This window comes from Hippopotamus amphibius, chromosome 11, assembly GCF_030028045.1.
Source record: "Hippopotamus amphibius kiboko isolate mHipAmp2 chromosome 11, mHipAmp2.hap2, whole genome shotgun sequence".
Lineage (NCBI taxonomy): Eukaryota > Metazoa > Chordata > Mammalia > Artiodactyla > Hippopotamidae > Hippopotamus > Hippopotamus amphibius.
This window is the reverse complement of record NC_080196.1, coordinates 30,770,185-30,914,363: the sequence shown is the minus strand read 5'-3', so window position 1 is coordinate 30,914,363 and position 144,179 is coordinate 30,770,185. Positions and strand designations below refer to the sequence as shown.

Here is a 144,179-nt window from a genome sequence, read left to right as displayed (position 1 = left end):
TCACGCTAAGTCACACTGCCTCTCTTAAACAACCTTTACACCCCAACAGCAAGGCTGCCAAAAGCCAGTCATTCGGGGAACCCAATCTACTTGGTCATTGGTTTCCATGCAGCTCTGAATGGGCCATTGTTCCTTAGTATGGGTGTGAGACTATTAAAGATAAATTTAACTTGATATGGTTGTGATGGAACAAAGCACATATGTTTGCATAATGGTCTCCACATAGGTGTTTTCCAGCAAAATAATGAAGGCAAGGTAGCTGAACACGGTAGAGCAATGTAGTGCTCTGGTGATATGCTCTGGTACGGTTTTAGAGTTCAGACCACCGTTTGCAAATGGGCAGGTAATTTAACCACTGTAAGACTCAGTTTATCCATGTGTAAAATAAGAATAATGACACTACCATACTGGATTGTTATAAGAAATCATGTTGTTTAGTATAATACAGAGAGCATAGAAAGCCCTCTGTAAACACCTGCTGTTATTACTGCTGTTTCAGCAAGCCAACCATGTTTTGTTTTGGTAATCCTACCTAGTTTTGCTATTTCTTAGCATAAAAAGGTTAAACTTTGTTTAACATCAAAGCAGGATCTCTACTACTGAATCGTGAGTAGCACTTTGCCTGAACTACCTTTTAGTTACCCTTTTTCTAAACTTATCTGTTACTTTATTTCCTTTGGCTGCCAAGTTACTGGTTATAATTGTAATTGTTGCTACCCTCTATACAGGGCTATGAGATGGTGAGTTAGTAGTAGCAGATGGACTAACTTTAGTCTTCTTGAAGGCTTACCCAATTTGAGTCCTAGAATATTCAAAAACAAACTCTGTCTTCCCCATTCCTCCCCAAATCTGAATCAGCTCTGAGATCTCTATCCTGGTCTCGTGCACTATCTAATCTCTCACCATGTCTACGTAACATTTCTGTTATGTGTTCCCGACTCTCCATTCCTTTTCCAAAACCTAAGTATATTTCCTCAAAAAGAGGTGCTCTTCCCACATGACAGACACATGCTCAAGCACAGTGGAAAGGACATTTATCATGTTTAGGGCCACCCGGCATGTTTAAACATGCTTCCTGTGTCTGGGGATTTCCCCATAGTTTTCTTAATCTGTTTAGTTAGGGCTCAGGAATTCAGCCAGGGCAGATCTTGGTTTTGGGGCTTGAAGCTAATACAATTTAGGGGCAATCTCTTTCATTAAAAAAAAAAAAAGCAGCAAAATTATGAATTTAAAATTGGGTTTAAAAATTAAGTACTTATTTAGAATGAGAAAAAAAATTAAAATTTAAAAAACTGACCTTAAATATCACAAATCCAGAAAAATAATGTAATTTTAAACTAACTGCCTAATGTGCCTTTTTAATATTTTTCTTTATTATTATTTATTATATATGTGTTATTATTTTAGCTGCATAGTCTTTGATTGCCTCTTCACATCCAATGGCTTTATAAGATATTTTTATTTTATTTATTTATTTATTTATTTATTTTTAATTTTTTTTTTTTTTTTTTTTTTGGCACACGGGCTTAGTTGCTCCGTGGCATGTGGGATCTTCCTGGAGCTGGGATCAAACCTGTGACCTCTGCATTGTCAGGCGGATTCTTAACCACTGTGCCACCTAGGAAGCCCTATTTATTTATTTTTTTAAATTTTATTCTATTTATTTATTTACTTATTTTGGTTGTGTTGGGTCTTCATTGCTGTGCACGGGCTTTCTCTAGTTGTGGCGAGTGGGGGCTGCTCTTTGTTGCTGTGCACAGGCTTTTCATTGCAGTGGCTTCTCTTGTTGCAGAGCACAGGCTCTAGGCACACAGGTTTCAGTAGTTGCAGCACGCAGGCTCAGTAGTTGTGGCTCGTGGGCTCAGTAGTTGTGTCAGGTGGGCTCTAGAGTGCAGGCTTAGTAGTTGTGTCACATGGGCTTGCTCCACAGCATGTGGGATCTTCCCAGACCAGGGACTGAACCCATGTCCCCTGCATTGGCAGGCGGATTCTTAACCACTGTGCCACCAGGAAGTCCCTATAATATATTTTTTAAAAAGAATAGAAAGATACTCCAAACTGTCCTTTGCCAAGGCTGGTCAAAGTTTTTATTATTATTATTATTATTATCGATAGTTTAGAGAAGTTTTTTAAGCTTCACAACATATAGTTGATCATGTTGTGTAAATTTAGTAAATGGACAGGGGAAGGCAAGGCTGCAGTTATAGTATGCTTCCTGTGCAAATTTTCCAAAACCTATGACCACTTTAAAGACTCTCCCAGGGCCTCGGAAGGGGTCTGTACAGGTGAGGGGTCCTGAGGCTGAGGCATCATTAGCTCCGTGGTGCATCTATCTCTGGAGACGGTTAGGTTTCAGCCATTAGATGTAAAGATAAAGGTTTCACTCCAGAAGTGAACAACCTTAGGAAGCAGAAGTCCTTGCAAACTACTATTTCATAAGAATGACAATAGAGGCATCAGCTCTTCCAGAATGTCCTTGGTAAAACTTGTTGTGTTGAGTCCCTGGAGTCACTGGTGGCGCAGTGGTCCCTGTGCCCAGCAGCAGTGAAGCCCTCTTCCCTTCAGCAGCCCCCACAGCATCATGTGGGTGTGGCTCCTGGCTGCACTGCCCATAATAAGCCAGCACTCAGAAATTCCATGAGGGACCAAACATCTTTATTAAATTAAAAAGAAAGTTTGTCTTAAACTCCCCAGAGTAGTTTCTGTTTGTATCCTTGAATCCTGACTCTGATACCTGAGGGAAGGATAAGTCCAAGCCTGAGGCACCATGAGCCTGCCTGAGATGAAGGAACAATCCAAGTATGGAAAAGTGAATCAAAGCATAGTGCACGGGAGAAAACTAGTGTCCAAATACCAGGAAAGTAAGGATGGAGGTCAAACACATGGGGCCCAGAGTCAAAGGTAGAAGTCAGGGAGCCAAGAATCTTGATTAATGGAAGGAGGTGAAGGCAAAGTAGATTGAGAAAAGGCAAAGAAGGGTAGGTCAAGGGTCCATTTGATGGGCCAGCAGTTGGGTGGTATGAAGGAGGGTTGGGTGAGCTTGAAAGGAAATCGAAGCCGACTCACAGATAAAGAGAACAAACTAGTGGTTACGGGGGTGGGGGGGGGAGAGGGGGAAGGGGCAATATAAGGGTGGGGGAATAGGACATACAAACTATTGGGTCAGGGATGTATTGCACAACACGGGGAATATAGCTGATATTTTGTCATAACTGTAAATGGAAAGAAGCCTTTAAAAATTGTATAAAATTTTACCGTATAGCACAGGGAACTCTACTCAATACTCTGTAATGACCTATATGGAACTAGAAACTAAAACAGAGTGGAAACAGGTATATGTTTAACTGATTTGCTTTGCTGTACAGTAGAAACTGACACAACATTGGATATCAACTATACTCTAATAAAAATTAAGTTTAAAATAATTTTTAATGGTATAATTTTTTTCAATTTTAATAAAAAATATAAGTTAAAAAAATAAAATTTTGTCTTTAAGATATAATTTAAAAAAAAGAGAGAGATGGAAGAAGCCTGTGCAGTACAATCACTCAGGCTCTCACTAGTTCACACTGGGAAACGAAAGCCTTCCAACCTCCTCCCACCTTCTTTTCTGCCCTGCAGTATGTTCTCTGTGCAAAAAACCCATTGAGGCCATTGTAATTGCCCTAATTTAAAAAAAAAAAAAAATCTATTGTGGCTCCCCATTGCCTACAGAACATTACAGAACTCATTAGCCTGGCATTTCTGACCCTCTCTCATCTAGGTCAATCCATCTCTCTGACTCATTCCTCGTTAATCTTCTCATATTCTATATTAGAGACACACTAAACTAAATGTTTCCTAGGCATGCATTGCATTTTCCCACGCTCATGTTGTTCTTGCTGCCTGGGGTGCCCTCTCGCCTCATCTCAGCACATCCAAATCCCCCTGTCTTCCAAAGCCCAGTTCAAATGCCACATCTCTTCTTTGGCTGCAATATTTCTTCCCCTGAAGCACATTAACTGCACTGCTGGTGTTACTTTTCCCATCTTCCATTATCGTTATTGGGGCACGTGTTTTTCTTTCCTCTAAGAAGTTAAAGCTCACTTTGGGTAGAATTCTTGGCATGATGCCTCACATATTCAAGGGCCCAAATAGTGTTGAACAAAGGGTTGAATGAAGCAACTCTTGACATGCAATTTTCTCCAGAATCTAAAGCTGGTGATGGTGGCCTAGCACGTGAGAGGAAAAATGCAGGTTTTGATATCAGACAAGCAGGAGAGGGAGTCACAACTTTGTTGCTGACTAATGCAGAATCTTGGGACAAGTTGCCTAATCACACGAAGCCACTAAGATGGAGATAATAGTCTCTTTGGTGTAGGATTATTGCCAGAATTGAGCAAGCTTCTAGAAGGCACCTAATGCAATTACGGCACAAAAGAGATGCGAAGTGGATGTTAGTGGTTTTCTCCCCCTTTGCCTTCTCTTCTTTAGCTGCAACACCTCTCATTCCATACGTTGTTCCTCACACAACTCAGTTTTCTGGTCAGCTCATCCACTTCATCAATTTTGGTCTTAAAACTGACTAGTAAGATGGCCCAAGTGCAACCTCATTAGTTCATAGAACAGTGGAAATATTACTCATCAGGATCTCAATGTACTTCTATTTTTGCAATATAAGATAGTCATATCATACTTTGACTAATTTTAAGCTTTAGATTAGCTAAAATCTTCAGATTTTTTGGACCATCCTACCTCCAAGGTCACATGTTCATTTCATACATTGATCTAAATGCAAATGCTTACACTTATCTCTAAGTTTCAACTAATTTATATGAGCCCAGAATTTTACTTTACCAAATCACGTTCAGCCTTGATTTTAATCATCTTTTAAAAGGTGTCGGGGGAGGTTGGTGGGAGAGGCGCTAGGCAATAACTTCAGAACATTCTTCTTCCTCTCATTTAATTGTAGAATAAATACCTCCCGCGGTGAGCTGTAATGCAGGGCAGCCTTTGTGTCTGTGTGCAGGAAAAAGATGACTTTTGCACTTTGGCTCTGCCAGTAAGAGCCACATACGCAATTAAACTTCAACAAACTTAGTAACTGAGTAACAGAAATACATTTTTTAGAGATCACCTTAAGGAAAATGAAAAAGAAAACGGTGACATTCTTTAATTTCTCAAACAGAAAGAATCCTCCTGTGTTTTAATTAAACACTGTGTTGTTCTACCAACAGCACTGCCCCGAAACTTTAATTAGCAATGAATAGTCTTGTTCTATTGCAAAAAAATCTCAGAAATTGAAGTTTCGCAGATTCTCTGCAGATAAAATTATATTTTTCTTTGAGAACATGTAAAGTAAACAAAGCAATCTAAATGTAAAGACTTTTACTGAGCTTCTGAATAACTTCTCCATAGAGGAGTCATAAGTGATGTTTTTTATTATTGGAAATTTATAGGAAATATTTTGAGGAGCTTTCCAATTTTTCCTTATCAATATAAATCCTACATATATCAAACCTCATTTTAAATGGAGGGATATTAAATAATAAAGAGAAACTTCTTCAACCTAAAATTCCTATAGAAGTAAAAGAACTTTAGTAAAGAAGAAAAATTCTTTTTTAAAAATGTCTAAATATCTGCCTACCCTTAGGGGAAAGAAAATGAGAACTAAGGTCTAAACCAAAAATAATATTATAATAAGTTAGTGGGATTTACCTAGTCTGGGGCCAGTCTTTTTTTTTTTCCATTAAGACCTGTCTGAGACTCAAACAAAACAAATGAGGCATCAGATAAGTCTTGAGATTTCAGTGCCAATCAAGGCAGAAGAGAGGAAAGGTGGAAGATAGGGTTGGGGGTGGAATCATTTTTCTACTGTTTATATAAAACTCAGAAAATCATATTTTCCCAGCTATAGTTGGGGATTCAGTTATCAAAACTAAAATATGCCATGATTTCTGTTAGTTTTTTGAATGCTATGAGATGTATTATATATTCCGTAGGTGTAGAAAACAGACCACGTGAAATATAATTAAGCTTTTTCTCTATCAGTTAAGATTCTCATCATCAACTTTTTCTCTTGTATGGTAAGTGGAGTCTGTGGGGGGCTCTCAGACTGAAAGGGAATTCATACTCTGAAATATCTTTTTTTTTTTTTCCGCAAATACTTTATACTTGCTGCTTCGTTTTAGAACACATAGATTTAAGGCCTACAGGAAAGGTCTTTATTAGGTTGAACAACGAAATTGTTGACATTTAATTATTTTTAACCTATAAAACACCAATTTCTCTTGCCTTAACCTAACATAATCAAAGATTGAGTCCAAAGCTGGAGAACTTTTCTGTCAACTGTCTTAATCAGCATCCTTTGATATTATCATAGCTCTTACCATATCCAATACGATGAAATATAGGCTATGCTGGGCAGTCTCTTCCCCTCCCCATATACAGCCCCTGGAGTCATGATCTTGTTTTCCATGGCCACTAACCAGAGCCAAGAGAGCCACATCTCAGAGAATGTCATCTTGCCCTGCTGGCTTCTCTGGCAATATGACATTTGACCCTGTAGCTCTGGTCTACTGTCATCAAATCTCCACCTATTGCTTTATATTAACTTTTAGTACAATATGATGAAAAGTACTTGGGATTTTCAGTCATTGAGTTTCCTTTTTTGTTTTTGTTTTTCTAATTTATTTATTTGGCTGCGTTGGGTCTTCATTGCTGCACGCAGACTTTCTCTAGCTATGGCGAGCGGGGGCTACTCTTCATTGCAGTGCAGGGGCTTCTCATCGTGGTGGCTTCTCTTGTTGCAGAGCACGGGCTCTAGGCACTTGGGCTTCAATAGTTGCAGCAGCATGAGGGCTCAGTGTCTGTGGCACAGGGGCTTAGTTGCTGCAGGGCCTGTGAGATCTTCCCGGACCAAGGATCAAACCCGTGTCCCCTGCATTGGGAGGCGAATTCTTAACCACTGTGCCACCAGGCAAGCCCCAGTCATTGAGTTTTAGAGCTGGATCTCAGCAATCACTTAGCCCAACCTTCCTGTAGTTAACACTGCTGATTGCCAGTTCCCTTTGTCAGCCCCATTTTCACCCAGTCTTTCACACTCCCTGATGCTGCCAATGTGTTTTGGCCACGGGCTTGACTTAGCAGTGGGGATGACCTCACTGGTTTGGAATCTTGGCCTAAGCCATTCTGCTCACACACGTCCCTGCTGTTGGATCGGTGCTATGGGCTGAATTGTATCCTCCCAAAATTCATACATTGAAGCCCTAACATCCAGTAACTCAAAACGTGACTGTATTTGGAGATAGGGCCTTTAATTCAAATCAGGTCATTAGAGTTGTCCTTAATTCAATATGACTGGTGTCCTTATAAGAGAAAATTTGGACACAGAAGAGAGCTCAGAAGAAACCAACCCGGCTGACACATTGATCTCAGACTTCCAGTGTCCAGAACTGGGAGAAAATTAATTTCTGTTGTTTAAGCCACCTAGTCTGTGGTATTTTGTTATGGCAGCCCTAGCAAACCAATACAATGGGACTGGGCTTTGGAATGGAACCCAATTTGAGGCAAAAAGGAGAGACATTTTTTGGAAACCTCCAGGAAAATAATATCCCTTGTTTAAGAGAGAGTATCAAAGAGATACTCTTTCTTCTTCTCAACGTTGTGAAATAGGGATGTGAAACTTGTAAATTCTGTCGTTTTGTCATCAAAAGGGCTGCTACCCTGAGAATGAGACAATACTCAGAGATGATCATAGCCAGGGGAAATGTGGAAAGAGAAGCTGGAGTTACTTAATTAAACCAACCTCAAAATCTGCTCAATCTCTGGACTTCCAGTTACATAAGACAATAAATCTCATTTGTTTAAGCCAGCTAACGCAAAGTGTTCCGTTACTTACAGTCTGTATCACATTTGGTATGTTACCTATCCATTCACTCACAGAGAGTGGCTGAGGCCTCTTCAAATGTAGATGACTTGTCTGATGTATCAGAACATAGATTAAATAACTCAAAACAATGCTGTTTCCCTAACACATCTAGGGTCAAGACTGAGGGTACACATATGCCCTGGGGGTGTAATATACGACACAAGAAATGTGGTCAATATTGTAATAACTCTGTACGGGGATGGATGATTACTAGACACGTATCATGGTGATCATTTCATAATGTATGCAAATGTCAAATCACTATGCAGTACACCTGAAACTAACATAACGTTATACGTCAACTAGATTTCAATTTTTAAAAAAAATAGCGAAAACTTCAAAAAAAAAAAAGAATATTACTGTTTTAGCTAAGAAATAGAATCCATCCCTCTCCTTTGTTAGTGACAGAGTTGCCCACTGTACTCAATCAGCAATATTTTTAAATGTGGCTGAAGAGGACTTCCTAGGTGATGCAGTGTTTAAGAATCTGCCTGCCAGTGCAGGGGACACGGATGGGTTCGAGCCCTGCTCTGGGAAGATTCCACATGCCACGGAGCAACTAGGCCCGTGAATCACAACTATTGAGCCTGTGCTCTAGAGCCCATGAGCCGCAACTATTGAGCCCGTGTGCCGCAACTATTGAAGCCCATGCACCTAGAGCCTGTGCTCTGCAACAAGAGAAGCCACTGCACTGAGAAACCCACGTACCACAATGAAGAGTAGCCCCCGCTCGCAGCAACTAAAGAAAGCCCGTGTGCAGCAACGAAGACCCAACACAGCCAATAAATAAATAAATTTATTAAAAAAATGTGGCTGAAGAAAAAAGAACTAGAACCATATAAAAAAAAAGATTGAGAGTACATACATAATTGGTAGGGATATTAAGAAAAGTACACATAAAGGGTTTTATGAACACGATGAAGAAAACATTCACTTTTCTCTGAAAAATCTAGGAAGGCTAAAAAGAGAATTGGAAGTATTAGAAAAGGAGAAAAAGGAGGGACTTCCCTGGAGGTCCAGTGGTTAAGACCCCACACTTCCAATTCAGGAGATGTGGCAGGGAAAAAAAAAAAAAGAGACGAGAGAGAGTGAGAGAGACAGACAGACAGACAGACAGACAGAAAGGATCTGAAAACTAGCTCTGTGTGTCAATAAGTTCATTTTTTTGTTCTTCCCTATAGCCTCATCTTTAGTCTCTTTAGAAGGGACTCTCCCCTCCCGAACACTCTTCCCCTTTATGTCTCTCATTGCCTTCCTGCTTATGGGTCTCTAGGTCCTGTTCTCCAAACATCCCTTCACCTGGGAGTAGCCCTCTGCACTTCTGCCCAGTTTTGAACACCTGAACTCTGATATGTATGCTCTCTCCCATGACTGGCAAAGCATAATTACATTGTCAAGATAGAGTCCATATTTGTTAAGTGGTTAAGACACATGTTTTATGAGAATGTTGTTGATCCCCTGTATAGAAACAGCATATTAACCATTTGGGGAAGTGGGAATTTTACCACATTTGGCCAATTTAAAACTTCTTGACAGCTTCAAACCACTCTGTCTCATTTACATTAACATTTTTGTTCCAGAAATGGAAAATGTCACACTGAGATAGTCTCTCTCTCTCTCTTTTTTATTTTATTTTTTGAGATATGCTCATTTTATACATTCTAGGCCATGCTTTTGTAATGAATTCCTTCTTTTAAATCTTGGCAAGCTAAATTATGACTAGAGATTATCAATCAAATTTAAATTTCATTTATTAAAAGATGCTATAACTATAATGAAAGCAGGAAAATCTCCTCAGAGCTTAGTACTGTGCCTGGCATATAGTACATGATAAATAAATATTTGTTGAATAAATACATTAATGACTAATTTTGTTTCTTTTTCTTTCTTACCCTTTCTCCACAAATGAAGGCTTTCTGACACAACTCTGATATATTTGTGCATTGGAAGTTGTTGAATTATTTTCTTTTTTAAAGAATGACATTGCAGGTCAGTTTAATATCAAATCTTCAAAAATTCAAATCAATATATACGCTAGAAAATGATAAGCTGTGCTATCAAGTTGATGGGGTTGTACATGGTATGCTATTATTTGAACCTAACAATTATTATTATTATTTTAATTTATTGACTCTTGGGTCTTTGTTGCTGCGTGTAGGCTTTCTGTAGTTGCAGCTGATGGGGGCTCCTCTTTGCTGCAGTGCTTGGGCTTCTCAGTGCGGTGGCCTCTCTTGTTGTGGAGCACGGGCTTCAGTAGTTGTGGCACATGGGCTTTGTTGTTCTGTGGTATGTGGGATTTTCCCAGCCCAGGGATCGAGTCTGTGTCCCCTGCATTGGCAGGCAGATTCTTAACCACTGTGCTACCAGGGAAGCCCTGAACCTAACAATTATTGACAGAGTTGGACAAATATCAGACAAAGCCTTGGCTTTTGGGGATACCATTATGCAAGGAACTCATAGAAGGTATCCTTTTCTTCCTGGGAGTAGGAGAGGCAATTAGAGTTATAGTTCACCTAAATTGCTACATTGTCCTCTTTCACATGGGTGCATCACTTTTCTGGTCTCCCTTCTGTATGCCATGGTTCCAATCAATGAAACCAATCTAAGTTTTGACAGTTGGCATGGACAGAGTACCACACCTATGTGTTCTGAAGACCTCCAAGTTTGCTGTGGAGCCACACTATGGAGTTAAGCAAAACAGAAGTTGAAAGACCTGTACAGTCTGTGCTAGAAAACTCTAAGCTAGTTTGTTTTTTAATACATTAGGCATAATCAAAATCCTGCTGCTGTTTTTGTTTGGATAGCTCATATACTTCTCGCCGTTAGCTCTGTTTTGTCGTCATTGTTTTCATGATTTCAAACTTTGAATTCTTTGGGGGTTTAAGTTGCTCATTACCTTAAAGTGCAATTAGTATTATATCTAAATGTATGACCATCCCGTCATTATAGTCAGGAAATTGAATTGGGAAAATTATCATGTTATTAGTGTCAATCAACTTGACCACTCATATTTTTCTAGAAACTGTAGTCTAGAAGTTGGATATGAATACTCTAGAAACTGCAGTCCAGAATTTCTGCATTCTTGATTTAAAATCTTCAATATCCAGAACACCAAGCTTTGAAGTTAGCTAAGAGTACTCACTGATGTCCGCGTTGATTTTGTAAGTTAATGTACTCTATGTCTTCTTTCTTTATGCCAGAAACAAAACAATTCTTTTAAAAAATGTTACCTACTTGCTCAAAGACTGAAAAGGAAAATGAATTTAAGTTTCATTCAACAACATTCGTGCTTCGCTGCTCCTAGTTCAGCTTTCTTTCCCTCATTTTGTGTATCTAATGCCACTTTTTCACAGAGTTTTGAAGACAGGAATGAGTAAAAAGAATGTGTCCTGTTTTTTAAGTGTTGCCAGCAAGGACTAAAAAGTGTGCCATTTGGCAGCCCGTCAGCCATATGTTTTTTCTTCCCTTCACTCTCAGTGTTCACATAACAGCAAGGTGAATTTAATCCTCTAACCAAGTGTTATTAACTGTGACTCTGATGGGAGACAGCTCTCTCTGATCTCCGCCGTTCTAAGAACTATTGTCATTGAATAAATGTCATATTAAATGACATAGTAAACAGATTATCTTTAGTTTTAGGCTATCAAGGAGATTTTGACAAAGTGCTTTATATTTCTGTTTGTTTTCCGGGGACCATGTTTTCTGCTCAAATCACCACTGTCATTTCCAATCACTGAGCTCTAAGAAGTTAACAGAGACTAGAACAGTTTCAATGCCATTTTGGCATCCAACAAGAAGCCATATTAGAAATCCCTGAAAAACAGATTCTAGGAAATAACACATCAAATAAAACTTCTATGCTGGATCATTAAAAAAATAAACAAAACACTAATGACAAAAATGAAAACAAATTAAAAAATAAAACAAAACACACAGCTCTTTATTTGTAGCCTCCCTATTGGCTGCAGATTTGAGATTCATTGAACATGCCAGAAGCAGCTGCCCAGGTCGTATGACTCACAGACACATGATGCTTCTGCTGGGAGCACAGAGAGGTGGATACAGACCTGATCTGTTCACCAAATTTGTTCTGGGATTTTATATCACCCCCGAGTTGGTGGGAAATGATGCCATTTGCATACTTTCAACAAATGCTTATATATTCAAGATCACTTTAAGTAAAGAAAATAAACCTTCAAATCAAATAGGTTGTGTGGCAGCAGCTTCAGTGTGAAGGATTCGCTTTTAGGGGTGATCTAGGTTAGAGTTCTCACCTTATTTGTGCCTGCAAATCACCACGAGGGTCCCTACAACATCCTAGCACCCGGGCTCCTTCCCTAGAGATTCTGAATCGTTGACCAAACAATTCCATTTCTAGAAGGGAAGCAGAAGAGATTTTACTTTTCATTTTGTAAAATTTATATGCTGTTTGAATTTTCCATGTTTATATATCTTTTATTTTAAAAATTAACCTGAAAGCATTTGCCCTTAATATGGCCTTTTCTAGATGCACCCAACTTGCTAGTGGTTATAGTTCTTATAGGTACTCAAAATACTATCCCAACATCAAAACAGAAATCTATGTATAGTTTTTAGTGTATTGGACTGATATGATGAAATTTTATGATAAAAAATGGATTGGAAAGTCTGGTTCTGCCAATGCATAAATTCAGGAAAGTTCTATGATCTCTCTGAGTCTCAGTTTCTTCAACCGTAAAATGGGTACCTTAAATCTGTACTTGTTTCTTGAGGTTGAGTGGAAATTAAATGACATCCACGTAAAGCAGTTTTTATATAGCAGGTGTCCAATAACGGTTTGTATCCATTATCTACCCTAACCCCCATTCCTGCCCTGACATAAGGGGTAGTTTACAGTATGTTTAATTCATTTATTCATATTATCTTATCACACAAATATGTGTCTTTCATTTGTAAATGTAGAAAATATATGATCACTTCCTGAGCTGAGTATCCCAGTCTGAACCCAAAGGCAAATAGTAGTTATTATACAGAAATTTTTTTTTTGGTTAGCAAATATGCTCTGATTCTTTTCTGCAAGCTTTTCCTCATCACCTGCCATTTGTATTCATTGGTGTTTGTTTATATATAACCACAGATTTCTCGCTTCACAAAACTCAAATGATGTTTCAGTGGGGGGATGTGTTTTTAGATAGGAGACAGATGGATTGGGGGTAAGCATGAGTCTTTGCTGTTGTTGATGGCATTTTGTGCTTGCCAGGTAGATACATAGTCTGGGAACTGAAATGAGACAAGGAGCCAGATAGGTTATATTATTATAGCGTGTGGCCTGTGTTTGGGGCTTGATAGTTTTTCCATATACTTTATCTCACTGAACAAAGTTCAATAACATTGTTATTTGGCATTGCCCTGTCAGCTCTGGAGAGGGTCTTGGAGTCCCTTGTGGCTGGACCAGCAGCATAAGCATCACCAGGAAACCTGTTAGGAATCCAGAATCTCAGCTGCCCCCTCCTCAGCTACTAAATCAGAATCTGCATTTTCAATAACACTCCCATGTGGTTTTTTAAAATAAATAAATAAATTCATTCATTCATTCATTTATTTCTTGGCTGCGTGGGGTCTTCGTTGCTACATGTGGACTTTCTCTAGTTGAGGTGAGCCCAGCCTACTTTTTGTTGCAGTGCACAGGCTTCTCATTGTGGTGGCTTCTCTTGTTGTGGAGCACGGGCTCTAGGCGTGTGGGTTTCAGTAGTTGTGGTGCACAGGCTCAGTAGTTGTGGCTCATGGGCTCTAGAGCCCAAGCTCAGTAGTTGTGGCGTACGGGATTAGTTGTTCTGTGGCACGTGGGATTTTCCTGGACCAGGGATCGAACCCATGTCCCCTGCATTGGCAAGCAGATTCTTAACCACTTTGCCACCAAGGAAGGCCCACCCCCATGTGATTTGGGTGTACTGTACAGCTTGAGAAGCTCTGAAGTAGGGAACATTTAAGACTGTAATTCATTGTTTGCCTAGGATACTTGACTGGCTCGAGATGTCTCAATTTAATTTAGACTGTAGTCAAGACCACAACCCTCAGAACAGGTTTACTATACCTTCTTGGTGGTGTACCATGTCAGTTGCCTAGTAGCTGATTCTTAATTGAAAAGGTAGGGTTGAATCATAGACTGAATCGTACTTGGCAATGATAGCTTCAAGGACCAGATAAGTGATTGGACTCAATGCCTTTTATGGCCTCTTTTAGCAGTAAAACTCTATACTTCACATTTCTATTACAGAACTACAGGGATAGTTAAAATAATAGTGGTAGTTAAAATAATCAGAATAATCAGAAGTAGTGAGTTTATACAGCATCTCTAAATCTTAGGTCACTTTCTCAATTACCAGCATAGTACGCTGAAGTTCATCTGTAAAATCATTTTCTAACTCTAGAACATCTGAATTAAATTTTTTCTTCATTTTGGCAACTAGATACACTTGATCATTCTTTGCACTAGGATCCTGTTTTTTTTTTTAAGGCTGCGCTGTGCTGCTTGGGGGATCTTAGTTCTCCAACCAGGGATCTAACCCAGCCTGGCAGTGAAAGCGCTGAGTCCTAACCACTGGAGCACCAGGGAATTCCCAGGATTATTCTATTTGATACCTGGTACCAACATCCACATTTCCCGGTGTCTTGACTTCAAAGATTCTTGACAAAGCAAAACTTTTATGCTGGGCGTTACCAGAACAGAAAAGTCACCAGCCACATCTGTGCCTAGTCCCACAGCAGCTTTCCTCCAATTTCCCTTAGCAAAATCCTGAGACCTCTGGGGACCTGGACACCTCCCTCAGCCCCAGGCAGGTGGCCCTTCAGCCTCCTGCAGTTTTTCTTGCTTAATGGCTAAGATTGCATCTGCCTGAGGGTCTGCAACATTGCCCTTTGATGAAGTGAGATTTCTGGTCACGGGTCAGATCACTTGAAGCACTTTCTTCCCCCACACCTAGTGAATTCTCCAGGGAATCAGGCGGGTTTAGGCAGATTTCTACAGGCACTTGTTGGTAGTATTGAGGAAGCCAAGAATGGTCTTCCTGGTTCCAGTTAGTGATTAACTTTGGAAGGCAATCCTTCTACAGCTAGTTTGATTGTGTGTGTGTGTGTGTGTGTGTGTGTGTGACATAGAAGACCTGTTTTGAGTGATTCCACACAAAGTTACACGCCGCTTTTCCTGATCAAGCAACAGCCCAGTTCCTAAGGGTTGTGACTTTTGATTCTGTTGTAATTAACATGAATATGTTCCAAAGATCTGCTGTATAACATAATGCCCATAGTTAACAATAAGGTACTGTGTACTTAAAAATCTGTTGAGAGGGTAGATCTCATGTGACCACAGAAAAAAGGGGGGTGGGGTGGGACGTAAGGAAGCTTCTGGAGGTGATGGATATGTTTATTACCTGGATGACTGTGATGATAACGAGCATATACATATGTCCAAAATCACCAAATAGTGTACATGTGTTATGTCCAGTTTTTCATATATCCATTATACCTCCATAAAGCTGGAAGAGAAAAAAGAAGAAGAAAGACCTATTCTCTTGGAAATCTCTCAATTGCCATAGAAGGAAAATAGGCATGCCTTCTCCCACATGCTGCTCTGTGGTCACCTATGGGCTGACTAAACTGTTTTCCATTTAAGTCCTTTAGCCTGTGGGAGTCCACAGGCCAATTCAGGGACATGTCCAGAGGACTCAACAACCTGATTACAGCGAGGGCTGTGTACAGGTTTCTCAGAGAGAAAGCCTCAGGTTACCACTTCTACTGGATCCCTACTGATAGGTTTCATTTTCCATGACTAAGAGTGAGACTCATTCACTATGTACATTGGAAACATCATGGTTTTAAGGCAGATTTTTGTCAAGACCTATATTTATAATCAAGGTTTATATGTGTTTGATGATTTTTAAATGCATACATCCAGCAGATTTGCCTTCTTGTAAATTTTGGTTCCTCATTTCAACTGACTGCTCAGACTCTGCTATTTACAAGGACTTGTCCAACTACTAACCAAATGCTGCGTAAATCAACTTATTATCTTCTTCTGGATTCCCCATTTCTGTCCCCACATCTTTAAACAAATCCTTTTTCTGGTCTCTCGAGCTTGGCATTATATTTAGTTTACTTATCAGAATGTTTTCATGGTCTAACAGGTTTGATTTTTGCAAGACTAGTCTTTTGGAAATCATGCCTGTAATTTGCAGGTGCCAACAGTGGAATTGTGGTTCCTGGCTATGGAATTCAGTCCAAATAGTTAGCCTGACCCAAGTGATGGATAATTGAAAGTCAGTCTTTTGTGTATATATTAGTTAACTAGTCACACTAGGAAATGGGAAAGTAGCAAATAAGAGCAAAATGCAAGATTAAGACAATAGCTAAGCAATAGTTAATATTTTGACACATAAATGATGTCAAAAATAATAAAAGTAATATAAAACTAAATTCCAACAATTATCAATTAAGTTTCACCTAACTATGCTCTTCTTCAACTAGACTCAATAGAAAACACATTTATTTCAATGAGTATTAACCGACATGCTTACCTTGGTCTGTGGACCAGCTAGGTCAGAATCATTGGAGATCTTTTTATATTGATTTTAGTTTATTTGGCTTTGTTTTGCCCTATCCTATTTAAAAAATTACTTAGTTGTGAGTAACGAATACATGTGCAAAGTACCAGTTTTCATAGTTACAAAGGATGATGCAATGAAAATAAACTGTCCTTCCCATCCCATCCTCCAACCACTCAGTTCCCCTCCCCAGCTGCATCCATTGTACCAGTTTCTTGTATTTCCTTCCAGAAACATACCATGTGTGTTTCCAGCAGGCATCTTGCTTGATTTAATATCCATTCTCAGCCTCTGCTAGTAATCCTTCCTGTGTTGCAGAGGCTAGAAAGCCAAAAACAAAACCTCCCAGACTCCATTTTCTTGACGTGATTTACATTCCTCTGATCAGATGCACTTGTATAACACTTGCTTTTGAAACTGAGCTAAGTGATGAGAGAGACAGGACAGGAGGCATTCATTTTGCTGTGTGGATCCAGAAAGAGGCTGCACGACTCAGCAGTGTAGTACTGGATTCCCAGTTTAGCAGAGGCAGCTTTCTGATTGTAGTGGAGGTGAGGTAGATTTTACAGAGAACAGTCCTACCCACGGCTTCCAGATGCTATAGGCACATACCTGATTATATCAGAATTATCAGCTCTTGGTGGCCTCAGTCTGCAGTGTATTCTTTGGAAATGACACCTAGAAGCTTAGCTGAAGTCTACTTAGTTAATCAGCCAACAGTTCTGAGGCTGTTGAAATAGATTCTTTCTGCTTAAACTAGCTGAAGTAGATTATATTTTCTGCAATTGAATCTTGATTTATAAAATGTATATAAATACACATATGGCAGTAGACAGAATAATGGCCCTCCAAAATGTCTACCTTTTAATCCTTGGAACGTGTGAATATGCTTAATTCCGAAGAAAATTAAGATGAAATTAATGTTGCTAATCGACTGATTTTAAAATAGGGAGAGTATCCCAGATCGTTCAATGTAATTATAAGGCCCTTTAAAAGTGGAAGAGAGGACTTCCTAGGTGGTGCAGTGGTTAAGAGTCTACCTGCCAATGCAGGAGTCACGGGTTCGATCCCTGCTCCAGGAAGATGCCACATGCCACAGAGCAACTAAGCCCATGTGCCACAGCTATTGAGCCTGTGTGCCTCAACTACTGAAGCCTGCGTGCTTAGAGCCTGTGCTCCACAACAAGAGAAGCCACTGCAGTGAAAAGCCAGTGCACCACAATGAAGAGTAACCCCTGTTTGCTGCAACTAGAGAAAGCCCGTGTGCAGCAACAAAGACCCAACATAGCCAGTAAATAAATAAATAAATTTATTTCAAAAAAAAAAAGTGGAAGAGAGAGGAGGAAGAAAAGAATCAGTCAGGGGAAGCTGTGACTTCTGATCAGAGAGATGCAAAGTGGCTGGTTTTGAAGGGCAAGAAAGGAGCCAGGAGCCAAGGAATAAGAGTGGCTTCTACAAGCTGGAAAATGCAATGAACTACATTGAATGTAAAAGTAAATAATGAGAAAGAGTTTGGGAAGGATATTGTATCTTTTTTGTGCTGTAAATGTTTATAAAGTTTAAAATAATAGCACAAGGAAGAAAAATAGAAATTATGTTTCTCTCACTGCAATTTTTGGAGAACCTTTGGTCATGTTGGCATTCACTGCATTCAAGAAAATGATGTTTATGAAGTATATTTCATTTTTAGTTATTTCTTTTCAATTAAACAGTTGATCTTCAAGAAAAAAAAAGTCTCATATGGGAAGTCTTTCCATTGTGTGATGAGAAATTAAAGGCAGGATGTCAATTCCATTTCAATATTTCATAGAGAGGACAAACCTCAAAATCACACACAATGATATCCATATTAAATCATCTTCACTCAGACATAGTAAGAAATGAAAAACAAAAAAGAGAAAAAAAAAAAGAGAAACAACAACCAATTTTCTCACTAATCAAGGAACAGAAGATTTAAGAAGAATAAATGCTGTAATAATTTCATATACTTGCGAATCCATGGAGACATTGCTCTAGTCAATTACCATCGGAGAGGTAGGGAAACATGAAAACTTGGTGGCAGTATTACAGCAGCATCCTATGCGGGCAAGGCCAGTCTAAAAGTATCTTGCCCACCACTGGCTACTGTTTAAGATTCACAAAATATGCATAACAATGACCATAGGGGCAACCGAACAGACAAGGGTGCTAAGAAATTTTTGTTCCTGCTCTGTAATACCAAACAAAAATTCGACTTCTAAACTTTTAAATAAAATTGGAATAATATTTTTTTAAATAAATTGATTTATTTATTTATATTGGCTGTGTTGGGTCTTCATTGCTGCACGCGGGCTTCAGTAGCTGTGGAACATGGGCTTCGTTGCTCCGCAGCATGTGGGATTTTCCCAGACCAGGGATCGAACCCTCGTGCCCTGCATTGGCAGGAGGATTCTTAACCACTGCACCACCAGGGAAGTCCCTGAAATTATACTTCTTAATGAAAAGTTCAGATTTATCCTTGTATGTCAGAATTTCAACCTACGATGGTAATATCTAGCCCTGTTCATGAGTTGATGGAGATTAGTTTTTAATACCCAATTTTTAATACTCAATCAGTTGGAATTTAGTGTGTTTGACATACTTTTCATGCTCAGGCAGGAACCACTTATTTACTGAATAGTACACGTGCCAGGTCCTGGCTAAACTGGCAGCAGAAAGAGAAATATCTGCTCACGGTTACACAAGACAATTTATTGTCTATGTTTTCTGGTCTAGAGCTTGTTTTTGATATTGACTCTCTCTCTCTTGCAGAGGCCAGGCCCTTTTGTAATTCCAAACATTTAGAAGAGTTTATATTCTGAGGATGAATAATTAGGATAAGGGAGAGTTGTTTTGCACAATTTTATATTAAAACATTAAGAAATAGTGAAATTCAAGCATGGGAATAAATCAGACTCCAAATATGGATCAGGTTCATACAGGATTAAGCATATGATAAAAGTGGCATTTCCAATCTGTAGGAGAAATATGATTTACTGCTCTCAAACATTATGATAACTATTCACTGAAGGAAAAACAAATTTGAATTCCAGTCTTACTCCATTGACCCTAAATCAAATCCAAATAGATCACTTTAAATGCAAAAAGTGAAATTATAATATGACCAGATGTTCTTAGTTTGTGAAAATTTAGAAAGCTGTACACTTATGATACATATAATTTGTACATCAATAAAGATTTTTAAATTAGATAAAGTGGTGATAGGTTATTTATTTTTATAATTTTGGAGGAGAAAAGGTAACTTAAAACTCAAAAGTCATTACAAAAAGATTGATGTGTAACTGCATGCAAGTTTAAACACTATCAAAACATTATCAGACATAAAATAAACACTACCAAAAGTAAAAAGCAAACATCAGATTGGGAAAACATATTTGCAACATTTGGGGCAGACTCTATCAGGCAGGGTCCAACCAGAAAAAGATATCTCTAAACACTGTAAACAGAAACTAATACAGGAATTGTCTTCATCGGTGATGGAAGAGGTGAGAAGCCAAAAGAGGATGGTAAGAACAAATGCTGGAGAGGGTGTGGAGAAAAGGGAACCTCTACACTGTTGGTGGGAATGTAAATTGGTGCCACCACTATGGAAAACAGGATGGAGTTTCCTCAGAAAACTAAAAATAGAATTACTATGTGATCCAGCAACCCCACTCCTGGACGTATATCCAGACAAAACTTTAATTCAAAAGATACATGTACCTCTGGGACTTCCCTGGTGGTGCAATGGTTAAGAATTGGCCTGCCAATATAGAGGACAAGGGTTTGATCCCTGCTCCAGGAAGATCCCACATGCCTCGGAGCAACTAAGCCCATGTGCCACAACTACTGAGCCCACATGCCACAACTACTGAAGCCCGAGTGCATAGAGCCCATGCTCCACAACAAGAGAAGCCACTGCAACAAGAATCCCATGCACCACAATGAAAAGTAGCCCTGGTTCGCCACAACTAGAGAAAGCCCACACCCAGCAATGAAGACCAAATGCAGCCAATAAATTAATAAATTAATTTAAAAAAAGATACATGTACCTCTACATTCATAGCAGCACTATTCACAATAGCCAAGACATGGCAACAACCTAAATGTCCTTTAACAGATGAATGGATAAAGAATGGTACATATACAGTGGAATACTACTCAGCCATAAAAAAGAATGAAATAATACCATTTGCAGCACTATGGATGCAATTAGAGATTCTCATACTAAGTGAAGTACGTCAGAAAGAGAAAGACAAATAACATATGATATCACTTATATGTGGAATCTAAAATATGACACAAATGAACCTATCTATGAAACAGAAACAGACTCAAGGACATAGAAAACAGACTTGTGGTTGCCAAGGGGGAGCGGGTTGTGGGAAGGAGGAAGTGAGAGGTTGGAGTTAGCAGATGTAAGTTTTTATACATAGAATAGATAAAACAACAAGGTCCTACTATATAGCACAGAGAACTATATTCAATATCCTATGATAAACCATAATGGAAAAGAATATTAAAAAATGCACATATATGTATAACTGAGTCACTTTGCTGTACAATAGAAATTAACACAGCATTATAAATCAACTATGCTTGGGACTTCAAAAAAATTAAAAAAAGAAGAAGAGATGGTAAACTCCTTGGAAGTTATCAACAGCAGGTAGCCTCCTAGCCCCTAAACTGGCAAGGGAAAGGGAAGATGTGCTGTTCCCAGAGCTCAGGGGCCAAGGTCAACTAGCTGAAGCCAAAACCATACCAAAGGGCAGTAGTGGATGCTGGAGATGCTGCTTGCTGTAGGGGGGTGCGGGTGGATTATCCCTTTGTCTGGCCCTCTGCATTAGTTTCCTTCTGCTGATATAACAAATCACTGCAAATTATGTGGCTTAAAACAATGAAAACATAATTTTACAGTGCTGGTGTTCAGAAGTCTGAAATGGGCCTCAGTCGCCTAAAAAGAAGCTGTCAGCAAGGCTGCATTTCTTCCTGGAGTCTTTAGAAGAGAGTCTGTTTCCTTGGCTTTTCCAGCTTCTAGAAGCTACCTGCCTTCGGTCATGGCCCCTTCCTCATCTTCAAAGCCAGCAATGACTGCTCAAGTCCTTCTCATACTACCATCTCTCTGATTCTGCTCTGGCTCCCTCTTCCACTTTTTCTTTTTTTCTTTTTTTTTTCTTTTTTGGCTGCGCTGGGTCTTTGTTGCTGCACTTGGACTTTCTCTAGCTGTGGAGAGCGGGGGCTACTCTTCGTTGTGGTGCATGGGCTTCTCTTTGTGGTGGCTTCTTCTGTTGCAGAGCTCTAGGCGCACGGGCTTCAGTAAGTTGGGGCTCGCAGGCTCTAGAGCACAGTTTCAGTAGTTGTGGCGCACAGGCTTAGTTGTTCTGCTGCATGTGGAATCTTCCCAGTCCAGGGATGGAACCCACGTCCCCTGCATTGGCAGTGGATTCTTAACCACTGTGCCACCAGGGAAGTCCCCTTTTTCCACTTTTAAGGATCCTTGTGACTACTTTGGACCCACCTGGATAATGCAGGATATTCGCCTTATTTTGAGGTCAGCTGATTTTGCAAACATAATGCTAACTGCAACGCAATTCCCTTTTGCCGTGTAATATAACATGTTCACAGGTTCCAGGGATTAGGACATAGGCATCTTTGAAGGGCCATTATTCTGCCTTCCACACCTTCTAACCATCCATCACTGCTTCTCATTGACCAAATTCAGCTGGAAGACAGCTGACTGGGAAAGCAGTATGCAGGGATCAGCATCCCACACCTTCTCTTACCCCACACACACCTAGGAGAAAAAGAGGAGTAGGTCCAAGAGCAAATAAATACCCAGAAAAATGACAAATATCTCTAGAATAAAAAGCTCTTATAAAGCAATGAGAAAATAATAAATAAAAATAGGAAGATAAGCCAAGACTATGGGCTGGAGGGCTGACAATTTAATTTAATTTAATCTAATTTTTATTTATTTTTGGCCATGCTGCGCAGCTTAAGAGATCTTAGTTTCCTGACCGGGGATTGAACTGGTGCTTCCTGCAGTGGAAGCCTGGAGTCCTAACCACTGGACCAACCAGAGAAGTCCCAGGATGGCAATTTTAGGCAAAGAAATAAAAATAGTCAATCTACAAAGATTCTCAGCCTCCTTAATATAAATCAAAACAATGGGCTATAATATTTCTCCATGTGCACCATGTGGACTAAATTCAAAAGATTGTTAAATATTTGGTTTTGGTGACAGTGTAAACTGTTGAAAATGAGTCACTGGCACAACATTTTTGGATGACTTGATCTAGCAACTGCACTTCTATGAAAAAGTTCACACTAGTGTACAAAGATTTATATACAAAGATGTTCACTGAGGCAGATTTATGGTACCAAAAAATACAAAAACCTGGAAGTAATTCAAACATTCATTAATATAAGATTGGTCATGATTCAGTAAAACAGTGGAATGCATCATTTGAAGTAATGACGATGTGGAAAGAAATGCATTGGCATGGAAATAACGTATATTGATTAGATGGGAAAGGTACATTTGCAGAGCAATGTGTATAGTGTAATTATAAGCAATTTACATGTAAGAAAATGAATAAAACCACTGGTTAATACAAACCAAACTGTTACAGCGGTTGTTCTAAGACGTAGGCTTCTTTAGAACTTTCCCCTTTTACTTTACACATTACTGTATTGTTTGAATTTTGTACAACAAACATTTTTTACATAATCAGAAGAAAAGCATAAAAATGTGGATGTGATTACTATATGGATTTAAGTTTTTATTTATACTGGATGCATTTGATTTCAATCTATCACTCATGAAAAAAGCTCACTGGGACTTCCCTGGTGGCGAAGTGGTTAAGACTCTGAGCTCCCAATTCAGGGTGCCCGGGTTCCATCCCTGCTCAGGGAACTAGATCCCACACACATGCCGCAACTTAGAGTTTGCATGCCACAATTAAGGAGCCCACCTGCTGCAACTAAGACCCAGTACAACCAAATAAAATTTTTTTTAAGTTCATCCTGAGTCATGATTAAAATATTATCCTCTGAAAATGAATGGATGAATGAATGAAGTAATGAATAAGTAAGAGAGATTTTCTCTCAGGCCTTTCCTCCTCTGATATTTCTGTCTCTTGTTTCTCAATAAATTTGTTTAGAGAGTTCCTCTTTCTCAGGCTTCTTCCCCCACAAACGAAACTGTCCTCATGGGCTTTCAATTCCTGTCTCTATAAGGTGTCTGCCATGAAGATCCTTTCCCTTTCATTTTGGTGTATGTAATATTCAAATAGGCCCACTAACTAACACTTTCATTTGGGGACGAGAGATCCTTAAGTGAACTTCACCAGAAATGGGAATTCCCATAAGGCTTTCTCTTAGCATGTCATTTCCCTGCGCCCTGGAAAACCGATGGTCTTTTAACAAAACTCTGCTACGTGGTGATCGCAACATCTTTCTGTTCTGTAAATGTTTTATTGAATTGTTTAATTGGATTCTGAAACATTGAGCACGCCTCCCAATCCTGGGTTCTCGTTTCCAACTGCTTTGAGGTGACATTACCCACGGGTGGTAACTTATTTCTTCATCAGTAGGGTATGGCTCTTTCACATGTTTCGAGCACAATCCTGTAGTGTCGTAATAGCTGAGATTTCTTCACTCTTTGTGTACGTTTCAGGGGTGAGAGGTAAAGTTTGAAGAAGAAGGTGATGATTCCACGCAGGAAAGTGAATACCGCATGCGCGTAAACACAACTGTGCGTCTGTGCAGGGGCGGGGCTCGTGAAACCCAGACTTCACCTGTCAGGAGTGACTGCTCAGAGGCAGGCCACAGGGTAGATAAGATTTTCCCAGCATTTCTCTCACACTACCAGCATTTATTTCACTACTTCCTCCCCCTCCCCGCCCTAATTCTTAGAAAAAAACCTTGCAGTGAACAGAATGCATTTATTCTGGATATACTCCTTCAGCTTTTTGAAATCATATTTCTACCAAAATTCTGGTACGTAAAAATTAACTGAAAATTATGACAATTGTTTAATAGGAACTGTCTTCACTGCAAAAGATAAGGGGCCACTTAGTCAAGCAATAACTAAGTAATCACATCTTGGCCAATCATCTCCAGGAAAAGTTTGCCACAGAGGGGCAAATAATTCATTTATGAGGCAGCATTCATGAGAGGAATCTGACTGGATCAGCGAAGTCATAATTCCTTGATTTGAAATTTTCAGGGTGTTGAGACATGATTTCACGGTGTCTCTCTATTGCCAAATTTAGTACACAATTATTGGGAGGCTCCCTTGTGTTAATGGCTGACAAGAATGCAAAGATAGGGAGGAGAGTCCCAGTCTCAAGGCCATCACCATCATAACAGGAAATGCAAGTTGTAGGATAATAGGTGTACTACAGAAGAAAATATACCAAATGTCCCAGGAGAGATATAAGCACAGTGTTTCTGAGGAAGGAGAGAACACATTTAGGAAAGAAGGGGTCCAGTGGGAAGTGGCACGTGGTGAGAAGTAATATAGATGATTTATATTGTGTACTTGGGAAATGCAACTTCTTCCCTTAGACTACAAGCTCCATGAATGTAGGGCTCACATCTCCTTTATCACTTCCCTACACCAATCTATACAAGCACTTTGGACACCTACTGGCACAGAGTAGGTCCTCAATGAACGCATAAAGGTGGGAAAAGAAATTAGTATCAAGTGCCTACTCTGTCCTAGGCCCCTTCCTGGTTGATCTTTATAGCAAATCCTGGAAGAAGGATTCCTTTAGGTTCTCCTCCTACCCCCTTCTCTCTTTCCTCTTCTTTCTCTTTATTTTTTCTTTTTCTCCTCTTTAAACAAACAAACAACAAAAAAAGAAATCATGGCTTAAGGAGCAAATTGACTTGAGATAAACTGAAACATTAGCTGGGGAGTTTGCTCTGCATTCAAGCACAGGCTTTGCCATTAAATAGTTACGTGATCTTAGGCAAGGTAATTACTGGTCTCAGTTTCCTGCTCTACGAAATGGGCACGATAATACTATACTATAGCATTGTAATGAGGGCCATATCAGGTGAGGGGTATGAAGTGTGTAGGTCAGAGTCTGAGACTTAAAAATGATCAGATGCTGTTGATTGTTATTGTTACTTTTGTTGCTAATATTGCAAAACAAGAAATAACATCACCTCGTTCACTGATTTATTTTAAAGGAATCCGTTGAGATTGCATTGCCGTGAATGTGTAAAAAGCTTTGTTACCTTAAAATTGTAACAGTAAGGTCTCAATAAGGTCTAAGATTATTTTGTGAAAAAATATGTGGTGACCATGGAGGGTTAGGAGACCAGAAAGGCTACGTATGTCAAGTTTACCAGACGAGACAAACTGGATTGGCAGTCAAAGGTCAGTGTTAAAAGAGTTAGGAGAGAGATGGTATAAGATAGAAAGGGCGAGGAATGGAAGAGTGAAAAAAGGAGGGGGATGTAGTCTAGGAAATCAAGGGTGAAGAAAAGGTAGCTCAAATATAAAATTATGAGAGTCCACATCAGAGATCTGACTGTTGAGAGAAAAAAAAAGCGGGGGGGGGGGGGACAGAGTCCTGTTAAAGCATCAATTCTAGAATGAAGAAGATAGGCGGGGTGTGCAGGAGTTATTTAGAATGACTCAGGTTCCCTGGTTATTAACTAGAGGTGTTGATATAAGCCTCAAGAGTAGGGAGGTTATGTTTCCTGTGAATTCACCCTCAGATATTTAAGCAGATGTGAGAAAAGGCAAATGCTGGGTGAGGAGGTGAGGGCAGACTAGGAGATGGAGATTTGCTTAGGAGCCACACAGAGAATGTGGTGCAGCTGTGGGAGTGGTGACGTGGCTCAAAAACCGGCCGAACGGAATGTGAGTATTCAGGAATATGCAGAGAGGAATGTCTTGGTTTACGAGCTTCTTTTGCTTTGGCAGGTATTTAATCCTGGGTATCAAAATAATGTCAGAGGAGGCAGTTCAAACGCTCCCGTCTCAGATGGAACATAGCCCTCGTTGTCATCTGTGCTGTTAAGGAAGTTAAGCAGGGATTCAAAATAAAGTTTCCACATCCTGTTTCAGAAACAATTCATGGTGAGATGAGCAGAAGCGTAGAGATATAACAATGTGATGAGTGCCTTTCAGCGTCAGGTTAGGCAGACACAGAAGTGGTATTGCCCAAGGGATGATGATTATAGGTGGCGTCTTCTGCTGTGAGTTCCCTTGGGTTATTTAAAAACAAACAAACAGACAAACAAACGAGATCCTTCTTTGTCATTTATGAAAGCTCACACGCGAAGAAAACACAGATCACTAATAATTTTGTTTTCAAAAATCTACTCTTGTTTTGAAACTTGTGATATATGTAAATATCTGATTTGGGGGCAACAGATCATTCTGTATTTACTTCTTAGAATTTGCAAAGACATCTAAATAAGAACACTCATTCGTTACTAAATTCATGACTAAAATGAGAATGGGCCCAGTTTATTGGTTTGTGCAGTGATGATTCTGAATTCAGATTCTCTGCAAAAAGGTGAATTTTATTTAATAAGTGTAAGTTCAAAACAGTTAAAGATATCTTAGCTGGAAATCACATTCCCTAAAGGCAGAGCTGCTGTTCGCTGCATTGCATCTTTCCCAGTGCCCAGCATACAATGTCTTGTATATTATGTTGGTTTCAATGGTTTTTTTTTAATATTAGTGAGAAATATATTTATTAATTGATTGAGGGTAGTGGGGGTTAATCAATGCTTATAGAACCAAATTTTTTGTACCTAATTTTTTGAGACATGATTTTTTTTCTGTGACTGAAAGAGCAAAGCAATTGCCTACTTAAAATCTTTCATTAACTACCTATAACTTCTAGGATAAGACCACAAATCATTTCCACAACACATGAACACTCTGTGTTTGACTACAGCTCCCCCAGCCTGGCCCCCCCAACCCCCAAAGCTATCCTAGACTCTCAATAGTGTACCTGCCTGTTGTCCTGGCTGTCTAAATACACTTCCTGGCCTGTATTGGGCAACCCCCAAAGCTCCCTAGTACTCGCTCTTTTATGAGCAGGGACTCTATTTTCTTTTTCTTTCTCTCTCTTTTTTTTTTTAAAATTCAAAAAGACACATGCACCCCAATGTTCATTGCAGCACTATTTACAATAGCCAGGACATGGAAGCAACCTAAATATCCACCAACAGATGAATGGATAAAGAAGATGTGGTACATATATACAATGGAATATTACTCAGCTGTAAAAAGCAATGAAACTGGGACATTTGTAGAGACATGCATGGACCTAGAGACTGTCATACAGAGTGAAGTGAGTCAGAAAGAGAAAAACAAATATTGTATATTAACACATATATGTGGACTATAGAAAAATGGTACAAATCAACCAGTTTGCAAGGCAGAAATAGAGACACAGATGTAGAGAACAAACATATGGACGCCAAGTCGGGAAAGTGGGGAGGGTTGGGGGGAAATGAATTGGGAGACTGGGATACCAAATTGTACACTCTAAATATATGCAGTTTATTGTAAAAAATAAAAAAAATTAAAAGAAAATTTATTTATTTATTTATTCATTTATTCAGGCTGCGCTGGGTCTTAGTTGCGGCACTTGGGATCTTTAGTTGTGGCATGCGGGCTGTTAGTCATGGTAGGCGAACTGGTAGTTGCAACATGCATGTGGGATCTAGTTCCCGGGCTAGGGATCGAACCAGGCACCCTGCACTGGGAGCACCAATTCTTACCCACTGGACCACCAGGGAAGTCCCTATATTTTCTATCTCTATATTTATGACAGAGCAGGTGCTGGTCTATAATGGATGATCAGTAAATGTCCCTTGAGTTGAATGAATGTGTACACATGGCCAGAAATTCTTCACATGATAGTGTGTGTATAATTAAATTGCCTGATATTTGGAAAATGCAAATATATTTGTCATTTGGAATTGCTTAAAATATCTGACGCTTCAAAAAAGACTAGCTTTAACATTTTGAAAAAGTAATGTTTCTTGAAAGAGACTCTCTTTGAGGACTTAAGATGAGGCTCTATGATTTACCTACCATCTACCAGCTCTGTAATGACCCTACCGTCCGAATAAAGTACAAATAACATTATCAAAAATGTCCTTTCAGTTTGCAAAGTGGGGATTCATTTGGATGGGCTCATCATTTTTTTTAAGAACTTTTATTGAGATACAATTGACATACAATAAACTGCATATATTTAAAGTGTACAATTTTATATTTTTTCTTATTAGTAATGTATATATGGCAATCCCAATCTTCCAATTCATTCCTCCCCAACCCGCTTTCGCCACTTAGTGTCCATATGTTTGTTCTCTACATCTGCGTCTCCATTTCTACCTTGCAAACCGATTGGTTTGTACCATTTTCCTATATTCCATATGTATGTGTTAATATACGATATTTGTTTTTTCTCTTTCTGACTCACTTCACTCTGTATGACAGTCTGCAGGTTGGATGGGCTCATCGTGTTTTTAACTAAATTTTTTCTTAATGTGCAATAATGAAAAGTGTTTGAGCACATCTCCCAAATTGCTAACAGAGTAGCAGGATTTTGTTAGAAGCTGATGGGTCACCAGTTTGAGCAGGGACATTTTCTAGCTTCACTGACCTCACAGTATAGGCATTGTGTTTGAGAGTATTATTTCCTGTCATTATTTTCTAAAGAATGATTTTTAAAAATTCAGGTTATACATTGATGTAATTTGTGCTTAAATATACAATAAACTAGCCAAGGCAAAACAAGATAACAATAAGAAAGCTGGGTAGGAAATCTAGTACTGTGGAACTAAGGATAAAGAAACAAAAAGAATTAGTTGCCTCTAAGATTTGAGCTAAATGAGTGTTTTAAAAGTAACACAATCGAGTTAATATTTAATGTTCTTTAGAATAAACTTCTTGGTTAGAATAGTTTTCACCAGAAGGAAAGGAGGTAGATGATTTTTTCAATATAGATATCTTCTGATAAATTCCCAAGAAAATATTAGGAAGAAATGATGGTGGTTTAGCATAAATTAGATTGGTGGAAATTATGTCATTCGCACAGAAATTGTAATATCCTCTTTCATACCAGATCAATATTCAGCAGAAAAAAAAAGTAATTAGAATGGTATTAGTTCAGGACTTCCCTGGTGATCCAGTGGTTAGGACTCGGCACTCTCACTGCCAAGGGCCTGGGTTCGATCCCTGGTCAGGGAACTAAGATCCCACAAGGCGCATGGTGCAGCTAAAAAAAAAAAAAAAAAATGATATTAGTTCATTTGTCTGAGAATACAAAGAAGGGTGAGGACAGATGGATAGATAAAACCCAATTCATTATAAGATAAAGGAAATAAAGGCCAAAAGAAAAGGTAATTTGTTCTTAGCTGAAAGGAATTTGAGGTTAAATCTAATACATAATGAGATTATCATCTCACATATTTTTTATCATCCAACTAATAGTTATTGCTGAGGAAAGCAATGTTTTGAGCTGAGCATTGTGCTAGCTACATAAAAAAGTATAAAATATAGTGCCATATTTTGAAGGTCTTACTGGGGGACTAAGACTTATAAGATGAAAAGAGCTTTATGGAGTAATCAATGGCTAACATTTCCTCAGTACTCACAGATTTAGAACATAGTTTCACATACCATTCTGTAAGTTTAAAACATGCATTTCTAGATATCATTCTTCCATTGGGATTTCCTTTGGCTTCACCTCTGGAAGATGGCATTAACTCTGGGATTGTGATCACTTAGCTTTACTTCAGTTTTCTCAACCTTTCTTATGGTCCTATTCCCTGACCCTTCCAATTTCTTTTATGATCCGATATTTCAGTATCACCTCAATGGGATATTGCCCTCTGAATCTGCAAAGTGATTTTGCTCATTTTAATTTTCAGACTTCTAAAATATATGGTTTATGGTGGAAATAATACAGATCCTGAGATTTCTAGGCTATAACTGATTGTATTGATAGATATTTTATCTTGTCAGATTATGTGACCTGACTTCTGGTTAAGATATGTTCATCTTATCTACTTGTGGCCTTACTTCTTCATTGCTCATTTAGTCACTGAAACCTTTAACTGACTTTTAACTTTTCTAGTCTATATATATTGAATATATGCATCTATATATATTACATATTCTGTTATGTATATTCTGAAATTATACTTTCAAAGGTAACCTGATTGTCAAATCCAGAGTTCTTTTCTCCTCTCTTCTGTTTGTTTTCCTTAATCTCTCTTCACTTCTATTCATTGGCTTTTCTTCTTAAAATATCTAGGATTCTAGAAACCAAGGTATTTAGTTTCTTCCAATATCTTATATTTTTCTTTGTGCCTTTCCACGAATCCTCTTTTGCCTCCCATCAGCCTCATTCTTTCAAAGTTTAAATGGTTTGCTTTCTTATGGGTTGCAAAAGCCAGACAAATTTCAGGGATGTTCCCTTTGCATTTCCACTTTCACTCCTTAATTCTAGGACACCTCCAGGTTGAAATTATCGCCTTCCTCCAAGCTTTAGTTCAGTTTATACCTTCCCCCTGAGGCTTGCCTTGCCCATAGTAATTTTCCTTTAAATTCTCAGGAATTTGACTCTCACTACCTCATACTGTTAAACTGTTTGTTCATGTCTTACTTCCTGGTTAGAATGCAAACTCTTTCAGGGTAAGGGCTGGACTTTAGCTTTTTTGGTTTGTTTATTTGTTTGCTTGGAAGGGGACAACGAACATAATACTCAATAAATATTTGTTGATTGAAAAAAGTCATGATGTTTCACGGTTTCAGTATGACACAGCCAATATGGACATCTTTTTTATGTGTGCATATTAAATTTTTTTCTCTTCTCCTTTTTGGTCTCTGGTTGTAACGGACAATTCTTGTTATAAAGATACCCTAGGTAATCTTTTTAGGAGTAAAAGATTAAAGGATGGCAAATGCAGGCCTATAGGAGAGAGTGGAAATGGATATTTACAAGGTTGCTACTATGTGCCAGACACTTAGTGCTCTACAGTGCTTTGCGCTGTAAAGATTTCTTTCGACAGACTCAAGAAACTGAAAGCCAGCGAGGTTAATTTATCCAAAGTCACCCCAAAATAAATGGCTGTGCTGAGTTTCAGAAACCCAGGTTTGCCTGGATGATTGTAAGAATTAAATGACAAAATTGCTGTAGGAAGCACTAGACACTAGTTGATATTCAACACATGTTGCTCTCACACGCATCTGTCCGGGAATTGGGTTTGCTTCAACAGTAGGGGAAAAAAACTGGCTGATTTTTCTTTCTCTCTTTTTTTTCCCTTTTTGTGCCGTGCAGCATGTGGGTAGTTATTCCCCCAACCAGGGATCGAACCCATACCCCTTGCAATGGAAGAGCAGAGTCTTAACCACTGGACCTCCAGAGACATTCCTGGCTTAATTACATGTTTCCAGTTCTAAGAAAGGGTTGTGTCTGATTACAATAATCCTATGCTCTTCTTCGTTCGGAGGCTAGAAAAAATGACAGGCGATAATCTCAAATCACGACTAGCCCAACCTGCTGCCCCCCTACCCATCAGGTAACAATTTAAACTATACTTTAAAAAGACAAAAGGGATTTAGAAAGTTGTCTTCAGCGGACAGGGACCGCTGGACCAAAGGAACCTAATAATTTAATCCTGTAAAATAGAATTTATTCTGTGCCTAGATTTTTTCCCAAGAAATGCTTCTGATTCATACGGTACTTTGCAAGGTAAACCGCGGCTCCTGTTTGCAGCTGGGCCTCTAAAGTTCTAAAGCAAGCGGGTTCTCTCTCTATTTCTGTCCTCTTGCATCCCTCTCTCTCTCTGTCTCTGTCTCTGTCTCCGTCTCTCTCGCGCGGCCTCTTTTCGGTCCCCCAAAGCCTGCTGCACTGCAAAAACACCACTGCAAAGTGGGGCAACCCAGGCTCACTTTGCCTATCAGCAAAAACTCTTTGTATCCGTCTGAGGCGACAAACCACACAAAACGCCCGCCCCCAACAGCTTCGAACTTCAGGGCGGAGGACTGGTCGCAGCTGTGCCGCACGGCTCCCTCATCCGCTCGGCGCACCTGGACGCCGGCGGCGAGCGACCCCCGGCCGTGACGTCACCGCACCTGGCAGCAGCCCGGGGGCCTGGCAGTGAGCAGGAACGCGGCGGGGGCGGGGCAGGGAGGCCGGGGGATTCTCGCGAGATTTTCCTCCTCCCGGCCCAGCTCCCGGCACCTTCCCGGCCTCTGTCCCCGTCTCCACCTCAGTCTCTGGCGACGCGTTCGAGGACGGCCGGCGCCAGGCGAGCGACGAGGGGCGGGCTCCGGGGCTGGGCCGGCGCTCCGGGTTGGAGCCGGCGGCCAAGACGAACCGGCAGGTCCCACCCCGTGGCGGGAGCGACTAGGGGTGGGAAAGCCGCGGTGTGGGCGGGCGGGGGACGGCCCGCCCGCTGCCGAGCGTGAGGAGCCGCCGCCGTCGCCTGTTCCTCACGGGCCGCGCGGACGGGACTGGTCGGGGAGCGCTGTGGGCGGATGGAGGCACCTCCTGGCCCCGCCTGAGCTCAGCCGGGCCGGAGCGGAGCGGAGCGGAGTGCCCGCCTCCTGTCGCCGGAGCGGCCGCGCGAGCAGCCGGAGGAGCAGCGGGCGCCGGGCTGCTCCCCGCGGGAGCCCCCAGCATGGGTAAGGGACTCGAGGGCGCTCCCCGCCGCCCGGCCGGACCCTCCCGATTCGGGGAGGCGGTTCTCCCTTTCGGTCTGGGCGGGGAGGGGACGGGGGTCGGTTCCTGCGCCGCCGCACGGCTCGCTCCCCGCCGCCCCTCCTCGCCCTGCCTTCCACCTTGCTCTTCTCGCGGAGAAACTGGTCGCGGGGCTCCAGGTGCTCCATCGCTTGCTTTCCTCTCCGCCTCTCTTCCTGGCCCCGGGAAAGGTGAGGGGATGGTGGCGGGGGCGCCTGATCACCTCGCCCCCCGCCCAGCTCCGCTCAGCCCCTCCCTCCCCTCCTTCCCCAGCCCCTTCTTTCCTCCCCGGTCTTGATGGGGTGGGGGAGGGTGATCGAAAAACTTGACAAACTAGCACTTTCAACTTCTTTATTTTCTGCGACCCTTTGTATAGGTTGGCCTTTTAAAGCATTTTTTGGTTGGTTTGTTAGAAAAAGCTTTTTTTTCCCTCCTGCTAAAACTTTCAAGAGGCGCTTCAAGGGCAGGGAAGCTTGACTATTTACCCGTTTCTGCCTAGGCAAGTGTGTTGGCACTTAAATCTCTTCTTGAGAACTGGATTGGAGTTTGGTAGGATTTCTGCGTTGAACTCCTTGAGAAGCAGTTTCCTGTTTGGAGTGAGACTTCCTCGCTAGAAGGGGAGAAAAGTACGAGGCCTTATATGTTATTTACTGTGTGCTTTAAAGTTTTGTTTTGGAGCTAGAGAAAGAATGTGTTGCAGCCTGGTTTGAAAGGGAGTTTTGTTGAGTAGTGTAACAATTCTTTTGATAACAAAGTTCGGTGTGGGCTCGGCACTATCTCCCTCAATGCTTTAAAAATGAAAAGCAATTTAAAAGAGAACTTTTTTTTTTTAAATCAAATGTGTGCCACCATAAGGCATATACATGCTTTGTGAGAGTAATCCCAGTGTTAGTTTTGTAGAGTAATCAGAAGGACGCTGTCACTTTTTGCAGTTGAGGAAAGAGTTGGTACTGCTTCATCTCAACAAACTATTCACTGAAATTAATAACTCATGAAACTAACAAATGATTTAGAAGGAGGACAAATACAGAGTACTGCTGATGTGGCACCTACTGCCCACACATTGTTTTGTGGGAAATGCCTTAAGGATAGTGTTTATAGACAGTCGCCTAGCTCGTCTGTGTTTTATTAGACTTTCTACTTTTAGGATCTCCTGTCTCCCTTTTGCTTTCAGGTAACTTGTACACAAAGTGCTCTTAAACTTAGAAATGGTAAAACCTTTGCTACTTGGGACTTTCCAGTGAATTTCTTTCTAACTGATTAGTTGAGCTTACTGGGTAATTGAGGGTTTACCCTCTAAGCTGCAAATTATAAAACCACTTTGAGTGAAAATCATACTAAAATTAAATACGTAATTCTTTTCTGTTTTAAATAGGATGCAGAATATAATTAAATCTTTTGATGATCTAGGGTCATCGTTTGTGACCGTCAGTTACTGTGATGCTGTGAGAATCTGTTGGGTTATATATAGGACTGTAGATGAGATTTCTTTGCATTTTGAAGTTATTAAATAAGTATTTTTCTGCTTTGCTATTGGATGTGTTTGCCATTGTGATCACTGTCTGCCTTCACCCTCGCACTGCTGATTTTTCTGCGTCATTTTTTACTATGGAAATCAAATTTGTAATTTTGCAAACGGGAAAAATGAGTTGACCCTTATTTAGTTGTGAGATGCTCTTTTGAGAAGAGTGAGTATCTACGCTTGGACATTGGAGTATCTGTTTTGATTGTCCGGAGGCCTTTTCTCAGTGCCTTTGCTGTGTTCTGGTTAGGTGAGTTGCCAGATTAGCTTGGTAAAGTGTGATATTTGCATACTCTCAACTCAGCTACCCAGAATGTGTTTTAAAGGTTGATTACTTGGGGGCATTTGTAGTTAATTTTTGAAAGGTATTTATCAGATATTGTAGTATAAGTGTATACTTTAAATTTATTGGTTGTGTATTTATAATAAAATTATCAAAATCATTTAAAGGAAGTTTTTTCTTCAATGTAAATCTAACATGCATGGTTTTGCTGTCAGAAGTCTTTATTTCTTATTAAGATGATAGCTTAAAATATTTACATGGTGTTTTGTCTGGTTCGTCACGGAATGAAAAATCTTTAATTTCTTCGTTTTGAAATAACTTGGATAACCTATTAAGTGATGGTTCTTAACATTTAGGTGGTACAGCTAGAGAGTTAAGAGCGAGCTTGGGCTCTGAACTGGGACAGTTTAAGGTCAAATCCTGGCTCTTCTACCTACTAGCTATTGTGACTGAGCTTCAGCTTCTTAATCTATAGATGGGATAAAACTATCAATCTCATAGGTTGTTAGTAGGATTGAACAAATTAATGCTTGTAAAGTGCTTAGAACAATGCCAGTGTTGGTTGCTATTATTTTCATTTTCAAATATAAATTTCCCTAACTGTTGCACCAACTGGAAAAAGCAATTCTCAATGTTTGACCTTTGTCCTTAGAAGCATGATATTATAGCCTTTAAGGGACCAGCAGGATAAGAGGATTTTGTACCAATGCAGAAATAGGAAGATAACTTTCAAAGTTCGGCATACTGTGAGAAAGTCCATTATTGGTAATAAGCTTAGTAGTTTTGGAAAAACTAAGTGGGATGCGTGCTAGTAGCGACTTATTTGAATTTTATCTTAAGCTAAAGCACTGTTTTTAGTTTCTGCATTTATTAAATGTGGAAGAATGGTTTATCATAAGGAAATTTGAGGTCTTGTATGTGGAAGAATTGGGGAGAGCTTGAAAGAGATGGAAAGGCATTACTTATATTTCTTTTTCCAGACGTGCAGATCTGCATTTTGGAGTGGAATAAGACAGAAAGCAAATGGCACAAAGTATTACTATATATAAATTTTTATTTTTGAAAAAGTGGATTTTAAGGACTGAATTTCTCTTTTTTTTAAGCTCTTTATTGGAGTATAATTGCTTTACACTGTTGTGCCAGTTTGTGCTGTACAACAAAGTGAATCAGATGTATTTATACATGTATCCCCATATCCCCGCCCTCTGGAGACTCCCTCCCACCCTCCCTGTCCCACCCCTCTAAGTCATCAACAATCAGTTGATCTCCCTGTGTTATGCAGCAGCTTCCCACTAGCTATGAGTTTCTCTTAATTTTAGATAATATCATGAACTTTTCAGTTTATTTTTTACAAGCTTACATATAATAAGTCAACATGTTTAAATTATAAGGCAGTTAATAAGCAGAAATATATAGTTGGTTTAGAGATAATATGTGTACTTCTATAATACAGTGATTTTCTTTTCTTTGATTCACTGTTTGGAGAAAATCTTGATTCATACAGATAAGTAGTGGCAACTGGAAACTGCCTGCTAGTGGCTCGCCTTTCAATTTCCTTCAATCAAACTAATCTAGAGCATGAAAGAGGACTATTAGGAGATTTTTGTTTCAAAGTTGGATCATTAGCAAATCTAATAATCAGTTGTATTCCTTAACTAGTAAGAACTTGTGATCAGATTTTTCTAAGTGTTCCAAATTTTAAATAGTTATAATTCCATAAAATCACATTTAGGGTGAAAATTCACATTCTTAATATTTTATGTTTTCCTGTAGAAATTAGCCTGAAGCTTGCCATATATCTCTCTAAATGAGGGGTTAGCAAAGTAAAATGTCTTATTAACTTAATAAGATGATCTAAATTTTAAGGCATTTGAGATAAGAAAGTTAAAAAAACATGAGATGCTTTTGGTTCATTCCATATTGCTAATCAAAAATACCTTCAAATTTTTATTTATAAGTAATCCAATCTGTGATTTTTTTTTTTCCTCCTCTCCTGTGTCATGGAATATCCTCCTCTATTAAATGTATTTTAAGTATGACACCACTTTTTTTTTTATAAATTTATTTATTTATTTTATTTATTTATTGGCTGCGTTGCGTCTTCGTTGCTGCACATAGGCTTTCTCTAGTTGCTGCGAGCGGGGGCTACTCTTCATTGTGGTGCGCAGGCTCCTCATTGTAGTGGCTTCTCTTGTTGTGGAGCATGGGCCCTTGGTGCGTGGGCTTCAGTAGTTGCGGCATGTGGGCTCAGTAGTTGTGGCTCACAGGCTTTAGAGCACAGGCTCAATAGTTGTGGCGCGTGGGCTTAGTTGCTCCGTGGCATGTGGAATCTTCCCAGGGCAGGGCTCGAACCCGCATCCCCTGCATTGGCAGGCAGATTCTTTACCACTGCGCCACCTAGGAAGTCCGACACCACTTTCTAATGTAGTTGAAAAGGGGTGTCATATCAAGAGGTTGAAGATAGGCAAAGAAAGAGTTGTAATGATTCTTAATTTGCATGAGGATAGGACAGCTGCAGAAGCAGTTACTAAGTAAACTGGTGCAAGTTATGAAAGATCTGTAAGTTTTCAGAGTTTGTGTTCAGAAAAGAAAGGGGGAATAAAACCTAATATGATGTGATTGAGATTTAGGTAAATTGGTAATCATTATGATGGATCTGTGACTTAGTTAATTGTAGAATTTGATATCCAACTCTAGCAGGTTTACCACAAGCAAGATTATAGTTCTTTCTAGATGGAGAGACTGGAACACTGGCCTGGGAAATCTGGATGGAGGGTCATACATGCCTAGAGTTAGCCTGTCAGCATGAGGGATAAGAGTAACAAAAGACAGTGTGCAGACAGGTGTAGTTGGCCAGCTAGGTGTGGGAGTGGAATGGTGGTGGGTAGCAGGCGCTAGGTGGAGGTGCAGACTGGTGTCTTGGTAAAGGGAGGAAATGGGTTTTAGCAGTAGGCCTTGAAGACCTAGCAACGCGGAAACAAAACCAGGCAGGGTCCAGATTTCTTTCTTTCTTTTTTAAAGCACTATAGAATCATTTTTATTTTATTTATTTACTTATTTATTTATTGGCTGCATTGGGTCTTCATTGTTCTGTGTGGGCTTTCTCTAGTTGTGGTGGTGCACGGGCTTTTCACTGCGGTGGCTTCTCGTTGCAGAGCACAGGCTCTAGGCATGCAAGCTTCAGTAGTTGCAGCACATGGGCTCAGTATTTGTGGCTTGTGAGCTCTAGAGTGCAGGCTCAGTGGTTGTGGTACACGGGCTTAGTTGCTCCGTGGCATGTGGGATCTTCACAGATCAGGGGTTGAACCCGTGTCCCCTGCATTGGCAGGTGGATTCTTAACCACTGCACTACCAGGGAAGTCCCCAGATTTCTTATGAGAGATGCAAGGTAGGTATTTGTTCCCAGGAGCAAAAGTGAGCTTGATTATTGGAATTGTTTAGGATGAACCAAGTGGTAATATTGACAAGATACTGAGCTCCTAAGGTATAGATCTTACATATTTTCTGCTTGGCACTGCATTGGTGGCTGAATCTGTGTGTGTGTTTTAAGTGATCCTGGGTAACTGGGGTGAAAGGAGAGTCTCTGTCTCAATGCTTGAGGATATTTCTTGCTCACAGTCTAGCACTCCCTCTGTTTATTTGGTCTCAGGGATTTGATCCATCTGCTCTTTCTTTGCTGCTATTTCTTTTAAACCTGTTCCTCGCCTTTCACACCCAAGGCAAAGCAGATTACAGAGTTTCAGCATACCCTTCTATTTCAGAAACAAGCATACAGTCCTTAACAGTGTTAAATAGTCATAACTGCCAATATAATAATACATGGGCAAGTAAGGCATAAAAAACTTGAAAGTACTACCAGTTGTTGATCCCTGAACAATTTCACTGAAGTGGTGTTAGGCTAGTTATTAGAGAGAGCTTTCTTGGTTTTTTTTCTTGTTGCTTTTTTGTAGAGTGTACCTGTCCCTTTCAGTCCTCCTTCATACTTCCACCACACCATACTATCCACAGCTTTCTTTTAGGTTTGCTTTAGATAGATGGTCAGACTAGTTCACAGAGTCGTTTATTACTACTATTAAGCAGATAGAATTCCCTGCATAATCTTACTAGGGTTTCTCTGACCCAAGACTGCTATACTTTCATATTTTAGTTTTAACCTTGGTTTTAGCCCCAAGTGAGTTAGGTATTTTCTTTCTGGACTCCTAAATGTTTCCTCCTTTGGACTAAATTTTTTAAATTAATTTATTTGGTTGTACCAGGTCTTAGTTGCGACTCTCGGGCTACTTAGTTGTGGCATGTGAACTCTTAGTTGTGGCATGCATGTGGGAATCTAGTTCCCTGACCACGGATCAAACCTGGGCCCCCTGCATTGGGAGCGTGGAATCTTAACCACTGCGCCACCAGGGAAGTCCTTCCTTTGGACTAAATTTGACATTACCTCTTTTGTTTTGTTTTGTTTTTGTTGATAGTTTCTGAAGACCTCAGTTGCCTGGATGTTCTGTCCTCTTACTTACTCTTTTCTTTCAACCGAAAGCATATTTACTGGTTGTTTGTACTTGAAGGAGCTTTTACTCTAATAAGAAACTCTGCTTTTTAAAAATTCATTATTCTAAATTGATATCTAGTCTAAAATGTTGATCCAGTGTCAGATATGGCCGTGTTATGGACTCTTTCTTTCCTAGAACCTCTTTTTTTTTTTTTTGGCACACGGGCTTGGTTGCTCCGCGGCATGTGGGATCTTCCTGGAGCTGGGATCGAACCCGTGACCTCTGCATTGGCAGGCGGATTCTTAACCACTGCGCCACCTAGGAATCCCCTAGAACCTCTTTATACCACATTATTCCTTTCTAATGTATCCAGTAGACTTGCATTTTTAATCTTTAAAACTGTGTATGTTTTATTCAGCTTTCCATCATCACATTCTGTTTCTCCACTATCTTGCAAAGCAGAGATGATTAACATGGATCCTGAATTTCAGTATCTGTTTTAGTGCCACATAGCTCAGGTTGTGGGTTTTTTTGTTTTGTTTTGTTTTTTTGACTGTGTTGGGTCTTTGTTACTGCACTCGGGCTTTCTCTAGTTGTGGTGAGTGGGGTCTACTCTTCCGTTGTGGTGCGTGGGCTTCTCAGTGTGGTGGCTTCTCTTGTTGCGGAGCATGGGCTCTAGGCATGTGGGCTTCAGTAGTTGTGGCACATGGGCTTAGTTGCTCAGTGGAATGTGGGATCTTCCTGGACCAGGGATCAAACCCATCTCCCCTGCATTGGCGGGTGGATTCTTTTTTTGTTTGTTTTGTTTTTTAAGAACTTTTATTGAGATACAATTGACATACAATAAACTGCATATATTTAAAGTGTACAATTTGATATTTTTTTCTTATTAGTAATGTATATATGGCAATCCCAATCTCCCAGTTCATCCCACCCCAATGCACCCCACCCCCTACTTGGTGTCCATATGTTTGTTCTCTTCATCTGTGTCTCTATTTGGTAGGTGGATTCTTAACCACTGCACCGTGAGGGAAGTCCCTCAGGTTCTTTTTGATGATTTAGTGTCCAGGTAGTTCTCAGAGAGTGACTGTGTGGCATCTAATCGCTAGGAGTTTCTAGTAGAAAAATACTTGAAGTATGGTAACAGTAACAGTTACCACCAATATTAAAAGAAAGATTCTATCACAAGGTCATATTAGGAAAGGAGCTTTCAATGAGAGATTAATCAAGAAGTATTTGCCTTAATGTGAGGAATGTGATTAATGCCATGCTAGGTGCTAGGGGAATTAGGACAAATACAAGTTTTGGTGCCTCAAGTAGTTTACATCCGTGTTAGGGGTTGGGCATAGTATTAGAATCATCGGGATTTTAAAAAATTTCACACAGAAGAGTCTGATGTAAACGCTCCCATGTCTCCTGCCCTGCAGTTGTTGGTAAGTGTCATCAGTAAGTGTTGGCATGGCTAAGACATTGTAGTAGGAATAAGACTCAACATGAGAGGAATAAAACTTAACATATGAATCATTAGAAATCCAAATAAGCAAGGGAATGTGGTACATGAAGAAAATATATTCCAGTGTCAGAAATGTTAAAATGCAGTAAGAGAAGTAAGGAAGATTAGGATGTAGATTCCTGCATTGGAAGGCAAATAGGTTTTGTTCATCTCTCTTAGTTTGGTCAATGACATAATGAGTACTTGGCAGTGGCCAAATTATATTTTTTTCTCTACTCCTGGCACAGTTTCTAGAGTGAAGCACACCTTCATTTGAACTGATATCTTCAAGATCCTTTTACCTGAAATATTAAAACTGTCCTAACCTTCTTAGTGTCTATCAGTGCCCCAATAATGAGGAGGCCAAAACTTTACCTAACATCTAGACTGACTTTATTAACTTTGAGAGTGCCTTTCCTAGAGTATATGTATTTATCATGATTATTATAATCAAGTGCGAAATTGTTGGTTTTGGATTATAAGTATAGAAGTTCATATATTTGTGAAATTGAGACCATATAGTCTTGGTTAAAGTAGCGTGTAATGTTTTTAGGAAACATTTAAAGATTGGTCTTTCAAATGTATATTCTTTTGCATATTTTTTTTCTACTTCTTTGTCACACATTTAATTAGTTAGAAATGTGTTTTACTGTCAAAGTTTTTCATTAGACTTTAATTAAAACTCCTGCTCTGCTTCAGCAGAATGTACCCTGATGAGTATTTTGCTTTGCTCTTTTGGAGTGTGTGTGTGTGTGGGTGTGTGTGTGTGTGTGCGCATATGTGCATGTGTGCAAGCTATTTAAGATGAAGACTGTTTTTACTTACCTACTGGTTAAACCATTCTTATCAAACACATTTTATGAAGCAGTTAAAAAAAATTACCTTAGTACAGCAGAAATTAACATAACTTTGTAAATCAACTGTACTCCAATAAAAATTTGAAAAAATTACCTTAAGTGATGAAAATAAATCTGTTGAAAATTCACACTTTTCAGAGTGAATGTCAAATGAAAATGTAAAGGCTATATTTTACAAAAATTTCCTAAATTTCTTATGTTCTTTATGTTCTATACAACCCAACTGAACTTATGATTAAATCTAACAGTTTAAAGCCTAAATAAAAATACCTTTGTTATTCTTTTCTTTCATATGTGATAACCTTACTTGCCTGGAGCTTATGGATGCCAGTAGCCCCATCACTTATTTTATTCTACTAAAAAAATTTAACACTCTTAATAACTAGCAGAAAATTGGGAGCTTGCTGTGTATCTACTAAGTCTGTGATTCAGTAACGTTTATTTATTTATTTGCTGCAAGGGGGTCTTTGTTGCTGCACGCAGGCTTTCTCTAGTTGCTACGATCGGGGCTACTCGCTACGATCGGGGCTACTCTTTGTTGTGGTGCAGGGGCTTATCATTACAGTGGCTTCTTCTGTTGCAGAGGGCACATGGGCTCAGTTGTGGCGCGTGGGCCTAGTTGCTCTGTGGCATGTGGGATCTCCCCTGGCCAGGGCTTGAACCTGTGTCCTCTGCACTGGCAGGTGAATTCTTAACCCCTGCACCACCAGGGAAGTCCCAACAATATTTTAATTTGGAGTAATTGGGGTGGAAGAGGTCTAACTTTCTTTTTAGAAATATGGTTGACCATTGAATAACATAGGTTTGAACTTTGCAGGCCCACTTACATGTGGATTTTTTTCAGTGGTGAGTACCATAGTGCTACAGGATCTGTGATTGGTTGAATTTGTGAATGCAGAACCACTAGTCCAAAGGGCCAACTGTAAATTATATTTGAATTTTCAACTGTGAGGCGGGTTGGCTCCCCTAACCCCCAATGTTCAAGGGTCAACTGTGAACTCTTTAATTCTTTCTGTATAACTCATTGAGATTCTTAAATCCTTTTAGTAGAAAATCAGTAATCTGGGATATTAAACATCTTGTCAGGTTGATCTGCAGATTGCCTACTCCATGTATGCTACATTGATGTTACCTACTTCTAGTAAATAAAGGGGAAATTACTTTTTGCAGATGAGAGACATTTCTTTATGATTCTCCAGTTTACCCTGTTAAATAAATTTAGTCATAAAGGCTTAATTTGCTTCAAAAAGTTTGTTTAAAGTAACTTGAACAATATTATTGAACTGTAAAATTGTACCATCTTAAATGGGTATTATGAAGCAAGTATACATATGCTTTTTGAGGCCTACTAAATTGATAAGTAACATATATAATTAAAATTTTTCTACTAGCCATGTTAAAAAATACAGCAAAGGTGAAATTAATTTTAATATTTTGGATATGTTTTAAAGAAAATACAGTATTTCAACATGTTCAGTATAGAAAGTTATTAATTAGATAGTGTACATTTTTTTCTGTCTTTGGACTCTAGTGTGTATTTTACATATATATAATATCTCAGTTTGAACTAGCCATAATTCAGATATTCAGTAGTCACCTGTGGCTGGTGGTTACTAGCTGGGCAATGCAGTTTTAGAATGTAAATCTGAAAGGTTTTTGTGAATCTGATGAGAGTATATATGAAAATATTTTTAAAGTATTATGCATTTATAAATTGTCGTGTAAGGAACTATTTTAGGGTTTGTTAATGGTAAATCGTTTTTGGTCTTATCTGATTAGTTTTCTATTAGTGATTATTTTAATTAACAAGTATATTTTCTCATGGAAAAAACTGCTCAGTTTAGTAGATTGCATGTAATAAGCTTGAAGTTTATTTCTTTTTCTAAATAAAACGTAACTTTTGGCAGTTGGCCTGTTGGTGTATTGGAGAATTTGAAGCTTTTGAATGACATTTGGTTTGGCATTTGAATGACTTGAGTGTATAATTTGGCCTTAGTAATAAGGAGCTGTTCTTTCAGTTTATAATGCTTAACTTCAGAGAAAAGTAAGATTTAAGAGTGATATTTCACAAAGAAATGAATGCTGTTGGTAAGAGCTCAGAAGAAGAACACAGACATAATTATTGGGGAATCAGTTCTCAGAAATGACACGGGGAAAATATTTCAGAAGCCTGTCAGTTTTAAACATGTAAAATTTTGCACGGACCTTTGTGATGACATTGTTCTGAATAAAGTGTCTGTATCTAAATCTTTCGTTGGATTTTCAGTGAGATCTGTGATCAGAAAAAGTTCTGGAGAACTGTTAAATAGCTATTATGTGATTACCCCCTCTACTTCCTAACATTTCTAGTCTTTAAATCGTATTCCACACTGTTATTTCCAGAATAATTCTGTCTTGTCAGTAAATACTTTGATTTAAATTTGACAGTGTTTCTTGAGATGTTTGTATCTATCAGCACAGACAGAAGCACTCAAGAAGGTGGGCAAGATCCTTGCACTCCTGTTGCTTAATCATTAGTGGGGAGATTACAGTATATTGTGACAGGTGTTACATTTAGTGAATATTTATTAGGTACTTCTGTTTAAGGCACAATTTTAGGCATTTTATAGGCATCATCTAGTTTAATTCTCACAACAAATCAATAAACATTTTTGTGTGCTGTTATTTTTCTCTTTTTACAGATTAGGGAGCAAGCACAGAAGTAGTAACACTGAATCCAGGTACTCTTCATCACTATAAAATGTAGAATGAATTCCTAACTGTTCCTCTGAGAGATGTCCTTTGGGTTACAGAAAATAGGTATTTCTGATCCTTCTTATCCTGCCCTGACTTTTTTTGAATGTATTCAGGTCCTAGAACAAGTGCCTTTTAGTAGCAGCCACTCCAGTATTTGCTGAATGAATGCTGAGTATGGTTATACTTGTGCCTAAATAAGTTTAAAATTTTAGACGATATAGTATCATTTCAATGCTCCAAATAACTGTTGAGGACATACTGTGTGTCAGGCGTTGTGATAGGGTTTGGGAATGCAAAGAGGAGTAAAGCATGACCCCCTGCTCTCAGTCCTGGCCCTGTAATGTTTTGGGGTTATTTGCATTTAACACTTCTTTGGTTATAAGGATTTAAATTATTGTTTTTTTTGTATGCATGCATTTATTTTTGGTGGATGCTTAGACACATGGAGAAATTCAAATGATTACTTCAGATTTTTTCATGATTCCAATTATTCTCGTAGGTTCTTGCAATTATCTTTAGAACTTCATTATGTTTTTAAAATCTGCTTAGAAAGCGAGTAAAATTGTCTGTTGTAGCAATTTCCCATTTTTTGGTAAGCTTAAAATTCCTTTTTAACTGATATTTTGCTAATTATTAGCATTTAGGAAATGCTTCCGATGCTAGACATTTTATTGAGCATTTAATCCCACAAGAGCGTTCTGAGGTAAAATATCATTGTTCCCATTCTTCAGATTCAGAAATTAAAATTAGAGAGATTGTTACTCATCCAAGGTCAGACAGGATGTGGAGAAGGCAGGATCAAACTTGCATTGGTTAAAGCATATCCTCTTAATTATTTTTAAAAACGTTTTGGGGAAGGAGGAGAATGTTGAGCTAGACAGAGCAAGTAACATGAATTGAAATAACTATGTCCTAGTATGGTTTAAAAATGAGGAAACCTAAATATTTTTTACCTAAAAATTGTGAATTGATGTTGCATATTGTTCATGTGTTTGGGTAACTACTTTCTCTTGAAGGACTTGACAAATCTTAACTGTGTGTTACACATTGGTCTTTTACTCATTTATCTAGTAGGGTATCATAGGATTTTTTTTTTTTTTTGATTGGTTCTATAAAACTTCATGACAAATATTCATTGGCATTTAAAAAAATCTGACTTGAAATATGCTTAAAACTAATATCTAGTGTTTTTTTCAGAGTTAATAGTGGATTAAAAATCTGAGGAATATTTAATTGAATTTTACAACTTATTTCCTTTTTTAGATAGGTTTTGTTTGTTGTTTTTGGGACTTATTATTTTGGGAGGAGACATTAATCACATGTGTATGGTAATTTCTTTGTTTTGAGCTAATTGTTAATCAAGTTTTTTGAGAGTAAAATCCTTTTTTGTTTTTAAACTTTGCTTAGGGTTATTTTTGTGGATACCTCTTGATCTGATTTAGTAATGTTTAAAGGAATGTAATACTGTGTAAAAACTTCCTTATTCCACATTCCACATTTTCTTTTCCTTTCTTTGAATATGTGATAAGAGTATATGGTACTTTGCAAACTTTCACATTCTATTTGGAATATAGAAAGGAGGGGTGGGGTTTTGTGTATGATACCTTAAGAATGACTGGATTTACTTCTCTGTTGAAAAACATAAGTGCTGCTTATCAGTTCTGTGTTTAACAGGCTTGAGGAACTAAATGACAGAGATTCTTTTTTTTTAAAAAATTAATCAATCAATTAATTAATAAATTCATGCTGTGCCAGGTCTTAGTTGTGGCATGCAGACTTCTTAGTTGAGGCATGTGGGATCTAGTTCCCTGACCAGGGATCTAATCCAGGCCCCCAGCACTGGGAGCATGGAGTCTTACCCACTGGACCACCAGGGAAGTCCCCAGAAATTCTGATATTATACATATAGCTAAAAGGACTTCAAGGATAATACTGTGCTTCTAATTAGTATTTTGACTAATAGCTCTGGGTAACTGTAGGGGACCTAAATAGTGAAATGTCATTGGTTAATGACATTAAACAATGCTCATCAGTTTTTCATTTCTCCACTTATGGTAAAGATAGTCCTGGAAATAAGTTTCTGGTAAAAATTTTTGGTTAATGGTAGAAAATATTTAATCCTGAAAATAAAAACTAAAAATATTTTAAAAAATGGTAAAAAACATTTTTTAGGAATTAAGAGGTGGAACCATTAAAGTGTTTTTCATCATATAACTACTTCTTTGGCAATAAAGCTTATAGTGAAGTATGTTTTTGTTAATTTTTGTATAACTTTCTATATTTTGACCTTTGCTGTTTAAACAAAGGTTAATACCTAGTGGTCTAATATAACCAGTGCTATAATATAAATGACTTTAATTTGACATGCCCAATTAGATGCTGTTGTGCCATTTATCTGTATTGTATTGACCAAATCAAAGTAAACAGTCCCTAGTGAGTGCTCATACAACCCAAACTTGTTTGGAATTTGTGTAAATTGTTTACATTATTTTTTCACTAGGTGATATTTCATTATCCAAAAAAATATGAGTTTGTGAGGGCAGAACAGTCAAAACTTTTATAGTATTGCCATTAATATTTTTGTGCGTAATTTTTATTTTAAAATAAAAAATTATCTTAATTTTTATTTTATTTAAAAATTTAAAATTTAAAATAAAAAATTTTTAAATTTAAAATAAAAAATTTTAATTTTAATTTTTTATTTTGAATAAAAAATCCATAATTTTGTGTTCTGGATTTAAAAATTTTTAAGCTTGGCTTTCAGACTTTTTTTTTCCCAGACATTTTTGTTTTTAAAAAGATCACTATTTTTAAATTGTTTAAAAAAATCCTACACCAGCACTACCCCCCCATCCCTTCCTGCAGCCAAGTTAAGTAAAAATGTTTTTTGTTTTGTTTTGTTTTTCTGTTTTTCTAAAATGAGGGTTAAGTTCTTAGAGTGGCTTAGTGTACTTTTTAAATATTTTATTTTCTTTTGCTTGTTTTTCATTCTAGATTTTCATATTTTTCTTTTGGGTTCTAATAAATACTTTTAATTCTTCATCTTGTTTACTGCAGATATTTATTCCCAGTTTTCATTTTGTTTGCTTTGAAATTTTGTTTGCTTTAGTTTAGAAATTTCTTCTTTCTCCATAATTTTGATATTCACTTCCATTTCCTTCCCTCCCTCCTGTCCATTTCCTTCTTTTTCCTTGGAAGTGTTTGTGTGTGTGCGTTGAGTTTGCTTTTACTCAGAATTTGTGGGATATGGTATGAGATGAAAATCTGTATGTAGCATGTTCCCCTTGTACAGTTTTTCAATCCTGGCAGTTTTGTGTTGACATTCTGGACCAGGAATTACTTGTTGAAGGGCTGTCCTGTGTTTTGATCGGTGCTTAGCAGCATGCCTATCCTCTACCCAGTAGATGCCAGTAGATTTCCCTGAGTTGTAACAACTAAACATGTCTCCAGACATTCCAGAGTGTCCCCTATGGGGCAGAATTATCTTGGTTGAGAACCATTACCCTAGTAGAAATTAGTTCTGCATTTACGTGTTCTAAATCTAGTTATCCTGAGAGAAACTGAATGTCTATTTTAGCCCCAAAGCTTATGTTTTCAGGCGCAAAACTTGAGGTTAAGACCTCTTGCTATGGGCTTTTTACTGGGACCAGAGGAATCAGGTTCACACAGACACAGGCACAAAGGCTAATTTTTATTGAATGCTTATTTTAGAATCCGTGGATCATGTGGTTTTTCGTATTACATCTATTTATATGATAAATTAGATTTTCCAAGATTAAACCTATCCCATGATAGACTCTTGCTTACTTGTGTTAGCTAATTATCTAATTATGCATTTGAATTCCCTTTGTTGACAATTTATGTAGAATCCTGTCTACTTGAGAGTACATTTCTGGGTGCAGTCTTTGGTCTTGATAACATTCAAATTGTTTCAAATATTGATTATTTTAAAATAGTGAAGCTTTGTAAGCTTGTTTTGTGTTCTATAGTAGTTTTGAAAGAATTAACCTTTAAAACAAGCTATTTTTGGTAACTTTTTTTGAGGTCATTTTTTAGACCACTTTCTGATTTTTTTCCTGGATCTGTTGATTTTTAAATTTTTTAAAAATCTCCTGAGTAATTAGTTTTTATTTAAAATAGAAATTTATCCATTTCATTGACATTTTTAGGCTTGGCATTTTATAGCATATCCAAGAACCAGCCTAGTTTCATAAGTTCTCACATGCCTCTGGGCTGCTGAGTCTGACCCAACTCTGCAGCATCTCTTTATTTTAGAGTGTTGAATTGGCAGATCTCTTTATGTGTTCTGTAATCTCTCTTCTGGTTCCAGTTTATTTTTCATTGCTCATCCTGATAGGCTTCTTTGAGGTATTCAATCTTTTGAGATATTTTGGAAATGGATTGCTGAATAAGTTAACCATATGAGTGCTAGTGCCTTTTGAGATCACTTAGTAGAATTGATCAGTTAAATATACATAATTTCAGTCTTTGGTATTAGGATGGTTATTCATATATTGGCAAAAATATCCCCAAGTATCTAGGATGAATTTATTTTGAAATTTACTGACTTCAGAAAGATCTGGTTCGTTTAGTTCTAATGAGACATTAGTGTTTTTAATATATTGATAGTTTATGTGAGAAAAATTAAAAATAGAATGCCACTTTAACATGTATATAAAAATAGCTCTGATTACAAACTGATTTTTAAAAATATTTATTTATTTAAATTTTTTTTTGGCTGCGTTGGGTCTTCATTGCTGCGCAAGGGCTTTCTCTAGTTGTGGTGAGTGGGGGCTACACTTCGTTGCGGTGTGCAGACTTCTCATTGCGGTGGCTTCTCTTGTTGCAGAGCACGGGCTCTAGGCCTGCGGGCTTCAGTAGTTGTGGGACTTGGGCTCAGTAGTTGTGGCTCGTGGGCTCTAGGGTACAGGCTCCGTAGTTGGGGCTCACGGACTTAGTTGCTCCGCGGCAGGTGGGATCTTCCTGGACCAGGGCTTGAACCCATGTCGCCTGCATTGGCAGGTGGATTCATAACCACTGCGCCACCAGGGAAGTCCCAGATAGCACTTTTAAATTGAATAAATAGTCAGGAACTTGAAAAACAGTGCATTTGTAAGTCAGGATTTCCCGTTGCATGTGATTTTTATGGAATTTTTGGTTTCTCAGATAGAAGATTGGTGTTAACCTTTTTGTATTGAGTTTGGTCTTGGTAACAGAATTATAGAATTCTATCAGAGAGTAAGGCAAATGGGATTTATGACTTTTTAATGGTTCCTTTATGGTTGAAACATATCCCAGATGGCTCTAACTGGCTCTATAACCAGGTGAAATGTTTTGGTGTATATTGTGGGACATAACATCAGATACCCTCCTATATCACCTTGGAGTGAAACCCTCACTGGCAGAGAGTGGCATTACAACAGGAACACTGTTGCATATTTGGGGTTCTGCCACAGTAACATTCTGTAAGTACAGTCCACTATGGGATACTAACGTTAGTGACATCTTTCTGATTATAAAATTGTTCACCTTAGGAAGTTTAGAGAATACAGAAAGGATAAAGAAGGGGAAAAATGACCTGTAAACTTCTACAGAGTGAACAGTTATTTTGATGTATTTTAGGTCTTAAAAGATAAATACGTTTTACAGATTTTGTTCATACTTCACGTATACAGTTGACTGTTGAACAGTGCGGGGATTAGGGACGCCGACCCCCCTGAAAATCTGCATGTAACTTTTTTTGTTTGTTTTGTTTCGTTTTTTAAAATTTATTTATTTTTATCACAACCTCTTTTACGTGATAGAACAGTTAATTAGCTCTCCATGTAAAGCGTTAAGCTCTCCACCTAAAGCTTCCAATTAGGTCATTATCTGCATGTAACTTTTGACTCCCCCCAGACTTAACTACTAATAGCCTGCTGTTGACTGGAAGCCTTATCAATAACAGAAACAGTTAGTATACACATATTTTGTGTGTTATATGTATTATATACTGCGTTTTTACAATAAAGTACGCTAGGGAAAATAAAGTGTTATTAAGAGAATCATGAAGAAAATACATTTACACCACTGTACTGTATTGATATGCTTATGTCATCTGCTTACAAGATGAATCATCTGTCAGTAGCTACATCAATATTGTCTTATATGATACAAAACACTGTAGATGTTATGTGTGTTACTAACACTAGACATCAAAAATGAAAAGAAAATGTGAAAAATGAATTCATATTTATTTATAGGTATAATGAATGATTCAGGCATTGATAACAAAGAAACAGCAATATTAATGCTTTATGGTAGCCTAGTATAATTGATACAGTTGCTTTGTGGTAGCCTAGCCTTTACATTAATGCATAAACTGTTATAAAATTACGGCATACAATATTATAATCATATTCACAATATAGTATGTTAACATTGTTATATTTAAAAAAAAACCACCTGTGATGATAGGCTAATAAACAGTTTTTCCACTTATGAGAGAGAGAGGCATACTGTATGGTAATGTAATTATTTGAAAGCAAAGTTATAAAACAGGAAGAAAACTAAGACATTACTAACTTTATATTAAATATCACTTATGCCTGTGTAAGGATTGGCTGTCCACTTCATTACAAGTCTTGAACATGATATTCTACGCAGTGAATACTTTGATGATGATGACACAGAAGCGTCTCATACATTCTTGATGTACTCTTACAAGATTTTCACATGGCGACACACAACACATAATTTTATTAACTGTAAGTCATGATGATTATTTACTATTCAGTTAGTGAAAGTGGATAATCTTAAACATCTTTATCCTTTTCATGTTGGGTAGGCTGTGAGGAGGTGGAGGAAGAAGAGGGGTCTGTCTTGCTGTCTTGGGTGACAGAGACAGAAGAGGTGGAAGAGTTGGGAGGGGATGCAGGAGAGGCAGGCATGCTTGGTGTAACGTTACAGAAATACATAATAATTTTTGCTTCTTCGTTTTTCTAAAAATGTTTCTGTAGGTACCAATCTTTCTTCCACGGTTTGCTTTAGTTTCAGTGCCTGTATCAGATGGATTCCTCTTGTACAAAGAAGTCAAAAGCAGTCTTGAATAATCAGAATCCTTCTGCCAGATTACCTAATGTCATTTTGTTTTCTGGCACTGCTCTTCCTGTATATTCTTTATTTCTTTTTTTTTTTTTTTAAATAAATTTATTTATTTATTTATTTTATTGGCTGTGTTGGATCTTCGTTGCTGCACACGGGCTTTCTCTAGTTGTGGCGAGCGGGGGCTACTCTTCATTGTGGTGCACAGGCTTCTCATTGCGGTGGGCTCTCTTGTTGCAGAGCATGGGCTCTAGGCGTGTGGGCTTCAGTAGTTGCGGCACATGGGCTCAATAGTTGTGGCTCACGGGCTGTAGAGCACAGGCTCAATAGTTGTGGCGCACGGGCTTAGTTGCTCCGTGGCATGTGGTATCTTCCTGGGGCAGGGATCAAACCCTTGTCACCTGCATTGGCAGGTGGATTCTTACCCACTGCACCACCTAGGAAGTCCTCCTGTATATTCTTTCTGATTGTCTGGCACTGGTTTGGAAGCACTCATCTCCATCTAGTCGTCTTCTGTTAATTTCTCTGGTGCAGTGTGTGTTAGCTCTTGAATGTCTCCAAGATTCATTTCTTGAAACCCTTCACCCTGCACTTTTTTTTGCCATTTCTTTACTCTTTCATGGTTTCCTTGATTGGCTCTGTTTTAAATGCCTTGAAGTGAAGTACAACATCTGGACACAGTTTTCTCCACTGGGAATTTATTATTTCGGGCTTTGATGGCTTTCACGGTTTTTGGTTTTTTGTTTTTCATAACAGCAGTGGCATCTTCAATGGTGTAATCCTTCCATACTTTCATAATCTTTCTATTGGGGTTCTTTCTTCTAAGTATTGACCATATTTTCTGTAGAGTACTATGTGCAACAAGACTTAAAGGTCCTTTGAGACCCCCCTGATCTAGAGGCTGAATTAGAGACCATTGTGTTTGGGGGCAAGTAGACAACTCTGAGGTCTTTGTTGTTGAACTCATGGGGTTCTGGGTGACCAGGAGACATTGTCCAATATCAAAAGAACTTTAAAAAAGTAGTCCTTTACTGGCAGTGTACTCCCTAACTTAAGGAATGTGTCAATGGAACCAGTCCTTTTTCTGGATTGGACTCCTATCCAGGCCTTCTTGTTTTATAACCAAAAGATTGGCAGCTGGTGTTTATCTTCTCCCTCAAGGCTCAAGCTAGCAGCTTTATAGATGAGGGCAGTCTTGACCATAAATCCGACTGCATTTGCACAAAACAGTAGTGTTAGCCTGTTCCTTCTTGCCTAAAATCCTGGTGTTTGCTTCTCTCTCTCTCTCTTTTTTTTTTATTAGTAAATGTCCTTTGTGACCCCCCGCCCCGCCCCCCTGAAAAGCGCACCTTTGTCTGCATTAAAAACCTTTTCAGATAGATATCCTTTCACCTCAATGACTTTCTTAATGGCATCTGGGAACTCTTCTGCTGTCTCTTGGTCAGCAGAAACTGTTTCTCCTGTTACCTTGACATTTTAAAGCCAAACCTCTTTCTAAAATTATCAAATCATCCTTTGATGGCATTAAATTCTCCAGCTTTAGATCCTTCCTCTTGCTTTAAGTTGTCATGTAATGACTTTGCTTTCTTTCTTGAGTCTATAGGTATGCCTTTCTATCCTGAATTAAAAGTTGCATTTTCAATATGAGATTAAAAAGTGCAAGGTTTTCGCTATGCTGACATAGCTGCAGTGAGAGCTTCACAAATTCCCATTTTTCCTCCCTCCCTCCCTCCTTCCTTCCTTCCCTCCCTTCCTTCTCCCCTTTCTTCCTTCCTTCTTCCCTTCCTCCCTTCCCTCCTTCCCCTGGATTCATTTATCCTGAAATGGCGGTCAAACACAGCTGCAGACCTCAAGCTGTGGTACATATCAAGCAATTTAACCTTTTCTTTTGTCACAACTTTTGTCTGTTTCTTGGGAGCATTTCCAGCATCACTAGAGGCACTTCGTATGGGTAGTATTTCATTGTATGACTGTACCAGTTTTTTTTAGTCCATTTGTGCATTGAAGGGCATTTGGGATTTTTCTAGTTTGTGGTGGTGAAGAACAGAGCTGCTGTAAACATTTGTGTATGGATTTTTATGTCAACATAAGTTTTCCTTATCTAGAGTATGTATAGCTAGGAGTCATATGGTAAGTGTATATTTTAACTTTATGTGAAATCGCCAAACTCTTTTCCTGAGTGTCTATATCATTTTTTTCTTTTCTTTTTTGTATTGCTATCAGCAGTATATTAGAGTGTCAATTGCTTCACATCTTTGTGGTATTTTTTTATTTTAGCTATTCTACTAGGTGTGTAGGTAGCATCTCATTGTGTGGAATTGGCAGATTTCTTCTTTAAATATTTGGTAGAATTTGCCAGGGAAATGATCTGGGCCTTGGGATTTCTTTTTTTGGAGGGTTTTTAACTACAAACTCAATTTAAAAAATAGTTTTCAGATTATCTCAAACTACCAAAACTTTGAGGTGTTCTTCATGTATATCTTATTTATAGTTTTCCCTTATTATTTTTAGAATTAATGTGAATTCTTTGGTGATATTTCTTCTTTTATTCTTGATATTGTTAATATGGGTCTTCTCTCTCTTTTTTCCCCTTCATGATCATTTTTCCTAGAGATTTATCAATTTTATTGATCTTTTCAAATAACCAGTTTTAATTTCATTGTTTTTTTCCGTATTTTTCTATTTTCTCTGGTTTCAGTTGAACATTTTATATGATTCCATTTTACATCCTCTCTTTAAAAAAATATTTACTTATATATATTTTTATTTTTGGCTGCGTCGGGTCTTACGTCACGTGGGATCTTTTGCCGCGGTGCGTGGGCTCTTTGTTGTAGCATGCAGGCTTCTCTCTAGTTGTGGCGCTCGGGCTCAATAGTTGCGGCTCGCAGGCTTACTTGCCTGGTGGTATGTGGGATCTTCATTCCCTGACCAGGGATCGAACCTGCGTCCCCTGTATTGGAAGGCAAATTCTTAACTGCTAGACCACCAGGAAGTCCCTGTCCTCTCTTTTTATACTTAAATTTTTTTTTAGTAGTTGCTTTAGAGTGTGCAATATACATTTATTGCTAATCTGAGTTCACCTTTAAATAACACTGCTCCTCTTCATGTGTAAGGCAGGTACCATAGAGTGTTCCTAGCGCCTCCTTTGTCCTTTATGATATTGCTATCATTCATTCGCGTGTCTGTATGCTAAAAATCACCCAATACATTGTTACTGTTATCATTTTAAACAGTTATCTTTTAAATCAGTTAAGAATAAGAAAAGTAAAAGGTTTTGTTTTACCTTCATTTATGCCTTTGCCTTCGCTCTTTATTATAGATTACAGGGTTTTTTTTTTAAGATTTATTTATTATTATTATTTATTTATTTATTTTTAGCTGTGTTGGGTCTTCGTTGCTGTGTTGTGGGCTTTCTCTAGTTGTGGCGAGTGGAGGTTGCTTTTCGCTGCTGTGTGTGGGCTTCTCATTGTGGTGGCTTCTCTCGTTGTGAAGCACAGGCTCTAGGCGCGTGGGCATAGTTGCTCCGTGGCATGTGGGATCTTCCCAGACCAGGGATCGAACCTGTGTCCCCTGCATTGGTAGGCAGATTCTTCACCACTGTGCCACCAAGGATGTCCCTAGATTAGAGTTGTTGACCTGTGTAATTTTCCTTCTATTTGAAGAACTTCTGTTAACATTTTTTTCATGGCAGATCTGTTGGCAGTGAATTTTTGTTTTTGTTTGTGTGAGAAAGTCTTTATCCTTTACTTTTGAAGGATAATTTCACTGAATATAGAATTCTAAGTTGGTAGTTTTTTCTTTCAGTACTTTAGTTTACTCCACTAACTTCTTGCTTGAGTGTTTCTGAAGAGAAGCCTGCTGTAATGCTTATCTCTGTTTCTCTGTCACTAAGGTATTTTTTCTTATGGCTTCTTTCAAGATTTTTCTGTCTTTGGTTTGAATACGGTATGCTCAGGTGTAGACTTTCCCACATTCTATGTGTTCTTTGAGCTTCCTGGATGTGTGGCTTGGTATATGTTACTAATTTTGGAAAGTTCTCCACCATTATTACTTCATTTATTTCTTCTTTCTTATTTCTTCCTTCTTCCTTTTCTGATATTCCAATTATGCATGTTTTATATCTTTTGAAATTGTTCCATAATTCTTGGATGTTCTGTTTTGTTTTCTCAAAAATTATTTTTTGTATTTTAGTTCAAGAAGTTTCTGTTGACCTGTCTTCAAGCTTCTTGATTCTGTCCTTGGTGGTGTCTAGTTGGTAGATGAGCCCACCAATAGCATCTTTTATTTCTGTTATAGTGTTTTTTGATTTCTAGCATTTCCTTTTGGTTGTTAAGCTTAGTGTCTCTTTATCTGCTTACCTTACTCATTTTTTTTCCATTATCACACTTAACATATTATAGTTATTTAAAGTTTCTTTTTGATTTCAAAACACATGGTATACATGAATTTGGCTCTGATTCCTGCTTTGTGTTTGTGTCTTTGTTGCTTTCCAAAAGCATGACGTGTAATATTTTGTTGAAAGGTGGACATGATATATTAGGTAAAAGGAGCTGAGATAAATAGGTCTATAGTGTGAGATTTTATATTAATCTGGCTAGGAGTATACTGTTTTTAATATTTGTTTTAGCTGTACTTGCCAGAGGCATCAAATTCCTTTAGTGTCCTGTTTTTTTTTCTCCCCTGCTGTCTTTGGGTTTCCCTAAGAACTCCTCGGGTAGAATCTGCATCATGCAACTCTTTCAGTGGTAATTAACTCTTATTATAATGAAGCCTCACTGGTGTGGTTGTAAGGTACTGGGGAAAGGAAGCATCTTATAATCTTATAATTAAATCTCAAGCTTTTAGTGGGTCGGTGTCATGGGACTGTGACATCTTTCTTATCTCCCCACCTCTCTGTGTGAAACAGAAGATAAGAGGGGACTGGATCAGAGAAATGCCCTTACACACTTTCCACAAGTGGTATCAGGACCTGGTGAAGTCTTTTTCCTGGAGAGTAGGTCTTTGTTTTGGTTACTGGTTATTTCACAATGATTACTTTTCCTTTCGTCTTTGGCAAAACCACAAGGAGATCTTTATAGGCTCTTCAATGTGAGAACCTGGTGGGGTTCCTGGAAGTAAAACCCACAAAAGAGTGGGGGCTTACCTGAGACTGTGGTCCCCAGAACTTTTCTACTCTCATGCTATTCCACACTCGGCCTCCAGCAGTTCATCAAAGTTTTTGTTTTAAGTTTTTATAGTGGATTGACTTTTTGTCCCCAGAATGTTATGTCTAAGTCCTCAGCTCTGGTATGAATGTGACATTATTTAGAAATAGAGTCATTGCAGTTATAGTAAGGATCTTAAGATGATGATACCCTAGATTTAAGATTGGCCGTAAATCTGGTGACTGGTGTCCTCCTTATTAAAAGTAAGGAGAAAGAGATTTGAGACAAAGACACAGAAGGGCAGGGCCATGGAGGCAGAAGTTGGAATTATGCAAACCAAGGAATGCCAGAGATTGCTGGCAGCCCCTGGAAGCAAAGATAGAGGCGTGGAGCAATTCTTTGTCAGTCTTCAGAAAGATCCAAGCCTGATGATATCTTGATTTGTACTCCAGCCACCAGAGCTATATCTATAAGAGAATTAAAATGTTTTATTTTTTTAAGTCAGCTAGTTTGTGATAGTTAGTTATGACAGCCCTGGGAAACGTACAGTGTTTTTATCAGTTTATGACTGCAGTGGTTTCTGCTTGAGTCGATCTTAGCTGTGACTCTCTGGATATGCCTGTCTCTCTGTATCTTGAGATGGTGGTTTGCCCTGTGTCCTTGATTCTCTGATGGGTCCAATGAAAGTCATTGATTTTCAGTTTGTTTAACTTTCTTGTTGTAAGGGTGGGAGTGACAATTTCCAAGCTTCTTCCAAGTTGGAGTTGAAACTGCAAGTCAGGTTGTTTGTTTGGTTTTTTTTGGCAGTCTGGCATTTTTATATTGTATTATTTTAGTGATTACGACATGCTTTTTTAAGTTTCAAAAATCTTATGTTAATTGCTACCTTCACTCTCCTTGTGTACCATGCAAAGATCTTAGAATACTTTAACTCCTGATTTATATGGCTGCTGTTATTTTAATCTTCCTATATTTTAAATTTCTTCCTCCTCCCCCCCTTCCTCCACCTCCTTTTTCTTCTTCTTCTTTTTTTTTTTTTAATTTTATTTATTTATTTATTTTATTGGCTGCGTTGGGTCTTCGTTGCTGCACACGGGCTTTCTCTAGTTGTGGCGAGCGGGGGCTGCTCTTGGTTGTGGTGCGTGGGCTTCTCATTGCAGTGGCCTCTCTTCTAGAGCACGGGCTCTAGGCTTGTGGGCTTCAGTAGTTGCAGCACATGGGCTCAATAGTTGTGGCTCATGGGCTCTAGAGCACAGGCTCAATAGTTGTGCCGCACGGGCTTAGTTGCTCCGTGGCATGTGGTATCTTCCTGGGGCAGGGATCGAACCCACGTCCCCTGCATTGGCAGGCGGATTCTTACCCACTGCTCCACCTAGGAAGTCCTCCTTTTTCTTCTTATTTAGATTTTTTGTTGGGGTATAACTGTCATATAACAGTTTCAGGTGTTCAACATAATGATTTGATGTTTACGTTTTGAGAAATGATCACCACATAAGTCTAGTTAATATCTGTCACCATACACAATTACAATTTTTTTTTGTGTGTGATGAGAACTTTTAAAGGATTTGTTCTCTTAGCTGCTTTGAAATATGCAATATAGTTTTATTAACTATATAGTTACCATGCTATACATTACATCCTCAGGACTTACTTACTTTATAACTGGAAGTTTGGGTTTTCATTTCCCTGATGATTAGTGATATTGAGTACCTTTTCGTGTACCTGTTGACTATCTGTATGGCTTCTTTGGAACAATATTTATTCTGATTCTGTGTCCATTTTTAAATCAGATTTTTGTTTTTTAGGTTTTTTTTTTTTTTTGGCTATTAAGTTGTGAGTTCTTATTAACCCCTTATTGGAGATATGATTGGCAAATATTTTCTCCCATTCTGTAGATTGTCTTTTCACTTTGTCGATGAGTTCCTTTCTGTGCAGAAGCTTTTAGTTTGATGTAGTTTCACTTGTTTATTTTTCCTTTTGTTGCCTTTGCTTTTTCTTATTTTAAAGAACTTTTATTGCGATACAGTTAACATACAACAAACTGCATATATTTAGTGTACAATTTGGTATCCCAATCTCCCAATTCATTCCCCCCCAACCCTCCCCACTTTCCCCACTTGGTGTCCATATGTTTGTTCTCTACATCTGTGTCTATTTCTGCCTTGCAAACTGGTTGATTTGTACCATTTTTCTATATTCCACATATGTGTATTAATATACGGTATTTGTTTTTCTCTTTCTGACTCACTTCACTCTGTGTGACAGTCTCCAGGTCCATCTATGTCTCTACAAATGTCCCAGTTTCATTGCTTTTTACAGCTGAGTAATATTCCATTGTATATATGTACCACATCTTCTTTATCCATTCATCTGTTGATGGACATTTAGGTTGCTTCCATGTCCTGGCTATTGTAAATAGTGCTGCAGTGAACATTGGAGTGCATGTGCCTTTCTGAATTATGGTGTTCTCTGGGTATATGCCCAGGAGTGGGATTGCTGGGTCATATGGTAACTCCACTTTTAGTTTTTCAAGGACCCTCCATACTGTTCTCCATAGTGGCTGTATCAATTTACATTCCCACCAGCAGTTGTTGCCTTTGCTTTTTGATGTTGAGTCCAAAAAATCATCCCCAGTACTGATGACAAGGAGCTTACTGCCTGTTTTCTTCTAGGAGTTTTATGGTTTCAGGTTTTAAGTTTAAGCCTTTAATCCATTTTGAGTTAATTTTTTCATATTATTTCACTCAGTGTTTATATACCTATATATTTACTGCTCTTTTGCTTTTCTTTACTTTGTGCATCACTTTCTGGATGTTGGATGTGTTCCCCTTTTGCTGTTGCGCTCAGAGAACATCTTCAGAGTTTCTTTAGTGTGGCAAACTCCATTTTTGCTTGTCTTTTTTCTTTTGTTTTGAAGGATATTTTCTCTGGTACAGACTTTATGATTTGCGGTTATTTTCTTTGTGCATTTTAAAAATATGAAACTGCTGCTTTCTGGCTTCCGTTATTGCTGCTGAGAAGCCCATTTAAGTGTTGCTTCTTTGGTAACCTTTTAAAAATTTGTCTCTTCTAAGATATTGTTTTTACTTTTGATATTTTGCAGTTTTACTGTGTTGAGTTGCAGGTTTCTTTTTATTCCCTTTGGAATTGCTTAGACTTCTTGACTCCATAGATTGATGTCTTTTATTAGTTTGATGAGTTCATAGCTGTTAACTTTTCAGATTGTTTTTATTTTCTTCTTCTGGGACTCTAGTTAAACATGTTAGACCATTTTAATATATTTTCTATGTCTCTTACATTCTCGTCTATATTTTTGTCCCTCTTGGCTTCATTTTGGTTAGTTTCTATTTACCTGTCTGCTTTTTAGCTAGTTTTCTGCAGCTGTATCTAAATATACTTTTAAACTCATCCATTGAGTTCCTATTTTTGGTTATTGTCTTTCTCAGCTCTAGAATATCTGTATGGTTCAGGTTTGTTTTCTGACTATCTGCAGTACTCAGCTTTGTGTTAGTTTTTCAAGCTGTAGTTTATATCTTTCAACATGGTAAATGTTATTGTTTTAAAGCCTCTGTCTAATGAGTTCAGTATTTGGAGTTTATTGAATGTTTCTGTTGTTTCTTGTTTTTCTAGGTGCTTATTTACGGTGCTTTTTTTCACTTTACACGGCTGGTTATGTTTCCTTGTCTCTGGATGTTGTAAATTAAAAGTTATTTCTTGGCATAATTTTAGGTCTAGGATGTCTTCTCCCAGAGAAGATTCTGGTTACTTCTCTTTCATCTTGAACCACTTTAATGGTGTGAGGTTTCCTAAGTTATCTGTATAACATTAAACTGGACTACAGTGCTTGGGTGCAGTTGTTTAGGGTCCTGTCCCAAACTGTGCATGTAGATTTTCCTAGTTACCACCTTCGATAGTTCCTGGACTCCACTCTCAAATCCTAGAATGTCAAAGCTGCTGAAAGTGCCACTTAGCCTCTGTCTGTCTTTAAAATTGGCAAATAGGTTCCAGGGCAGAAGTAGCCCCAGTATTATTCTTACTTCTCTGGGTTCCAGTGCTCACCTCAGTTTCACCTGATAAAATTACTATATTTTTAGTAATTTAGTCTTTCTGAGAAGGTGATTTTTATATTTCATCCAGCTTTTTTTTAGTAGTCTTCCTGTGAGGGTTGGTGCAGATTATCTAGTGTTCTTTTATTTTGAGTCTTTTGAAGCCATATTTTAAAATCTTTATTACCCTACAGATAACATAAATCCTAAAATGTAATAACTGATTAATTTGGGTTGCTGTCTTCACACTTTAAAAATAAACTGTTAAGTAGCTAAAGTAATTTAAATTTTACTTTCTTTTTCAGTGGTAGTCACAATTGAGGTGAAAGATGAATAATCCACAACCAGAATGTGTAATCTTAAATGATTGGTTTTGTTGGAGAGTAGGTCAGGTGGAAGAGCCATTGGTGGTAGATGAGGGTCTGTATACCTTTTACTACAGTCCTCAGGTGTGTTTCAGGGTGCACATTCTCTTCTTTTTTTTTCCCTCCCAAATGTTTTTAGTCAACATTTATTTTTTCACTTTAAACAAACACTTAAAGTGAAGAAATAAATTTAGTCAGTCAAACACAATTGTTTTAAATGGTGCAAGAGTGTTGTTTAATTTGAAATTTAAAAGAGTTTAATTTGCTTTGTAGTGTACCAGTTTTCAATGAAAGAATGAGTTTTTTGAATTTCCAGAATATGGAGGGTGCTGATTCTTGGAATGATGGCCTGCATGCTACTTTGTATAGCATACTCATGAATTAAATGAGATTTTATTTAAACAGTTTTGTCTGTGAATATAACTTACATACTGTCTAGTGTGCATCAGTGTTTTTAGTAACTTATTTTTACCCAATTAGTGTGCGTTTATCACAGAAAAATGCTGAGATACATGTTACTGTTTATAAGAATGTCCTCACTTCTGACCACTGCAGATTTTGAGGGTTCCCACTACTGCCCTCATGTTTGGCAATTTCCTGGAACGGCTCGCAGAACTCATTGAAAGCTGTATTACTCTTGGGTATGGTTTATTGTAGTAAAAGGATACAGATTAAAATTGGCCACAGGAAGAGAAGCATGTGGCAAGTCCAGGAAGGTTCCAGGTGTGATGACATTCTCTCTGTGAAGTCATGGACAGCATTAACTCCTGGAGATAACGAATGACAACATGCAGAGTATTGCCAACCAGGGAAGCTCACTTGAGTCTTAATGTCCAGAGTTTTATTGAGAAGATATAGTTGACTGCCCAAGTGACTGACCTTTAGTGTATAGCCCTTCCAGAGGCAGAACAGATGCTGCATGCTCTGAAGCACTCAACATAATGACATTGTTTGGTAAAGTCCTCGGGTAAACAGAGGTGCCTAAGGAACTCCAGAGTCCCTAAAGAAACAAAAACTCTCTTCCTAGAGATCAAGATGAGGCCAAGTCCTAACCTCTCTTTTAGGTGAGATTCTTCTTTTTTTTTTTTTTTTTAATATTAGAATGTAGTTGATTAACAGTGTTGTGTTAGTTTTAGGTATACAGCAAACTGATTCAGTTATACATCTACATGTATCTGTTCTTTTTCAGATTCTTTTCCCATTTAGATTATTGCAGAATACCCAGCAGAGTTCCCTGTCGCTATGCAGTAGGTCCTTGTTGGTTATCTGTTTTAAACATGGCAGTGTGTACATGTCAATCCCAAACTCCCAGTCTATACTGCCCCTCCCCCCTTTTAATTCTTTACTAAGATGAAAGAAAAGGAGATAATAAACATCTTAGATCCCTTCAGTTATCCATTAACGTTTTAGAATGTAAATCTTTATGTTTTTCTATGCATATTTTTGTTTTTTCCCTTTTTACAAAAATGCGTTGTTACTATACCTATGTTTTGTAACCTTTCTTGTTTAACGTATTACAAGCCTAATTATGAATGCTTAAAAGGGCAAGAATTTGACCTTATTTACCATGTGATGTTTTCTTTAGGAGAAATCAGTTATCTTTGACTCAGTAAACTTTTTAATTATAACACATAGACTCATGAGTTACAAACATATTTGCTATAATAATATTGGGCAAACCACCTTAATACTTAGTGCTTTTTTAAAAAATAAAATCTTATCCACGTAATACCTGCATATGCTATAAAAATACAAAGGTGTTAAAAGACTTATAATGAAAAAACAGTATTTCATTTCCTCACTGTTCTCTACATCTATTCTCATTCTCCAGAAGGATATAACTTTGAACTATCTAATCTTTCAGTTTTCATTTTTTTGGCTTTTGTGTTTCTAAATAACAAGTTTCTATAGCTGTTTTTTGATTTGATACTTTCATTTTTTAACTTTCTAATGTGATAGGTAAAGATTTATCTTACTTATTGTAATCTCACATCTGTTTCCCGTTTATCCCAATATGGTTTTATTTCTCTCTTGGATACCTTTCTAAATTCTGAGTATATAGTTATATCTTTCTTTTTTCAGCAATGAACACAATATTTCTGGACTTAGAACTTTATGTGTTGAAGATGTTATTACCTCTGCCCTTCTCTTTATCAACCTCCCCAATCTATACTATAATGTGAAGGCTTGTTAACATATATATATTTTGTTTTGGAACCATAATGTAGCCTTTTTTTTTTTTTTTTTGGCTGCATTGGGTCTTTGTTGCTGTGTAGGGGCTACTCTTAGTTGGGGTGTGCAGGCTTCTCTTTGTGGTGGCTTCTCTTGTTGTGGAGCATGGGCTCTAGGTGCTTAGGCTTTAGTAGTTGCAGCATGTGGGCTCAGTAGTTGTGGCATGTGGGACCTAGAGCTCAGGCTTCAGTAGTTGTGGCCCCCAGTCTTAGTTGCTCTGCAGCATGTTGGATCTTCCTGGACCAGGGCTCGAACCCATCTCCCCTGCATTGGCAGGGGGATTCTTAAACCGTTGCACCACCAGGGAAGTCCCAGTCTTTTTGTTTTGTTATAGGTTGATTTTCAACTTAAAAATAATAAGTAGTTTCTGTGTTATTATGACTATGTAAATATTTTTTACTGTGCAGCCAAGTAGTATATATGAAGATTATAGTTTCAACATTGTATAGCTCTTTGCCTTTCCAGGAGTTCCTAATTATCTTTAGTTTTTCCTCTCCTTATCTAGCTTTATTGTCTCTTTGAGCTCCAGATTCTTAAGGATAGTATAAAATTTCACAGTCTATCTCTCATTTCTTTTTGCCCCCAAATACCTCCTAGAACTTTCTGTGTCCTGCTTAGTCTAGACTGCTTGGTCCTTAGATTTGTTGCACATTTGCCACCTTAGAACTTTCCTCACTCTAAGACTGACTCCACTATTTCGTGGATTTTGAATCTCCTCTGTTTTGGTTCTTATGTTTATTTTGCTGGATAACATCATGTAATTGCATATGTAGTAGTTAATTTTCTTTGTTCTTGTTTGTGTGAATATGTCATATCCTATACTGGTCTGTTGATTTGGCTGAGTATGGAATTCATTTTCCTTCAGTATTTAAGTGGCTTTGCCTTTTTATTTTTCTCCTTCTAGAATCTGGTGTTGCCAATGAGAAGTCTCCTAATATGATTTGCATTCTTTTGTAGATTCTTTATATCTTCTCATAGCTTTCTAGGATATGTTTATCTTTGTTGTGAAATTTCACCAAATATGAGTACTTACTTTTTTATTTGTTCATTGTACTGGACTCTCACAGATCTCTTTCTATTTGAAGATTTATTTTATATAGCTTTGGAATATTTTCTTGTATTATTTCATTGTCTATTCTCTATTTTCTCTTTTGTTCCCCCTGGAACTGTTAATTGGATGTTGGATTGTCTGGATTGATCATCTGTGTCCTGTCTTTACTTTCATATTTTCTTTATGTCTCTTTCCTTTACCTTTTTTTGTAAAACTTTTTTGGGTTTATCTCTACCTCTGCAAAATAATAATAATAATAAGATGTTGGAAGAACACATTTTATTTTCACATTTTTTTTCATAGCATTCTGTTCTTATTTTAAGAACTTTAGTATATCTCTTGAGGATAAAAATTTGTACGTTTAAATCTTTTTTATTTTTTAAACATTAAGTTGTAGAAATGTTTAAAGTATAGCACAAAGAATTTTTTCCTGACTGATGCATTTCTCCTGAATATTTTAGTATTTCTTACAAATCAGGGTCTTCTTCTATCACAATTCAATTATAAAATTTAAGAAATTAACATTTATTTATATATGTGTGGACTCATGGTTTCTATATTCAGTGCGATGTATTGTTACAGTCATTATTTTGATGCTCAGATTGTTCTGGTGAGTAGGAGCCATTCTGATATCACGTCTCTGTGCCCTTTGGCATCACCTTATCTTTCTTTGAGAACTTCCTTGCTTTCTGGCACAACACCATGTTCCAGGCTTATCTTGTACTTTTCCTGCCTTAGCCCTGGAATTGCCTGTCTTCCCAAGCATTCCTGGTTCCTTTCAATAGAAAGTGGTTTTTATAAGATCTCAGCATTAGGTTTGTTCATTGCCATTGAGGTGTTGCAGTTTCAGGCCCTTTCAGTGGACAGAGCTTGTGTGTATGTGTGTGGGGTGTGTGTGTGTGTTTTATATATATGTGAAGGTCTATGTATTGAAAACTGTTCATGATGATACTTTTCATTCTGATCTAATATCACAGGATTAAATGAAGGCTTTCCCCTTTATGTTTGTAATCCCTTCCTTTCATAGAGAAACTTCGCTTCCATTATCCTTAATATATTTACTAATTTGATCAGTTCCCCTGGATGTAACCAGTTCCATCTCTGCTGTCACTCCCACCCTTGTAAGGACACCCTCTTCTCCTGCATGGGCTGTTAGTACCCATTCTAGGTTGCCTCCACCCTCCCTTATCTCTGCATGGAAATCTGCCTCTACCCCCAACACCATTTGGCTGCTGATATTCCTCGCTAAGCTGCCCATCAGCTTGGATGCCCTCAGCACTGTAATTGGGTGCTGCCACAGCACATCATGTTGCCTCTGATTGAATCTCTTCCTCACCCTGCCTTAGAGTTCTGATAGGCTGCTCTAGGGGAGCCTCCGTAGATGGATGCCCTTCTCACCTAGTGACTTTAAGACTGAATTATTCTGGAAGGGGAGAGGTGGGTGTATGTTTCATCCAGGAGTAATTTTTCAGTTTATCATGGTCTTTCATGATTAACGATTGTCTACTATTCATATTTATGACTAAACAATAAATAAAAAGCTGATTGGGAACTCTGTTTATGTGGGTAGGACTTAAGTTTTATTTTAGAATTAATAGATTGGGAGTTGCCCATTACTCTGGAGACCTCTAAATTCTGGGAATCATTAGTCAGTTTTCTAGGAAACCATCACTCATCCATAGAAGCTGTACTAGTTACCCCAAACTATTTTGTGTGTGTGTGTGTGTGTGTGTGTGTGTGTGAGAGAGAGATTAACCCTTTAGTTTTTTACCATTGAAGAAAAATACCTGCCTATATAGCATTATTGTCTCAGAGCTATTGTGGTTGATAATGGGTGTCAGCTCTTCCATACAGACATTAATTTCCCTATTTTCAGTTTTACGTTTCCCATGAGCACTCCTTTTCTGAGTTTCTAGCCTTCCTGGGGTTCTGCAGAGCAGTTCGATATCTCGGTTATAATTTCCTTAAGTTCTCTGGGCTTCTGGCTTTACCAGTTATGGATCTATTTTCACAAATTAAAAAAAGTTCTCGTTAGTTGCCTTCTCAGGGTGGGATGTTTACAGCTGCAAATACAAATCCCATCTAGAATTTACTTAAAAGTTTAGAAAAAACTACTTCTGTAACAAGAAATCTAAAGGTGTTGGAGTTCTGGGGTTGGTTAACTTAGCAGTTTGATGAATCTAGCGAAGATCTAGGCCATTTTCATCTTTCTTCTCTTCTATCCTAATAATATCTGCTGTTTTTCTTGTGTCAACTAGTTATAGCAGTTTTGGCCATAACATTCTCACTGAAGAACGTCCCAAGTCTGCAGGAGGACATTCCTTGTATTTTGTTTATAAGGTCAAATAAAACCTTCCCAGAACCCCTGCTTACATCGTATTGGTCAGAGTCGATCCATCACGTGTGTATTTGAAAACCAGTCTGTGTGTGTGTGTGTGAGAGAGAGAATGTGAATGGAATTACTATAAACCAACTATCTTCAGACCTTTGCCTCTTTGACCATCAGCATTAGTTATCCTGAGACATACTCAAGAAGTCTGCATTTAAGCAAGATTCCCCAAGTCCGCAAGATGACTTGATTGTACATTAGTATTTGATAAATACTGGTCTTGAATAGTTAAGATTTAACCCCCTGGGACTGAGAGAAGCCTCACTTAGAAAAGTACAGGGTCTCAAAATACCAGAACAGAATCAAGGTTCAGTGAGAAAGGAAGAAGGAGGAGGAATCAGTGTGGGAATGGCTATTGGTTTGGCAGCCAACAGTGTCTGCCCATACTTCCTTTATTAGAAGGGAAGATTCCCTTTTCTTTCTCAGTGTAATGCGTTTGTTCGTACTCTTTTTTCTTATCATTCTTATGGGAGGAAGAAAAGATGGAGGCTACTTAAAATGTTAATGATATGCATATGTGATGTTCTATGACCTAAAACCTTATACTTCAGGGAGGTGAAATGGGGGATTTCCCTGGCGTTCCAGTGATTAAGACTCCACATTTCCGCTGCAGGGGCCCAAGTTCAATCCCTGATGGGGGAACTAAGACCCCACATGCTGCATAGTGCGGCCAAACAAACAAAAATAGGTGAAATGGATCCTTAACAGTTTTCCTTTCAGGGTGTATTCATTTTCTGTTATTCTGTGAAAAATATTGCCACAAACTTAGCGGCTTAAAACAATATACATTTACTGTTGCACAGTTTTTGTGATTTACCAGTCTGGGCATGGGTAACTGAGTACTCTGCAAGGCTGCGATCAAGTTGTTGATCAGGGCTGGGTTCTCAACTGGGGAAGGATCTGCTTCCAAGCTCACGTGGTTGTTGGTATCATTCAGTTCCCTTTGGGCTATTGAACTGAGGACCTCAGATTTTTGCTGGTTGTCAGACAGAGACCTCAGTTGCTTGCGCGTGGCCCTCTCCATAGGCCAGCTCAACAAAGCAGCTGGCATCTTCAAAGCCAGCAAGTAACAGAGTTTCCTAGCAAGGTGGACAGTACAATCTTATGTAATCACATACAATATTCTGTTGGTTAGAAGTCACTCATAGGTCATGTCTGCACTTAAGAATTACACAAGGACATAAATATCAAGAGATGGGGACCATGGGAACCACCATAGACTTTGTCAGAAAGGATCTATAGCTGACTGGAAGAATAACTGATGATGTGAATTGTACGTTGTACTGAGGTTTCTACTTAAAACTGGTGCTGTGCGTTATACTCAGGCAATCAAGAAATTTGCTGATGTAGCCAAGTATTTAAAACTGAGGTAAACTTTGATGGTATCTCTGAATTATTGCTTATTATTGCTAAGCGATTTCCTTAGTTTTAAGTTGATTACTATGGTTAATAGTATTTCATATACTAAGTTTTAGATGTTCATTTCTTTTTTATTTTTTAGTTGACTATATTGTGGAGTATGACTATGATGCTGTACATGATGATGAGTTAACTATTCGAGTTGGGGAAATCATCAGGAACGTGAGAAAACTACAGGAGGAAGGATGGCTAGAAGGAGAACTAAATGGGAAAAGAGGAATGTTTCCTGATAATTTTGTTAAGGTAAGCATTCTCAGTTAAATTCCTAGATGTTGCTTCATAGGATTCAATCTTAAAGAAATATATATACACGTATTTTTTTTTAAATTTTTTTTTAATTTATTATTTTTTTGGGGGGTACACCAAGTTCAATCATCTGTTTTTATACACATATCCCCGTATTCCCTCTATACACGTATTTTTAAAACTAAAATGTTTTTAGAGAAATTTTTAGTCTGCAGTATTTAAAAAAGCTAGAGATCCAAGTACCACTATAATGAATGTCATTGTTACTTAACGAAAATGTCCTGGTGGATAATAAAACTCTGTGTGTGTGTGTGTGTGTGTGTGTGTGTGTGTGTGTGTGTGTATCTGACTACCTGTCTACCTATCATTTGGGTAGCACTTTATAATTTTCTAAGAGTTGTGCTGCGTACATTCTCATTTAAGCCTACAAAAGTCTTGCGAAGTAAGTAGGGCAGATAATAGCCCCGTTTTAAATCTGGTGACATGTAGATTGACAGGTTAAATGGTTTACCCAGCATTGGATAGCTAATAAAACTGAATCAGAACTGAAATCTGAGATAGTCGCCTCTTTACTCAAGTCTTATTTGTATCTTGTTGCTTTTCCAGCCCCTTTGAGAATCCTATTTTTAAGTTTCAGCATTGCAGTAGTTATCTTTCACAGTAACAGATGCTCTTCAACTACCACCAAACATTCCTTATTTAGTAAATATTCTAGTCACCTTTGCCAGAAAACAATCAAGATTCTTAAATATATTGCAGACTAATAGAGTTCTCAGTAGTTTAGAGGAGGAAAAAAAATGGTAAAGGATATCTGTGTATTTACACTTCGTTTATAATTGTCTTATTTTCTATATTTGTTTCCTTATACTCAGCTACATTCCTCTTCTTAATAATTTGTGACTATGAGTTCTGGGAAGGCTAGAGTGTATCTCTCATTTATTTGTCTAACTTGCAGAGTAGTTGTTAGAATATCTGTACAGTGTGGATGTTAATAAATATCTGTTTCCTCAATATATTTGTGTTTATTTCAGTTGTGGTTTTGCTAAGTATGAACATGTATCTTACTCTGTTAATTGGTCCTAAGAAGGTGAGCTAACTACATTTTACCTAATTACATTTTACCTCTTGAAGCAACTGAGAAAAGCTGTAGTAGGGAATTGAACTCTGTTTTTTTTTTTATTTTATAAATTGACTTCTTTCTTATTATCTAAAATCGAGTGTAATGCAGATGCCATCAAAATTGGAGTAGAATAACTGCTTTTAAACACAGTCAGGTTCAGTTTTGCCTTTGCTGGTAGAATGATGTAGGGCAAACCACATAATTTCTCTGTTTTCTTCCTTTTAAAATGGTCTGTTATTAGTCTGTATATAGACATTGGCTTCTTATCTCTCTCTCTCTTTTTTTTTTAAGGAAAGTGGCTTTTCAGGGAAAATATATTGAAGTACTAGAACAGTGGTTAAAAACAATAAGTTAAAAACTTTAGTAAGAAGTATTAATATAGTTCTCTTAATTGTGTGCTAATAGGTAGACCCTGTGCTGATATGTAGTCACAGTAGTGGAGATGACCTACCATGGGATTCCCATTTTAAAATATATTTTACTTTTCTGTTACAGTACAGCTAATACTAGAACTTGAGTTGAATGAACTGCCTGCTAGTAGGGGATGCTATTTGAATATGTTAGGAGTTGGAGGGAAGCTTAATCTGGAATTAAAATTAACCACAGGGTGGATTAGAGTTGGAGACATCACTATGAACTCATGTTTAGTTTAAAATATAAACAGATACATACAGAAATAATTTTATATGTGTGTGTTTATACTTTGATTAGTACATATACATATATATTCCTCAGTTCTTTCACTCAGGGCCTAGAAGCAGTGACAAACTGATACCAATGAGTATACCCAGGGCGCAGATCTTGGTTTCAAAATACCATTCTCCAGTAAAAGGAAAGCAGGGCTTCTGGGAGGAGTGGCTGTTTCTATGGCTGGAACAAGGTATTCACAGGATGAGCCTGGAGCATCTAATAGTGCCGGAAGTAAGGAAGAGCTCGAAAAAACAAAATGATGGGCCCACGTCAAAGCAGCATAGGAGCCAACCTGAAAGAGCTTCCAATGTCCAGAACTGGAACAGTTTGAGCAACAAAATAACCTACTCTTTGAAGAACAAATAGACATGAGTCTAAATAAGTAAATGCTGATATAGATTATTAAGTAAATAAACAAGAGAGAAAAGATAAATCTTACAGAATTATTCCAAGTAATGTTTGTAGATACTGCCCATCCTTAAGCATCCTTCAGGTGTGGGCTGGACTAAAGAATAGATGGAGGAGAAGAATAGTAACTTTGCAATGGAGGAACTTGGCAAATACTGCCTTAACCAGGTGATCAAGGCTAACATTATCAGTGATAAATTATGTTAATACTGTGTATCCCCTTAACTTCTATGGTATTTATTCTTTCCCCAAACCCATAATTGCAGTCCATTTGTGAGAAAAACATCAGACTGACCCAAATTGAGGAACATTCTACAAAATATCTGACCAGTACTTTTCAAAAATTTCAAGGTCATGAAAAATAAGGAAGGACTAAGAAACTGACGTTGAGCAGAGGAGACTAAGGAGACATAGTGACAAATGCATTGTGGTATCCTGGATTGGATTCTGGAATAGAAGAAGGATGTTAGTGGAAAAATTGATGAAATCTGTGTAAAGCCAGTGCTTTTGTTAGTAGTAATTTGCTAGTGTTAATTTCTTACTTTTTACAAATATGATATGGTTATGTCAGGTATCAGCCTTAGAGGGTAGTGAGTGAAGGATGTATGGAAACTCTGGGCACTACCTTTGCAACTCTTCTGTAAACATAAAATTATTACAAAGTAAAAATTTTACCAAAAAATTAACCACGGGTGATCAAAAACAGTGGATAATCCACAGTTTAGTAAGATAATTGGCTTTATCATTTCAGATGTGTATTAGAAGATTCAAGGGCAAGTTGTAATTTCACTGTCTACTTGAAAATAAGCCTTTTAGTGGGGCATTAATATGGTATTTTGTAAATGTGAGACTATGGTTTAGATGGTAGAAAGAGGCTTCCTATAGAAAACTCAGGTCCCTGTTACTGTTTTGGATAGCTGTACTGAAGAGCAGCATTCAGACTGGGCTGGAAGATGGATAGAAAGGTCAAATCATTTTATTGTGAAAAACTTGATAGACACTGTAAATTTTTTTTTGTGAATAGCATGTCTATTTTCAGTGTCCCTTTGCAATATTAGTTCATCTTTATTTATGATTTAGAAAATATTTTACAAAGAATGTAGCACAAAGATCCATGAACTTAATGTCAAAATGTTATTATCTTGTTACTTTATAATAAAGAGATGGGCCATTACAGGGAAAATTTAGTTCTTTGTTGTTCCCCCCTTCTCATTTCCCTCTCTCCCAACCACCTGTGTTCTGAAGTTGTATGTATCCTTTTAATACATAGTTTTATATATATTTACCTGTGCATAAACAAATAATATTTTGTGTGATTTAGACATTTACGTAATTACTGTCAGATTGCAGCTTTTTAAAAATACTTAACATGAGATTTTGATGTGGATACATAACGTAGTCACTTCTGCTAAAATGTATTTTATAATGCTAGGTAGCTCGTAAGTGATTGATAAATAGAGGAATGATGTCAGGACAGTGAGAAAGTTGTATTTGTTTATCTTCTAGACAAGATGAGCTGTGATCAAGAGTAGCATTTTAATTTCAGCAAGAAAGGGATAGGCTCTCGGCTGTTTGCATAGACAGGAATACTTTTGACTCTTAAAAATTTTTTTTTTTTTTTTTTAGATTGATCAACTGTACCTGGATATTTTCCTGAAAGTTACGCAGTCCTAGTATGATAGGGTTTTTAACTCCTGGTGCTTTACCTCTGCTTCTATCTGCATTATCTTAGTATCCACAAGCCAGCATTTCTACTTTATTGCTTTCATTGTTTTATGCATTTTTAATAACTCCTGAGGAATCCATTCGTCATAACTCCTTGGATAATCTTAAGTTATTGCTCATCTTCTAAGGTTCCGATTATTGTTATTTATTTATTTATTATCGTGTTTAGTGGTCAGTTACCAAAGTTGCATAGGTTTAAAGTAGTCTGTCCCAGATTCTACTTTTTGCATAATCACTGGTATTTTTAGTATTTGATTTAGAAGTTTTCACATAATCAGTGGTATTTTAGTGTGTGATTTTTTTCTCCAGATCGTCAGCTATTTAGGAATAGACATATAGTACACATATAGTAGAAATTCCTTTAGCACTAGTTAATTTTTTTAATAACCATATAGTATTCCATTCTATGTCTTTACCATATTTTATGACTATTTAGCTATATCCTAATTTTTAGCTATTAAAAACAGTGCTGCAGTGAACATCCTTTTGTAAATTATGTGCATAGCTGAGAATTTGCTTCATCCTTGTGTATGCCCATAGTCAACTATACTAGATTTTATCAGGTTTCTCACTAAATACATATGCCAATTTAAACTCCTACCAGTAGTGTAAAGAGTTAATGTTCTCATTAACATTTGATTCCATCAAATATTCTTTTTTTATTCTGTATTCTATATCTGTATAATGGCCAGAGTTTAAACTGTGTTTATTGGGCTAAGTAGGGAAGTGTATATCTATTCCACAAGATAATCTAGATGGTGATGCATTTTAATAGAGATTGTAATGCACGTTTTTAACAGTCTGAAAACTCAGAATATAGAAGAGTTTCTTGTTTTAGAAGTGATATAGGAATAGCTGTTTTTTCTTCAGCTGTGGTTATAAAGCTAGTGTTCAGAAAAATGTAATATTAGTTACCTTTAACACAAGAATAGATTAGCATTCAGCAAAAAGGTAATAAGCATATTAGGTAATAACATACTCTTTATGTTCTTTTAAGTTATGCCTTGCTTCTGAAGATTGAGATTACCATGAAAGTAGCTAACAGTGCAGTTGAGTCATTGTAAGCGTTCAGTAAATGTTAGTGGACTCTGTTTACTGATAAGTGTCCTATGTGGTGGAGGGCATAGTCTGATCCACCTGAGAGTGAGTCAGAGGTGGTTGGGGAGGAGAATGGGAGGAGCAGTACTATTGAAGGCACATTTGATAGTTTTACAGGTATTGAAGCACAAGGGGTTATGGAGAAAGCAGAGAAATACCAGTGAAATAAGATATAAGAGAGGTATATTTGTGGTAGGGGATGCTAATGTTTGAGCTTTGCAGCAGCTTTCTTGTGAGCTTTATACTGATCCTTGAAGTGCTATAGGTTATTATATGATCTGTTATTGTGACAGTGTTTTTAATTTAGTGTTTTAAAAAGTAAGTGAATATGTTCACAGAAGAGGTTTCAGATCTGGTAAGTAAATTGCTGTTCCTTACATTTTAAAATTTAAAGTGGAATTTTGGTCCCTTTTGAAGAATTCTCAGAGCTTGATAATGTGTTTTAGATGTTTTGATGTAATAAGGAACAAGGAAATAAAAGTTATTCACACGTAAGCTGTTAAGTGAATACAAATCATGTGGTTGTCTTTTCTTTGTTTGGATCTAAATTTCTAGCAAAAATTTTTTTCTCGTTTAGAAAAAAAGATTTAAATCATTGAACTTTTTTTCTTAAATATTAGGCAGTTTGACAACTTATCTTGCGTTCAGAATTTTTTGTTTTCATTTTATTTCTAGATTTCATAGGTTAAATGGCTAAGTAGACATTATATCTTTAAATTTATTTAACATCTTTTTAAAAGCTACTTTTAAAAAAAGTTAAGTAGAACTATGGGGGATAAGATGATGAGATGGCTACTTTGGAAGGGTTTCCGTGCTTTGTTTTGTTTTTTAAATATCACATTCTGATTTAGTTTTAAAATCTTATTCCACTATTTACATAGGAAAAGTTATTATTTGAATGAAGAAAATGACAGTTTGATTTTCTGACTTTTTAAAAAATTCCTTACTTTATGAAAACTGTTAGTTTGCTTAGATGAACCTCAGTGATGTTTTGAAATATTAGGAGATGTATTGGTGACTCTAGTAGAATAGTTCAGGAAGCTGGCTTTATATCAGAAGAACATTTGGTGTTTGATTTCAACTTTCATTTATTGGAAACATATTAGAGGAGAAACAACTCTTGTTGATAACAGAATAGTAAATGGATGATAACCTTACTTATTGGGAATTACAACAAAAAACTATATGAAATGTCAAAGTTGTCTACAGTTATTTATGATACATATTAGTACATTTTTGTTACATACTGTGAAACATTAACTATATATACTGATTAAGAGCAATTTGTTCCTAGGTTTGGGTTGTATTTGTGATTGAGGTAGAGAAATAGTTCAGTACAGGTAATGCTAGAAAAGACATGTAAGGACTTAGATTTAATGTGTGCTCATACAACTAAGACCTTTCTCTAAATGCCCTAGGACAATTTGTGGGCACACCAAATTCTTTATTTAAAAAAAAAAATCAGTGAAGTACTACATGTTGAAACAAAATTCAAACGGTATAGAAAGTATCTACTGTAAAAACATTTCTTTCCTTATAACTCTTTCCTAACTGCCTTCCACTTTTAGGGATTTGGTAGATACCTGATAGACTGTTTCCTATAGAAAATGTTTTAAGCTGAATTTGTGCCCCCCTCCTCCCTTTACATCCTATTTTTTCATATCACAAATTTAAATTCAAGACATTATTATATACATCATGTTAATGTTTAGCTTGGACATCCCTGGAAAGTTAAATTCTAACTTTTGCCCTTAAAGAATTATTAGATTTCTTTCTGCTAAGATATTTTAAGTTGTAGAAATAATTTAAACCAGGAAAGCTTGAGTGTCAGAATCTAGACTTCTGGGATATCTGCTGGTTTTGCTTTGTGGGTCAGTACTCACTACCTGCTTGTCAAGTGTCGGCAGCTTTGAGAGAGGGGTCTCCATGCAGGCCTGATCATAAATAACTAGCCCTCATTCCCTGCAGTTCTTCTTACCCTAAAACTCTTTCGTCCTAGGGCTGAAAGTAACCCTTCTGAATTAGCAAAACTAGTATGAAAAGTAAGATCATCATAAACTATTGGAGCATTTTCCTTTCATTTCAGTAAGTGTGGTATGTCTGAAAGAATATGATCAAGAGAAGAGTTCTTTATTTAGTGTTTTTCCCACTCTACTTCACGTGGCTCTCATTAACATTCTTGTGACAGAAAAAGGAAAGGAGTAGGATGACATTGACAATGAATGTGCATAACTCCCCTCCCCCCTTTCCTATTTTTGCCTTTTCCAAATTGTGGAGGGGCTGTTGAAATAGGGAGGCCCTTTGTTAGAATTGGAGAGTCAGCAATTATGTGGAGAATAGCATATTTGGGGGAGAGAGTAAGTTGAGAAACTTGCAAAATGGTCCTGGTATATTATATTTGTCATTGTTTTCCTTGATGATTTTGATATGGTGACACTCAGAAGGTACATATTGATTTCATATTATGGAGATTTTCTCCTGTTGGTCGTTTTTCTTTAGACTTAAGGGTTTTTTTGTGGATATCCATTTAATTTAATCATAACAAAAAACGAAGATCTAATAACTCAAGGTCATTCCTTCTGGATCATACCTTATATACTATCACTTATATTCTGAAAAATGAAATGAAAACTATAGGAATGAGGTAAATTACTTTGTTATTGCTAAAACACTGGATGTGTATCAAATAAAACATTTAGTCCTGCTTATTTTTCTTTTCTTTAGTAATATCACTCTTCCATATCTTCTGATTTATGTTTCTATAAAGTTGGAAGTACTAGTTTTATATAATGCTTTTGGAAATCCTGAATATTAAATTAAAAATAATTAAGTATAGTCTCCCCCTTATCCATGGTTATGCTTTCTGAAGCCTCAGTTACTCACGGTCAACTGTAGTCTGAAAATATTAAACAGAAGATTCCAGAAATAAACAGTTTATAAGTTTTAAATTGCTTGCCCTCTGCCTGGGACCTGAATCATCCCTTTGTTCAGCATATCCTACCTGTTATTCACTTAGTAGTAGCCCTCTGGATTATCAGATCAACTGTTACAGTATTGCAAGTGCTTGTGTTCAAATAACCCTTATTTTACTTAATAATGGCCCCAAAGCGCAAGAGTAGTGATGCCGACCATTCAGATATGCCAACAGAAGCTGTTAGGTGCTTCCTTTGAGTGAAAAGGTGAAAGCATTAGGAAAGAAAAAAAGAAATCATATGCTGAGGTTGCTAAAATCTATGGTAAGATTGAATCTTCTATCTGTGGAAATTGTGAAGAAGAGAAAAGGAACTCATACTAGTTTTGCTGTCTCACTTCAGACTGGAAAAGTTATGGCCACAGTGTGTGATTAGTGCTTAGTTAAGATGGAAAAGGCATATTTGTAAGATTTTTTGAGAGAGAGCAGAGACCACATTCATATAACTTTTTTAAGAGTATACTGTTATAATTGTTCTATTTTATCAGTTGTTAATCTCTTACTGTGTCTAATTTATAAATTAAACTTTATCTTAGGTATGTACGTATGGAAAAAAACGTGATATATGTAAGACTTAGTACTGTCTGCAGTTCCAGGCATCCACTTGGGGGTCTTGGGACCCTGTGGATAAGGAGGAACTGCTGTATTCCTCAGATTTTAATTAGCATAAACAGAACTGTAACTCTGCTTAGGGATTTGGATTGTCTCTTTCATTCGAGAAGTAAAAAGTAGCTCTTGCCATCTGATCTGGTTTTTATTATTCTTCGTGACCTTCGATCCTGTGTTGTAGAGGGTAATTGCTTTCTGTTTTCAAATGATGGTCATGCCCTGGCCATGATCAGATAACCAAATTGTAAAATAGATATATTTCAACATGAAGGAGTAGTTTGTGAATTTTGTTGATTAACCTTTTGAGTTGTTTTTGGTTAGTGTAATCAAAATTAAGTATCCATGATTACCTTAGTAGATGGAGAGTGTCCTCTCCAGTCTTTTTAAAGCTACCCCTCATTTGCTTATATTTATCATCCTTTCCTTTAATTTGCTACTTTCTACTCCTTATCCATGAAACCAAAAAAATCAGTATGGTACATTCTTATCTATATGGAGATTATCCACATTGTATTTTTTTCTTGGCCAGTTTTGTATTGACATTACCTGTTGTGGAGGAGGCTTCCCTCATTTGTAGAATGAGATTTAGTTTTTCTGAGTTTGCTTTATCAATATATGATACTCTCTTAAGTGATGACTCTTCTTTTACTGCATCTCCTGGAGTCATTTTCAAAGTCAGTAAAGGAAATGAAGTTTGTAGGAAAGAGATGCTATAATGTTGATACGTATTTTATTTGCTGGCTGATTAGGTAAAAGGAAATAAAGGGCAGAAGGAAGAAACACTGGAAGCCTTACTAACACTTCATAGGTACTCAATATAATTGCTATTTAAGATGGTAGCCAAAGAGTAATTTGGAGGCACTATGTGACCAGGAATGAGGGAAGAGAGTAGGTTGATATGAGAGAGAGAGAGAGAGAGAATATTTGGTGGTAGTAGATTGTAGCATGAAGAGGTTCCTGAAGTGGAGGGGGTAGAGCTTAAAACAGGCTTTACCTTATTTGTAATTTGGCTTAGAGCCGAAAGTCACTTGATACTTTTGAAAACATCTTAGTTGACTCTATGTATTTGGAAGGCTGTAAACCTGAGTTTTCCCTATTCAGTGTAGACTGTATATATTTTTATTTTGCTTTCCTTCCCTTTTTGTCCTCAAAAGTTATTATATCTAATATTCGTGGATTTGATTGTCTCAGTGAGTATTGAAGGTCTTCAAAATGTTTCTAAATCTTGAGCAAAGTGTTGTAAATTAATATTTTTAGAAGCGAGAGACACTGTCATTCTCTTAATATATCATACTTGTTTATGTGGTTAATTTTTATTAAAAGATAACACAAATATCTAGTTATTTAACTGGTGAACAGGATAGAATCAAGATTTATACCCAGATCATCTGTCTCCTGAACGTCTCCTGTCTCACATTTGGTCAAATTGGAGTTATTTTCCTAGAGGAACAAGATTTGAATATCAAGCCAAGTTCTTGGTCTCCTGTACTGGAGAAAGCAACAATAGCTTTCAGAGGTAGTTTTTATTTTATCTTTTTAAAATGTAGGTAGCTCATGAGACATTCAGGAGAATCCAAAATGAATACTTTTTGACATGTTGAGCTTGTAACTAGCAGTTTTTACATAAATTTCATATTTTCAACAGATTGAAAAATACTTAATGCAGTCTGAAAACTGAGGTTTTCATATGGTGTGGCATGTGTTAGCAGCAAATTGAAGTGTTTTTCCCTAAGTACATTACTAATAAAAATGAAGCAGTAACTATAGTGTGAAGTATCTTGTGTCTTCTGTGATTTGTACTTTAATACTTTTCACAGTTTTTCACCAACTTAACAGTTCTTACGAAATGAAAAACTTTTTTTCTGTTTGCAAAATGATATGTTTTGTTAAAAAACACAAAGCAAGCATCATACACTTCTGAACAGTATAAAAAAGTCAAAGTAGGGCTTCCTAGGTGGTGCAGTGGTTAAGAATCTGCCTGCCAATGCAGAGGTCACGGGTTCGATCCTAGCTCCAGGAAGATCCCACATGCCACGGAGCATCTAAGCCCGTGTGCCAAAAAAAAAAAAAAAAAAAAAAGTCAAAGTAATCTGAAATTCTACCAGCTGAAGAGTAACAACTAATTATCATTGCAGTAGACATAAAGCACCTGGAGATACAGATTCTTTGTTAACTTAATATGTGAAAAATACTTCCCGGTTAGTGATTTCCTTTTTTTTTTTTTCATGGTTACTTTTAATGAACAGAAACTGTTAATTTTATCAAATGTGTGAAGTAGGAATCCAATTTCATTCTTTACTCCCTAAATATGGAACATTATAAGCACCATGTATTTTAAGATTCAGTTTTTTCCCTTCACTTTTTGCCTGTTGTATATCAAGTTGTCTGTTTATGGATTCTTTATTTTGTTTCATTTATCAGTATATTTTTATGCCAGTATACACTATAGTATCATATAGTTTTTTTTAATATCTTAATTAAAAAAAAAGCCCCCTCACTTTTTTTTTCACTGAAATATTTTGGCTGTTCTTGGCCTTTTGTTCTTCTCTACAAATTTAGAACCAGTTTATTTAATTGTGCTCCCAAATCTGTGATATATTTATTCAATTGCATTGCATCATTGTATCCATTTTAGGGAAAAATGCTATCTTTATGATAATGAGTTTTCAGTCACTGAACATGGCATAACTTCTCTTTCATATGTCTTCTTTTATGTCTTCCAATAAAACTTCATACTTCTTTTCATGAAGATTCACCTATCTTCTGTTAGACCTATGACTTAGAACAGAGTTTATCAAACTACAGCCCATGGGCCAGATCTAAACATCACCTGTTTTTATAGTGTCCATGAGCTGAGAATACTAGATAAGAATTATATAAATAGTTGGAAAAGTTCAAATGTAGAACAGTATTTAATGATGTGAAAATTATATGAACTTGCAATTTTAGTGTTCATAAATAAAGTTGTGTTGGAGCATAGCTATGGTCATTCAAGTATATGACTGCTTTTGCACTACATATGACAGAGTTTATTGTTGCAGCAGAGATTGTATGGCCTGCAAATCCTAAAATATTTTACTGTCTGGCCCATTATGGAAAAAGTTTGCCAACCCTGACTTAGAATGATTGTTTGTCTTATTGTTTGTTTATTTATCGCAGGGTTTCTTTGTGTGTTGGGATAGAGGTGGTGTTTCAGCCTCACTTTCTTGACTTCCATCTCTAGTTCTGATAAGACTTAAACTCCTAATAAGTCACCATTGCCAAAGTGTGTTATATTTTTTAGATATGTGTGGACAGGGAAAGAAGTTGAAAACTGTTGATACTATGTTTTATATAATAATCACTGTACCAGGTTTTCGTATTTTACATTTGAGAATTTGATAAAGTACAACTTAATTTGCCTATTTGCTGATTTCCTTTTTTGTAGGAAATTAAGAGAGAGGCAGAATCCAAGGATGACAATTTGCCCATCAAACGGGAAAGGCACGGGAATGTAGCAAGTCTTGTACAACGAATAAGCACGTATGGACTTCCAGCTGGAGGAATTCAGCCTCATCCACAAACCAAAAACATTAAGAAGAGTATGTGAATGATTTTTTTCCTGTTTATTTAAATCAAAATAGAAGGTTGTTTTATAACAGTTCATAGTTATATTAAGAAAAATTAGCTCAACCTTTGGTAGCAGACTACAGAAACTTCCTGCTTATTCTCATGTTACTGAGAATAAGTTAGTCTTCATCTGGTAATCCAGCATGAGCTGCTGACAACTGTCTGTAGGAATTGTAAATTAAGATATAAGGCATTGTTTTCTTATTAGTCTTACACACTCCATTTAGTTAACACTTTGCCTTAAATTTACTTTAATACCATTTATGTAATGGGATGCTAAAATGTCTGTTCATCCTTAAGCTGTATGGATGCAAACATTTGATACATTTGCTTTAGTAGTCAGCCATCTGAACATGTACATTCAGTTTTCTGAGGCGGCTGGCCCAACAGAGTGGCTTCTAAGTGTTCAGTGTAAATATGTTAAGAGAACTGTTTGGCACAGAGGGAGAGTACCACATTTAAAATCAGACATGAGTTTGAGACTGTCTTACAACCTTAGATCATTTAAACTCTTGAGTTTTATTTTACTGCTGGTGAGAAAGTGGTAAGAAAAAAAGACTGAAAATATTGCTGTTCTCAAAAATTTAGTCTTGGGAAGACTTACTTAAAAAAGCATTAAACATGTACAAAGAAGTACTGCATTTATGGGAGCAGATACTGTTTTAACATAGTAAACCTGAAGCCCCTCGATAGACTGAATACTGACTACTATGTTCAGTTTGATTTAATAAGGTATAAATGAGTATTTAACCACATTTATCTTTGCTCAGTCTTTGATGTGATCCCTTGTGCTTGATTGATGTTGGTACTAAAATGCCTTGTGTACCAAGTAGTCTACAATATAAAGAAATTTTGTTTACATACATTTCACGAATGTAAGACTATGATTTTTATAGTCTCATATCTCAACCTTTTACTTTCTATGCTACTGTCTACGAATTTGGGAAATCTCTACTTTCTGGGTTATATCACCCTTCGATTATTTTCATAAAATGAAAACCGGTTTTCATAAAAATGAAGCAAGTTTCATGACACTGAGACAGACCATTTAGAGGGGTCTGTGTGTTGTTTTCCAGTAAATGCAATGTACAAACAATATTTAGATATTACCCAATCTGCTTTCAGCCTACTGCCTGAAGGTGGACGGTTTAGTAGTTCTAGTTGTGCTGGACTCTGAAACTCTATTTGGAGATTAGGGGATAGATAAGAGAGTATTTCCACATCCTGCAGGTAAACTTCTGTATAGAATTTCTATGCACAAGGAGAATTCTAGACCCATGAAAGGGTTATTTATGACTTCTGTTGTGAAATTTAGTTACTACTTTCTTTAGCTTTACTGAGCTATAAAGGGACAAATTTCTTCTTAAGTAGAGGCCAGACAAAGGACTTCACGGTTATTTTGTCTCCTAATAGGAAAGCACACTAAATTTTACCTTCCTCAAGAACACTGTTTATAATTCTTTCTTTTTTGTAAGAAGGAGAAACCATTATATAGTTGGTGCCAGGAGGCTTAGGCTTTTCCTAAGGATCCTCCATAACTTGTTTTTAAGTATATGTGCTGCAAAGTCTAAATCGGTCATTTGGTGCTAGCTGACATTTAAAACAGGATGCAGGTTGTTTTGCTTTCAGATTACTTTTCCAGGAAAAGCAGCTAATTGTTTTTTTTTTTAATCAGATTTTTTGTTGTTGTTACTGTTAGTTTGCATCATATCCTTAATTTATGAAATAGATCAGTTAAAGTGATTCATTGTAATGTTAAATAGTAGTATATACTCTTTTAATCAGTGCTATTAATATTTTAAAAAAATCCAAGCCATTATGAAGGTTGATAATGATAAACACTGCATTGTAAAGGTTCAGTTCAAATCTGTGTGTGCCAAGACAAGTGAATCCGCATGTGTGTTGAATTTTGTCTAAGCAACTAAGAGAAGTTCAGATAGATAGTATGATAGATATCTGGTGACTGGAATTGTTAGCTATTGTTCTCTAGTCTCCAAAGCCAAAAAGTTTTGGCTTTTTTGCAAAGTCTAGTCACAAAACCGTTGAAACTTCTGCTAGTGCGTTTAAGTTAGACATATCTTCTTTAGTAAGACAGACAGGTATTTTCTAGAGCGAGCACAGAAAATTTTCCAGGACAAAGTTGATTGCAATAAACTACCAAAGTTATAGAAAAGAACCAGTTTTCACTTCTCATAGCAAAAACATGTACAAATGACATTACTGCTGAGACCCTTGTAAAATCAGGCACAAAGCTAATGGTGTAGAGTATTTTACTTGGAGTAAAGAATTGACATCTTTCAGCATCACAATTCTATATAACATACAGTGTGGAATACTACTAAATATTTCATTTTACATTTGGAAAAAATTGATGCCAGATGTGAATCTACTTCATGGCATGTGTGAAGGAAGACATCAGTACTTGTAACTTTGTATTCCTTATTAGTGGGAACTCATGCTATGGAAGTGATTTTTCATCTAGTTAATAATTATTTTGAATGTAAAGATATGTTGAGAATGATACTGATAGATCGCTAGTAGTTGTGCAGAAAGAAATGATACATGAAAAATTAGTTGACTAGAATGCTAATCTACACAGTGTTTCATTCTCAGAAAACAGTTGGTAGCATGCCTCCCAGTTTTGAGTCAGTGCTGAAGAAGATAATGAAAGGTCTGAATATCATCAAAATATGATGACTGACTATACATCTTTACAGCATACATTAAAAAAGGGTGGGGCATATTAATAGTTTAGGCTCTGCTCTTTGATATTAAAATATTTTGACTTACAAGGGGAAAAAGACTCACTCAACTGACTCCTCCCTAGCTGCAGCCTCTCGAATAGGGTAGGGTGTTTTGATTGTGTATTTTATTTTGAAAAATTTTAAATCTTATAGAAAAGTTGAAATAATAATCGTACACTAAGTAGAGTATATTCTTTACCTAAGCTAGCTGTTAACATTTTGTATATTGGCTTTATCTCTCTATACATATATAAATACGTGTTTTTAACTAAATCAGTTGTATGTTGTAGGCATGATACGTCATCCCTAAGCACGTGAGTTTTTTCTTCATGTTGGTGATAATGATAGTGTTTTCTAAGATTTTGACTATCTTAACTGGTATATCTCAGCAGTATAGCTAGAATCTTGAATAGCTTGAATTTTTTACTTAATGGCCTAAGTAATATGATTTTTTTATTGCTGAGGATAAGAAAAAAATTTTAAAGAAGATTCAACCATATAGCAAGTGGCTCAGCCTTAATGTTTCTTAACTCTTGTTGATGTCTTTGCTTACTGGAGAAAGAAATAGATAAAAAAAATTTTTATATTTTAAAATGCTGTGATAAAATCTGAAGATATACTTTCCAGAACCAAATGGAACCAGAAGTGGATCAGAAATCTTTTTGTTGCTATCTCTGGAATTTTAGCATCCAACCTCCCAGCTTCTGAGTGTGGTATGCTTTTCATTTTAGCATTTGATGGAAAAATTAAAACAATATTCTTCAATAAGAAATATTTCCACAATTTAAGAGCTCTGTTTGATCTGAATATTTAGATCTGTTTTTCAGAACCATAAAATACTTGCCATTTTTGAGGACCTACATTTGAAAATACAGGTTTTTTTATTTTAGTAGAAACAACAAGAAAAATCACTTTACTGAGTGTGTAATTTCAGACAGTTTGGTTTTGTTTTTCAAAAAAATATAAAATATTTTTAACAGGTTTTTCTGGAATTATTTGACATTTATGTGTTGAATACTGTAATTCCTGTGAGTATGAAGACCATAAGAACAATGTTAGTATGGACAGTGTGATCTACCACATAAAGCTGGGTATGGATAATGATTCATACCTCAAGTTACTGTAACACGGGGATAATAGTAATAATTACCTCATAGGGTTTTAGAGGTATTAACATGTTAAGTAAATATTGTAAGAAGTGCTCAGTAAATGTTTTTAATTGTTATTACAGTGTTTTATACCACTAAGAACCATACTAGAGACATAGATAATGTGCAGTTAAGATTCAAGTGAAAGGGCAGCTGCTATACCAGAGTCATCAAGCAAGGTTGTACATAAAGATTGGGAAGTTATGGCTGGAATCCAGTTAGAATTGCAGCCTTTGGAAGACCCATGGAGATAAGCTAGTCTGTGGTACCTTCAGGGAGTCCTTATTTGGATCCTTTTAGGGATCCAGCATGACTAGAGTGCATGAGCTACGCTGAAGCACACTAATCTGTAAAGCAGGCAGCCTGATACAGTGGGAAGACAAAAGCCTTCGGAGTCAGAAGTGGGTATACTTCTAGTTTTGCCTCTTTCTTGCAGTCTTGGACAATTACTACTGAGTTCCTGTTTCTCATTGGTAAAATGATGTGTATAATGAGTTTTTGTGACCTTTTGTTTGGGAGATGTTTGTGAAGGACTTGGAGTAGTACTGGTACATAGAAGATGGAAATATGTCCCTGCCTTTGTTGTACCTTTATCCTCGTCCTCATTAATAGCTTTACTTATAAAATACTGATTAAAAAAAAACTTTCTCAGTAATTTCTTTGTAGATCCAAAAATCTATATGCAGGTTACTTATGTCAAGAAAATACTATAGTTATTTTCAAAAATTAACTGAATTTCACGTATCCTTTTATTGACCGTTCTACTGTTAAATCTATTTGAGTTTCTTTTGTGCTTAGTAAAGGTTCTGATACATTTTAGAAATTAACTGAATATTTATTGACCAATATGTATTGAATAGACATTGTATGTGCCATTTGAAATGTGAAGAATCTCCCAATTCCTTTAATTGTGCTGCTAATTAATAGGTAAATTCAATATAGGCAGTCACCCTAACTTATGGGTGAACCATATAAAAATATGGAATCATGAAAATTTTTTCTTTTTAAAATAAATGACTCACATTTTGTGGCAGTAGTAGGGGCTGTTTAGATGTTTTTATCCAGTGTGGATTTTCCTTTGAAAAATGAAAAATTCCTTTGCAGATAATTTTGCACACTATTTTGGAAAAAAGATGCTCTGGAGAATTATGCTAGTGTGAGAGGAAAAACAACAAAAACAAAGCTTTTAATTAAAATATAACTAGGTTGCTCAAAGTTAATTGATATGTGCTTGGGGGCAGGAGGGCTAATTAATACTTTACTCACTTTAAATCATTGCAGAAGATACTCATACTCATTAAAAAGAATCCCAGTACATTTTTTTTTTTTTTTTGGTGTGCAAGTACTCACGCTATGGCCTTTATTATACCAAGAGCCACCTGCGCTTGGTGGTAGTGTGCTCAAACTCCATACAGGGGCCCAGTACATTTTTTAAAGGTCTACATTACATAATCATTACTTGCCTGAATAAATGAAGCTTGTTTGAAAAACTAAAGTAAAATTATTTCTACCTTCACCTGAGTTTGATTTTTATGTCAGAAAATAGAGCTATTAGAGAAGATAAAATACATTTTAGATTTGTGCATTTTGTCTTTTTTTTTTTTTTTAAACAGATACTCTTAAATTAGTGCATTTAAAATATCGCTAGCCTTTGAGCAGGAAGTAGTCTGAAAATCACTGGCTTGGAGGACTTCTCTGTGATAAATTTGTTATGCCAACAGTGTCTTTTACTGTCTGTGTTTCTAGTCTCAAAATCAGCAGTGGATATTTTACTCTTGTATAATCAGTGGGATCAGATGTATAAATAAATTTCATTGCTGGGAGCCCACCTTAATTGTAGTTGGTTTCAATTTATTTTAGGGTGAAGAAATTGTAGTATGGGGACAAGGTGGAAAGCCAGCCAGAATAGATTGTGGTTAGCTGTTTAGAATGCGTCCATGTTCTGTTTTTATTCATATATACGAATCCTATGACAGTAAACATAGTATGTAAATAAAGATGCTGTTTGTTTTAATGATCTTTCTTAATTTTTTTGTGTTACTTCATTTAGAGACCAAGAAGCGTCAGTGTAAAGTTCTCTTTGAATACATTCCACAAAATGAGGATGAACTGGAACTGAAAGTGGGAGATATTATTGATATTAGTGAAGAGGTAAGGAAAACATGTGTTTTAGTTTTTTGTTTTTTTTTTTCTAATGGCTCTGTCGTCTTAGTTGTGGTATGCAGGATCTTTCCTTGTGGTACACAGGCTTTTTGTTGCAGTGCATGGCCTTCTTTCTAGTTGCGGCACGTGGGCTCTCTAGTTGTGGTGAGTGGGCCCAGCAGTTGCGGTACCCGGGCTTAGTGGCTCCACTGCATGTGGGATCTTAGTTCCACTACCAGGGATTGAACCAGCATCCCCTGTATTGCAAGACACATTCTTAACCACTGGACCACCAGGGAAGTCCCAGAAAACAGGTGTTTTAGAGATAAAGCAGCAATTGGAATTGATGCTCTATGTATTAGCAAGATGCTTTGTAAGTATATTAATTTGTTACAGGGACTTCCTAGGTGGGGAAGTGGTTAAGAATCTACCTGCCAATGCAGGGGACACGGGTTCGATCCCTGCTCCAGGAAGATCCCTTAATAAAAAAGAAAAGAATATTAATTTGTTAAATTTATTTTGGCAGTTTCATTGTTTTTTGTTAAAAGTTTTAAGATACAGACTTTAAAATGGATCTTTAATGACAAAGTATGGCTGTCTTTTCTGTAGAAATAAAACTTCATTCATCCTTGCTATGCCAAATATTTGTTTACTGGATTTGTATCTGCTGACTTTAAGAATAAAATAAGCTTTTTTAAAAACTAAAATTAATGTAATCTAAGTAGCTAAGAATATAAACCTTTTCTTTGATTCTTAATTCACTTTAGGCACAAGCCATAAACATAGAAGGATTTTTACCTTTTGCACAGCAAAGATATAAGAAAGAAGAATGTTTTAAAAAGCTTTACGTTATTTGAATTATCACATTCAAATATTAACCCAAAAGCACTTTCCCTCATTTTAATATCTTAGAATGAGATTTTAAAATATTTTTAAAATAATTTTTCATATCTCTGTTTTTATCCCTTAAGGAAATATTAAAGTTTTATGTGGCATATAAAGATGCCATTTTCAAAGTATGTGTTTTGATATCATGTATTGCCACTGAGATTGATTTTGTGTGCTAACATGTAATTTATCATTTGTTTATGTTAAATTCCAGTTTGTTTATTTTTGTATTTATTTATTTATGGCTGTGTTGGGTCTTTGTTGCTGCACGTGGGCTTTCATACTCTTCATTGCGGTGCGTGGGCTTCTCATTTCGGTGGCTTCTCTTGTTGTGGTGCACAGGCTTCAGTAGTTGTGGCACGCAGGCTTAGATGCTTTGTGGCATATGGGATCTTCCTGGACCAGGGATCGAACCTGTGTCCTCTGCATTGGCAGGTGAATTCTTAACCACTGCGCCATCAGGAAAGTCCCAATTCTAATGTGTTTATACAAAAGGCATTTCTTGTTTATTTCCACCAGGTGGCAATAATAGTAGTGTTCACTGAGCCTATATTATGTCTGAAGCACTATTCTAAGTGTTTCACACTTACTTTTTCCTTTAAGTTTCTAAACAACCTAAGGAGATAGGAATTTTTATCCATATTTTACAGATAAGAGATTGAATCACAGAAAATAAGTGATCAACTTATCCACTGTTGCTAAATGACATGCTGTTCCAAATTTTGTGGCAAAGAACAGCTGTTTCGTTAGGTTTATTAGTTGTGTGGGTTCAGAATTCAGATAGGGCACAAAGGGATGGCCTGTCTCTGTTCTGTGATGTCTGGGGGCCTCAACTGGAAAGATTCAAAATTGGGTGCTGGTAGAATCATAGGAAGTCCCCTTCAATGACATGTCTACTGCCTAGAAGCCTCAAAGGCCAGGATTCCCTATGGAAAGCCATTCATTATGTAACCTCTCTGTTTGACTTGGCTTACTTACTTGTGTTGGGCCCTCAGGTGTCTCAGGGTAGTAGGATTTATTACATGGCAGTTCAGGACTCTTAAGTGTAAGCATTTCAGGGAACGTGGTGATAGCCTTTTATAATCCAGCCTTGGAAGTGATAGTGTCACTTTCACCACATTCTGTTGATTGCAAGAAAGTCATAAACCAGCAAGATTGAAAGGGGTGGGGACAAAGGTGGGAGGAATGTCAAGATTACATGTAGGTGAGCATGTGGGGTAGGGGTTGTTTCAGGTATTTTTGTGCAAGTTCATATGCCTGGTGTGCAAAGCACCAGAATCTGAACCCACACAGTTTGTTTTTGAGTTGGTGTTCTTTACCACTATACTACCCTGCCTTTTAAGAATTCCTTAATTAGTAGGAATTTTACAGAGTTATTTACCCTAACTACCCAGTTGCTGCCAACTTGAGATTCTAGGTGTAGTTAACAGTTTGATGACGTTCTCTTTGTTGCGCCTGTTCCAGTTTGGTCTGCATATTTCCATCACACCTGATTGGAAGAACTCTCAGTATTTTGGTGCCTTCCTAAGTCTGCTAAAAATTCTGAACTCTTCATACTTACTGCCTTCTCTTTTTCTCTTAAATAGCATGTATTCTAGCCACCTCATATTTCAGCTATATATTCCATTAATAAGTCCTTTATTTTTATGGTACTACATTTTTCACATGCTTTGTGTCTGGAAAACTCTGATTCAGCCTTAACTCTCCAACTCTTTTGTCATTTCCTTTTAGGGGAACCTTTTTGATTCTTTTATGCCTTTCCTTTGTGCTCCTACAGCATTTTGTTCACACTTCTGTTGTAACACCTCTTACATTGTGTTGTAACTATATACTTACTGTTTTTCTTCTTTAGATTGTTTTATTCAAGGACAGAGATTTCTCATATGCAAATTTGAATATTTTCTTAGCAGTTAACACCATGATTTGTACATAGTATCTGTTGGATGAATGACTTACTAAAGTTTCCTTTGTAATTGTGATGAGGTGAAAAAAATTTTAAAAATATTTTAAACAGGAAAAAAGAGCTTTTTCTAGCTATGATAGTGCACGTACTGCTAAGTGAATTTTGATAGTAAATAGTGTTCACTCTTTAAAAAATTATTCTTACTTATTAAGACCTCTTAGCATCCTTAAAAGAAACTATACTTTTAAAAACAGTTATTGTTAATATTATTAAATAACTTCATGAAAATGGAGTAGCCTCATTATTAGTGAATATAAACATTTTTTTAAAGAGTTTGGTTCCTGAGAATATTTCTGATTGGGGTTAGGTAGGCACTGTTCAGTAGAGCCTGGCATCTGGACTTTTAAAAATAAGTGATTCTTTGTCATAATTGGGTTAAGACTCATTGTTCAAGTAAAAATAGGTAAATTACTTAGTGGTTTCTTGTGCCATTTAGGAAGTTATATTCTTATGTTTTTTAAACTTTTTCCAAATCGGAAATTTCCAAATGCTTAAATAATATATGTCGTAACTATAGACAGAGGCTCTGTAGTGTTTAAAACAGTGACATTTCAGAAGAGAGCTATCTACTTGTTGCTGTAATACATTATTCTTGGTTATCTGATACTTTCATGAAAATTACTTGCTTCATAGATTACAATTGATTATAAATTCTCATTGTAAGTGTTGCAGAGTGCTACTGATCTATGACTAATCCTGTATATGATTAACCAATTCACATAGGTTTAATCTATTTAAAATATATTTTTTCCGTTTGTGTTTTCTTATAGATTTAAAGGGATTATTTTGCATCACTAACTTTGTACTCATTCACTTATGTAGCTCAGTTTTTTTTGCGGCGGGGGGGGGAAGTGAAACTTAAGAGAAATATTTACTATTTTTGAGTTGTGAACTCTTTCAGGTAGAAGAAGGCTGGTGGAGTGGAACCCTGAACAACAAGTTGGGACTGTTTCCCTCAAATTTTGTGAAAGAATTAGATGTAACAGATGATGGTGAAACTTATGAAGCCCAGGAGGATTCAGGTATTTTAAAAATTTGAATAGATTTAAGTAGATTTTATATTTGATCTAGTGTTTACTTTGTATTTTTTTAAACTCTTGTCTTACTTTTGAACTAAGAGCTTTATTTTATCTACTTTAAAAAAGCAGTTTATGACAGGGACTTAAAGTGAACTATTTGCCTAAATAGCTAGGCAAATAATTTACTGTTTTTCCTTCTGATGTCTGCTTCAACCCAAAGTAAAAGTATAGTACCCTTATTATGGAATGATACTACTTATGTTATCTGATTTCTTTCCACTTAAGATCTACTTATATTCAATTTTGATCAAAGTTTGCAAATGGCCTACTTCAGAAATATTAGAAGTTTAAAAAAGTACCTTCCTTTGCTTGTTTTCTATATTCACATGATAGATTTTTTTCATTGCAGCCAGAATGTCATGTAATTATTTTGTGATCTCTGTCATTTAGAGACTCACCTATAAATCAGTCTTAAATTTGTTCACATTCAAAAATATGATTGAAAAAATTTTATCCCAAAGCTAGGTTGATTGATTGATTATGTCTGTGAATTGCTGTGGGGTTTAGGAGAATTTTTTTTTTTTAAGAGAAATTAAATTCATAAGTGGTAATGTAGGGATAAGTAGATCTTTTTATGGAAAAGTATGTGTAGTGAGAATATTCAGGGATTTATGCTTGCATTAACTAGTATTATTTGGCAGTTTTATAATGGTAAGATTGATTTCAAATATTGAGGTGAATAGACACATACAACCTTAATGTTGCCATTATCACTGTTTTTTTCAAAGACAGTGTAATGTCAAGATATGAAGACTATTATTTTAGTCCATTAGGGCTGCTGTAACAAAATACCGCTGACAACAGAAATTTATTTCTCACAGTTCTGGAGGCTAGGAAGTCCAAGATCAAGGTGAGCCAGCATAGTTGAGTTCTAGTGAAGCCCTCTTCCTGGTGCATAGTTGGTCACTTCTCACTTTATCTTCACACAGTGGAAGAGGCAAAGGATCTCTCTGGAGCCTCTTTTGTAAGGCAGTAATGCCATTCCTGAGGGCTCTGCCCTCGTGACCTAATCACCTGAAAAGCCCCACCTCTTAACTTGGAGGGTTCCGACTTCAACATAGGAGTTTTGCAGGGATATGGATTTGCAGACCATAGCAACTATGTATCATTCAAAACAATGAGATGAAGACTTAAGGTTGTCCAGACTGCTTCTGTACCTAGTACTTACTTCATATTGCATTCCAGTGGTACACTTCTGTTTTTTAATCTATCTAGGATGTTGGGCTCCAAGATGGCAGGGACTGTGGTTTGGTCATCTTTGTGTAACTATAGTTTCTTATTGTGGAAAATGGAAATAATAATTATTACCTAAGAGGACTGTTATGTGAACTGGCAAGATAGTTTCTAAGCATAATACTTGTAGCATTGCAGATTGCTTTGAACGAGGTTCTTTTGCTTGTTTTTGTCAATACCTTCAATATTTTGAAATTAAGTAGGAACACATTATAAGGTGGTTATGTGTAGAAAATGGATTTATAACCCTCAGTATCCTCAATTGTGAGAGAATAAATTTTAGAGGAAAAAAATTAAATAATTTTACATTTAATAGTTGGTAATATTAAACAGTTTATAAAAGGTATCTAGAAATCATCATCTGAAGTTTTTATAATGTGTTTTTAGTTCTACCATTTTAGACCTTATTAAGAAAGTTCTCTGAAACTTTTATCTTCAACCATAATTATGGTTTGTTTGCACATGAAAGATTTATGCAGTTTTTTCTCCATCTCAAGAAAGTGTTGAACTTCAAAAAAAGTCACCTAATGAAATGGTAGAACAGGGCATGAAATGATAGAGCAAGCTCAAGACGTCTAGATTTAGAGCTAGGAGCTCCTAGTACAACCCCCTCATTTTGTAACGGAAAAACCTAAAACTTTTAGAAATTACCACTTAATATTATTCTACATACATATTCTTAGAAGAATCAAGACTTCTAAGAATTTCTGATTCTGATCTCATCCCTATATACTCTTTTGCACACTACTCACTTTATGGGTTCATCCTTTAAACTCCAGTACAGTGAATTTTTTTTGAGATTTTTTTTTTTTTAACTTAAAGCAACATTGCAAAAATAAATAGGTCCCATATACGCTTTTTCCAGATTCACCACCAGTTGTTAACATTTTGCCTCTTTTGCTAATTTATTACTTATTTTCTATTTAAAAATTTGGTTTATTTTTTTTGTCTTAAAGTATTTCAGTGTGTATTTCCTAAGAACAAGGACAGTTGTATAACTACAGTACAATTATCAAAATCAAGATATTTAATATTAACAGTACTGTTTAATTCACAGTTCATGTACAGAATTCCTTTATTGTTCTAATGTACTTTACATAGCTATTTTTTTCTCCTAGATAAGACCATGCAGAGAATTTATTTCTCAGATTTCTTTTGTTTACAATAGATTCCCAACCTTTGTCTGTTTTTCTTAACCTTGACATTTTTAAAGAGTTTAGGCTGGTTATTTTGTATAATGGATCCTAGTTTGGATTTTTGTTTTTTTTCTGATACTTCATGATTAGATTCAAGTTATATTTTACTGATAGGACTACAGAATGATGATGTCTCATTGCATTGTATTGAGGACATGTGTGCTTTGTATCTTTTATTATTGATGTTAAGTTTGATTACTTGGTTAAAGCTGTGCTGCCACTGTAAGTTTACTGTTTTTTTCCTTCTAACTGATAAATGTCTTATAGGCAGGTATTTTGAGACTATGTAAAATGTCTTATTCCTCATCAAGCTTTCACTCAGCAGTTAAAGCATCCACAGGTAAATTTTGCCTGAATCAGTTATTACTATGATAGTTACAAAATGATGATTTTCTAATTCCATCATCCGAACTGTTTATTATTTGACATTCTTCTCTAAAGAAGAGTTTTTATTTATTTATTTATTTATTTTTAATTGGCTGTGTTCGGTCTTTTTTGCTGTGTGCGGGCTTTCTTTTAGTTGCAGTGAGTGGGGGCTACTCTTTGTTGTGGTGTGCGGGCTCCTCATTGCCGTGGCTTCTCTTGTTGCAGAGCACAGGCTCTAGGCGTGTGGGCTTCAGTAGTTGCAGCACATGGGCTCAGTAGTTGTGGCTCACGGGCTCTAAAGCGCAGGCTCAATAGTTGTGGCACACAGGCTCAGTAGTTGTGGCGTGTGGGCTTAGTTGCTCCGTGGCATGTGGGATCTTCCTGGAGCAGGGATTGAACCCATGTACCCTGCATTGGCAAGCAGGTTCTTTACCACTGCGCCACCTAGGAAGTCCCTCTAAAGAAGAATTTTGCTTTTCTCCAGTTTTTTTTATTCAGCGTGGACTCATCAGTTGTTTCTTTTTTATTCACTAAGTATTAATCTATCCTTGCCATTATTATTTATTTGGATGCTGCTAGGTTTGGCCAGTTAGAGAGCCTTCAAACTAGTTTCTGTGACATTTTAAAAAATTAACTTTATTGGAAATAAATTTATGTACAGTAAACTGTGTCTATGTAAAATATACAGTTTGGTGATTTTGACAAATGTATACATCTGTGAAAACCACAATAAATGTACAGGACATTTTCATCACCTCCAGAATATTCCTAATGCCCCTTTGCAGTCCATCTCTTTTCCTGCCTGTGATTCCACTTTTTTGTCATTATGGGTCAGTTTGCTTTGCTGTGTCCTCTTGACATGTCTCCATCATTTTTTTTTTTTTAAGCACTTTCTAACTTTTGTGATACAAGATGTTCTAAGCTCATCTTGAGCTTTCCCTACTCTATTCCTGGAATCAGCTACTTATCCAAGCAACCTTGGTTTCTTTTAGAGAGGGATAATGGTTAGGCATTGAGATCTGAGTGCAGATATGCTCAGTGCTCCTGCGTGTGATAGTGCTTCTAGGCCCTCTTAGTGGGTAAAACTGGGGACTGCTTACACACACACACACACACACACACACACACACACACACACACTCTCTCTCTCTCTCTCTCTCTCCCTCTCCCTCTCTCACACACACATGCACACACACATACACTCTCCTATCATCCATCCATTCATCTGTCTACCTGCGTACCTAAATTACACATTTAATTCCAGTATGTTCTGGTTTGCAGTGACCTCATGTTTAAGCCTATCAGCTCTAGAGATAAATGAAATGAATAATTGTTTGCATTACTGTTAAGGGAATTTAATTTTTCTTACAAGTTTTAGTAATCTGTACTTTGCACGTCATAATTATTGATATATTGCCTGTGTATTGCTCTTATGTTCATTCTTTAAAGAATTAATGCTTAAAAAGTGATATAATCTTTGGTGATATCAATGGGTTGTGATGAGTATGGGGAAAAAATGGCATGAATTCAATTTCTGAAAAGATAGAAGAGACTGGAATTTTAGAAAGTGAAAAGTGATGGGGAAAAATGAGTTACTTTACATAGTCATAAAATATTAATTTGTTTTGGGAAGTAAACAGTATATAGTGGATGTAGTAGTGAGATCTAGTAATGATGGATGAGATATTGAGAAAAATTTGCTGGTTAACTCTAAATAATACCAAATTTTCAGGTAAGGGTTTTAGAGATCAGTTTTAGTAATAATAAATAATAAAGTGAAGGTATAATTAGTTTGATGAATAGTTTTAATTCTGCTCTAATTTTTAGAATAAAATATATGAACTTAGGAAGAAGTAGAGACCAGTTTAATCAAGTGATGATTTCTTCAGCCTTTATGTGCTAAGTGCTGTGTTGGTTTTGTGAGGGTATGGAATCCCTCCTGTGGTCCAGAAGCTTAAATAAGACAAATAGGAACTGAAGTATATTTGAATCTAGAGTAAAATGATCTAAGCGCAAGCACTGGAAGATATTTGTGAACATGATACATTGTTTGTCACTTTTAAAAAAAAGTTACTCTTCAAATTTTCATTTTCTCAGAAGTGTCCCAAGAAACATTAGAAATATAATTTGCATCTCTGACTGCAGCTATCTTAGCTTGGATGTTATCTTCTGAACTCCTGCTTTTTCCCCTCTAATTGTTCTTTCCCTAGTTTTCCTCTATATAGACTTCTTTGGAAAAATAATTGTTATAAAAAACACAGTACATAAAATTTATCATCTTAACTATTTTTTAGTGTAAAGTTTATCAGTGTTATGTATATTCATATTGTCATGTAGCTCTGTAGAACCTTTTTATTTTGCAAAAGGAAACCTTCATACCCATTAAATAAATCTTCATTGTCATCCCCCAAGCCCTCCACCCTTGAAACCACTCTTCTACTTGCTGTTTCTATGAATTTGACCACTTTAAATAACTCATATAAATGAAATTTTACAATGTTTGCCATTTTTGTGACTAGCTTATTTCATCTAGCATAATGCCCTCAAAGTTCATCCATGTTGTAGCATGTGACAGAATTTCCTTTTTTTTTCAGACTGAACAATATTTCATTGCATGTATGTACCTCATTTTGTTTATCCATTCATTCACTGATGGATGTTGGAGTTGCTTCCTCCTCTTGGCGGCTGTGAATAATACTGCTAAACATGGACTTGCAGACCCTGCTTTCAGTTTGGATGTATACCCAGAAGTGGGTTTGATGGATTACATAGTAGTTCTGTTTTAAATTTCTTGAGGAAATGCCATACTTTCTTCCATAGCAGTTGTGCCATTTTACAATTCCACCAACAGTGTGCAAGTTTCCCATGTCCTCAGCAACACTTGTTTTTTTGTTTGTTTGTTTTTAATATTAGCTATTCTAATGAGTATGAGGTAATATCTCGTGATTTTGATTTGCACTTCTCTAATAATTAGTCATGTTGAGCATCTTTTCGTATGTTGCCCATTGCATATCATCTTTGGAGAAATGTCTTTTTTAAAGTCCTTTGTTTTAAAAAACAGGTTATTTTGTTGTTATCTCGAGTTGTAGAACTCTTTGTATGTTCTAGACATTAATCTCTTAATCAGATACATGATGTGTGTGTATTTTCTCTCATTCTGTTGATTGTATCCTTTGAGTTTTTAAATTTAATGTAGTCAGTCTCAGTTGTCTATTTTTTCCTTTGTTGCCTGTGCTTTCGGTGTCATCATATCTAATAAATCACTGTCAAATAAAGCTTTCCTCCTGTGTTTTAGGATTTTTATAGTTTTGGGTTTTATCTTTAGGTCTTTAATCCATTTTGAGTTAAGTTTTTGTGTATGGTTGAAGATAAGAGTCCAGCTTCATTCTTTTGCATGTAAATATTCCATTTTCCCAGCAGTGTTTGTTAAAGAGGCTGTCCTTTTTCCATTGATCGATCTTGGCACCCTTGTTGAAGTCCTTTTGGTCATTCCATGTAGACTTTTATCACGGCACCTATATACCTATTATACATATTTATACATCTTCCTTCTCCAATAGGCTGTCAGCTATTTATAGATGAGACTACTCCTTACTTTTCTTTGTTTCCTCATTGCTTAATACAGAGGTCCCAAAAATGAATAAATTACGATCTGCTGAATTTTTATTCCAGAGTTTTATATATTCACTCCTGTTCCTTTGTGCCTTCTTATAGTGCCAACACTTTGGGGAGAAATAGTGTAAATCAAACTTCATAATTTATGGATGGAACCAGTACCTCTCATACCAATGATTATGTCACCTGCTTGCTGGAGCACAAGGGAATGATACTGCTTATTTCTCGGGAGAGTAGGTGAATCTCTGCTCTGGTTGGTTAGCTTACTTGTGTTAAGAGCACTGTACTTTGAAAACAGAATCAAGGACGTGATCATTCAGCATTTGTGGGTGGCTGTTGTGTTTCTAACTGACATATCATTTTGATTATAAAGGGTGAGAGTATTTTTCTTCATATTTCTTGATTCACAAACACCTTTGAGAAGTAGATGAAAGCTATGCATTCTGAAAAGTATAATAATCATATGAATAAAATTTTACATATTATTTCACATGGTTTAGTTCATACACACATGCATGCAACTAGATAATACATTCTCATGGTTCAGAAATCAATACAGTCATCCCTTGGTTCCACGGGGGGCTTAGTTCCAGAACTTAGTTCCCCCTGCCCCGTCAGTGGAAAAATTGTCTCCCATGAAACCAGTTGCTGGTGCCAAATAGGTTGGGGACCGCTGAATTAGAGCAGTTTTAATTACTGGGAGTTGAGGTGGGGTGGGGTTGGGACACAAATCAGTCTTCTTCAGTGCAGGTGCTGATTCCATTGAAAGATAAAATAGAGGAGTCATTTACTAATGTATGTTACACTTACTATTTGAGAATACTTGGTATCAATTCTGAAGTCAGAACTTCTGTTTTAAGGATTGTAAAGACTGCTAGAGAACAAACCTAAGACTGAAAACATCTGGCTTAAATTTAATGATACAGTAATTACTTTGCAGACTGTCCCCTGAATTAATTCTGGTGCATGTCACAGGTATTAGATTTTTTGATACTTATTTTTAACATTAAAATTCAGTACAAATTAAAGCTTATAATGAAATAATCTTTATGATGCCTTGTAAACTGAGCCCTTAAAATATGTACAAAATTTAAAGTCCATATGGGATCACTAGGAAAAGAAATCAAATTTAAATTTGGATGTAGTTCATTACTTTCATAATTATAAATACTTTGGGCATTTCCTTGCACTATTCAGCCTTATTTGAATTTTAGTAACGTTGCATAGTCATATCTGGTAAAAATGTGCTTCCTTGCTTGCTTAACCCCTTTACAATAACAGTGCATTCTAAATGTGGAGCTCTGTGATTATGGGGTGGGAAGTCAGTGGTTGAAGTATGCTGTAATTCCTCTTTTTTTTTTTTTTTAACTCTAATTTTTAGGCAGAAAGTTTTTGCATATTGATGTAAATGCCAGGAAGTGAGTGCTTTATAAGTTCTTTAGAACTTCAGTGATAAAGGCATAGAATCCTTTAAGAGTTTGATATCTTATCCATTATGACTTAGAGAATTGAAGTCCTCTGTTCCTGTATTCTAATGAAATATAACTTCTTCTGTGTATAACTGGTGTTTTGACAGTCTTTTTTAATCAGTAAATAGCATATGTTTCTGGTAACTGTTGTAAGAATTATTTTTTATTATACATTTTTTTTTGCTTATAGTATTGGAATGCCATATCCACTGCATTTGTCTGTTTTACATAGTTTCTTCTTACATTCCTTTACATTTAGTAGAGCCCTTCTCTTCTCTTCTTTTAATAAATAAACTGAAGTATTTGAGATGATGTTCATGGTTTGACCAGTTAAACTCTAGCTGTTACTGCTAAGAGGTTAATTCTGACTCTAGATAGTAGGTGGACAGTATTACCTGAGCCTTTATGAGTAATTTATTTTTATGCCCTCAGTTTTCATTGAAGAACTGTGGAATAAAAGCTATAAGAAAGCCCCTGTTATATTTTTTTATAGGAAAGTGGTGAATTTATAATTTATTCTCTTACTCAGTGGTTTCTTTATAAAATCTCAAGATTAATATCTTTTTAGTAGTCAATTTCAGGAAAAGCTTTGCTTCTCTAGTGAAGTGTTATGTTTCAGTTTTTATAATGAAATGACTGCCCTTTCATTTTGTCAAATATTCTTGGCCTTTCTTGTTTAGAGTGTTTTTTTTTGCCACCTTTCAGATTCCACTTATTTGCCAAGTAGGACTTGCTTTCAATTTTCTTTCTTTTTAATAAGGCCAGTGACTATATCTACTGGTATTTTCTTCCCTTGTTATGTCTTCTCCCCACATTAAGCCTATAAAAATCTCCATTTCGATGTCTAATAGGCGTCTTGAACTAAGGTGGTCAAAACTGGTCTTCTTTCCTCTGCACCCAAATTTGCTCTGTACAGTCTTCCTCATCTGAGTTAATGGCAACTCCATCCTTCCTTTACTTAAACCGAAGACTTAGATTCATCTTTACTCTTCTTTTTAATGCCAAACACTGTACTTGATTCAGTAATAGACTTAGTCACCTACTTAATAAATGTACAGAGTCTGTTTTCTTTTACCACCTCAACAGCTGCTACCCTGGTGTAAGTTATCTTTTTCTGTATAATTGCAATAGTCTGTCATTTGCCAGTACCTTCCTACTGAATGTTAAAGTGCTTACCCTCCAGTAGCTGTCTGCTTCACTGAGAGTAAAAGCCAAAGTCATCTTAAAGGGGCTGTAGAACCTTCCAAGATCTGGCACTCCCAAACGTCTCCCCCCAACCTCTCTGACTTTATCTCCTACTTAACCATCCCCTTTGTTTTTATTAGTCTTCTTACTGTCTCACAGCCTTTGTACTTGCTGTATGTGTTTGCCCAGAATGTTCTTTGACATATCCTTAATGGCTTTCAGTTTGATTTGAGCATTCTGCTCAGAAGTCACCTCTTCAGTGAGGCCTTTCCTAATAGCTCTGTATGAAACAACGAAAAGCTTCTATCTCCCATTCTTTAATTCCGTTATCTTCTTTGATCTTTCCTTGATACATTTGTTATTATTTCTTATTTATTTTCTTATTGTCGGTCTACCCCCATATTAGAATATATATTTTGTTCACTGTTATGCATACCCAGTTTCTAAAACTGTGTCACAGTGTTGCTTAGTAGATGAATGAATGAATGAATGAATGGTGGTTTTTGGTGCACAGAGAACTTTTCCAATACTTTGTCATGTTAAGTCCTCATAATTTTTGAAGTTAGTGTCACCTCCACCTTAAAGGTGAAGAAATTGTAACTGAGATTTAACCACTGAGTGGTAAAATCACAACTGGAATTTTCTTCTTCCAATCTTTTTACTTTACTATTTTTTTTAACATGTGGGAATGTGGATATTAGGTAATTCTCACTGTTTTAGCCCATTTGTTTTTGTGTTAGTCATGCCTATAGAACTTTTTCGTGTACTTTCACCCCTGTGAGAAATAGGAGCAGTGATATGTGGATTCAGTGGCATTTCCCATGGACTCAGTGCATTTCCATACCTGAAATTTAAAAGTTGAAGTGAGTGAAGGGAAATTGTAAATATAAATACTATTATTTAGTTAATTCAACATTCATATATTTGTTCGTTCAGTATATTAAGTGCTTATTGTTGAGCATCTTGTGCATGTTTCTGGGAACACAGTGATGAGCACCATAGTCTTGATTATTCCCCATATTTGAAGCTTTTGGTCCATGGAGAAAGAAGACTGTTAGACAAGTGATTATAATTCAGCATGAGAAATATGTGTGGCAGGAAGATTCAGGGTGCTATAGATGTGTATAGAGCTAATTCAGACTGGGCAGGATGTATGGGAATGCGTCCCATGGGAAGTTACAGATTGAGATCTCAGAATGGGTAGGAGAACCCTAGGCAGGTTTATGGCAGAGGGTCAGGAAAGAGCAGAGCAATTTCAAGCTCCTGAAAGAGATTCAATTTAGAGGGATTATAGAGCGTATAGCTGGATGTGGTAAGTTTTGAGGCTGGAGAAATGATTGGGTCAGGCTTAAGAAGGTATTACAAAACTGGTAATCAAGTCACAGAAGCCTTAGAGGGGAGCAAAATGATGAGGTTACTTTTTAGATAGAGTGGTTTGGTAGCAGTGTTAAGAGTGGATTGGAAGAGAGTCAGACTGAGGTAGTGAGACCAGCTGAGAATGTTTTGATAATTTAGGTAGAAATAGATAATTTAGGCCTGAACTAGAGGAATGATCATGGGAGTGGATAAACATGGTGGCATTCCTGTGCTAAATAGATGGTATAAAGAACTGCATCTTGTGATAATGGGATGTGGAGAATGATGAGAATGAAGTGTCAGTGACTACCAGATCTTTGGTCAGTAAGCTGGGTAGATGGAGATGGCATTTGCAGAGAAGGGATAAGTTTTGGGAGAAGATGTTAACTGAGTCCTCTAGGGGTGTGAGGACATCCAAGTGAAGATATTTGGCAGTCAGTTGTATATGTGGGTCTGAAACCTTAAAAAGAAATTTTGGGTGGATGTCCAAAATTGGGGCTTGACACTGTGTTAGGTGGTACAGGAAACCATGTAGCTAGATGAGATTACCTAGGGAGAATGTCTAGGATGAAGAAGGAAAAGAGCCTAAGACAGAATCCTGTGCAGCAATGTTTATGGTCTAGACTGAGATAGAGTAACTAAAAAAAAGACCAAGAAGGCACTGAGAAAGAGCCAGGAGGCAGTCTGTATGAATGAGTGGTCATCAAGGGAAGGGAGTGTTTCAGGGAGGGCATGGACAGTAGTGTCAGACAACTGTTGCAAGGTTAAATAAGATAAGTAAGGTAAGAAATAAAATGTAATCCTGATTTAGGGCCACCTGCATTGGGAGTGTGGAGTCTTAATGCAAGGAAGTCCCAAGAGCTGCAAATTTTGATATGCTCTTCTTAAGGACCTGGTACACTATGATTTCCTCAATTTCCAATTAGCATTTTACTAGTTAAGAATACCTAAAATTGTTTTAAACACCATCACACACACACACACACACACACACACAATCAGTATAAAGTGCATCTTACTCTTTGGGATGTTTTAGTACTCAGTCATTTTATTATTTTTATTCTACAATTTTTTATTAGGAGGTATAGAATATAATTACTATGAAAGGGGAATGTCAAGGTTTTTGTGATTTTAGGTGTCATTCTTTAAAAACAAATTATCCTTTCAGAAACTGTTTTGACTGGGTCTACCTCACCTTTACCCTCTCTGGGGACTGGGAGTGAAGCTGCACCCGGACCAGTCACCCAGCCAAAGAAAATCCGAGGAGTTGGATTTGGAGATATTTTTAAAGAAGGCTCCGTGAAACTTAGGACAAGAACATCCAGTAGTGAAACAGAAGAGAAAAAACCAGAGAAGGTAGTAATGATGAACTTTCCTTAGATTAACCCTGTTCATTCTCTCATTAAGCATTTTTTAAAATGTAAAAGTTAGTTTGCAGCTCTGTTACCTTTTCATTTTTCAGATTGCCAATAATAGATTATGAATAAGAAGACTGTGAGAAACTGTTTAAAAGATTAACTTTAATGTTTATGTTTGATTCTTATAAAATTGGATTGGGGGAATAAATTAAACACAAACTTTTCTTAGTGGAAGTTTTTAGTTATCATAGTTTAAAAATAGAAAAGGCAAATTTTTGTTTTCCTTTTAAAGCTAAGATTGTGTTTTTCCTTTCAATTTGAAGAGGGCCTAAAATGGACCATTTTAAAATGAATTCTGCTTAACTTCCCTCTGGATTTTCAGCAGTGGTGAAATCTACTAATCGCTAGCCCTAGATGTATGGAGAACTTTATTTTTTATTAGCATTTCACTGACATTGTGAGGTAAATCAAAGTGAATGTACCATACTAATAAGAGATTTTAAAATAAACTGTTGTTTTTATTTTGTGGGGGAAATAAGTACAATCTTTGGGATCTTTATTTAAGAGTCTGTGGTTCCTGGTTAATGTACCTTGGAGATTAGATTGAGTACTTACTTCAATAGGAGGCTTGTCCCTTGACTCTTAAAGCATTGTTTCCCTTGTAGTACTTGTTTGTATATCTAATTTAACTGATAAGATTTTTAAATATTTTAGTATTTACTTGCCCTTTTTAGTTACATTTCACTTATAAGTTTTCTCCTAAAATGGTTGGTTTCAACTTTTTTTTTTCCTTTCCCAGCTTGTTACTTATTTTCTCATGTAAAAACAATTTGGGTTCAGGAAAAAGAACTTGTACTTTCTGTCCTGCCTCTCCTAGCTCTGTGACTGTCTGGCATTAAGATTATGGGCCTGATTAATCTTGGTTTTAAAGGTAAAGATTAGAATTCTTGTTGGAATGGTGCTGCATAGTCATGTAACAGCTAGGAAAGTCTAGAAGCAATTTCTGCGTTATGAGGGACAATAGGCTAGGTGATATGGGGTCCCTGTCTAACTCTAAAGTTTATGATTATATTGAATAACTTTGATTAATGATTATACCAGTAATCTTTCATTTGCTATTTTTAATGTCCACTAAAGAGTTGTTGTTAGTGAGAGTAGTCTCAGGGTTACTGTATAGGATGGCCTTGCAAGGCTTGCTTTGATCACTGATCTAGGAGTTGATAGAGTAGGGAGCACATTTGCTATGTTTGTAGGTGACACCAGATTGGAAGATATGATGGTTAAAATTAGGAGAAATTAAAGTGAGTTTCTTAAAAGATAAATAGAACACACAGTGATAGGTAAGTTAGCAGTATGTTCAGATTTTTAACTAATGAAATCTAAAGTCAAATGTGGTGTTACTTCTGAGGAGAGAACTCAGGGAAACACCAGTACAAGATGAAGGACTTACTGTAGTCAATTACAATGGAAAATTGTCTACTAGACTATATATTGTTACAAAGGGTTGTAACATTACCTGAAAGTTTTCATTCTTTTTTTTTTTTTTTAAGAAATGAAGACTTTAATTTTTCTCCTTTATTTTTTTTAATTTATTTTTTAAATTTTATTTATTTATTTATTTAATGGCTGCATTGGGTCTTCCTTGCTGCACACAGGCTTTCTCTAGTTTCTGCAAGCGACGGCTACTCTTCGTTGTAGTGTGCAGGCTCCTCATTGTAGTGGCTTCTCTTGTTGCAGAGCACGGGCCCTAGGCACGTGGGCTTCAATAGTTGTGGCACATGGGCTCAATAGTTGTGGCTCACAGGCTCTAGAGCACAGGCTCAGTACTTGTGGCGCACGGGCTTAGTTGCTCCATGGCATGTGGAATCTTCCCAGGGCAGGGCTTGAACTGGTGTCCCCTGCACTGGCAGGCGGGTTCTTTACCGCTGCGCCACCTAGGAAGTTCTGAAAGTTTTCATTCTGATAGCAGCAATGAAGTAAGTATAAAGATTTTATTTTCTTCTCTATCTCCTGGTAAGGAAGTTTTTTAGTGTTGTTGTTTAGGAGCCCACCTTCTGAAGTCAGACTTTCTAGGTTTAAATCCAGGCTCCACTACTAAATTACTTTTATGGTGGGCCAGTTACTTAACTGCTTCCTAACCTATAAAAGGAGTGAGTGATAATGCCTACTTTATGCAGATTGTTCTGAGGATTAAATTACAACGTACGTGAAGTGCTTATTAGAGATTGGTACATGGTAAATTTTCAAATGGTATTTTGATTTATTTTAGAACATCTAAAATAAATTATGGGTATTTATGGGTATCAGAGTATGTTTTATGCATACCAGAGTATGTTTATTATCCTAAAGATAGAGAGTTTTAAAAACGAAGTTCTGGGCTATCAGTTAAGTAACTTTTCAGATATTTATCTTTTTCATGGCAGAGTTTTCAGTTGCATTACTAACCTGGCCATAAGTACCATTAGGAAGAGCTAGATAACTGTTAATGGACATTTTGTTTAACATTATTAGCTTTGTTCTAACTTTAAATAGTTGACACCATCCTTTCTATTCTAGCCCTTAATCGCACAATCACTAGGATCCAAAACTCAGAGTATGGAGGTAACAAAAACAGACGCTGAAGGTAAAGTTAAAGGTAAGTTTTTGAATGAAATTTTCATATTAGGAATGAAGCAAGCTCAAATATATTGTTAGATTTGTTGAAGACATTTGTTACATTGTACTACTTCATCGGAGTATTAAATCCTCCTGGTTATAAGCACCATAAGGTCAAGGATTTTTATATGCTTTGTTCACTGATGTATCCAATACAGTTAGAACTGTGCCTAGAACACAGTAGGCACGTAGTAACTGTTTGAATGAATGATTACTGAAATTGTTACTTAATTAGCATGTAGTATTGACCAAAAGTATTGCAGTCATCTCTAAAAGCTTCCAGTGTACATTTCTTTAGACAAAATAGAGGCTTTTAGTAAGTATTTGTTAAAAGAACCAATTTATATAAGCTTCATTGTTTACATTTTTCATTGTAGCTAAGGAATATTGTAGAACGTTATTTGCCTATGAAGGTACTAATGAAGATGAACTTACTTTTAAAGAGGGGGAGATAATACAGTTGATAAGTAAGGTAAGATATTTCTCAGTTTTTCAGTGAGTCAATTTATTCATAGAAATATTTTTCAGTAGTCTTGCATTCCCACTAGAATGTAAGCTCTAGAAGGACTGCGATTTTGTCTTGTTTATCTCTGTGACCTGAGAACCTGGCACATAGTAAGTGATCAGAAACATTTTTTAAGCAAATGTTTATTGTCTATCATTGTTACAACTGATGTATTGGGAATTATTTTTACCATCATGTTGTGTTTTTCCTCTAACCATACCCCCTCACCCCCAGGGTTCTGTTCTTATTTCCTGTTTCACTTCATTCCATTTTTTTCCCCATCTAATGTTTGTTGTATTGTTTGTAATATAAAAAGAAGAAGAGGAAAAATAGGGAAACAACTTAAATGTCCATCAGTATGTAAATGGTTATGAAATGTCATACTGTGGAAAATGATGCAGCTATTTCAAAGAATGAGGCAGTTTTATAACTTGGAATGAATTAAGGAAAAAGAAAACCGAATAGTATTGGGGTGTGGGCAGCGTCCTATAATAACTATTTGTAATAGAGAAATATTATAAGTATTTGTTTTTGATATAATCCTTGAAAGTAATTTTTGAAGTTTCTCTCATTATTTTAAGTTGACTTAACAGATTGTTTAGTGTATGTAATTTTAAAAAGTTTTCTTATTGAAGTGTAATTGACCTACAACACTATGTTAGTTCCAAGTGCACAACATAGTGGTTTGATATTTCTATGCATCTGTTATTTCTAGTTATCATCTGTCACCATAGTTATTGCAATATTATTGACTATGCTTGTACATTTCATCCCTGTGATTCATTTATTTTGTAACTGGAAGTCACCCCCCCAATACCCCCTTCCTCCTCAAAACCCCTTCCCCTCTGGCAACCACCAGTTTATTCTTTGTATCTATGAGTCTGTTTCTGTTTTATTATGTTTGTTCATTCCTTTTGTTTTATAGATTTCACATATCAGTGAGATTGTATTTGTCTGTCTTATTTCACAGCATAATAACCCTTGAGGTCTGTGCATGTTGTCACAAATCGCAACATTTTATACATTTTTGTGACAGTAATATTGCATTGTAATAAACATTATTCACAAAACATATATGCATATATACATCTATTCATTGCAATATACATTATATATATTAAAACCAACACATCTTTATTCATCTACTGATGGATATTTAAGTTGCTTACATATCTGGGCTATTATAAAGAATGCTGCAGTGAACATAGAGGTACATATATCTTTTCGAATTAGTGTTTTTGTCTTTGGAAAAATAGCAAGAAGTAGAGTTGCTGGATCATATGATAGTTCTATTTTTAATTTTTTGAGAAGTCTCCATTCTGTTTTACATAGCAGCTGCACAAATTTACATTCCTACCAACAGTGCATGAAGGTTTTCTTTTCTCCACATCTTCCCCAACACTTGCTGTTTGTTGCAGCTGTGGTTATCCTTTTGTGCATCACCACCCCAGGGGTGTGGGTCTTCATTATACTGTGTCTCTGTCCCTCCATTCCATTTCATTGTGGTTCCTTCTTTATGTCTTTACTTGTGGAAATTCTTTTCTGGTAGTCATTCTCATTGTGCTCTACTGTAAATAGTTTTAATTTTGGAGAGGGTGAACTCAGGGTCTGCTTACTCTGTCATCTTGACCCGTCCCCCCCGCCCCGTGCATGTAATGTTTACTAGACACAGAGATTGAACCGATAACACCTAATTTCTCCTGGAAGGGTATTTGGAAGGAATGATAGAAGGTTCTGTAAAGCAAATTAATAACATGATTAATTTTGGGTATGTAAAGTGTTGAAAAGAACGTAAGGTAAAATATACTTTGGAAATTTATATTCTCTCACCACTCTCCTCTTCGCTTCCTCTCCTTTTTCCTTTCTCCTCCCTCTGAGAAGTTTTTACCCTTGTAAACTGAATTTTTAAATTATTTGACTTATTAAGAAATTAAACTGAATTTTATAACTGCTGCTTGAAGTAATGTGTGGGCAATATATGTTTTTAGGAGGACCTCAGAGTCTGCTTAAGGTCTTTATTTTTCCTTGTAAAAATAATGGAATTCAGTATTTTCCTGTTTTGTTGCTAACTTTTTTCTTGTTTAGAGAAAACCTCTATTATCTTTATTCTTCATTTTGCGGTTTAGGAGACTGGAGAACCTGGCTGGTGGAAGGGTGAACTTAATGGTAAAGAAGGAGTATTTCCAGACAATTTTGCTGTTCAGATAAATGAACTGGATAAGGATTTTCCTGTAAGCTTTTCTTTTTCACTGATTATAATAATTCCTTTTGCCAATATTTCTTAAAAAGCAAGTTTTTACATATTTACTGAGTAATTCCTGAGGGGATTTCAGATTTATATAATCAGGTGAAAGTTATTTGAATTATGGTAAAACAAAACAGTGTGTCAGTTCTGTGCTTTATTCCTGTTTTTTTTCCCCCAGACTAAAAATTAACTTAGATTTTATTACTTTATTATAATTAAAAGAAAAAAGGCGGGCCTTAGTATTGATGCCAGTGAAATCCGTCTAGGGGAGCGGATTCATGATCTCCGGAAGAAAAGAATTTCTCCCCGGGATCAATAACAAGTCGTTGCTCAGGTTTAGGTCACAGAGTAACAGTTTTTTTTTTGGGGGGAGTACACCAAGTTCAATCATCTGTTTTTATACACATAGAGTAACAGTTTTTATTAAGAAGAGAGCACAAACAGCTTCTGGCACAGACACCAGAAGTGGGTAGAGAGAGACCCAAAAGCAGGCTGTAAGTCCCATGATTGTATACCTTTCTTTTAGGAGTTAATTAGCTCACAGGATTCAGAATTTCTCCTTGCAAGTGGGCAAACATTCAGATAATCACCAAAGAGCTTTAAAGTTCAGTGAATGCCTCCCTGCACTGTTGACCATTATCCTAGTTCTGTTTATGTGATTAGGGGAAGGGGTCATAAACTCCAAGACACATGAAATGTATACAACTGGGCCCATAAATTTTCCTAACTGGGTGTTTTTTCTGCTTAAGGTTATCATATTCCCATCATATTCCTATCACTATTTAGACAGATTACCACTTGACTGTAAGGAATTATAGTTTTATTTGATTTTGTTGAAAATTTTTATTTTATGGTACTACTGACTACTATTACTCTGACACTGCATTTTTGGAAGAGTGAGAAGGCTTTGCCTCTTTACAGGATTTAATGTGTCAGTCTCACATCTCACAGTGAATAAAGTGAGACTGAGCCATTTGTCAGTGATCTTTTGCTTTTCTACAGCTTGATCCCTTTTCACATATGAAGGGATGAATCTAATTAAGTTTTTAAATTAGAGGGAAAGAATTATATGGAGAACAGACACACCGCAGCAAGACAGTCTACCGTATTTGATTTAAGCCAATGCAGAAATCTCTAACCTTTGCAGTCTTTCATTTAAAGTAAATTACACGAGGGTAATGTATGAAGGCTTGCTCTGTCTGAGATTCTTCCTTTGCTAGATTTCATTCAGTATTAATTCAGCAGCCTTCAGATATGCTTTATTTTTATACTCTACTTTTTTTTTTAAATTTTTATACTCTTGTCAGTGAACACATTTTCTCTTTTTGACTTTTATTAGGTGTTTATGCAATGTTGATTATCAGTTATTTTTTAATTTGGAAAAACCAAATTGACATACGTAGAAATATGTCTCAAGTTTTTTAAGGCAAAGTGAGTGAATGCTTATAAACCAAAGAGAATTTTAATAAATTGAAAAACAGACCTTTGCCTTTAATCTTTTTGAGAGTTCTGAATAACCAAGAGTGAAAGCTAGATATATTTATTAGCTACTCCTTTTCTTTTTAAACAAAGTCCCTCCCTTTCACCGCCTCCCCTTCTTCCCCTGCAAAAAGAACTCGCTAAAGAGAGGTGAAATGGTGCACAGGAATCTAAAAATAGAGGAGACAGGACAGGATTTTTTTGGTCATCATTAACATTTTTTTAACTTTATCTAACTCAGTGATAATTTTTGAAATATTTGAATTTTGATCAAAGAAGCACTTGTTCTAATAGAATATGTTTTTTGTCTGTGACCTTTGGTAGAGTTGTTTGGATTTTATTACTTTATAATTCTTGGCAGGAATGGGATGAGGAGAGATGTTTATGTAACTTAGATTATGTATATCAGAGTTTACTTTAACTATAAATATTTAATATACAAGTGTTTCACTGTTTTCACAATTATTATTTTAATAGAAACCAAAGAAACCACCACCACCTGCAAAGGGTCTAGGTAAGTAAGAAACAGATTATTCAGTTTGCTGTTTTTCATATTTTTAAGTTCTGAAATGGTGAAATTGGGTCTTCTACAAATCATTTATTTTCTTTTGGCAAAAATTAAATATTATGGTGCTGTATATAATTTTTAAAAGTATATAAAAATTGAGTGTTCATGTGTATTAATGTCTGTCAGTATTTTTTTTAAGTACAAACTGTATAAAATAGGAATGTTGAAAATAATTTGAATACTTTTGTTATATTACACTTTGAGTTAAGAAAATTGACTAAGCTTAAATCTATAGAAAACAATATATTAAAAGAAAAAAGAAGACAATATATTTACCTAGCTAATAAGTTATTCTACCTTTTCAGGTGCAATCCATTTTTTAATGTCACAGACGAATACTCTTCCTTCAGAGAGTGTGATAAGGCTAGAAGAGTTTTGTTTTTTCCTTTTTAAACAGTTGAATAAATGATGAAGTACCTAGAAGAGTTTTCCAGAGTTAGACTTTTGTAATCTAACTCTGTCCTATTTCTATAAGTTCTAGCCCTCGATTTCTGAGTTTTAAATGTGCATTTTAATTTTTTTTTTCCATGAAAGATTTGCTCTTTTTTAGAATAATGCAAGTCCTTCCCTCCTCTGTATTTCAGCTTTGTGTTTGCTAACCTTATCTTAGAGCAAGGATAAGTTAAAAGTAATTTTTGTAGAAGTTGGTATTGAAGCCTTTTTAGCCACTAGTCATACTGGGCTTTTAAAATTAATTAAAATTAAATAAAATAAAGTTAATTCCATAGTTGCAGTAGCAGCATTTCAAGTCTCAGTGGACAGTGTTGGACCACACAAAAACAGAGTATTTCCATCATCACAGCAAGCTCTACTGGGTAGTGGTATTGTAGAGGATGTGAACTCCTTCATTTGATAAGGAAGGAACTGAGACCATAGAGCTATCACTTAACTCAAGATGATCATGGCAGGTGCAGGATGATATACTGAGCTTAGTGATTCTGGTATACTGGGTCTTCATTATACTGTATATTCTGGTATACCATTAATTCTGTTTTCAACTGTTTTAACCATATTTTCATCTGATGTTATTTTTTAAATCTTTGCTTTTTTAGTAGTATAATTATCTTTGTGCTCTAAAACTTTTTTTTTTAACGTATTCACTTTTTTCCCCCTCAGCTTCAAAGCCTGAGCTGATAGGTGCAGAGAAGAAGTATTTTTCTACAAAGCCTGAAGAAAAAGGTAAGACAGATTTCTTCCACTTTCAGGAAAATAATTCCTTTCATTGTCATTGTAAGGAAAAATGTATTTCCACACAGTCATTTACACAGATATTTAACAGAGTTCATTATTTACTATGTAATGCTTGGGGTTTTCTGAGAGGGAGTTTGTTACAATTGATAGAAAATTAAGATTTTTCCTCAAACTGATATAAATTTACACTCATGAAAAAGTTACACCATCACCTCAATAAGGAAGTAGTATTTAATCAGTTATTTCAAATAATGTATAAGAAAACTAAGCATTAAACATTTTACTCTTATTATTTTCCTAGTGTCCCAGATGAAATACACTTAAAAATTTTTTTTTAGGTATAAGAGTGAGTTCTAACTTAAAACATGGAAGTGATTTATTATGTATTCTTTAATTTTCACTACATGTATTTGTCATGTAAACTTGGAAAGGTGTCCAAACATACCACATTTATTTTGTTTAAAAACATTACTTGATTTGTTATTGTTAATACTTCATTCTCTTTGTACACAAGGATCTGCAGTGGCTGTATCTGGTAGATTAGGTTATATATACTTGCAAAAACTTGAATACTGTTGCATAATACTTTTGTTTCTACTGCCAGTGTTGTTTCTACTTTCTATCCTTGTCTCTTGCTTAAAGTGTTACTGTATTATCTTAACTGATTTCTCTCACTTTAGTCCCTTGTCTGGCTTCTATTTCACATTGTTGCATCTCCAAGTGACCACTGATAAAGAATGGAATATTTGACTTTTTAGTCAGAATTTATGCACTTTGGTATGCTTTGGTACCAATATTACTACTTATTTTTAAATTCCTATTCATGCAGCAGGGAACTCCCCCTCATCTGAATTAATGAATGGATTAACCTAGTGTGTATAGTGTTAGTAATGTATTGCTATATTCTGTAGTAAATAAGTTAGGATATATTTGTTACTTTGCTGTATTCTGTTAACTGTCATATTTTAGCTGTTTTAATAAATTTCTTTATATAAGTTTATAGTTTTCTGTATCTTAAATTATCATGACATCTGTGTCTTACATATGTCTTCTTTTGGGCATTTGGATAGCTAGCATAAGAATTTTTTCCTTAAATCCAGATTTCCTTTTGTTTTTGGCCAATCTCTAGCTAAATTTAAATTCTAGGCACAGTTGTATATCCACATGCAAAAGAAAGAAGTTGAACCCCTTCCTCATACCATGTACAAAATTTGACTAAATAAAAATGGATCAGTCACCTAAATATGAGGTATAAAACTAAAACTTTTAGGAGAATATATAGGGGTAATTCTTCATGGCCTTGCATTTGGCATTGGTTTCTTAGCTATGACACTAAAAGCACAGAAAACCAAAGAAAAAATAGTTAAATTGGATTTTATTAAAATTTGAAAACTTTGTGCATCAAAAGATATTATCAAGGAAGTAAAACAACAAACTACAGAATGGGAGGAAATATTTGCAAGCCCTATGTCCAATATCTGAAGTGTAAAAAGGGTCCAGTGTTTGGAATTTATGAAGAACTGTTACAGCTCATCAGCAGAAAGATAAACAATCCAGTCAAAAGATGTGCAAAGAACTTAAATAGACATTTTTCTAAATGAGATATACAGGTGACTGACAAGCATATGGCAAGATGTTCATCATTAGTCATTAGAAATGCAAACCAGGACCACATTGAGCTACCACTTCATACCCACTAGGATGTCTGTAATAATAATAAAAACTGAAAATAAGAAGTATTGGCAAGGATGTGGAGAAATTGGACCCCTGGTGGCCCTGGTGGTTGCCAGGGCCTGGGTAGAGGAGGGAATGGGGAGTAAGTGATTAATGGGAATAGAATTTTCTTTTGGAATGATGAAAGGGTTTTGGAACTAGATAGAGGTTGTGGTTGCATGACTGTGAATGTACTAAATGACACTGAGTTGTTCACTTTAAAATGGTTAATTTTATGTTATGTAAATTTAACCTCAATAAAAATAAATCTAGTACTCAAACACATTGCCATCATATTTACATAATAAATCAACATATAGTAGTTGGTTTAGTCATGGATATACCTGGAATGGTGAATCTTATTTTTGTCACCTTTGATTTCCAGTAACATTGAATGTGTTCTTTTGTTTTAGACTAACCTATGGAATTGAATTGATTTGGAGCTGTTATTTATTTATTTATTTATTTATTTATTTAGCCTTAATGCATGGCATGCAGGCTCTTAGTTCCCTGACCACTGCAGTAGAAGTGCAGAGTCCTAACCACTGGACTGTCAGGGAATTCCACAAGCTCTTATTTATATATCTGTTAAAAGAAGTATATTCATTTAATCAGTTTATGAATGATGATTATTCATTTAATCAGTAATTCATTTAATCATTTAACTTATCTTTTAACATTTTCCCTGATGTTTTATATAAAATATCTTTCTTTTAATATTTTCTAGAAATTTAAGTTTGGCTGACTGTTATAACTCTGATAATGATGGCTCTATCAGCTTATAGTTAGAATTGGGAGTTTTGGCTTTCACTCCTGGTAGTGTAATTATATGATGCGTTTATATAGTTTGAGGCCATATAAAAATGGATTTTTGTACCAAATGATGATGAGGGTTTTAATAGACTAAGCTATATTTTCAAACATTTTGTATTTTCATTGTTGTTAGATGAAATCTCATATTTTGAACAAAGAGTTTACTCCTGGCCTGCAATATTTGTTCAAGATTTATAATGACTGGTTTCTGATTGATAAGAAAACTCATGAAATTATTTGTGGTCCTGTGATAGACATTCTTTTCAAAGATCTAGTAAATCTTGCAGAGTACTCAGTATTGCTCTTAGGAGTTTCTTATTTTTGCATATATGCCTTATAATATATTTTTGCTGACTGCTGTATCATGAATATCTCATGTGTGTGCACATGTCAATTTTAATACCTGTTCTTAGTACCTGAAGGATCAGGAACTAAGTATGTCATTATGTACAGAACTATGCCCTTTTTGGTGATCAAATTATTTTTATTAACGTGGCATGACATTGTTCTTAATTTTTTTTCCCCAGCATATTTTCTTATTTATTTCATAGAATTATTAAATGAAATGGTACTAAGATTCCTAATACAATGAGTTATAAATATAAGCCTGTAATTTTCTCATCTGTGACTAACCAACCTTGCCTCAGTTTCTCTTAAAATTGTTTTTCTTGTCATCATGATTAGTTTTAAATAAGTACATTAAATGGCACTAGAGTTCCTACTCATTTTTAGTTCTCTGTACTTCAGTTTCAGAGAGTGGTCTAGATTTAAGTCTAGGTAATATTGTTTTCTGCTTATAGTAGAATCATATGTGATTATATTTGAGTAAAATACCGGCCCTAAAAGCAAAGGATTGTGGGAAGACACTAAGGAGCAGGCATTATTCGTTGATCAGAGACTTATTAGTGGTCTCCCTTTCCACCAAAGTAGAGTTTTTAAAAGACAGGATTATTAAATTATAACTTTAAAACAGATAAAACAGTGGACACATACACGCATAGTATCTCTTTCTGTTTCACACCTTTCCAGCCTGACATTAGCTTTAAGAAATAGAAAAACCTAAATAGTTCTGATTGTTAGTAACTTACTAAATATTTTTAAATAATCAGATGAAAAATCAATGCTGGAACAGAAACCTTCTAAACCAGCCGCTCCACAAGTCCCACCCAAGAAACCTACTCCACCCACCAAAGCCAATAATTTATTGAGATCTCCTGGAACAGTGTACCCAAAACGACCTGAAAAACCAGTTCCTCCACCACCTCCTGCAGCCAAGTAAGTTTTATCTAATTTTAAGTTAGTTTATTGATTTACCTGCCTTTGACATAATTGGCTCTACTGCCTTTCTAAATCTCAAAGTAATTTGAGTATTTGTTATGTTTCATAATTTTTTTTGAGACTGTAATCTGTGTTAAATGTTACTCTTATATTCACACTAGGTGAATATACTCATGTTAAGATGTTTTACATGTTTTATTAGGGTAGAGGTTTATGTTTATGGAAATAATTTTATAGACAAGAAAGAAAAATCAGTATTTTGCGATAACATCTTTAGTGTCATTTCAAAATTTATTTATTTATTTATTTATTTATTTATTTATTTATTTCGTTGGCTGTACTGCATCTTAGTTGAGGCATGTGAGCTCTTTTAGTGGCAGCATGTGGGCTCTTAGTGGTGGCCTGCGGGATCGAACCCAGGCCCCCTACATTGGGACAGCAGAGTCTTAACCACTGGATCACTAGGGAGGTCCCTCTTTAGTGTCATTAAGTCACAGTGTTTAAAGATGGTCATGATTTACATACAAATGATATTTGCATGTGTTTGATTTTTCTCATTTCAGGATTAATGGAGACATTTCTACCATTTTATTAAAATTTGAAACTGAGCCAGTATCAAAACCAAAGCTAGATTCTGAACAGTTACCACTTCGACCAAAGTCAGTAGACCTAGATTCATTTACAGTTAGAAGCTCTAAAGAAACAGGTAAGTTAACATGTGGAAAGGTGGTGCATAAAAAAAAGTTGCAAATATAGTCTTCAGAAACTGTTTAAAAGAAGAAATTTGTGTATGTAATTTGTGTATGGATAGATACAGTGGAAATTTATTAAAATTTGTTTAAAATATCTGAAGCCAAAATAAAAAAATGAAACTGAAAGAATATAAATGGGCAAAATATTTATGGTTCACATAAGCTTTCTCACTGGTCAGAGAACTGAGATGGATATTAAAAGATCAGTCATTTATCATTCTATGCTTTCATAGTGGAATGACTATGCCACCTAACTTAGGCAGATGTGAGTGACATAGACTTTCAGTGCCCACACTAGATTATATTTAAGAAAACTATTTTTATTTTTCCACTTAAATCTCAAATTACTTTTGTTTCCAATTCTGGAAAATAGGCGTTTTTATCTCTTTCTGTCTCTCTCTCTCTCTCTCTCTCTCTCTCTATATATATATATATATATCAGAAGGCTTTACTTTAGCTAAATACTATTCCTTAAGTTTTAGAACTGATTTTTCAGCCCATTAATCATCTTTGTCTCCTGGTTTTTTATACTTCTCAGTTGTAAAATGGAATACTTGAAACAGAGAAGTCTTTTTCTTTTCTTTTTTTGCATCAGAGAAGTCTTGATAAAGGTCTCACTATTAAAAGCATTGCACAGTTACTTTGTGGTAATGGTTATTTTATAGCACTTTGTATTCATTTTTAGATTTTTAACATTTTAAAAGCATTTTCTCATATGCATTCTTATTTTAACATTGTTTCTAAGAGGCAGATGCCATATTTTTTTTGCATCTAAACAAAGTAAGCTACAGACACAGCAAATGTTCAAGATCACGTAAACCAGAAGAGAACTCTTTAAATCCTCCTTATATAAAGTTCTCGGTGCTTTTCTTTAAAAAAATTTAATGTTTTAATGTATTTTTTATCTTCAAGTTAACATTTCTTTACATTTAAACTTGAAGGCCAGTTATACTAAGATTTTTAGTTTTTGTCACTGTATTGTTTCAAATTTTTTAGGTAATTTTATTTTTCATCCTTCTCTTTAGTTTGCCAGTACAAAAGCTCTGACCTAAGCATAGACTCCTTCAGTTTTTTATCTGAAATGTTTTATTGATCTTTCTTTCATCATGTATTTGGGTCCTGCCTGATCTTGGTTGAAGCCATATTCATGAATAATTTCTGGAAATTGAGATGTTGATTGTATTTTAGAGACATTCACTCAAAAATATTCAGTATGTTTTCGGTGAAAATTGTTATTTACTTTTAGTTAAATAAAAACCAAAAAAACTTTATGTTTTTAAAAAGTATCCTTTAATTTTTTTTTTTTTTTTAAATTGAGGTTAGTGGTAAAAATTCTGTTAGTTCTTACAGTTTTCTGTTTGATATAAAATGTAGCTAGAAATGTGTTTTCAAAAGTAATAGAGAAAAAAAATTAAGCGTACACTTTTAACTCTGGATATCAAAAATCCGTCGGCATTATCTTTTGAATTTCCACAGTTTTCTGCAGTTTTTATCACAGAAGGCTTAAATTTTGATGAGTCTCTTTGGGAGCTGAAAGAGTAATGTTTAGAGCGTTTTTTTCCTGTATTTTTTGTTACTTTGTATCATTCTTCAACCTTTCCTTTATTTAGTTTTCTCAGAGTCATGGAAATTACCAAAAAATTTTAAGTAAATTAAAACAAAGTTTCACTTTTTTTCAAAACTTTATCTGTGTATGATTACCAGCAAGCTTTATTTCCTTTGGTACATTTCTAAATACCATGTAACAATGTCAGATGATTGTGGTTGAAAAGTTCTATTTTTTCCTTTGTTTTTTTGGTCCCATTTCTTGTCTTATATCCATAGCCATTATTTATTCTTCATTAAAAATTAGAGGCTTTGTGGAACAGGGTTTAAAATTTTCTAATTTCTAGTTTGCTTTTTTGTTGAAATGAATAAGGAAGTAATTTAGAGGTACCGAGACTTGTATATGGTCAAAAAACTAACAGCTAAATTCCAAGCTGCAGTCTTTATATCTTCCACTATCAGACTGCCTTTGGTGTCCTGCATTTACACCCTGTAAAGTTCAGAAACTATTAATTTTGGAAATTGAGTTCATATTAAGTAGCAAATATTTACTGAGCAGGCGTGTATTCGTAGTAGTGTTTTGCGCACGAGTAGTGTGCCAAGATGAAAGGCGTAGCTGCTGACAGCAAGTAGCTTATGTCTCAGACCTCAACTCAGAGGCTGTTCCTTATTTCTTTTTTTAAAATTAGAATATCATATCCTTGGTACTTGTAATATGAAAGTGTTTTACCTGTTCTTTGAGTTGTTGGCACCTTAAAAAAAATCTGTGTCCTGTATCAGATACAGCCTCAAATTTGGCATTAGATTGAGGCCTGTTTAAATTTACATATATGGCTCAGTTTGAGGTTTTAAGTTTTTTAAATGACATATGAAACTAGCCTTTTAACTTGTGTTTCAGAGAGTTTAGAACATACATGAAGATCTCCTTAAAGTTTAATTATTTTGTAAAAGAATAATTTGAGGTGAAATGATATAGTAGAATTTGTTGCTAAAAAATATGTGGGTTTTAAATTATTAGCTAATTGGTCATTGGCATTCTCTCATTCTCACTTAACTAACAATTGAATGATCCATTATATCCATGGTACCTATTAGAATACCTGACATGGAAGTTGTTATAAAATGTAATTTCCCTTCTTCGTCCCCTCCTCCACTGTTAATTACATCTTATTCTGTTTCTGCTCTTATCTATTAAGGATGTAAATTCCTTTCGCTACTCTCCAATATGATTTTCTTATATATAAAGCCATATATAAACATACATATTCATGTATATAAATACAGTCTGACTTGCTCATATAAGAGAAACATTCCTAGAATATTCAATTTGTTCCAATTTTTTTTGTGTTTAAAGTTTCTTCATAAATATTCTCATATATGATACAAGATAGTACTACAAGTTGCAGAGCTATCAGACCATGTTTTAATTTTTTCTCTCTTTTTCCAGCACTTCAGTAAAAATTGGTTTAGGATAATCTCACTGCTACTCTGTGGTTTAATTATAAAGTTCACATAGTATAAATATTTCTAAAATAGTACATTTTCCAGAAAGTAAAATTGGTTTACAGTTAGTTTTAAACTACAAGACAGAAAATTGAGTGGAAACATAGCTCTTTCATTGAGAAAGCACAGTTGATGAAGTATTCTTAGAGTGATAGTATTTTATCCTTTTTGATTATCTTTCTGTGATAAATTCTTCTTGGATTAAAGGAAATTTTAGAGATACATACATTATTTGATCTGAAAGCCTTCATTGTTAAATAGGGCAGCATTCTTTCTCTTCAGTTCTATTTAATAATTGATGCTTTGTTTGTTAATTTCCCAATATTTATTCATTTATATCTTCCAGAAAGAATTTATGGTGAGATTTTTCAAATACAGTGTCTACCTATTGAATGATAGACACTATAAAAAGTAAGCCTGTGTGTAAACTAGGATTCACCCCCAAAACACCATACCCCCAAACGTAGAATTTACATGGGAAATGAGCAGTAATTAAAATTTTTACTTTCTAATAATAATTTCCTTGATAATACCATTATAGAGAGGATCACGTAAGGCACTACTGAATTTTCATTTGTGTATGTAGGAGATTTTAAGTGTTGTATTGAGTTGTATTTTTATAGTGAGATATTTAAAAGTAATATTTGGCACATTTTTTTCCTATTATACCATACCAGAATTAAAATTGCCTCTTTTATTGTAACTACTATCATGTGCTGAGGACTAAAACTTGACTAAAAAGGTAGTTTAATTTCAGTTATAACTGTATCGATGAGTTGTTAATATGTTGATTTATTACTCTGACCTCTAATTTTAGTACTAAAACATCCTTTTAGAAGTTGTCTTGGTGTTCAGTGAGTAATTTAAAAAAGGCTTCTTTCTAGTTTAATGTATACTGAAATTAATACTAATCATGGCTTTTCCTTTTGAAAGACAAAAGAATAAATCTAAAATCTAATACACATCTTAATGTAAGTTTAGATAAACTGAAGTATCTGCTAAACATTGAAATGGTTCTGTTCATTCTGCAACTGTTCCTTTTTCCTGCTTTGTAAAATAATTTTTTTGGTTTAGTCTTTTTTCTAGACATTCCTATCCTTGACTTTTCTTTCCAGATTTTGTTTCCTAGCCTGTTTGCCATGTTTCCCTTCTTACGTGTCAGGAAATTATCCTACCTTTCTCCATTTTGGTAAGATAACAATTTATGAAAGAAATCAAAATAATATATTCAGTATAAATAGGTGGTGCACATTGAGTTTTCTTTGTAATTTTACTGAAGTGTACTTGTTTGTCTGTCTATTCTAACCCTTTTCATTTTCCATTTTAAAATAAAGTGAAATTCATATTGAAAAGTTTTTCTTGATTAGTTAGTTTAAAATATTCTTATGATAAAAGTTTTTTTAACTGACAACCATAAAAGTCAGATTATTTTCTGCCAAGGGTTTGTATTTCATTTTGCTTTTTTCAAATTCCGTGTCTCAGGCAATGTGTAGAAGTGTAAATGGCTGGCAGAGTGACAGTGTGATGGCAAGAATTAAGTGACTGTCATGCCTTATATGCCATGTGTAAAATACAAATCCACTGGCAGCACTCTTAGGTAAATTTAAAAGCTTTCAAATATATCATGAGTCAGAAATGTGCACTATTTCCTTTTACTAACCTAGTGACTTAAATGGAGGACCTGAGAGAGTTCTAGAATAGTAAAATTATTTATCTTGGTGTTGTGACCCAAAACTGGACATATGGAAGACATTTTTACATGAGCATGGTGTATAATTTTGTAAATCTCCCTTTTATTTACCCTTTTAATTTCATTTATCTTCATCTCTTCATATGTTTTTTGTTTGTTTCTTTTTCTTTTTGCAAGTTGCTTAAATATGCATTTGAAAATAACCTCCACAGGCCAAAATGATTGGATTATACTTTTCAAGGTTTTTTTGTAGGTTGTCAATACATATTTATCAATGTAAAAAGCAATTTTTAACCCTTCAAACTGCAGCATATTTTTAACAGTTTTTAAAATATTGTTTTCTTTGTTTATGAAATTCACAAATGAAATATTTAAACATGTATTTAAATTCAAGGTCTTTCACATTATATGATGCGTTTTCCATTAAAGCCACTGTGTTTCTTATTGTGGTTTATTATATATTATAATTATTTATAGACAATTATTGAACAACTCAAGACAAAAATTAAACCAGGCACATTAGATTGCCTTTTGTGATATATTAGTCTAGTGACTAGCTCCAAGATAGAACACACAAAGTAATCCCAGAACGTGAAGATGGAAAAGAATTAACAGAGGTCGACAAATAATTACAGTTATTACAAAACGCATATTGCCAAGTGGTGGTAACCTTGTTTTATCTTTGTGTCCTCCATCCCTTAAAAAAAAAATTCTCTAAATAAATTACTTTGAAAATTGATGAGTAAGCTTTAAGGGCAGTAATGATAAGTATCTTTAGATTTCTTTTTAGAAATAACAATTTTCTGAGCTTGGACATCTAAATATTTGACAGAAAGCATTAAAAACTTCCAGGCAATGGTAATGTGAAGGATGATTCCATACCTGGAAGACAAGGTGAAAGATACCTGCTGCCATAATGAATGGTGGCGTATTGACTGTGATTAATGCTCTTAGTTTGGAATCTGAGCCAGAGGAAGACTATAATGATAGTGGAAGTGTCTGGCATTAACAGTAGGGTTCTTATATCACTCATAGATACCTGGGCTTCAAAATTAAAGATCAACTCCTTCAGCAAGGTTTTCTGGACCATCTAGAAAAGGGAAAGGTATTATATACCGTTGTTTCAGAGATACAAATTACCTAGATTTGTCCTTAAACTCAAGTTATTGGGTCAAAGGTCAACCAGCCTTTGATGGTGGGGAAGCAAATGGATGATTTATGTAGAATCTTCCCTTGGTATCTGATTTGCCTTAGATTTATAACTTTCTTCTGATTCCTACACATGATAATGTCTAAGCAGAAGTGCAGTGAACTATAAATAGGTTGAGTCCCAGCTACGGTATACTACGCACATACATGTATAAAGACACATTAAATTACACTTTCACTTTACATTAAGAAATGCAGTTGGAAAGCAGCAGGGTCCCAGATCAAACTGAGTTTTTAAAATTTTAATATTAGGATATTACTTGAACTTTAAAACACATTTCATGAGTTAATGTTTTGATATGCTGTAATTAATTCTGAGTTGAAGAAATAGATCATGTTTTTTTATAAGCATGAACTTAAGAAGACTGCTTTTTCATACTACTACTGCTTATGCTACAGATTTATATCTTTCAGTAAGAGCTTTTGTTGAGGTCTAAGTCTTTATTAGAAACATGAACTTTATATCATTGATAAATAAAATGTATCAGGTGAAGAGGATATTCGTTTTTGAGGGTGAGTGTTGTTTTCCAAATGCATATGAAAAGCACAGGTCAACTTGTGAGTCTTAGTGGTACTCTTTTTAATTTTATAGTTTGTTAAAAATCCAGAGATATTCTTTTTTACCTTTTAAAATGTGCAGTTTTCTCTTAATAGATATGTTTACTTTTATTCTCCAGATCTTGTAAATTTTGATGACATAGCTTCCTCAGAAAACCTGCTACATCTCACTGCAAATAGACCGAAGATGCCAGGAAGAAGATTGCCTGGCCGCTTCAATGGTGGACATTCCGTGAGTATTTTCTATTGTAAAACACAGAGAATTTAAAATCCAGAGTCCTTCTGAAGATAAGAATGAAGGAGGATTTATAGCTCCATTGAAGTTTAAAAATCAGGAAGATAGCTATACTCAAGTGGCCAAGGGTTATATCTAAGAGATATGGGGAAAGAGACCTGTTCGTTTCCCCAGGACGTGGAATGGAAGGTTACAGGATCAAAAACAGAGTTGTCCTAAGACCTAACCATAGAGCACAGTGTCAAAAGGGGACAGGGGACCTGGGTAATCTACTTGTCCAACAACAGTACTTAGAATTGAGTGGTACATAGTCACTTCAGGAAGGAATGAGAGCCTTCTCCCCCCCCCCCCCCCCCCCACTGAAATAGTCAGTGTTTTTTATAGTACTAATCCTGGTCTCTAAATGTGTAATTTCTTTTTATGCTTTCTTTACAGTGCCTGGGATACTGGTAGTACTTTAGTGTTACTACATTGGCTCTTAAGCACTATTGTGCTTTTGAATTACCTAAGTAGAGAAAATTTTTGTTGCTAATAGGCAAGCTGGTTTTCCACCCTCAAGATATGCAAGTGTGTGAAATTATGCATGAAATTATGTAACATCCTGTTAATAATAATGGAATGTCTGGAACAGTAGCTGCTGAAAACAGTGATAAAAGTTACTTTATTATCCAGATGCTTACTGCCTTTTCTTCCTTTGGTGTTTTCTGTTTCTTGATTAAAAAAAAAAATCATTCAGCCTACACAAAGCCCAGAAAAAATCTTGAAGTTACCAAAGGAAGATGATAGTGCCAACCTAAAGCCACCTGAATTTAAGAAGGATTCATGCTACTCTCCAAAGGTGAGATGCATTGTGGTCTAAGATTTGTATAATTTGTAGGGTTCTTTGTGAACATCAGAATTGTGGAATTTAAAGTGTCTTTCAAGGAGAATTATTTCTTATGCCAAGAAATAAAATAATTCCTACCTAAACTAAATAAAATAAAATAAGTACTGTTAAACTTGTTACATTATTCTCTGTAGATCTTTCTTAGGAGAGTTACATTATTTTAAATGAGTATTACAAATGTTACGTTTCATATTTTTTTAAGGCATAGATCTATATATTTGTTTCATTTCCCATTAAATATGCACTCTTTAGGCAGAAGCCATCACTTTTTACTCCTTACATAACTTGGTGCTTGGCACTATAATAAGCACTAAATGCACACTGGAATGAATGGTAGAATACATGGACTCTTCCATCGATTACGTGGTGTTAAGAGTCTTTTCTAAACTCTTACTGTTTTAATTTGATAGTATTACCACAACTGACACACATCTTATATATTTGAGAAGATCATGCCTGTTTCTCAAATTCATTTCAAGGTATTTGACTGCTATTCAGTTTATCAGATACACTTAATCTGATTCTCTCAGCCGTCAGCAGTCTATTGAAATTTTACTTGCTATTACTTTCAGCAAAAGTGTGTCAGGCCATGGATTCATTTTAATGCCTCATCTATGGACTTGGTAAATTTTTCACAACTGGTTTTAATTGGAGCTCTTTGGATATTCTAAATAATAACTTTAATATGAAGGATCAGAGACTTCCCTGGTGGCGCAGTAGTTAAGAATCCGCCTGCCAGTGCAGGGGACACAGGTTTGATCCCTATTCCGGGAAGATCCCACATGCCTTGGAGCAACTAAGCCCGTGCACCACAACTACTGAGCCTGCTCTCTAGAGCCCACGAGCTACAACTGCTGAGCCTGAGTGCCACAACTACTGAAGCCTGCGCACCTAGAGCCTATGCTTTGCAACAAGAGAAGCCACTGCAATGAGAAGCCCGTGCACTGCAACAAAGAGTAGCCCCCATTTGCCACAACTAGAGAAAGTCTGCGTGCAGCAACAGAGACCCAACACAGCCAATAAATAAATTAAAAAAATATGAAGGACCAAAGCAGTGCCTTAATAATGCTTTTATATTTTTGCTTCTAGATGCTTCCTAGGCAAATAATAAGATAAATGTAATGGATTTTTTTTTTTAAATCCCTTGACATTTCTCACAAAAACCCTTCATAATTACAAGTTTATATTTTGGTTGCTTAGTGGTTTTTCCTGTTGTGAACATCAAACTGCTTTTTGGATTTTCAAGTTTATCATTTATCTTGGCAGTATTACTTTAATTACTTATCTCCTGGCAGTAAAAATCTTTTGAACTTATAATGTAATATTAAATATAAGTACAAATAAAATAAAAATTTTCTGTTTATGTTTTCAGCTGTCTGCTTACCTTTCAACACCTTCAACTGCTTCTAAACCAAATACAGCTGCTTTTCTAACTCCTTTAGAAATCAAAGCTAAGGTAGAAACAGAAAATTCCTTGGATGAACTTAAAGCTCAGATTGTTGAATTGCTGTGTATTGTGGAAGCACTAAAAAAGGATCATGGGTAAGTAGCCCTTGTTTTCTTCTTTGAGCACTACTTAACACATGTGTAAAGAATTCTTCCAAATTATATCAAGTAAAGAAGTAATCTGCCAAGTTTCTGGTATGAGCAAGTTTGTTTTTAAAGAAATTTTTATTAATAGTGTCTGTCTCCTCTTGGTAAAAAGCTTGAATTAGAAAACACATTAATTATAAATTCTAATTATTAATTCTAGTTATTCTTATTAGGAATTGGGAAGCTAAAATATGAAAACCTAGCCCAATTATGAAAAAGGCAAACCAGTAAAAACAGAAAGTAGTAGCTCGATTATAGAATAGGTTCTAATAGCTTGATTATAGAAAAATGACCAATAGGCACATGAAAAGATGTTCAGCATCATTTGTCATTAGCACATGCAGATCACAACCACAGTGAGATACTACTTCAACCCACTAGGATGGCTATAATAAAAAATATGAACACTAACAAGTGTTGGCAAGAATGTCAGAAATTGGAACCCTCATGCATTGCTGGTAGGCATGTAAAATGGTACAGCCACTCTGGAAAGCAGTCTGGAAGTTACTCAGAAAGTTAAATTTTATGTTCCCATATGACCCAGCAGTTCCTCTCCAAGGTATAATACTGTCCAAGAGAGTTGAAAACAAGTGTTCAAACACAAACTTGTACACAGTGTTTATAGTATTATCCATAATAGCCAAAAAGTGCAAACAACCCAACTGTCCATCAACTGATAAATGGATAAACAGATGTGGTACGTTTATACAATGGAATGCTCTTCAGCCATAAAAAGAAATGAAGTACCAATACTTGTTACAGCATAGATGAACCTTAAAAGCATCATAACTTGAGGCTAGAAATGTCAAACACAGAGGTTAATTAGTCTTAAAAGTATTAGGAAAAGCAAAGCCATCTTATTTTGGATCTGGGGTGTATCTGTACGTATATTTGGTTTTCTTCTCAGAGGACTTTGATCACTGTTTCTGCTAAGGTTGAGTTGGATATTTATAAAACAAATAGGTTGGGATAGGTGATCTGTAAGGCCTTTCTCTTAGCTGAGAGTTTTTGATAATGGTATGTGGTGAGACATGCCTAAGTAAAAGTTAGAGATTTTTGAGAACTAAAATAAATTTAAACGATCACCTGCTGTAGCCCCCTCCCTTCTTTTAAATGAAGAAATAAAGGTTTAAAGAGGTAAGGCTATTTAAAATCACACAGCTCTTAAGTGGCAGAGCTAGAATTCAAACTTGTATCTTCTATTGATTTAGAAATCTTTTCTTATAAACATTGGATTTTTTTATAAACTTTTTTTTTTAAATATTTTCTTATAAACACTTAAATTTTAAAATGTGTTAACATTTTAAACATACTTCTGCAAAAGCCCAGTATGTAAAATAGATCAAAGATCAGCTAATCTGACTGAATTGAGGGTGAAGGTTCAGGTGATCTTTCCCTATTCCAGCTTCTTCTGTGACCTCTAAAAGTATTTCATGGAATATGGAATCTGGTGTAATAGTTGTTGCCTATGAGACTGTGTTACCACTCAGCATGAATTTACCATTTCTCCTCCAATTCTTAGTTGACATTGGATTATTTATTAAAAAACAATACTGAGATTAACAACATGATGTATTTGTAGTTTGTAAATATTTATTGATGTGCCAGTTAGAGAACTCTCCTGATTTGTTGATTTTGACATTTTACATTTTTGATACCAAATGTGCTGTAGTGAGCAATAAATACATGTACAAATTGCCTGTAGGTGCTCTTAAATAAGCTGTAGAATGAATAAAAATATCAATGACTTTCATATATTTTAAAACATATATATCAGATATTTTAGAAGTCTTTCCAAAGAGTATTTTAAAAGTCTTCAGTTCCTCTTGGAAAATGAAATGGAGGGGAAAATGACTATAAAAATATAGAAAGGAACCTAGAAAAATAAAAACATGAATTATGGAAGAGGGACTGTTGGCTGAAGTTTTTAGTTTATTGGTTTGGATTTTGGATTTTAATATAATAGTTAATTTTAAAAAAAGCAGAAAGATAGGTTAAAGTCCAGGTTATTATGTTAAAAATTGTAATTTGCCTTGCACTGTGACGTATTTTAACATTTATTTTCCAAGTTATTTGGGCTGTATATCCTGCTTCGGAAATGGATGATAACTGAATACGAAAAATTACCTGTGTTCACTTAAAAATTTCTTTATCTCAGGTTTGCCGTGGTTTTGCTGTATTTTTTAACTGTTGTTAATTGAATCATTTAAAGTAGAGAATTTGAATTTTTTCTCAGTCAACATGAGTGTTTCCTTTAAAAAGTTTTCCCTATGTTCTTGGATATCAGGCAACAGAGATCCTGTTAACCTTAGTCAGATACACGGCTTAATTGCAAGACTTAACGGTAAGAAATACTTTGTTTTTTAGGAAAGAACTGGAAAAACTACGAAAAGATTTGGAAGAAGAGAAGGCAATGAGAAGTAATCTAGAGGTAATTCATTTCTTCCAGCACTGAGATTGTAGTCAGCATAAACGAGACATGTTTTTTCCAACCAACTGGGTGATTGGTTCCGCCACAAATTATGCTATCCTGCTTTAGTTGGACACTCCCTAGCGCTTGGTCACCATTTAATTAATCTCTTGTTGACTCCCTGCCACATTCCATTCATTCATTCAGCAAATGTTTTTTGAGTGCTTACTTTCGTAGACAGGAGGTACAAAGTATACACTCATGAATAAAGCAGACATGATTCTTGCCTCTTAAAAGGGTCTAGTTCTAGATCTTTTGCACTCAACACTGCTTCTTTCTTGAGCTATAGTTCTCTTTTCTTCACAGTTAAATTTCTTTTTTTCTTTCTTTTTTTTTTTGCCTGGGGGCAGTGCAGCGGTGGTGGTGATGGTGGTGGTGGTGGTGGTGGTGGTGGTAATGGGATGGCTGTAGATTTGCTGATCTTGATTTCTCACTGAATTGAGTTTACTTTATAGCCAATGGCATCATCTTCGCTCTCTGCTGATAATTGACAATTTCCCTTATTTTCTTTATCTTCCTTACTATTTTCCATCCTCACTGACTTTGGTCTTCATTTGTATTTGTGTGTGTGTGTGTGTTTGTATTTTTCTCTGCATATCTCAGAGGCAGTGTTTCCTGCCTTTTTTAAGAGGCTCTTCCCATCCTGTGTCTGAGTATTGCACACTCCTCCCTGTTTTTACCTCCCCTCATTACTTACCTTGTTTCTTTCATCAGCATTGTGAAAAGAGAATGTGGGACTTGCCGTTAAAAAACTTGAGCTCCTCTTCTGACTTAACCTCGTGACTTTTAGTTCAGAGCTACGTGTATGCCAGGATTGACACTTTCTGACATTGTCTCAGGGGACTCCAGAACCTTTGATCTTAGGGATTAAGTTATACCGTTTGAACGAGGAAGTCACTTACCTCGTTTAGCTTTAGTTGTTGAGATAACATATGTGAAGGTATTCAGCAAATTATCAAAACTCCATTTTTACTCTTACATCTGACACATAACCTTTATTGGCACTCTCCTTTCTCTCCCTGAAAATACTCAAGTTTTCCCCTTTATTCAGAAAATAAAAAGCCCCCTTTTAGGTCTAGCCGCCCTCTTGATCTGTATTCTCTTTTCATTTGCAGTTTACTTGGGGGGTGGGGGGAGCAAGAAAAGCAGACATTGCAGTCATTAATTCTTCACTTTTAATTCTTCATTGAATTAAAATAAGCATTTTGGGCTTACGGATGACAACTCCTGTGTCTCTTCAGTTTCTGCAGCACTTCACATTTTTACCATGACCACCTTTTCAAAGTGTGCCTTGGTTTATGTGACCCTGCATTCCTCTGGCTTCTCCATCTCTCCTCACCTGAGGGAGGTGTTGCTTCAGTGCTGTCCTTAGCCCTCCTCTCTGTGCATCCACTCTGCTCGCCTGTGCCCAGGAGTACTCTGACTAGCTCTGGTGCATCTTCCGTTGAAATCTAGTTTTTTTCCCAGCTTCTAGCCAGTGTTTCCAGCTATTAGTCTCCGTGGATGTTCCGCTGTGAACTTAGATTTAGCATGTCCCCTGTCACACATAGCACCTTCTTTTCCGATTCTCATTTCTGTTTGTGTTGATGGTTTGTTGTGCTTCTAGTCATGTAGATGTGGGTCTTCTGTCTCTAATTCCACTCACTTTCAGGCCTACTGGCTTTACTCCCTAACCTTTTTCTCTTTATTCCCACTATTTCTGTCCTTTTCTCATGCTCTTATCTTCTGTTAACTTGTTTGTTTCTCTCATTCTTACCTTGTGTTTCCTTGCTCAGTATTTCCAAGAACTTTCTATTATTTGCTGAATAAAGTTCAAACTTCTTGACTTGGCATATGGTCTCTCTTATGTCTTGGTGCTAGTTTATCTTTCTTTCCTCACTTGCTTATCCTCAGTTGTCTCTTACAGTTAATGTGTCCGAATTTTTACTTTTGTTGTATTTTCATGGATATTCCTTTCGTCTCACTTCTCATTTTCTTCTAAAGTTTCTTAAATTGTGAATTTCTGTTAAGTAAAGAATGTCTTCTACCTAACGGTGGAATTATTTCATTCATTCATTCATTCATTTAGCTGCATTGGGTCTTAGTTGCGGCGTGAAGGGCTCAGTAGCCTTGTGGCCTGTGGGATCTTAGTTCCCCGACCAGGGATCAAACCTGCATCCCCTGCATTGGAAGGCAGATTCTTAATCACTGGACCACCAAGGAAGTCCCACGGTGGAACTATTTCTAACACATTGACTGCATTTTATATATATTCCTGGGCTTTAAAAGCAATTTTTTTAAATTATTTTATTTGCTGTGTTGGGTCTTTTTTGCTGTGCTTTCTTTTTAGTTGCGGTGAGAGGGGGCTACTCTTTGTTGTGGTGCGCAGGCTCCTCATTGCTGTGGCTTCTCTTGTTGCGGAGCATGGGCTCTAGGCGCGTGGGCTTCAGTAGTTGTAGCACATGGGCTCAATAGTTGTGGCTCACGGGCTCTAAAGCGCAGGCTCAGTAGTTGTAGCGCACGGGCTTAGTTGCTCCGCGGCATGTGGGATCTTCCTGGAGCAGGGATCGAACCCATGTCCCCTGCAGGTGGATTCTCAACCACTGCGCCACCTAGGAAGCCCTAAAAGCAATTTAATCTAGAACATGTTGTTCACAGTTGAGGAAGTTGAAACCAAGTGAGGTTAAGTGATTTACCAATATCACCCGCTAAGCAGTAAGTGAAAAACAGAACTGAACTGGTCCTTTTTAAGAAAAAAAATAAAATAAAAAGAAAACATTCTGTACTGCCCCTTTGTTTAATTGTAGGTACAGTTACGTTTCTTAATTTGGTTTCAGGGATACTCTTATTCTTTATAGGCGGATTTTCTTACAGATCTTTCAGATGCTCACGTTATTTAACATTGTTCTGGATGAAACAGCCTTAGCTGCTTTTTGTTGTTGCCACCTGCCATTTAGAAACTTGCATTGTGACATTTTCATCTGTTGATCTTTTTTAATATTTATTACACTATTGGGAATTGGATTTTAGAATGGAAATCAAAATCTGGAAGCTTGAAATTATCAGATTTTCATGACATAGGATAAAATAAACTTTTCTAAAGTAAAGATATTTTATCTGTTGCTCAATTTATATTTTGTATTTTAGGTGGAAATAGAGAAGCTAAAAAAAGCAGTCCTGTCTTCTTGAAGTGACGTGCACGCGGTGTTCTCAATGTTCCAGGGATTCAGAAGCGACACTATGAACTTCAACTGACTTGTTACTTAAAAATAACAAATGCTGATGTCGTGATGAAGAAATATGAGTATATGAACTATTATATCTATAGAAAAATGTAGGGGGAGGGCAAATTTTTTTTATATATTTTGTTTTGCCAATATGAAAAAAAAAGAGGCCTTATTTCTTATGTGCTGGGATTGCAAACTCTTTTGTTTAGTTTGCTTGAAAATACTACTGAATCTGTATAAAAAGAGAAAATTCGCAATAGTTTTTTTTTATGGAAACGTAGTATTATTTTTAAAGAGATCTATACTATAAATATGGTGATATCTTTACAAATAATCTGTAAAATATACCATTTGAGAGGGACAGTTTAGCTTTATAGTAACTATAGTCACTACTTTTCCCATACAACATAAGGGATATAAACTTTGTACGTATATATATTTTTATGTTTAGCTTCTTACCCAGGATTACACTGTTGTGCCTGTTTGTTTGCAGTGCTGTTTATACTCTGGTGATGAAATAGGAGATTCCTAGCTACAAACCAGATTACTCACCCGTGCACATAGTAATAACTAATGAAATAATCAAAATAATTTCTTCAACTTTTGGATACTTTTTATTGCTTGCACTATAGGATTCATAAAGGAATTTAGTTAACATGTATTTGATTGTTAAATATATTGGGGAAAATGTGAGCTATATTTTAAATTCATTAGGTCTAAGGAACTAAAAATGTCAATTTAACCCTTAACTTGTGCCTAGAAACTACAGCACATATAATATGCAAACACCAGCCTTATTGCTGTACTTCTCTGCTTATTTTACAGGCTCAAATATTACTCATTTCAGGATCTTGTGATTTAATTCTTCATGCCCCTCCGTTGATTTTTAATAATGGTAATGTTAGAAAAAGAAAACTCGAGAACTTTCAGAACTTCAGTGTGCAGTTTCATACTTTGACAAGTTATCATTATGTAAATACTCAGGTTTTGCATTGTATAATTTACCTACTAGACTAAACTAACTGGTGGAGATATTTTGGGCTGTCATTTAGGTAACCAACTTTATAAAGAGTGTTCAGTAGATCATAAAATATAACATCACAGCTTATTTAAAACCAAATTGTTGGCCATATTCAAAATGCATTTTCATAAAACGGATAAATAGCAGTTCCTTCAGAGTCATGAACACTTGAACGTTTTAGAATATTATCTACAGATATGTCTCAAAGTATGTGGATTTATTTTAAAAGTAGAAAAGTTGATTTTTTTTGCAAAAAATTTAGATTTTAAGCTTTATTATAGCAAGTGACATTCAGATTTTGAGTACCAACTATCATGCTTCTGTTTTATGTTGTTTAAACCCCCAAACCAATATTTTTTCTACTTTAAGTTTTAGTTTTATAATACTGAAATCTTGTGTTAGTGAAAATTTGTCATACTGTTTCAAATAAAAGTGAAATGGAAAATAATAGAAATTCCAATACATAATTACATTATGTTAAATTCACAAATTAGTGCTTTTGGGGAAACCAGATTGTGCATTGAGTATGAACATTCTAACTTTTTAAAGTCCTCTTGCGATGAGGTCACTGCTGAACAAAATTGTTTATTCGTATTCTTATGTTTTTAAATGACTTGTCAAATGAATGGTATCCTTCTTCTTAAATTAGGTCTTATTTTCTTTTAATATGAAAGTCTTTAGTTAGAAATAAAAGCAATGTATCCTGGAAATCATCCTCCTGCTTTAGGACTGGAAAATCTTATGAAGTGACCGCTCCCTACCCTAATAATGGGGTGAGGGAAGTTTCCAGCAGATTTCAGGCTGTTCTTAAAGTTTTTGTTGGTCATTTTCTCACCAGTGCGTAAAATCAAAATGGTCATGAGTACTGAAAGACATTTAAAGTGTTTGCTTTTATACTCCTCAGTCAGAATTGAAAAGTAATTCAAGCACTGTGTCTCTGATTTTCCTGCCCTTTACCAAATAGTAATGAAAAGAAAACCAAACAAACTCAAAGGAAAAAATGATTACTTTAATCTAGTAATTTACCAGTATTTGCTCTTGTTATGTGAATTTATTAATTCCTGTTTATAAAGTTCATATCACAAAATGCTATGTAATAATACTAGCTTTTACTTGGGGGTAAATCTTTTTTTTTTTTTAAATGAGTGAGTATAAATGACAGAGTAGAGGTGAACAGCATGGCATCTCTCATTGCCAAATTGTTGGTGAATATATTGTTCAGGTTTGCTATTCTTTGAAACATAATATTACTAACTTTCCTAATTATATTTCAATATTAGGAGTATTGTGTGTGTGTGTGCGACCACCAAGCTTTGGTGATACTATAAAGCTGTTACCTCTTTACAAAATCTGAGTCTGAAGATAGGAAGAGAGAATGGGCCTGGTGTAACAGAGGATTCTCTTTTTATGCTTCTTACTGTGATCACAGGAAAAAAAAAAGACAAAAACAAAACCCAAGTGCTCTCTAGCTGTGTTGGTAAATATTTTATGCTTGGATTTAAACTTGAAATGTATGAACAGAATGAGACAATCAGTTCAAATCAGAAATGAGAAGTGTTAAAATTTAATGGCCTTGTTTTGCTGTAGCAATAAAATGACCAAGTGCAATGACTTGATTTAATAAAATCATCTTTTAAAAGTTGCTGCTATGAATATTTTTAGCCATAAAATTTTACCCTTGTTGTAGCCTGACTTGCCTTCAGTAACTGTTATGTAATGCAGTCAGTGTTGTGGTATTCTAACATTCCAAAAAATAATAATATATATTTATGGGGAATCTCAAAAACAGTGACTTGTTTACAGGTGCTGTAAAAAAGCATGCTTCTCCCTCAAAAAGAAAAACGAATAAAGAATAGTATTGCCAGTTGTGTCAGTCTTTATTGGTTATTTTTCATTAACTTCAGCATATGCTGATTGCAGAGTATGAAAAATTATTTCTTATTACTTTGAGTTTTCCAAATAAAAGAAACAATGTAAATAGTAAAATAAAAGCATTAAAAGTTCTAGACATGTGTGACGTTTACGGAACCTTTTTGAGTCTTTTCTTTATACCTGGAACTGTGAGATGATAATTCCTACCTCACAGGATTATTGGGAGAATTTGATATGATTTATATAAATTACCTTATGGAGCACTTGCCATAGAGTAGATTTTAAAAAATGGAAGCTGCTAATTTACTCTTCTCAAAAGCATCTTGCAGTGATGGATATGAAGTAAATTAGGCAGATAAGATTAAGAGAAAGGCACTGTATGTCCTCTCCCCTTGTTTTTGAATACAGCATCCCTTTCTTTGAAGGAGATACTCCTTTCGTTTGTATTATATTGAAAGTGGAGCTGAGAGTGCTTTGTCCAAATTGAATTATTGACCCAGAGACTGAGATTTCAAACATTTGAAACAAAGAGCTAGTCTCAGCTTGGGAGCTCTCCACAGAGCTCCATTTTTCTATCATCTGGAAAAAACTGGTTCAAAAGAACAAAATAGAGTACAGAGATATGGAAACAGAATCCAGAAGGATTTTAAAACTGATGACAGTCATTCCTGAACCCCAACTACCCGTCCATTGCTTGGTTCCTTAAGCATAAGCTTGCACATAAACTTTCTGGTTTCTGAACTCGCGACTGGATGTCCTGGTAAATATAATACCAAAAAAACAGGATACAATTATCCCCCCTTATCCACGGCAGGTATAGTCCAAGACCCCCAGAGGATGCCCAGCACCGCAGACAGTACTGAACCTTACATATACTGTGTTTTCTCCTATACATACATACCTGTGGTAAAGTTTAATTTATAAATAAGGTACAGTAGGAGATTAACAACTAATAAAATAGAACAATTATAACAATATAATAAAAGTTATGTGAGTGTGGTTCCTCTGAAAATATTTTACAAATATAATACCTTTTCTGTCTTAACTAAGCACTTAAACACACCATGGCTCTAACTTTTGCAGCTTGAGGTGTGACAGCAAAACCAGCAGGAATTTCTTTTCTTCCCAATTTCATGGATGGAAGATTCTTGCCATAGATCTTAGCAACCTCAGCATATGACTTTTTTTTTTTCTTCGTGTCAGAGAGCTTTCACTTTTTCACTTAAAGGAAGCACTGTTTGTCATATCTCAATCTCCAGCATCACTGTTGCGCTCTGAGACCATTAAGTGAAACAAAGGTTCTTAAACACTGCAATTCCGTGAGTCTCCTAGGTGGCTAACGTGAGGGATGTGCTGGACAAAGCAGTGGTTCACGTCCAGAGCCACGCCGTGTGGGATTTCATTGTGCTACGCCGAACGGCGTATGAATTGTTTATTTCTGGAAAATTTTATTTAATATTTTTGGACTGCAATTGACTGCTGGTAACTGAAACTGCAGAAAGCAAAACCACGGCTAAGGGGGCACTACTGTAGAGTCTGGAAGACATCAAGGCCCATGTACTCTTGCTGAGCACACACGTGACTCCAGGCTTTCTAGAAATCGGGGAGATTTGAATCGTGAAAAGGAATAAGACACCACTATGAAGCAATATGGAAAATAAGTGTGGCAAGTCTTTTAAGTTAAAAAAAATTTAGTTTGATTATTGGAGACAGGTGTCCATTTTTCCGTAATAAATCAAGGTTAATTACTTAAAAACATTTTTGTGTTTGAAAATATCTACTTGCTTTTTATTGACTCTTATAAACACTGGGCATAAATTAAGCCTTGCAGGCAAATAATGATAAAGTTTTGAATTACAGAGTTTTAGTGTTTGCAGAGACGTTAGAGATTATCTGATCTGTTGGCTGTGCAGATGGTTTCGTCTGAAGGAACAATTTATGGATTTAGCCCCATTCTAGGAAGTAAAAGCTGATAGCTTAACTCAGATGGGTCTATTCGACTTTATTAAAGTTCAAGAGACTAGACTGTTGGGGTGTGATTTTTTTTTTTTCTGAATCCTAACAATTATTGCTTTTATTTTTATCACTAACACTTTTATTATGAATATGCTTGTATAAAAGGAAAGTAAATTTAGAAATAGGTATCAATATTTTTTGTATAGAGCCGTTAATATATATATTTTTTAATCACAGAAGGTGTTGTGGTTTTCATTTTGCAATTATTGGGTGGTATTCTTCTCTATCAGGTTATAAGTGGTTTTTATTAGCTACATTACAGTTCCTAGAAAATTGTGTGAATAAAGTTATGAAAAGTAAAACTATAAGTGCACTGAGTAACAATTCTTTAATAAGGCAATCACAACATTTCATGATATAGCGTATTTTTAGAAATATTACTAAACGTTAACAAAATGCAAATACAATCTGACATGACAGAGTAATGACATTTTTACTCTTACCCTCTCCCTTGAAATCAACTAAAAACAATAAATAGAATGAAAAATCGACTTGATAGATTGAAAGAGATTTAAGATGAAAACATCCCTCTCAAATAAGGGAACAACCACAACAATTTATAATAAAAATACCTCCCAAATGTTTTGAGATTTGGAACAAAATGAGGACAGCCTGAAGTTTCACATAAGGCTCTCCAGACCTTGTTCCAGATGCTGATGCTCTGAAATGTCCATCTGATGGTCTTAGACCTGAATCCTCTACAGCAGAATGGCCAGGGCTGTGGAACTGAAAGAGAAGCCACACCAGCTGTAAGCCGTCCTGACTTAAAGGCCGAAAACCAAGGGGCTCCCAGGAAAGATAACAGCTTTGATGAGAGGGTGTTTTAGATAATGTACTGAATTAAGGCTATCGTTATCTCCTGCTGCTCTTCTCAGTGCTAGTCAGCAAATAACTGACGCCAGTCAAAGGTGAGCAGTCAGGCACCACACACAAGCATCTTTATAGATGCAAGTGTTATAGTCAAACGTATTAAAAAAAAAATTGTCCTGTAACAAAGGCTTGATTTTGCAAATAGAAATCCCTATGTCCCAGGGGAGAGACTGGGGGAGGATTGGCAAGATATATAACACCAAGACACATTTTTCTTAAGTTATGGAACTTTAGGATAAAGGATGAATATTTGCCCAAAAAGAAACTGAAAATTTAATTGACTAATCACACCATAAATAAGTAGGAAATATAATTAAAGCTCTACCACTAAAAAAGGCAGCAAGGGCAGAGGGGGGTCATAGCTTTGTTTTAACTAGTCAAAGCTTTAGAAAAAGATGGAAATTTTCCCAATTTATTTTATGAATCTAGCATAACTTTAATATCTAAACCTGATCACCACAGATCAATCTCACTTTTAAAGATTTGATGTGAGGAGATTTATCAACCTTAATGCATAACATGAAATGATTTAATGGTCATACTGACAGAGCAGGGCAGGGTAGAGCCAACCATGTCCTTTGCTGGGAGTGCAGTGCGGGGAATACAAAGATAGCTTGGTAAAGAGAACCTAGCTCAGGGAACTCTACTCGTTGCTCTGTGGTGACCTAAATGGGAAGGAAATGCAAAAAAAGAGGGCATATATGTATACGTATAGTTGATTCACTATGTTGTACAGTAGAAACCAAAACAACATTGTAAAGCAACTATACTCCAATAAAAATTAATTATAAAAACAAAAAAACAAAGACAGTTTGATACCACTGCCTTGATCCATGAGACACACAAACAGTTCTACCCACTTACACCATCAGTACAAATGTCAACAGTAAAAAAGTAGCTGACATCTTAGTATTATTATGAGAATGGTTTTGACCTTGTGGAATACATTTAAGAACCGCTGACCTGAAATAACCTAGTCTGGTCCCTAGCGTATAATACACAGTGAATGTTGAGTGGATGAATCAATAAATGAATGACAAAGAGGATGTTGTCCCTCTTCTTTACCCCTTGTCTTTATCCTCTCATCCTGCCTTTTCTTTCTTCTTCAACAATTTAAGGATTCAAGTTGAGACAGCTCCCCAGGACTAACCACTATCATGCCAATTGTTACAAAATAGCCATGCTTCCAGAGTCTCCACCTTATGCTCTTAAAATGCTTTTTAACACTTTTGTTATACTGGGCTTTAAGTGGTTAGTTTAATTAAGGTAAGGTTTATAGCAAACTCATCATTAGTCTAAAAATAGGCATTTTCGTGTTGTGCTTTGCATGTACCAAATACTGTTGCAAGTAATCACCTAAATCTCTCTATGTATCTATATATCTATCTCAACAATTTGATGTCATAGATAGTAGTATTATGTTTTGTTACTGAGTCCAAGCTTGTACTTCTCCCCACAAAACAGGCCAATAAACCAGGAGAGATGAGGTGCTGAGACAAGGAATAGCAGCTTTATCCAGAAAGCCAGGAGATGGAGAAGTTGGTGGGCTAGTGTCCCAAAGAACCTTCTTACCTGAGTTAGAATTCAGGTTTCTTTTACACTAAAAGGTGAGAAGGGTGTGGCTGGTTGTTACAAACTTCTTGGTGCTGGAATCCTTTGTTCTTGCAGCTGTTCATGTAGGTCTGGTCACAATGTTCCTATAAACCTCCCAAAAGACATATATTATTTTCTGTTCTGCAAATGTTTAATGGAAAAGTGTTATACCTTTAAAGGTCAGAGCCCTGAGAATAGGCTATTCTGTATATTTCAGGCTATAGGCAACATTCTTTTACAAAAGGTACAAAGTCAACATGACCAAGCACAGGCTGCAGAGCACAAGGGTTAGAGCTAAAGGAATAGATCCAATATGGAGTCTGGTTTGTTCTCTGTAACCCTTTCACATATGAGGAAACAGGCTTAGAGAGGTTAAGCAACTTGGCCAAGGCCACTCAGCTAACAAGGGATGGAGCAAAACCAAGGCAGGCCAATTCTGAAGCCTGTGCTCTTGATCGTACACGCTCCTTACATAGATGATGTGTGGAGGACATTCTTTGTAATCCTTTATATTTCTCTGAGTATCAAATTTTCCTATCAGTAAAAGAGTTAGACAAAATAACTTAAAAAGTCCATTTTCAATGATCTCACAGTCTGTTTAGATTTCTCTGTGTAACATAAGATTTGAGAGAACATCCTTTGTTTCTTAAGATTTTGGGGAACATTCTCTGCAAACAAATGATTTTCATGCCTTTACAGCAGACATGAGAAATAAAAACTCTACTTAGTTTCCCTACAGAGATTAAATGACCACTAGATGGCAGTCAAATAAAGCTCAGCTTCTCACGGGCGGTTTGAATAAACCACAAATACAGGTAGAAGCTGCAAAAATGGATTACGGAAGGCTCCAACCCACTGAATTCATCCAGAACTGGGAAACAACCACTGCACTCCCCTAGCCCAGCCCCCTCCCCGTTAAGTTCCACATGACAGACTGAAAAGAGTTGATGCTTTGGAATCTGACTGATCTGGCTTTGAAAACTGGCTCTAAATGTTAGTAGCCATGTGAACATGGCAAGTCACTCAAATCTTGTCACTTCCCTTATCTATAAGACATCTAAAAAAAATCACTGCTACAATTTAAAGCTTTTCTCTCTGATCAGGTACTCAGAGAAGAGAGAGGAAGGGGGCCCCAAGTCCTTCATATTTGCTTTCCCCTGGAGAAAATCGACATCACAACAGCAGCGACAAAACCATCCTGCTCTGTCTGTCAGTCCTCGTTGGAGGGTGATGCTCCTTTGACCCCAGGTTGCTGCAGTGTCCTTGGCCCTTTCTCAAACCTGACTTGCCATTTCCTGCCCTTGGTTCTCTGGGAACTGCTCCTGTGTCTCCATTTATTCCTTCAGTGTGTTCCTATATCAACCAGATCAAATCCCCTCCAGGGTCACTTACGTAACAAGCTCACAAAATAGTGAGCTTGTGCTGTGGGCTTCTTAAAGACACTCTAGTACCATCGCTCTCATTTTGCCATCTGTCTTCTCCCCAAGGACCTCATACAACTCACGTAGAGTTGGGGTCTGACACGACAGCCCAAAGCAGGTGGTCAGCGGGGAGTCCATGGTGCCATGACCCTGCCTGAAAAAACAAGTCCAGATTCAGTTCGAATTCTAAGCAGAAAATGACTTTTCTCTCCAAAAAGGGGTTAAAATGTCCATCTCGTGGTTGATGATGCGACTATAGGGTCACAGAAGCAGGGAACAGTACTACCCCAGAAAAGACATGCTCATCTGAAGGACTTGAAGATGTGGGACACGCAGCGTAGGAGGCCGAGGTGGGACAGCCTCACACAGCTCTTCTCACCAACCAGTCGCATAACAGCCCTCAGCAGTGCTCTATGCGGAGAAACAAAACCTTCCACGTCAGCTGGTATCAGCTGGGAAAGGCTCAGGGCTTATTTTGAGCACGTGAGAACTAGTGATTATCTATGATTCTTTTTTTTTTTAATTTTATTTATTTATTTATTGGCTGCATTGGGTCTTCGATGCTGTGCACAGGCTTTCTCTAGTTGCAGTGAGCGAGGGCTACTCGCTCATTGTGGTGAGTGGGCTCCTCATTGCGGTGGCTTCTCTTGTGGAGCACAGGCTCTAGGCGCATGGGCTTCAGTAGCTGTGGGACACAGACTCAATAGTTGTAGCTCACAGGCTGTAGAGTGCAGGCTCAATAGTTGTGGTGCAGGGGCTTAGTTGATCCACAGCATGTGGGATCTTTCCAGACCAGGGATCGAACCCGTGTCCCCTGCATTGGCAGGCAGATTCTGAACCACTGCGCCACCAGGGAAGTCCTATCTGTGATTCTTAATGGCAACAAAGATCCTGGAGCATGAGAAAAACAGCCCCTTAGGGACCTCAATGGCACTAAATTGAATTAATAAGAACTAAGTCTTCTTTTGCTTGTAAAATAAAGTTTTGTAAGAGAGGATCCACAGACAATGCAAGGGACAAAGGAAAGTTGCATTTCAGTATTTTTATTCACTACTGAGAAGTTTTTTCCACTCATGAACTAGGGGATAGGAGTTGAGATTTGAATTCTAACCTGGGCTTGCATTCCCCCTCTCAGGAAACTTGGGTACATTTCATCACATCTTTGGGTCTGTGTTTTCAACTGAAAAATGAGGAACTTGGATTTTAATACCTGTTCTAACATTCTAGATAGAGATTACAAAAGCAGTGCGTTTAGTGTTGCTGCTTCTTTTCCTAGGTGCCAGATACCTGAACAGTTGGTGGCTTCTCCTCTTTAGAGGATGACTATCGTCTAAGCTTGGGGAGGACATCCGCAGTCAATGGTGTCCACCCAGGAGGCCATCAACTCCTGCAAAGGCAGGGAAGCAGATGCTTCTAGAGGCCTTCACCTGAGACCAAAACCCACAGGGCCCCAGGAGAACAATAGCATCCACACTGAATAAAGGTGCTGGGATATGCAGCTGGAAGTGGAATAGATTTGGAGCAGCCAGTAAATATTTTTTAAATTAACTTTATTGGATGGAATATTACTCAGCTATAAAAAGAGATGAGATGGAGCTATATGTAATGAGGTGGATAGAACTATAATCTGTCATACATAGTGAAGTAAGTCAGAAAGAGAAGGACAAATATTGTATGCTAACTCACATATACAGAATCTAAAAATGGTACTGATGAACTCAGTGAAAAGAACAAGGACGCAGATACAGAGAATGGACTGGAGAACTCGAGGTATGGGAGGGGGCGGGGGGTGAAGGGGAAACTGAGAAGAAGTGAGAGAGTAGCACAGACATATATATACTACCAAGTGTAAAATAGTCAGTGGGAAGTTGTTGTATAACAAAGGAAGTTCAACTCGAGGATGGAAGATGCCTTAGAGGACTGGGGCAGGGAGGGTGGGGGGGACTCGAGGGGGGACGTCAAGGAAGGGAGGGAATACAGGGATATGTGTATAAAAACAGTTGATTGAACCTGGTGTACCCCCAAAAAAATAAAAAAAAATAAAAAATAAAAAAAATTAACTTTATTGGAGTAACAATGTTGTGTTAGTTTCAGGTGTACAGCAAAGTGAATCATATACATATATCCACTCTTTTATATTTTTATAATTTTATTTTTATTTATTGGCTGCATTGGGTCTTTGTTGCTGCTCACAGGCTTTCTCTAGTTGCTGAGGGTGGGGGCTACTCTTCGTTGCGGTGAGCGGGCTTCTCGTTGCGGTGGCTTCTCTTGTTGTGGAGCTCGGGCTCTAGGCACATGGGCTTCAGTAGTTGTGGTGCACAGGCTTAGTTGCTCTGCAGCATGTGGGATCTTCCCAGACCAGGGCTCGAACCCGTGTCCCCTTCATTGGCAGGCGGATTCTTAACCACTGCGCCACCAGGGAAGCCCTATTCACTCTTTTTAAGATTCTTTTCCCATATAGGTCATTACAGAGATTGAGTAGAGTTCCCTGTGCTACACAGTAGGTTCTTACAAGTTATCTCTTTTTGTATATAGTACTGTATATATGTCAATCCCAATCTCCCAATTTATCCCTCCCCCTCCTTCCCCCCTCTGCTAACCCTAAGTTTGTTTTCTACATCTGTGACGCTATTTCTGTTTTGTAAATAAGTTCTTTTGTACCATTTTTTAGGTTCCACATTTAAGTGATATCATATGATATTTGTCTTTGTCTGACTTACTTCACTCAGTATGACAATTTCTAGGTCCATCCATGTTGCTGCAAATGGCATTATTTCATTCTTTTTTATGGCCAAGTAATATTCCATTGTATATATGTACCACATCTTCTTCATCATTCATCTGTTGATGGACATTTATGTTGCTTCCATGTCCTGGCTATTGTAAATAGTGTTGCAATGAACATTGGGGTATGTGTTTTTGAATTTTCCCTCTGGGTATATGCCCAGAAGTGGGATTGCTGGATCATATGGTAGTTCTACTTTTATTTTTTTAAGGGATCTCCGTACTGTTCTCCATAGTGGCTATACCAATTTACATTCCTACCAACAGTATAGAAGGGTTCCCTTTGTCCTCAGGAGTGGCCAGTAAATATTAAACCACACAGTGATGGAAGGAATGTTCACATATTGAGGTATGGAGAAGTCATTCTGGCTTATACATGATTTGACTTGAATTTTATGCTAATTAGCACAGCCTGTCTTACGGCCTGTCAAACAAGCAACATACATCTGCTTTAACCATTCAAGAAGAGAATACATTGAAAAATCAAAATGGACTAACTATGGTTCAGGAATTCAAAATGGAGCTGGATGGCCTTTGTGGATGTGATTTCAGACGCAGTCCTGCAGCACTTGAGAACTTGAATGTTTTGAACTGTTTCAGACTCAAGGACACCAGCAGCCATCCTGGAAACAATGTCTGGTAGCAGTTGCCAGCTGCAAACTTATGGTCTCAAGGTCTCGCCTTGTAACTACGCAACCATCTTGGACACCAACCAATCCTTACTTAGCAAACACCTTGCCAGTTCCAATCCTAATTCTCAACAATTTATGTGACTGTGTTTTTGGCTATGTACACCTCCCCCTGTTTTGTAGTCCAGCAGAACACAACTCCAGTGCTTCTTGTGTCTGTGTCTCCTGGGCTATAGTCCTCAGTTTGACTCGAATAAAATTCTTTTCTATTCCTCTTATAGATTGTTTATTAATTATTTCCGTCAATGACAGGAACTCAGCTGAGAGGACCAGTCCTTTAAAAAAGAAAGCAGGAAGTGGCTTGAGGTAAATTGATGAATACAGTGAAAAGGAAATACTTTGCCCCTGGGAGTAATTCACCATCACAGTCTGTTCCAGCAATCAGACTCTTAGAGTGAGCCAGCTGGCTAATTCTGGGATAGAGAATAACACTGGAAGAGAAAGATAACAAGATCGCCCGCTGATCAGGTCTGAGCCTAAAAGCCTATTTAGTGATTAAGATGGAAAATGAAGTTATTGACTACTTAAACAACGGAACTGAGCAAAGGTGAGGGGTGGACAAAGCAGAGGGAATGTACCTGAAAACTGAGAGGGTGAATTTTAAAACTTTACAAGTAAGTTTCTTTTTGCGGGGCGCGGGTGGGAGCCACACTGTGCAGCTTGTGGGACTTTAGTTCCCTGACCAGAGATTGAACCTGGTCCACTGCAGTGAAAACACCGAGTCCTAACCACTGGACCACCAGGGAATTCTCAGATGGTTGCGAATTCAAAGCAACGTCACTTTGCCGTGTTAAGCAGTACTGGAGCTGAGCATTCTTTCCTGTCCCGATGTGAAATAACTCAGAAAATACGCAAAGCTAGATTAAGACCTTGCTCTCCAGGAAATACTTATTCCTGGAGGATAAGCTCTGAACCATGTAAAATAACTTATGATCAAGAGTAACCTCTTGCTCTTTAAGACTGGCTGAAGATCACAGCTAGATATTTTTTGATCCATCTCCTAGAGTAATGGAAATAAAAACAAAAATAAATAAGTGGGACCTAATGAAACTTCAAAGCTTCTGCACAGCAAAGAAAACTATAAGCAAGACGAAAAGACGGCCCTCAGAATGGGAGAAAATCTTTGCAAATGAATCAAGACAAAGGATTAATTTCCAAAATTATAAACAGTTCATGCAGCTCAATATCAAAAAAGCAAACAACCCAATCAAAAAAATGGACAGAAGACCTAAATAGGCATTTCTCTAAAGAAGACA

General features: G+C 36.4%; 1 protein-coding gene across 4 annotated transcripts; it reads left to right on the top strand.

The window, feature by feature from the left end:
- Nucleotides 1-32,913: 32,913 nt before the first annotated feature.
- On the top strand, nucleotides 32,914-135,736 carry CD2AP (CD2 associated protein). 4 transcript variants are annotated; one of them, XR_009047980.1, is made up of 20 exons: nucleotides 44,640-44,679; nucleotides 51,213-51,362; nucleotides 68,428-68,588; nucleotides 80,640-80,793; nucleotides 86,764-86,864; nucleotides 90,608-90,728; nucleotides 102,374-102,561; nucleotides 105,120-105,198; nucleotides 105,596-105,690; nucleotides 107,850-107,954; nucleotides 109,925-109,961; nucleotides 111,132-111,194; nucleotides 114,842-115,007; nucleotides 115,574-115,716; nucleotides 122,387-122,499; nucleotides 123,239-123,340; nucleotides 124,761-124,930; nucleotides 127,349-127,412; nucleotides 130,578-130,734; nucleotides 131,483-135,736. XR_009047980.1 is itself a non-coding variant. In XM_057698930.1 (19 exons), exons 1-19 carry the CDS (start codon nucleotides 44,655-44,657, stop codon nucleotides 130,617-130,619), a joined length of 2,079 nt encoding a protein of 692 aa, XP_057554913.1. In that variant the 5' UTR covers nucleotides 44,640-44,654; the 3' UTR covers nucleotides 130,620-135,735. The 4 variants fall into 4 exon arrangements, 3 of the variants coding, with proteins under 3 accessions (XP_057554916.1, XP_057554913.1, XP_057554915.1); XM_057698930.1 differs by having other exon boundaries at nucleotides 130,578-135,735; XM_057698933.1 differs by lacking the exons at nucleotides 44,640-44,679; nucleotides 51,213-51,362 and adding an exon at nucleotides 32,914-33,187 and having other exon boundaries at nucleotides 130,578-135,735.
- Nucleotides 135,737-144,179: the final 8,443 nt, after the last annotated feature.

Bases quoted from the DNA above. Each gene is read 5' to 3' on its own strand.
- CD2AP (XM_057698930.1), top strand. From the start codon at position 44,655: ATGTCCTTTGGGTTACAGAAAATAG. The intron at 44,680-51,212 runs GTATTTCTGATC...TGCCTGTGTAAG, and splicing joins CTTTGGGTTACAGAAAATAG to GATTGGCTGTCCACTTCATT. The intron at 111,195-114,841 runs GTAAGACAGATT...TTAAATAATCAG, and splicing joins TACAAAGCCTGAAGAAAAAG to ATGAAAAATCAATGCTGGAA.